Raw genomic sequence first — 144179 nt, forward strand, 5'->3', positions numbered from 1 at the left:
TAACGCAAAAAATTCACAAAAGCGTTTCTCGCTTGCAGGGGGCAGATTTTATAGTGCATCGAAAACATGAAAATGTGATATTTGACTATGACAAATAGGTTTTTCAACTGAACGATTATAGGACTGGATACTATGTTGCATTTTGACCAGATATTACGCTACATGTACATATTGTTGTCACACACACAAAAATGGTGGCGGATGATAAAGTAAGGTATGCTTGAGGGCATAACAAATTTGAAATATTTCTGGAGTTAATAAAAGATGCAAACATTAATGCCATTCTCAATGGAAAAAAGCAAAGACGTCCGCGATTGTGCATGTCCGGGAAGGCTGTGCATGATGGTAACGCGGTGAGAAGGCGAAGTTCAAAATAAACCTTAGCGTACCAAAGAATACATGGAACATTAATGTTTTGGTTTGCTTTTATTTTGAAGTTGTTTCCAGCAGCACTTAATCTGTAATTAAGGACACATAATTTTTTTTTTTAAAAAAACGCATTTTCAAAAATCTGGTTAAAAAATTTGAAACATTTGGAAGGAAATCCCATCGCGCCATAAATCTTTCCAATTATGTTGATATGTTTCCAATTCAGATTCCCAATCAGCCCACTTAGAGGACGACTCAACTAAGCATATGGCCCTAATACATTTACGTAAACTGTGAGTGCATGTCACTCATCATCGTAACCAACTTTTGGGGGCATGTGGCCTATGTAAATTGACAAAGTTATGCACAATACCACAAATAAACATTGTTGCTTGTTACATACTCTGACTAAAGGATGGGAGTGGGCGAGGGGGGGGGGGGGGGCGTTAATACGGGAGCAATGAGTGAAACATCAACAAAAATACCCAATCCTACTCATCCACTGCAAAGTAGCAGATGTTAACTTTGATGACCTTATCGATAGGTTTAAAGGGTTCATCAATACCTGTAAAAGTGTTAATAGTCCCTATCACTGTCTTTTCTAAACTCTCATCTTGTCTGTTGTAGTTTTATAGCTACAAAACAGTATGTTAAAAGGATTTGAAATACAGATTTGTGGTACACGTGTGGTCGCTTAATGTATTAAACTTGCATCTAAACACAGCACGGTATCGTTACATGACATGTAGACTAGTCAGGTATGTGCATAATTGGAAGCTATTTTTATTTTTTATTTTATTTTTTTATGAAAATACAGTGGGACTTTTATGTTCCAATCAAAGCAACTTTCAATTGTAATTAGATTATTCTGTTTTATCTAGAAAACACTCTAATAAAACCTTAATTATCTTGACAGGCAATAATGACAATATACATATTCTCATCTATTTATGTGATTAGCAACAAACAAGTGATGAGCTTGCGGAGGATGGGAGAATGGAGGTCAGTACACACAGCTGTTTGCAAGTCTCACTTCCGTTCGTCTTATTACTGCAGATTTTAGTTTGCAGATTTTTTATTTAATTTTTTGGGGTTGAGGATTGTGCTGGACAGGGAAATATGTACTGTTTTTTCGGTCAAACTAAATTAGGCCTTTGCTAAGGACATGAACTAATTTGCTGCTAAAAACGTATTTTAAATATCGCCATGGTCCCCAAAACATATTTATGCGTTTTAATGGGTTTTTATTTATGCTAGAACATACGGAAGGCTTTGATGCAGCCTCTGACCTGAAGAGGTAACTTAAAGCAATGGTAGTTATTACAAAAAACGGCTAGCAGCAGAGTATAAGAGATCAGCTAGGGCCATGTTGCAACAAGCTCTTTTTCCCAGTGTGTTCAACAGGTTTGTGAATAATGATGAAACTTAGCTATATTCTAATGCTGCAAAACGGAAACAGATACAAATATACTTTTTTTTCCCGATGAAAGAAGAGATTGTATGATTTATTTTGGTTTCTTTTCTGTCTTTATAGCAATAGAACACAATATTCTGTGTCAAAATCCAGTAAAGCAGCCAGGAGCGAAGGGGGTTGCTTCAGTGAAAATGGCTGGGAGTAAATGAGTTAATGAGAAAACTAAATGTTAAAATTTTGCAGATTAAAAAATGATACCTGCACATTTCCAACCCAATTATCTTGCAAACCCAATAAAAGGAAATCAAAGATTAGATAATTTAAGGCATGGCACCTTTAACAAAGTTTTCTCTCATATGCAGTCTTGCTATAGCTTTTTCCCATGTTAAATACCTTCTTCATTCTCTCTCTTTAATGCATTGACGTGCTATATTTTCAACCATGAGTTTTCTTCACATACTTTACAATCAGAGGCTGGAATCTTAGTAAGTAGCTGTATTCTCTTGTTTACAGGTCCATAGCTAGTAGAAGGATGGGTCAGTAGGTCCATAACAAGGAATTTATTTATTTATTTATTCATTTATTTTTTATACGGGGCATGCCACTGGATTCCCTGGAGAAACCCCATAGGTCACAGGGAGATCATGCAAACTCTAAGCAAGGAAGGACGAAAGTCAAAATTGTATGACAATCGTACACATCCAGGACTTCTGATGTTGAGTATATGTGTGCATTCCAGCAGTTTAAGAATGTAATAAATGGGGAAATTGATGGATTTGGCCATTCCTGGAGATTTTGTATCTAAGATCTTGTAAAACCACAACTCATGTGTACAAAACTCAGCACGCTGCAGCTCTATCTTTTGAATAAAGTGGCTTATGCCATAGAAAAAAAAGGTATTAAAGAAAAAGAAAAGGCACAACACAAGCTCGCCTCCATAACATAATGAGGTCGGCAGCCGTTGATCTCAAGCTTTGGACATCATGAAAGGAAAAAAAATACAGAAAAAAAGCCCCCCTGATGCCTTGAGCCAGAACAGATCAAATGTCTGGCACAGAGATTTCGTTCTGCAGTGTCTATTAATGAGGCTGACTGAATAATTGAACTGAGCGAAAAAAGAAAGAAACAACAAAACATTAAAGATAAAAAACCTGATGAAATATGTAGGCGACATCTGGATGTTGTTTTTGAGGAGAACTTCTGTTACCTTACACAACCACTGTGTCACTTTGTTCCCAAAGTTCTGATGAATTTTTGAATGTTCTCAGCGTCTCTCGGACACAAGGTTAAAACAACTCGGCACCGAACGAAGACAGCAATGACTTATTTTCTTTTTGCTGTGTATAATCTTCCTGCCTTTCATGTGTTCTCATACTTTGCTCTCTGCTTGTTGCAGAGTTCTTTTTATTTCTTGCTCTATTTCAACTTTATTGGGTTGTCACTGATGTATATCCCACTACTGTCTGCGACTATCTTCATTAGTCTTAATTCGAATAGTTTTCTCTCATCGCATGTATGCTTCTATTCCGAGGGAGTCTCATGCTGACACAGTGCACAAGAAGGTAGGATGCTCATAATCAACCAGCAGTTGAAAAGGAACTACTGTATACATGTTTCTCTTATAGATCCTGTTAACCATGTACTGTAGAAACTTTAAGGTAGAACACAATGGTGGTTACATAATTTTCAGTTTTTACTTGTCACACAAGTGTAGTGGTGTATGTTAAAGCTGCTCTCTGTAACAATTTCCCCCCAAATATCTTTACAATAAAGATCCTGACGCCACACCCCCCTGCGGCAGGAAAAGTAGCGGCGCAGCGTTAATGGACTAGAACAGCGAGGAAGGCTAAAGCTGATTTAGATGCTTTTACAGCCTTCTGTGAAGGCATTCTATAAGATTTTGAAGTGTGTCTAAGGAGATTCATCTTCACGTCGAAGTCAACACCCTGATGTTGGTTGAGAAAGCAGGACACATTCTCACAATTAGAATTCATCGTAAAAGTCTATGATGGGATTGAGGTCAGGACTACAGTATGTGTTGAAATGTTGACGAGTACATTTATTTTATACAAAAGCAGTTGGCGGGGCAAAAACGACAACAAGCTTTACAACATAACAGTAGATTTAGTGAATAAATCAAGAGATCGTTTAATTACAAAGAAAAGTCACTGCAATGCAGAAACCACCACAGCCTACATCAGGAGTAAAAAAAAGAAAGAAAGAAAAAAAGGCAGTGGTGGGAGCGCAACAACGCTGAAAAAAAAACATTGCCAGAAAAGTAATAACTCAAAGTCTCAGCAAAGCTAGTAATAACTTGGAACAAAAGTAACAACAAAAGTTCTCAGCAAAACTGGAGGCAAAAGCAATTCAGGAAGCACAAGAAACACAAGCATGGACTTTTGGTAACATGGAACACAATCAGGCTTAGGACAAAGGCTGACTCAGGACATGAGAGGAGGCAAGACAATCTGACAAAGGACAGGGGTAGATGTAGGCCCCGTCCACACGAAAACCAGCTTCAATGTATCCTCACAAGTTTCTTATCGTTTAAGCCGTTCCTCCAGATGACGGCGCGGTTTTCGGAGCTTGAAACCGATCACTTTTGAAACCGGGCTCCAAAATGGAAAGATTTCAATACGCGCCCCGTATGCGTCCGTCTGGACACCTTATGCAGGATACTCCTCCAGCGATGATGACGTAATGGTCGCAGCTCGATGACAACACATTGCATTGTCGCAGATTGATGACGTATGCGGCAATTCTCGCGCGTCTGCGCGCAAACTGTCAGTCTGTCAAAAACAATGCCGGATAGCCGTGTCATAGTCGTTTTGCGCAGCTTCATTAGCTTGCTTATGCTTTTGCAGCAAAATATTTTTGTTGTACTTAAATCACCAGCCATTGTCACTTTTCCTGTGTTGGTCTTTTTCATGTTGTTTGATACATGCAAAGCCATGTTTGTTCTGTAGTGTAATAAAGTGTCCTTCGCTGATTCTTCTTCTACACTTTCCGTTAACTCCCTGTGTCTGCACTACAGCGCTACTCCAGACTTGGCATATACATTACAGCCGTTAAACGTCCTCAGCGTCTTCTTTTGGACACACACAAGTCTTGAAATGCTTCTGTGTGTACGAGACTTGTTTGAGGAACGAAGCCGGCTTTGCTTCCATCTGGACGGGGCCGTAGACAACCCAGGGGAATGGGACACAGGTGGAAACAATCACCATGACGAGTAGACGACAGCAAGTAAAGCTTCTGAAGACCAAACAGGACTAAAAACTTAGAACATAACATAAATAAATAATAAAACTTGACGTAATGACACTGTACACATAGACCTGCAACCACATAAGATTCTCGACAATGTGAAATATCCATCTATTCCACCATCCCCTTACCTCCTCCCCCCCTTTTTTTACGCTTTGCGCTACTAAAAATAACTGAAATGTTGAAAACACAAACTTTAACAGTCCAGTTTTTACTGGGAAGTATTTTCTGTGAGTGAAAATTACTTAATGTTCCCAAATTACTTTCGTTCATCAATTGTCAGTGTTTCCTGTGACAAGCGAGGTGAAGGAAAAGTGCGCCAGCTCGTCTCTCTCAAACTGGAGAAGTGTTGGTGCAAAGGTGAAGCTTAACTCATTCAAAACCAAAAATGTACGTTTTTTAATATTTTGTCCTTCTCTCCCAAAAACGTATTTATACATAAAAAAATAAAAAAAGTTTTTTAATGCTAGAACTTACAGAAGGTTTTGATGCAGTTTCTGACCTAAAGAGGTTGCTTACAACAATGGTAGTTATAAAAAACGGCCAGCAGGTAGCAGCAGAGTATAAGAGAGCAGCCAGGGCCATGTTGCAACATGCTCTTTTTCCCAGTGTTTTCAACAGATTTGTGAATAATGATGAAACTTAGCTATATTGTAATGCTAATTGCTGCAAAATGGAAACAGATACAAATATGCTTTTTTTTTGACGAAAGAAGAGACTCTAATCTTTATTTTGGTAGGTTCCATGTTTTTATAGCAATAGAACACAATATTCTGCGGGCCTTGCAAAATCCGTTAAAATCCAGTAAAACAGCCGGGAACGTAGGTGGTTGCTTCAGTGAAAATGGCTGCTAGTGAATGAGTTAATTACATCTGTGCAGAGTGAATCTACAACTCTGTAAAATAACACCTACTTTGGGCACCCTTTGACATTGAAAATATCAAAATTACACTTCAGGAGTTAAAATCAACTCCCAAAATGTTATTTTTGCTGTGTATAACCAGGATCTTGTTCTTTTGGTGACGACTCACAGCTTGTGACCATAGGTGAGTGTAGGAACGTAGATCAGCCTGTAAATCAAGAGCTTTGCCTACTGACTCAGCTCCCTCTTCACCACGACGGACCAACACAAAGTCTGTATCACTGCAGAAGCTGCACCAATCTACCTGTCGATCTCCCGCTCCATCCTCTTCATAAACATGATCCCTGAAATACTTTAAGGGGCAGGATCTCATCCCTGACCTGGGGCCTCATCAGTGGCGTGACACCATGCTGAGAGGCTCCGGTGCAAAAAAAAAATTGTGCCCCCCCTCCCCTCAATTATCATAACAAAAATTATTTATAACTATACTCACTTATTAGAAGCTCATCTGCGCGCCGCGCTCAGCGAACTCATTTACGACACTCCTATAATTCCAAAGTAGCATTTGTCAGAAAAACACCTGTTTCCTTGTTTATTGTATCTGGAGAATGATCCAGAGCGCCTGAGCCAAATGCAATATTAGTTTTTTGCATTTGGCGTCAAATTCTTCCCGAGGCTGCGTAAGCGGCGGTGACACGGGGAAGCCGCCTTTTGACCGCCGGGAGAAACGAGACGCGGCTGGAGGGTCGCTTCTGCGATGGAGCTAATGCCGGCAAGCTACAGCTAGACTCCGGTGGGAGCACTAGATTTTGCCTCATGGCCTGGACTCAAACCACGTCTATCACATCTCTTCCAATAGCTTTAACGTCATGTTTTTTTGTCTTTTCTTTTTTTGCGCGCCACTTTTTTTACTTTCTTTTTTTCAACTCGCATCACGTCAACAAGACTCATCGTGACTGACAGATGCCGAAGTCAAGTGATTAAATGATCATTTCCGACATTGTATTTACAAAATAACTCTGGCCATTTATTTCTCCGTTTTTGTTCTTTCTTTCTTTCTTTCTTTTCCCCTTCTGTAATGGGCCCCTGCGCTGTCTCTGGGCCCCGGTGCGATGCACCGGTTGCACGGCGATATTTATGCCACTGGGCCTCATGTATGGAAGGTGCGTACGCACAAAAACATGGCGTACGCACTTTTCCACTCTCACGTTCAGATGTATCAAGAGTGAAATGAGCGTGGGAATGTGTGGTGCTTCACTGCAACTCCTTGGCTGGAGTAAGCAAGTTTTTGTTGCTTTGGAGCCGTTGGCAAGTTGTAGAGGTGATGCAGTGGGCAGTTGCGAGAGATGGATTTTTTGCCAGGTGGTCGCTGTAATAACATATTTATGTCATACATTTAAATATTATTTTACACCCACGGGAGGCGGACGGTGGATGGCGGCATTCATGCGCCAAAGACGTAATCATCGTCATGGGAGTGCGGGGGTGTTGTATAGGTACGGCACTTGTGACATGTCAAAGTGTCCTTGAGTAGGATACTGAACCCCCAGTTGCTCCTGATGCTGCGCTATTTGTAGGTAAATGTGAAGTCAGTCTGAAGTACTTTGAGTGCGCTATACAAGTGAAATACCTTTTACCATCCCCTAGTTGGAACACACTCTCCGGTCCCCTTTCTTAAAAAGGGGAACCACCACCCCGGTCTGCCAATTCAGAGGCACCCATTTGAAAATAACCGAAAGATACTGACTACTACTACTGCTGCTACCAAAAAAAAAGATGCCAATATGACCCGTGTGTGTGTGTGGGTGTGTGCGTGCGTGCGTGTGTGCGCGCAAGGGAGAAAGACTTTTCAGGCATCAAAGCGAAAATCTATCTCAACCAATTAGAGTGGCCAAACATTCCTTATAACAGCGAGTGACCCAGAATAAAAAGATGCATCTTTGAAATGCGTGCAATAGAACTGCCTTGGCAAAAGACCTTTAGTTTATGTTGAACAATCCGGGCATCAGTGATGCAAGCCACAGAGAGGACATGCTGGAAATGTAATTATTGAGTCTCATTAAAAGCAGGATAGAATGGTTGCATGAAAAAGATTCCTGGTTGTCTTGTTGATGGTGATTAGACACACAATCACATGCCTGTGTATATAACACATTTTGTAGTGTCTGTTTAATTTAAACTAAACTACAACTTGAGGTTTCCAACACACCAAATTATTATATAGAGGGAGGTAGGTAGGTAGATAGGTAGCAACTTACAATGCTTAAAAGCTCTTCTCGAAACAATCCATAAAATGTTTTAATAAAATAGATGTTGGAATAGGGACTAGTAAAAGACAAGGTTGGTTTCAGTGTGTAGAACTTTTTCAATCATCTCATCTTTAGCCAGGCCAAAACTGTGCAGTGTTTCCTCAGGTAAAGACAACCGTTCAGATCTGCTTAAAACCATGTTGTGACTAAACAATTATCACATCTGACATCAATCGTTACTCTAAAGTGGTCTGCAAAATAGGGCTGCACGATATTGGAAAAACATGCAATACGCAATATGGGTGTTGAATATCGCAATAGTGATATTGTTGTGATATTTAATCATTGTAATTGAAGCTAAATTTATGAAGTGTAAACACTTAACAAGTGTTACCATAAACATGCGAGGACCCCCCAAAAAAAGCATTACTCAGTTATTTTATTCAAGCATAACCATGGGTAAGTGACAACCATGAAATTCCCAAGAGCTTTAGCATGACTGGTAAATTAAATAATATATACAAAAAATATATTATAATTCTTGAAAACAAAGTGCTTAAGATGCAAGTCTTCCCCTTTTCAACGTTACAATAACCATAAAAAAACCCACTGCTTAACAAAATTATTTAAGTTTTTTTGCCAGGAAGTGGTACCAGCATGTTCACTTTGGCATGTAACTACATTGCCCGAGGCACGTTAAAAAGTCTCTCGGAGGGTGAGTTGCTTGCAGGTACACAGACTAGAGGTACTTTCCGGGAAGCTGCAGTTAATGGCCTTGTGGCGCTTAGAGGTTTTCTCGTAAGCTGTGACACTCGCAAAACTGTCATTAGTGGTTATCGATTTGCTATTTTACAACTTGCCTTTGCGTTAGTAGTGGGACACTGTAGACAGCTGTGTAGATTGGTTATGTTTCCTCTTGACGTAGCCACTGTTCTTCAACATCACTTGCACAGTCATCTCTCCTCAAGCCGAAATAGTCCCATATTGCAAACGTGCTATTCTTTTTAGGCACAAATAGTTCATTGTTTTCATCCTCGTTCATTTCTTCCTCCCGCGTCTGCTATTTAATTTTCCTCTGTCCACGGCTGCGGAGTTGCTCACAGGACGCCAGTGGTCCGCTCCAGTCAATAGGAGAGCAGTATCTAGGGAGGTGCGTATTTAAGGTTGCATCTGATTGGTCGAATTTGGATAAACGCCAATGCGTGCAACAAGGCATACAGTACCATAACAAAAGTTTGAATTTATCACACGTGTTTGCGATGAGCATATTGCACGTGACATCATAGCAATGACGGTATTTTTTTCGATATATCTTGCAGCCCTACTGTAAAATCTCATAACAAAACAGTGGTTAATGGAGGAAAATATTTATTTAAAAGCTATTAATATTGTGTTTATTTCCAATACATATATATATATAGCATTTGTTGAATTTCTCACATCATTGTAAGATTCAAGATGGTTGCAGAATATTTTAAAACATTTTCTTTTAGCCACCCTGCAGCTTCTTTAATTGCTTTACTTACTTACCTACGTCTGCTGTTAGTCATTGACATTAAAACCACAAGTTAAATAGGTAATGGACATTTAAAAACGTAAATGAAGTTTGCAACCACTTCAGAGGTGAGATGGCGTTACATCACAGTTGAAGTGCAAAATTGCCAACACTGTTGTAAAATGGAACACACCATATGAATGACAAAGACTGTGAAAAGTTAGATATTTCTCCTTTTGTAAAAAAATGACTCAGTGTTTTCATAAAACAAACTTACAGTTTTTCTGGATTGTTAACACACAATTTCTGGTACCTGAGACAAAGTTAACACAACATGTAACTCATGTACCAAATCCCTTAACCAGTTCCACTAAACCATAAACACAATTCCTGCTTTAGTCTCAGTTTGACGTTCTAAAACACACCTTTTTCAAAACACTAAACACAATTCTCGGCATTAAGCAAAATACTTGTTTTCACAAAGAACACACTTCCAGTCAAAATTCTGAATTTACTTGCCTTGCAATACTCACTGAGTCATCACATGGTTTACTAACACCTGTACCACTGTTTTACAATTAGCAATCAGAGCTTCAGCATAAAAGGGCAACAGGTGAGTGATCTTGGTTGGAGAAATGGAGGACTACAATTGAAACAGGCAGAACCAGAGGCATAAGAGTGCGAGTAAGAAGAGGACGAGGAGGACGAGGATGAGGCAGGCCACGAACAAGGACTATAATCTCCAATGAGATCCGAGCCACTTTGGTTGACCATGTGGTCAACCATGGTCTAACAATGAGGGAGGCTGGCCAAAGGGTACAGCCAAATTTGAGCAGGCACACTGTAGCTGCAATCATTTGGACTTTCCGAAAAGACAATAGGTAGGAATTCTACTCTCACTCGAAAACTGCAGTACTGCATACCAATGTATACAGTAATATTCAAGTACAGTATTGCCTGTTGTGTGTTATGCAGGACTATAAAGTGTTTAATGTGTCTAGGAAATTCATTCCTACTTGTATTCCTACATAGCCTTTGCAGTATTTTCATATTTGTATTGCAAAACTGAAAGATTACCAACACAAGGTGGCCGGGAACGTCTTCTGTCTCCTGAACAGGAAACTGAAATTATAAACATGGTCTGAGAAAATAATGCCATAACATTGAGGCAAATGCAATCAACGAACTGCGGTACAACTATGTTCAAGTGAGTACTATAGCCTACAATCCCACAGTTGATGACAATTGATGGTCCTGTCACTATGCCTCCGCTTGATCTTGCATCCTGGCTACTTGGCCCTTTGGCTGACTGGTAAGCGTGTATGGCTCTCACCTGGGAGTCATGGTATTAAATCCCATCCAGGCCCTTTGTGTGAATTATACATATTTCAGCATTTTAATCATAATTGTAATTCATTAGTAACCACGCCAGCTCTGTCTGATTTTTTTTTGTGTGTTTCAGATAATTTTTTAGCTCGGTGGCTGTGGTGGAGCACCAGTTCATCTTCATCGATGAGGTTGGATTCAACCTTGCAAAAAGACGACAAAGGAGGGGAAGAAACATCATCGGCCAGCACGGAGGGAACGTCACAATATGTGCAGCAATTACCCACAACAGTGTCCTCCATCACCATGCCACCTTTGGCCCCTACAACACTGCCCATCTGATGACTTTCTCGGACAACCTACACAACAATCTCACTCCACCAGATCAGTTAGATGAGCCAGAGCAGCTCAGATATGTTGTAATTTGGGGCAACGTAAGTTTTCACTGGGCTGTGTAGAGTTTTGAGAATATGGACTATGCTTTCAGAAAACGTGTGTAAATTTTATTTTTGTCCTCTATGTCCTCCTCCTGCTTTCACTCTTGCACGTCTCCTTCTCTGGTTGCGCTCTTCAAGGTTCTCCATTGTTCAACAAACACAGAGGAGGCTCAAGGCACTTATATGCTGCAGTCCTGATTGCTAAATGCTCACCAGACCTGAATGTGTTGAGTTTTGAACACATGTGTGTTGTAGGTTGATACCACTGAGATGTCTCATGAGAAGTGTGTAACAACAGAACATTGTATGTAGTGTTTTGACAACAAGTTAATGTGAAATTGACTGCAGAGTGTATTGTAGGTTGATGCTTTGAGCTTTATGTGAGAGGTGTTTGCAACAACTGAACATTGTGTGTAGTGTTTAGAAAACAAGGTGATGTGCAATTGGCGTGTAAAAAAGGAAAGTCAGGAAAGAGTCAAGGGGAGTCATAAGAGAATGTGAAGTAGAGACAATTCGGGTCGAGCGAATGGTACATGAAGTTAAGGTTGTGCAAATTGTGCCAAAGTTGAGATTTTTGTGTGTTAACAATTATGAAAAACGGCCATTTAAAAGTATCAAGGACAAGTGAACCTCTGAAGGCACACTTCAATTTTACTTGAATTTTGGACTAGCCACCACTGCATTTAAAACAATATTTCAATAAAAACAATATTTCAATAAAGAATACACCAAAAACAATTTATGAGCTCCATTAAATTAAAAAAATAATAATTAAAAAACAATATTTTACTTTATTGAATGAGCAATACCGTTGGTAATCTGGATTACTCATCAAAATAAATATCCTGACAGAAAAGCATATCACTGGCGTCGCCGAAACCTCATAAATCACGATTTGGTAAATGTAATATTTTTTCCAAAATCTATACTGTTGGGCAGTCTGCACGTCACATGTGGGTTTATTTTGACAAATTACTGGCCGATCGTTGAGTGTTGAAAATGGCTTTTTTTCTTTAATAATGTAATGTTAACGGTTGAACAGACATAAGTGACCACTTTGGAGGTACAAGGTTTTGGACTGACACCAGCTATAAAATAATAATAAAATGTATATGGATACTACACACACACACAAAGACAACAATACAACAATAGCAGACAGCGGGATTAAAGAAAAGCCAGTTTGAACAGGTGGTAGAAGGGTTTTGAAGTTATTAAAAGAGTCTGTATTCCTAATGGGTTGTGGGAGTGAGTTCCAGGGGGTGTGGTTAAGCAGTGCCGATGGCTCGGTCCCCCAAGGTCCGGTGGTTTGTGCGGGTGATGGGTGTGATAAGAATGGAGGCAGCAGAGCAAAAGGAGCGGATGGGACAATGGCGCTTCAGGAGATCAGCAAGGTAGGGAGAGGCCAGGTTATGGAGGGACTTTTAGGTCAATAGAAGAACTTGGTACTGGATGCAGTGCTGGATGGGGAGCCACTGGAGCTGTTGGAGATTGTGGGTAGATTCGGTGTAAGTGAGAAGGCAGGCAGTAGAGTTCTGGACATACTGCAGTTTTTTTTAAGAAGATTGGTAGGAAGTCCAAAGAGAGAGGCTATTGCAGTAATCAAGTCCGGAAGTGATAAAATAATGAATGAGTAACTTGACTGTTGTCTGGGAGAGGGAGGGACGGAGGCGTGCAATCATGCACAGACAGAAAATAATATGGTAAGGTAATATGGGTATTTGAATGTAAGAGTGGAGTCCTTTATGATACCGAGTTTGCAAACGGAGGGGGAGGGGTGACCTTGTGTCCATCGATATAGAGGGAGAAGTTTTGGATGGCGGGAAGGAGAGATTTTGGTAATGAGGAGTTCTGTTTTGTTGCTGTTTAATTTTAGAACGTTTTTGTCCATCCAGGTATTAATGTCAGCAAGGCAGTTGGTTATGGTGGAGAGGATGAGATGTACAGTTGGGTATCGCCGGCGTAACAGTGAAATTGCAGTCCATAATGGCAAATTATTTGAGGAAGGGAAGCATATAAATTGTGAACAGGAGGGGGGCAAGTACAATCTTGGGGAATTCCATAGATGACTGGGGAAGTGTAGGACTTGGAATTGTTGGTAGAGACGAAATGATGTGCAGGGATGTGATTTGACCAAAGTGAAATTATCTGAAAATTTAGCCGGGGGTCTGGGGGCTGATGAGTTATTAACATTGTTTTTTAGTTTTAAATTATATTTTAGCCGTTTATAATTATGTTAACTCAGTATGGCTGTATGAATAGACCTATATTCTTATCTGTGTTACTTTCATGAGAAAGAGCAACGGGTCTGTCTATTCATTCGTAATCTAAAGGGAGGTTTCGGGGATTTTGCTGTGTCGGAAGGGAGTCAGGCTTATTATTATTGTATTTTTTCTAATCTGATTTATACCCATGGGAACGGATTCTCTTGTATTCAGTTGTAACCAGGTGTGTTGTGGGCTGACCTTTTTCTGAACCCTTTTTGTGAATAAATAACGATGTGAGCTGGAGAGAGGCGACACATTTGAACAGACCATCGCTTGGATGGTTTGTCTATGTGGACCAGAAGCTTCTGGTAATTAAAACCTTTGCAAAGGAACTTCTTCAACAGAATCTCACCATTCAGTTAATTGAACACGCAAAGAGTACAATACTTAATATTGTCTACTCTAACAAATGGTGACCGCCGACGCTGAATTATAACGAATGGTCTCCTCCGTTGAACCAAACGGAAGGTGTTATTCTGACGTGGAACAAGCTGCGGCGTTCAAGGACGGGCGGAACTTCTAGGCCTAAATAAATAAAGTACGGTAAGTGGAGACTGTTATCCACGTAGAAGAGGTTTTGTCTGTCTGGTCCGCTGCAGCTGGTTTTTTCGTCTTCCAAATTATCTAAATTTTAAAAGAGATCTGTGTGAACGAGTTGTAGTTTTGATGTCGTTCTATTGTGAGTTGTGATAATTCCGACGATATTGAACTAAACACGTCGTGGAGTGGTGCATTTGAAGGTGACATGATGCAGACTCGAAGTGATGAAGCTTTTTTTGTACAGGAAGAAATAGCGGTTAATTTTTTGATTTGTTTTGTTTTTCGTCAACGCTATGAAGAATCCTTAGACCATAATATATATTGAAGATTATGGTATGCGCTCTGTTTTTTAAGCAGTTTTGGCCGATTTGGGGACGAGTATCATATTTGTTCATGGCTCTTATTGAAAAAGTCCTATTTACACGTAATATGTTTTTTAAAAAAAGCGCCTGTTTGAAATTGAACAGAAAGGGGTCCAGGTTGATTACAGCGATGATTGGATTTAAAATAAAAGCGTCGATGAACAATGAAAAAACGAACTATGGATCGATTGTATACAAAGCTTTCGCTGGACAAAATGGTATGTCAGACTTTTGTATTTTCTTTGTTGGTAATGAAAAAAGGCTGAATTTGATGCTAAAATGACTCCAGTATTTTTGGAGCTGTTTACGGGTGCTTTGTTTAAAGTTAACCCGTTTATTGAAATTACCGTACGAAGCTGCGGTTTAAATGCTATAAGATTTGTAGACAACGAATTGAAGGAATAACACCGTTTATTTTTTTTTTTATAATGACTGAAGAGTGTGTGCGTATGCATTTGAGTGTGTGACCTAGCTTCTAAAAAAAGGTGGGGGTTTGTAAGTGAGAAGTGTGCATATGGGGATTTTGTTTGTTTTTCTTTAATATTTTAACTAAGTTTGGTGTTGTTTTGTGTGAGATGATACTGTTGTGATAGTGGCGTTTGTTTTATTAATGGGAATATGATAAAATAGGTTTTACGACTTATAATGTTAAGATTCCTCCCCCCCCCCCTTCCCCCGTTTCTAGGTTAGAAAAAAAGGTGGGGGCTGGGCTGTGCGCTGTGAGCATAATGTGTCCTCGTAATGGGACTCTTTTTTTGTCAAAATGGTAAGAGAGGAATGATAAACAATATAAAATAAGTAATAGTATTTGACTGAGCTAATAAATCTTTACACTTTAATGATTGATGACGATGGTTAATTTGTTAACTTTCCCTTTTCGGGACAAATGAATAAAGAGTAATGATAAAATAATGGCATTTTGTTTGAGAGTTGATATAATTATGCCTACATCTTTATAGCTGTGGCTGGAAGTAAGATAGTTGAATAAGGAGTTATGAATGTTTTTGAAATTGACATGTTGATAATGATTTTTAATATTTGTTTTTTCTCTGAGTGTGTCATTTCAGAAACTGATGTTTGAGTTCCAAGGCAGATGAGGGTTTGATGGCCTTCACTGATTACAAACTGCGAACGGGATGCGCCCCAGCTGCTGATACGTTGTATGGCTAGTAGCTATTTGAAGGGGTATTGAAAAAAAAAGAGAAATGAATAAAGAGGCTGTGTTTTTTACGAAACATTTTTGAGAAAGCAGGGAGTGAACTGTCTTGCTATGATCCCATATCCTCAGTCTGGCATTTTTAAAGCATTGTATCAACGAATGTGCATTTTTTGATCAGGTGAGCTCTCAGAAAGACTGTGTGTCATCGGATCCACATTGCAGACAGCGTCTGAATGGATGTGGCAGAGATCAAAGGTCTAAAGCCGCAGAGCAACAGTCTTCTCGTCCTGTGCCTAAGAAAAACATGATGTTCAAATTCCTCAATGCCCAGTGACTGTGTATACGCCTCATTCTAGTGACTTCTCCCCTATGGCTGTTTTGCATCCAGAGGAAATCTAAATGCCTGCTCTGAACATTGCTGCCACAACAGCCGCCATGCTGGCCAGGACTGAACATTGACAACAGCTGCCGTCCTGCCTTTTGCTGGGGGTCTGGACTGAGAAAGTTGGTGGTCGGAATGAGATGTGATCCATTCAGTAAAATGCTACATAGTGATATGCAAGGCATTTTTAATGTGTTGAGTGGGGAACTGTGATCTATAGCAAGATATTTCAGGAAATTGAAAACGACATATGTAAATTTGAAATGAGGGATTGAGAAAATTTATTTCAATCTATAGCCTACTAAATTTTTGCCTATATTTTTGGGAGAATCAGTTTCTGATTTGGTACAATGGGAATTTTATTAATATGTTAGGATATGATATATTTTTATTTTCCCCGTGAGGAACTTTTTTGGACTTCGTCCAGCTGCAGCTATAGTATAAAATAAATAATATAATAAAATGAGTAGTAACAAGTAAAAGACTAACTAAGAGTTTGATGGCTAAGTTTGATTTTTTTTTAACAGCACTGTGATTTATAAATCCCAGAAATATTTTGTGTGCTGTGTTTTTTATGAGCCCCGCTAATATGTGAAAGATTAGCAGTTTGAAGATGATTTTTAGTTAGATTAATTTATGGAAATGGTAGATATTTGTGAATTTTGTGTGATTTTATCCTCAGCCCCACTAATCTGTAAAAGAGGTGAGGTTGATTGGCAGTTTAAATAATTTTCGGGACTCTAGGAGAATTTGAGTAATATGGTTACCTCTATTTTTATGGCCCTAAAGTCATCATATATTAGTGTCTTAAGTTGTATCTGCTTATGCTCAGTTTTATAGTGTTTTGTAGCTCTTTTGTTTATCTCATAGCCTGATTTAGAGGGTTGAGTTATTTATGACGTCTTTTGAGTCATGAGGTCTCTATTTTGTCCTCCCTTTATCTTGACATGTTTGAAAAAATCAGTGGATCTTTGTCAAATGAGGGAGTTTATGTTTAAGAATTTAACCAATGTAGACGAGTTAGAAAATTAAAATCAAACTTAAAAACGAAATTAAAAAGGTTGTGGGGTATCGGCCTACACTCCAATTGACAGGATGAGTTTGAAAATGATAATTCACAGTTTGAATATGAAGAAATCTATCAGAGGAAATCGATCGCAAAGTAAGTCTGAAGCAAGCAAGGACAATAATGCATATTCGCCGAATGAAGGTAATTATATTATATTATATCTTTTATCTCAGAATCACATTTGAAAAATGTAATGTTTGGAGCCCAGTGTTTGCAAAAGAGTATAGATAATATGAATATATGTGAGTTTTTCCCAGCATGCCAGGATTCGGCCGGTCATGGGATTCTGGGAAGAGAATAAGATATGAAAGGCACAGTTATGCAAATTTAGAACAAATTTAGTCATGGTAAAAAATTACCTATTATTGAACAAAACCTATTTGAAAGATAAATATTTACAAGCTCTGTCTTATATTAATGAATGAGCGAATGTCATTCAACTCAATCAAGGGCTGGGCTCTATTTTAATGTCACAAAAATAGATCTTTTCCTGTTCCAACAGCACAGGACCTACGGATCTTAATCAAATAACATTTACTAATCCCAACTAACAAAAACTATCAGGGTTTTTTCCTCCAAATAAAATTTATGTGAGTTTATGAGAAACTAAAAATGAAAAGTTTCTGCACTCAGGAGAACGGCCCCAGGGGGTTGATGAGGAGAAATTCCACAACTGGAAAGGAGACGTGCCAGGCTCGGCCATCTCATCAACTGATGCTCTCAGGTTGAAAGGAGAGACGAAATTCCACAACTGGAGCATCAATCTTATCACCTCCGACCTGGAGCCACGTCAGCTGAATCCGTGCCCGGTTCCGGAGCTGCCGTTTGAGGACATCAGTCAACGGATCAAGAGCAAGTGCCTTTTTTTGGGCAATCATTCCTTTGATCAGTCACATTTTGGGCAGAATAATCCCAGGTGACAAATCGAAGAATTTGGGTAGTCTACCCCAAATTCTTAAAGAAGAGACGAACTATTGCGACACTCTTTTCATAAAAAAAAAAAAAAAAGGACCTTCAAAGAACTTCATCACAAGATGGCTTCAAAGAACACATATTCGTCTGCCGATACATTGCGACACTTTTCAATGAACAACATTTTATGTTAAGCCTCACATATGCTATGCTTATTCCACTAAAAATCTTTTAAATGTATCAAATTGTTTTTTAATGTCATATGATTGCTAAACTATCTCCTCTTCTGCTAAAGGGATGTTTTAAGGATAATTATTTTTATCACACAACCATTGAAAAAAAATGTTTTAATGTGTTGAGCTCTCAAGAGCTCAAATGAGGGAATGATGAGTTATTAACATTGTTTTTTAGTTTTAAATTATATTTTAGCCGTTTATAATTATGTTAACTCAGTATGGCTGTATGAATAGACCTATATTCTTATCTGTGTTACTTTCATGAGAAAGAGCAACGGGTCTGTCTATTCATTCGTAATCTAAAGGGAGGTTTCGGGGATTTTGCTGTGTCGGAAGGGAGTCAGGCTTATTATTATTGTATTTTTTCTAATCTGATTTATACCCATGGGAACGGATTCTCTTGTATTCAGTTGTAACCAGGTGTGTTGTGGGCTGACCTTTTTCTGAACCCTTTTTGTGAATAAATAACGATGTGAGCTGGAGAGAGGCGACACATTTGAACAGACCATCGCTTGGATGGTTTGTCTATGTGGACCAGAAGCTTCTGGTAATTAAAACCTTTGCAAAGGAACTTCTTCAACAGAATCTCACCATTCAGTTAATTGAACACGCAAAGAGTACAATACTTAATATTGTCTACTCTAACAGGGCTCATGGGTTTTCTGTGTTTTTAAGTACTTTCAATGCACTCAGATGACAAAGAAATAGACAAAACAACAGCATAAATTTTCAATGTATATTGAACTATCCCATATAAAATTGCAGTTTTAGTCAACTCAAAATCAGTCACATTGAAAAACATTGGACTGCCTTTGCTTTTAAAAACTATCACTGAGAATATCATCATATCTAACTAATGTGATTACTAAGTTAACACATAAATAATGTTTTTCTATTTTCTACTCATTAAAACATTCAACATATTTACAGGAATATACAAGTGTTCATTCTTGAGCACAATCCATTCACATGACACAAACACTACTTCCTCCTAGACTTCATTGCTTTGGAATGGGTCTTTCTAGCCTGCTTCTGTGCAGCTTTGATGGTTCTTCTTGAGGCAGCCTTGCTCATTTGGGTGTCCTGTTTCACAGCAAGTTCTGTTCGTTTTGCAGACAACATAGCTGCTTCTGCATCCTTCTCCTCCCTGTACCTTTTGGAGGATGTCCTCAGATTTAGGCACAGTTTGGACTGCACAGGATCCATCAGAATGTCTTTCCTGCCAAAATGGCTGACAGAGGTGGTCTTTCTTGCTCTTAGGGCATATTTCACAGTCTGGATAGAACTGTATGTGGCTATGTCCATTCTGCATGCTTTGGGGTTCAGGACATCACTCATGACACTGAAAGCCCCCTCTACTTGCGGCCCATGGAAGCAACTCATGAGAGCCTTCACCATCTTGGCCAAAGTTGGGTATCTTCCAACAGCAAAGACTTGAGCCCACCAACGATCCAGTGCAATTGCCTTCCCCTCTGAGTCCAAAGGTGTTGGCAACTCACTGTCCAACTGGTATTCTCTCACCTCGAGATCATAGTTCCCCAGCTCTGACTCATCAAGAACATTGGTGATCAACGATGACAGCTTCTTCAGTTGGTTTAAAGTTGAGCTGTGTCCTCTGGCAAGTGGGTCAATGGCAGAGGCTGCTTTCAGAAGCTTGCTGTTCATGGGCAACTTTTTCTGAAGGTACAGTCCACATGCAAGATATGCTGCCTTGGCTTTGGCTTTGAACTTGAACACAACTGACGACTTGTTGGAAGAATCCATCAATTTGCTGGTGACACCACCATAGAAAATATCCTTTTCTCTGAGTTGGTTGGCTTTGTTGTTCAGCTCAATTTCTGTCAGTTTACAGCCTTGAAGGGACTCTGGCTTCAGGAAACAGGACAAAAACGTATTGAAGAAGGCCACTTGCTTGTCGTTCAGCTTGTGGATCATTGGTGTTTTCGTCTCAAAGGTGATCACATAGTTCTTCAGCAAGGGCAGAACTGCTGTGTACAGGTTGAGGGTGAGAAGCGTATCCAATCTTGTGAAGAATATCTTCTCATAGATCCTCTGCTTCCTCTTCCTTCCTTCCTCAGTCATGTTCTTTTGGCCTAAAGCTGATTGTATGTCTTTGAGTTTGGCTTTGACTTCTCTTGAAAGATCCTTCTTGTGGTAGATGGCCATGATGGTGGGGAGATAGAGTTTTTTATCTTCTCTGCCAAAAAATGCATGGTAGAAGATGGTAAAGACATCCATGAGGCGTAAGGTGGACATTGAAACATCATAGTTTGAAAGCCATCGATGGCTGACAAATCTCTCTGGCATGGTGAAGGTGATGCCTGTCAGAAAGCAAATTTCTTGAAGAACTTCCTTCAGATCGGTTGACCACTTGAAATCATTGAAGAGATCATTATGGAGTCCTTCAATCTTGTACTCAAATGGCTTGCAAAAATGCTTGGAGGCGTTGTGGATGTGGTGGCAGGTATCCCCATCTATGTCAAGGAGATGTGGTGCTGGTCCCTCTCGCAAACGCGTCTCAACTCCAGATTTAGAACCCCGCATCACTGCACATGAGTCCATCAACACCGACACCAAATTGCTCCAGGGAATATTGTTCTTGGTCATGAGGGCTGAGAGTTCATCAAAGAGAGATTTGCTGTCAACTTTAACAACACTCAAAGATGCTAAATGTTCCACCACAACAGACTTTGTCATCGGGGAGAAATAGCTGACGAGTACACACAGGACACGGTGTAGATTGTTGCTGGTGGACTCGTCAATGTTCATTGAAAAGTGGGAGGATCTTAAGTTTGTTAAAGTCTCATCAAGCATAGTGTGAGCAAGGCCATACTTCATTTTGGATGCACTGGTTCTATCCATGGACAGTCCATTCAGAGCTTTTGGATCCCTTGCCAGTTCCTTTGACAGTGTGATGAGCTTTGGGGCCATGGTGAACGGAAGATAATTTTCGGCCATCACTCCCAACAGCATTGCCTGAAGAATAAAATAAATTTAACAATAATCAGTAAACAATTAAATAATTTAAATAGTTATTTGAATTATAATCCAAAATGTCATGCGACCAAAGTAAATAAAAAAGGATTTAGTCTAAACTTTCATGCACATTCACATGTCAGAGTATTTATTATGGTAACAAAAAATGTTGAAAATTAGCTACAAAATAGTAAATTATCTTTAACCATTGGAAATAATATTTACCATGCAATAAATCATTTAATCAATCATTCTTAATTTAATACATAATGCATAACAAAAACATAAAATACCTCATGCAGCAAGCTCTGGTAAAAACACAATCATGCATTCGTCAAATGCATGATTGACTAAGATCATCCCTGTAACTGCATACATCAAGACAGTCAACATATTGAAACCTGAAAAGTGCAAACATGCAGCATTCATTTGAGTTTGTGTCAATGATTAACCATGTTAAATATTTATGGCCATTTTTATTACATTATAATATTTTCGAAAATTTGATTTCGATTAATTTGAAAAGTTTACCACCTACCTCAAAATTCACGACTCTATCAGCAACTGGTACAGGTTGTTGGGGTGGATCACGTCTCTCTATTACCACTTCCGATTGTGATGTCAATAAGGGATGGAGGCCGTAAAGTTTTGGAGTTTTCGTTTGGGCACCGAAACTTCCAGCAATGGAATAATTTGTTGTTCTTGACTGGAATTCTTTCACGTGTTTTTTGCTCTTTGCGTGACTTTCAAGAGCTTTGAAACCTCTCCCACTATAGTCAATGGTATCATGGCACCAAATGCAAAGCGCTTTCCCGGCACGATCGATCTTCCGAATAAAGTCACTGAACAAATTCGTCACAGTCTTCTTTCCAACATTTGTAGATATATCCTTCTCTAACCAGTCCCATCGAAACTTGTTTTTTACGATCTTGTCAATTTCCTTAACTCGCGGAGCATCTTTGCGTTCGATCACGGACATCTGTCTTTAAACACCCGGCAAAAACGTGTGAGAAATGAACAATGGCATACTCCTATGCCTTTATAACAAGCGCGTTTATTGGTCAACAAACAATGGCATACTCCTATGCCTTTATAACAAGCGCGTTTATTGGTCAACACGGAGACTTCAGCCAATCGCAAGATCCGTTTCATTTCAGTTACGGAAACACTAAAATGGAATGCTGTAGAGAGACGAAATCAGATTTTTTACCACTTAAAAAATTGTAAAATTTTATTTTGGGAGATAAAAAAAAGCGGAATTCCGCGAATTAGCGGAAAAATCACATCCCTGGATGTGGTCAGGAAGGAGATGAATATGCCTGTTACTAGCATTTAGCATTGTGTTTTCTTTACAAGCAGTATATGGGAAAACCTTTGTATGTGTCTTGGTTACCTCCAAACAGGTTCCTTAAAAATCCACCCTCTTTCTGCGCTGCCACCTTATGGGATTGCTCCACTAACCCCTTTAGTGGCAACAAGATGCCCAATCGCCATGCAGCAGATCATCCTGCCAATTAGTTCAACACAAAGTGACTTTCACGACCCAGCAGGCACAGTATGTAGCCAGCTAAGTGGGAATTACTTAACCTGCTTGTATCTCTCTTCAGCAGCAAAATCGTTGGCAGACATGCTGATGGATTGGCAGTTATGTACATGCGTAAACTCACCACCTACCTCTTATAAAATGTTGTGAAATATTTGCATGCCCAAAGGGATAATCATTTATTGTAATGAGATTTTTTCTTTTCTTCTGCATTTAACAGTGGTGTACACAGCAAGCACACTCAATTGACTGGAGGAGTGGGTTGCTTTCCAAGGCCTGAGGAGCAATTCAGTTTTGTTTTTTGGTGCATTGCTTCAAGGCACGTGTGGGTGAAATGGGGGTTTGCAGCATGTTGCTCATTCACATCTGACCCCTGGTCAAAGCCCCATTCTTATCTACTCAGCCACGACTACCCCATCATTGTTATTACCATCCTGGTTTTATTGTAACAAGGCATTAAAACAGCAATATAAACGCATAAAAGTTAATGTACCTTGAATCTGATGGTCTTCTAGCTCAACCATTTCTTAACACAACACCATTTTGAACATTCTGACTGGTTTAAGACGAGTGTTCAAATTTAGAGGTTCTAACAATACCATATATCATGCTAATGTCAACAAATGTCTGACAACTGCATTATACTGATTGTTGAATAATTGTGGCTTGAATAAATCAAAGAACATTTGAATGATTCTCTGGGCGGCACACAGTAGAAGGGCTGTCAATTTAGTCATAACAAAGTTGTCCCATTCCCTCGTGCCTTAATTGACAAGAGTTTAGCCAGACTAGCCAAGTTAGCATTGTCGGTATCTGTGTATTACTTTAACTCATTCACTAACAGCCATTTTCACTGAAGGAACCCCCTTCGCTCCTTGCTGTTTTACTGGATTTTGATTTATTTTGCAAGGCTCACAGAATATTGTGTTCTATTGCTATAAAAAAACATGGAACCTACCAAAAGAAAGATTAGAGTCTCTTCTCTTCTAAAGTGTATTTGTATCTGTTTCTGTTTTGCAGCAAATAGCATTATAAAAATAGCCAAGTTTCATCATGATTGACAAACCTGTTGAAAACACAGAGAAAAAGAGCTTGTTGTAACATGGTCCTTGCTGATTTCTTATACTCTGCTGCCACCTGCTGACGGTTTGTTTGTAATAACTACCATTGCTCTAAGCCAAGTTAAAGCAAATCCATTTCAGAACAATAAATTGATGCAGAGTGAGCAGCGAGTAAACACAATTCGATAGACTGGGTGGCGCTATTGACCTCAATAGATGCGTTACCATTAGACTCAGATTTACGCTCTCATGAGGTGCTTTTTGAGACGTGTTGAAATGGAAGTCACTTTTTTCGCATTTCCTGTATTCATGTGACCCCGCCCGGTAAAAGGGACAACATGACCTATTGAGCCAAGGCTGCCAAGGCTGCCAAGGCTCCATACACGCATACTATTTATTCTTGTGACGTTCATCAGGAGCCGTTAGCGTGATGTGACCACCTACAAGAACTGCGAGATCTCGTGAGAGTCGACGCGGACATTACGAGAACTACGCCTCAGAAGCAAATCACTCTTCAATGGAAACACCTACAAGTCAAAACGGTACTTTTGCGAAATAGTAGAAATATCGCTTTTATTTTTATGTTGGTTTTGCACAATAACAAGCCTCGATCACTATATATCAGCAAAAAAATCCATCACCGTAGCTGCCATGTTTCTAACCTCTTCAGGCCGAAACAGTCGATTAGAGTTTGACAGATAACCTAAATTCATGAAACGCTGCAACACAGGAACATGAAATAAATAAATACAGAAATAATTATATATATATATATATATTTATTTATTTATATATGTAGGTAATTTAATTAATTACACATTTATTTAATTATTGGTTTATTTAATTCCATATTTAATTAATAAATGACACATTTGATTATTTCATGACACATTTGATTATTTCATGACACATTTATTTAATTATTTATTGGTGTATTCATTTATTTAATGTTGGCACTTTTGGTCCTCAATAGATGGAAACCCGACCATTGATTGAATTACTGATTCATCACATTAGGGAATAGGTCACATGCCCTGCGATTGACTGGCCACCAGTTCAGGGTGTACACCGCCTAATTCCCAAAGACATCTGGGATAGGCTACAGCACCCCCAGCCGCTCTCGTGATGATAAGCGGTTCAGATAATGGATGGATTGATGGACTAGATTACTAGTCCAATCGACTATGAATACAGGTTTGTTGAAGGTACAGTACTGATGAAGAGAAGCATGCACTCACAACTAAAACCAACCAACTGTTTAACAATTATGTGTGCACAGGCACACCCTTCTAAACTATCGTCATCTGCAACACAAAGAAGAAAGCTGTAATTATTGCACATGTAAATTTATGCTGGTCACACACTCCCCATGTAATACAAAACATGTCAAAACAACAGCAACTCCAAAGCAGTGAGATGACTGCTGGTTCCAGACTCACTAAGCAGTAGCCTTTCTGAGTAGTTTTTAATTGCTTCGATTAATTGAACATAATCACACACACGAGCACGCACACACATTATGACTTTGACATGGTTCATTAATTGAAAGTCAGATAATTAGCAATTGTAATTCAGAAGCTGGTCTAAACAAAGATTAAACAGTGAGATTACAAATGAGAATGAGAAATTGCCATTAAAAAAAAAGTTTATATGCTAATCTAGTCATACGAAGCCTTGCCCGATGCACATAAATGTATGCTTTTATGCATTACTTACAGTACATTCACACTTCATAACTGGTTAAAATTGGTTTGATTAAAGTGGCTATGCAGAGCAAAATGTAATTTAAGTTGGAATATTGGATCAGTTAATGATCATCAAATAACCTCCTAAACCAGTCTTTCTTAAATAGTGGGCCACGTGGGGTGGGAGACCCTCCAGAGAACGGCAGTTTTTTTTTCTTCCCGTACTGGCTTAGTGTAATTGCATTACAACTACTACAACACAGAAATGACAGTGGTGCTCTCATGTTAGCGTCATCGCAAGGAGCCTTTGGATGTCACGTGACCGTTCCCTGCTGCATTTGTTTACACGGCCACATTGGCAGGATAATAGCGGCAGGAGGCGACAGATTTACAATGGAGAACTGTGATCAAATTTGCATTTATCAGTTAACATTAAGTGGATTTACATCTGTTTTTGATGAAAAGGAGATACATGTGCAAGCTGGACAGGTTGGATATTGCAGATCCCTATCAAACACCAGAAGTGTTTTTTACACCCATCACGAGATTTGGAGACCAACAATGATGAGTCCTTGCGATCACACCGCTTTGAAGTGCTATGCACTGCAAATTCTCATTTGGATTAAAAATCATAATTGTGGTTAAAAAAAAAAAAAAAGCATAAATTTCTACATTTGTTTTTGTTTTGTAGGTTGAAGTGTTTTAAATATTGTGCTCCTAAGTTCATGTTGCTGGTCAATGTATATTTATTATTTATTGATTTTTATGAAATTTTGTTTCTCCGCTATTATATAGTTCAAATAGCCGATCAACAAATATGGTAATACTTTAAAATAAGGTGTAATAGTTATTTATTTTTCAGGCAAATTGATGCACTTCAAATCTTTAGTTACAGACAATTATATAACTTTGTCATAAATTGTATTTCTTTTTTTGTCCTTTTCTTTAAAGCTGCTCTCATTTATGACTCAAACATCTTCTAATTAGCAGATTAACACCTTAGTTGTTCACAAAGGGTACTCCTGCAAGTCTCTGGAAAATAGCCTTCAGACTGCCATGCATATGGTCCATCAAAATTACCACAAGGGCCCAGAGAGGGATGATTTTTCAAAAGATCATTGTAATAATATTCTGTATATACTGACCATTTTAAAATATATGACAAAAAAGTGTTTTTTTTAACTGCCATCTCCACATAAATTGTGTACAAATACATTCATTTACATCTTTATCACAATATGTTAAGGTTGGATGTGGGAAGAGGACCCAAGTGCAGACACGGAAAAAAGTGGGTTAGGTGTGCAGGATGTTTTTTGAAGGCTCAACATAGCATTGTAGGAGTTCTGGGTGGAAAGCAAAATGCAGATTAGGATTTAGGATTAGGCAACAAAGCATAAACCTGAGCTAGATGCGACTGACTATGTGACTATGTAAATCAATCTGACGAAGAGGTAGAGTTCAGGTGGTTGCTTGCACCTGGGCCTCTTCAACTTCTCTCTCTCTCCCACACACACACACACACGCACGCATGCACACCCCCGCACCCCCCCCCCACACACACATGTATTTAGAAAAGTCGCAGCATTTTTACTTTTAGTCCACCATCTTAATGCTTACGCATAACGAGAAACACCATTGACTGCCTAACAAATAGCATCTATGCGACGGTTTTATAATGCTTTAAGGAACTGATATTTAAACACAACGCTTAAATGTGCAGTGTTAAGGAAAGCGACAAGCTTAGTCATGCCCATTTGGGGATAATGTATTTGATTTGTTTGGTGCATCCACTAAATCTCATCTTTTAATAATACTATTCTGACTTATTTTAATGAACAAATTGTTCTTGCTCCATTTAGACTCCATAAATCTTTGGATGATCATGTTATGGCCCCGGTGTGGAAGTAGTTCACATGGACCCATGTACCTGATGTTCAGTGCTCTGCAAGCTGTGACACACAAATGTGTATCTGGGAGAGCTTAATAGCTAATGTTTACAGGCCCTTGTAAATCCGCAGGTCCCTCGGGTCACGGAAAGTGACAGGTGGGGCCACAAACAGGAGCAATTCTATGAAATCATTGCCATGCTGCTCACATGCATACGCGCTCACGTGCCGTGGCGGTCATCTGTCACACGCTAACAGTGCTTCAGAACCAGCAGGATAAAAAGACAGTATTGAACTGCAGGGTCACAGCCTTCTTGAAACAGAGCTACTTCTTGGGCATTAAAGGCCTGCCAATTTAATAAACACTTCAGAAATATAAACTTTTCCCAAGTTATCGTTAGTAATACATTATTACTAATAATTATTAGGACCGACCGATTAATCAGCAGCGATTATAATTGGCCAAAACAATCGGCCAATTGGGCCAATTATTTTCCCTTTAAAACGTTATCATCGAAGAAAGCCGAAGTTTCCGAAACTGTGAAAGTACCCTGAATGCACCATTTTGCCAAGTGTGTAGCGTATGTTATTCTATTGTTCCTAAGCGTCCTTTAAGCCGTTTAATGACATCCCAGTTGTAGTTAACTGTAAAACTAAACACACAACAATAAGTATAACATCCACTGTATATTTAAATACAAAACATGCTTTGTTTTTAAAACATCGCTAGCCTAGCGCTAATGCTAAAAGCGAAGGGAGGATCCCATTCAAATGGAAGTTAGCATCGACTTCAAGAGTGTTTTTTCTTCCAATATAGATTATTCACACACAAATGCTGTGGAACACATATCCACAGGTAAGATAACACTACGCAAAGGCACAAATTCCTCTCAATGTGCGATTTTTATTTTATTTTAATAGAATTCACTCCGTGCCCATCCATCAGTTGCTAACAACTGGGCAAGACTAGCAAACAGAGGCAGAGTGAAGTTGAAAGGATTCAGAAGCAACATGGAAACCTTTTTTTTAATTTTAATTGATTGTACAACAGAGCGAAATAAAGAGGCATTATCTAGTAAATTGAGCTCAGCTAAACGTTGCTTTTTACTTAGATTTGTTCCAACTTCCTACGTGTATTATGACTGTGTTAGGCTTTGCGTTAGAGCTGTCAAAATTGATCGATTAATCGACAAGATTATCAAATTAATCTGCAACTATTTTGATGATCGAGTAATTGTTTGGAGCCATTTTTTTTTTAATTGTCCAAATCCTCTGATTTCATATCAACAAAAAATATTCAATGATTTCTGTAGTCTTTATTGAAAGACTGGTTATCTTCTGTGTTTAATCAAAATAAGACATTTGTTTTTACTTTGGAAAACAATGACCGAACAAGTAACAAGTACAAAATCAATCCCTTTTTTTTAAATCACTATACGAATACGAAGTACGAAATGAACACCAATCACTAATTAATAAACAAAATAATCAAACTCAAATTAAAGTAATTAGGGGGAAAGTGCTTTTGTAGTACACTTTAATGCAAAATTCAAATAAATCTGATTAGTCGATTGAATAATCGATAGATTAATCGAAAAAAATATAGTGACAGCACTAATTTGCGTTTTATTTCATGAAAGCTTAACTGTGGATGATATGACAAACAATGGCTTCTCGGCCATGTGTTATGTATAGCCAAGGCAGAGCTCTGAGCTGTGAGGTTACCTTTGTGCAAACGTGTGTGCAGCGGTGTGTGCTTTGTCTCGTATGTGTCATTTTGTGGCCACCCCTTAATGAGTTATTGTGTCACCCTGGTCACCCCACTGAAAAGGTTCTGGCTCTGCCCCTGCTTCAGTGCACAATATTTTTCACCCTTAAAAGAGCATGTCTGTGTAATTAATCCAAGCAACAGCAAAGTCAGTTAATTAATCAGTCCCTCAATAACAAGTTACCTAAATCTGAATTCCTGTCAAAATGTCACAGATGGAAGCAATTTATGCAACATCTTTTCAACGGATAAAATTATGATGGTAGAGAAGAAAGCTAAAATCATTAATTACCATTCAGCTCCACAATATATCCGATTCTCTTAACATTTGCCACATTGATCAACCACTTGTCATGTCAAATGGATTGAAAACACAAGGTTGTTAAAGGTTGTCAGTAGGGAAAATAATGTGCCAGTGTTGAGTTTTATTTCCATCATGTTGGGCATATACTGGTAGAGGAGAGTGTGCCATGTATCCAGGCACGATGTGCCAACTGTTACTTACTAATATGAGACCAACAGCAAGTCGTTAACCATCTGCTCTCAGCCCTGACCGTCGAAATGCCAGGCCAACCCTGTAAAATGCTGGCTGAGGGCTACTTTTCCCTCTAATTTTTTTTCATCCTTTAACTCTCTCTAAATCCTCAGAAAGGATATCTACACTCGCTCTCTCATCTTCTCTCCTTACTGTATCTCCCCAGCCCATCTGACTGACACTGCCCCCATTTCCTTTATGTCTCTCAAACCCTAAGGTGGGCATACCAATTGTGATCAAATGAAGTATGACAGCCCGGACATCTGCTAAACAGAGCACTTTACTGCAGAGATTTCATTTCTTTTATTATGATTATTATTATTTTGTTAGAGGAAGATATGTGGCCAAGATAAAATGTCATAGTAGCCTATTATAAATAAGTGATGAGGAAATCAGACATTTGTAAGTGTGAAAATAATATACTGTAGCTTTGCCGGCATTCTTACAGTATGCAACAAAGGTGATGTTGTACTAAGCATGAAGAATGGCAGCACATCAGGGAAACTAAAGCTATTGTCTGATGCAAAATGTTCTTTAATAGTGACACACATAGGCAGCTGTAGGAGTAGAAGGATTGTAGGTGTATCACACATCATCACCAAATAACAAAAAATTAAATATACTTAATTCCCAATTGCTTCTGATGACGCATTGTGTGATATACCATCCCCATAAATTATTTTTGTGAATGGGTGAATCAATTGTTATTTGTACAGCCCTTAAGGACTTTCAAGGTAGAATTGTACTATACGAGGGCAGGATAAAAACAACCTCTGCATCCCGAAATGACAGAGAACTTCTCCAAAATGTTTTACAGTGATTCCATGCCAATTTGTGATTTGCAATTTAAAAAAATCCCAAATTTGCTTCTTAAAAAACATTTTATTAAAAACATTAAGACATTACAACAAAGGACAAGGACAGTATTATCCTTACAATCTAAAATTGTAGGGATGTTCGATACCACTTTATTTTCAGACCGATACCAATACAAGTACTCAACTCTTGAGTAGCCACTGATACTGACACCAAGTACCGATACCACTAGTACTTTTGTTACATATAATTTCGCCCCAAAACCAATGACTGAGCATTTTAAAGAAAGACATATATACCGATATAGGATTTGTCCTTAAAATTGCATGAAAGTAATGGCAATTTTCAATTCAGTGCTTCTCAAATAGGGGACCCCCTGGGGGGAAAGCGGTTGGGGTGTGATGCCAGCGGCCTGGAGCCTCTCGGGGTCGCTGGTTTGTCCTCTCGCCTGGATCTAGTTCCAGGAATTCAACCTGACCCAAGGTGCAGTTCCAGGAATGGTGTGGAGCAGGCCCCGAGTGGAGCTGGCCCCAGCGAAGCCCCGCACTGGCCTGTGGCATAACGGGGTCGCTGGTTCGTCCTCCCGCCTGAGTCCACCTCCAGGAATTCAACACCAACCAAGGTCCAGTTCCAGGAATTGTACCAAATGGTTCCCACAGCCTGTGCAGCAGGCCCAAGCACGTCGAGGCCCCGCATGGCGGGGCCGAGAACACCGGCCTGGAACATCCCAGCGTCGCTGGTTCGTCCTCCCGCTTGGGTCCAAGTCCAGGAATTCAACCCAATCCAAGGTCCAGTTCCAGGAATGGTGTGGAGCAGGCCCCAAGCAGAGCTGTCCCCAGTGAGGCCCCGTGGAGCGTGGCCGAGAACACCGGCCTGGAGCATCTCAGGGTCACTGGTTCGTCCTCCCGCCAAGGTCCTGTTTCAGGAATTGCATCCTCCATGCCAGGTCTAGTTCCAGGAATTCTACGGAGCGGTTCCATGTGGGACCTAAGTCGGCCAAGCGTGTGGCGATGCGGTTTCTCTGGCCCCAGCACATAGAAAAGCTTGGCAGTTTTGGGGTTGTGGCGGAGGTTTGGGGCTCCAGGCAGACTCAATTTTCACCACGCTTTTGTGAAATGTTTCCCCATTTTTAGGAAATCACTGCCTCGGCTGTTGAAGAAGACTGTTTTGTTAGTTTTTTTAAGCCGTAAAGAAGTGGCCTCAATTTGATGAACTCCATGAGACATTCCATAGTTAATTTGTTTCAGTGACTATTGCTGGCCCAAATGTTTGAGCGGTCTTGTGATCTGTTAAGTCCAAAGAAAATGTTATGCACAGCGTCATACATTTCTATGACAACTTCAAAACCCTGTAAGTACCAGTTGCCTGTACCACACAAAAATCTCCATCATTAACACTTACCCTGATTGTGTATGTTTCCTTGAAGGTCTGTGCTTGTTGGACATCTTCTGGTGTCATGGCCAGGAACACACATTTACAATGCCCCGAAATTACTGTCATAACGCTGCCAAGCAGTCCTGTGACATAGTTTAATGCACCGGTGTTGTGAGGGTCTTTGGCTAGCTCCTGGAGGGCCCCCTTTGCCTCTGTGGGTGCCCTTTTCATAAAGGGGACCATGTGGTGAGGACTGACCAGTCTTTCTGTAGAAAAAAAAAAGATAAATTACTCGGTGACATCAGAATTTCAGTGAAAGAATCATTTTAACCTGTTTGGATTGAAACAAACCTTTCTTATTGTTTTTTTTTAATACTCCAGCCTTTGTTTAACGATGGGTCCCCCAAGGCCTTTTTACAACTCGCCAGTTTTGACAACACATAATTGATGTGGTGTTTTGTCGCCCTGACTTTTGGTAGGTTTAATATGATGAGTAAGTTGAGGAAGGCCTCCACGTCCAGAATGACGTGTTTTTGGCTCGTGGGCTTGAGGGTCTCTCTGAGCTGATTGACAAATCTGATGAACTAACGATGGAAATAAGCAGTGTAAATATGGCAATGAATGCAATGGCTTGGATTTGTAGAGAACAAAGCATAGCTGCATATCCTTGAAGCCTTTTGGTGTTATGTAAAATGGTGAGGCTCTTATTAATATCCGTGCCCCCTTCTACCCCAGACATGTGAAGGATGAATTTTTTGGCATATACCCTCCTTTGATTGATGTTCTTACCCATTTGGGCGGTCTGGATTGGCCCTATGAGATAGTTCCGAAATGTGTCCAACAGGTTGTCTAAAAGTAAAAATTACAGGTAGCATCTTAACAGGAGAGCAGGATATTCATCTTGTAAACACCAGTAATACTCACCTAAGTTGGGTGTGAGGCTCTGTGAGCTACTGAGCAGTTGAATCCGGCACATGGAGCTGGTCGAGGCCAACAATGAAGTTGGAGGAGCAACTTGTAGCTTTGCAGAAGTAGAGGTAGGTGCAGCGGCAGAAGTGGCAGGTGGAGCGACAGGAGTGGCAGCAGCAGGAGTTGAGGTTTTAGGTGCATGAGGAGCAGCATGTTGATGTAGTAGATTTTGGGCCAAATGCTGCAGCCCCTCAACCTCCTCGAACAGCATTTTTTATTTTTGTTGCACCGAAGTTAAACCGAAGTTCTTGTTGCTCAGCTGCTCCAGTATGAGCCATTTGTCTTTGCGGTGATGGCAGGAAAAAGTTCCTCCCCGGTGTCGGTGGAGCTTGTGTGGGTGAAGATGCTCTATGAGGTGGTGTGCTTCGAACATCTGTGGGTGGGGGTGTTTGCACCGGTGGTGATGATGGTGGTCTGGTTAAGTCCATCATTTGGCCCATAATAGCCACTTTTTGGGCCTTTTCCATAATTTTTGAGAACTTCTTTCCCTGTAGAATAAGAAATGATTGAATGAAATATGAAGTAAGATTACAGTGTGTGTTTTACAAAAATGTGTAAAGTGTACATACAGGTGGTAGTCCATGGAAAAAAAATAGTTGTTTGTCCTGCCGGGCATAGTCTTTAGACCTGGACTTGCATTGCTTCATGGGGCACCTCAGTTTCCCACAGTTGCGGAGGCTCTCTTTGCAAAGAAACTGTTGCCTTGTGTTGTCATCTTTAAAGCCATGCACAGCTTTGATTTGGCGGGAAAGCTTTCTAGGATGAAAAAGCCATATAAATGTTAAAAATGTGTAATCTTGATCAAGTTTTACAAACGTTCATGAGTAACCCTGATTTCCAGCCAACATGTCTGAGGTGTGAGCACATTTCAATTTATATGTGCTAAATTAATGTTATAAATGTTTTAATAATATTACAATTTAAAATAATTATAATAAATACAATGATAGTAAAAATTTGCTTTCTTTTTTTTCCTGCGTTTCGGTTTTCGGCCAAGCATTTTTCACTTTCGTTTTTCGTTTTTGGTCTACTTGTTAAACAGCCTTTTAGACCTGGCAGAATGGCAGAAGCCATTGGACCCAAATGTAGTTTGCACATACATGGAGTAATAAAATATTACTTTATTGGGTGGGGGGGTCAATGAAATCACAGGTTTAACGGCGCTAGTGCAAATTTCTATTACGTCAGACCAAAAAGTATGCTGCCCTTTAATTAGTACTACTCCCTTTGAATAGAAACTGACCTTCACTCGTAGCAACAGTATAGACACATTTTCAGTGCAGCAGAAATCAAAGATAAATATTATTTTCAATACCTTGATCTTGTATCCTTATGTTGTTTCTAACCTTTATTATTCTTATTTCAGTTACTTTTTATTCTCCACACTTTTTTGCCATGCATAAACTCCCACATAGCACATCAGACCTACACACCTACACACCAATTTCAACTTGCTTCAAAAATTCACCCCTTCCTGGGAATATATTGTCTGATTCCACATTACTTACAATCTTTGCACAATTTAACGTTAAGTATACATTTTTCCCCATTCATTTTCAATGGGATACTTTGAAATTGAAATCCTTCAATTTTAATTCACAAGACTTCATTGTTCATTTATTTCAGGCAGCAATCAAAATGAAAAATTTATCAATAAACCTAGCCTGAAAAGGACTGGAAAGAAGAAAAACGTAAGTCCCAACCCCATCTCATTTATATCAAACTTTGAAAACAAATTTAGCTACTTTCTTGCAAGCTTGCAGTAACTAACAGCGGTTTCCATGAACACTAAAAAACAGGCGTGTATACAAACAGAATTAAACAATGTGTTAATTAACTAACATGACATCAAAAGCTCATACCAGCAATGGTAATGCAAACTAACAATAGCAGCTTGGGTAAGAGATAAACCAGAAACAAAACAAAAGCACAAACAGCACCTATCAATAATTCTAAGACAAAAGTATACCAACAATGGTAATGGATAATATGCCCGCAATGATAAAAAGCAGCACGCATACACTGTCACACTTCAATGATGACAGCAAGCCTGCTGTGTGGATCAGTGGGTAGTGCAGCGGTACATTGTCAAGTGAACAGTAGGCAATGGTTCAAATACCACCTTTGACTGATTGCAGTTCCAAGTTTTCTTTTTTTTCATTTGCCATTCATCTACAATGAATAATTTTCATGTAATTTATCTTTTGATTTACTTTATAAGCATTTCACAAGCATTCCACATGCATTCAGCTTTTTTTTTCTTTTTCTTTTTTAGGCTTTCAGTATTCCCACACAATTTCTCCAGAAATTGCACTTTGTTTAGTTATTATTATTATTATTATTATTATTATTATTATTATTATTATTATTATTATTATTACCACCATCTCAGATTATATATAATGCAATAATTGAATTCAAACACTTCAGTTTACTTTGCTATCTATATAAAATAAATGGACCAAAAAGAATCATGATCATTCCTCACACATTCCCTGATTTTGAAGATCAATTTTAGGCACGGCTGTACAACATCGACTGAATCCCTGAGTTTTCTATCTTTTCAGGGTAAAGAAGTAGAAAAAGCAAAATCATTGATGTAGCCATTATAATGTATGCATGTCATGTAAATTGACAGTGTATTTCTTCATTTAAAAAATCTTGCTACAGCAGGACAAGTCTTTGTTGCCAGTCCAATGTACATACATCCCTTGGTTTATATACAAAGGATCAGTAAAGGTGTATGTATTCCAGAAGCCTATGGAAGAATGTAAAGCTATGTTAATAAATCGCATAGGGAGCAGGGTGGCTCACATTCATCACACAGCTTTTCTCATTAAGTATTAAAGGCAGGCTGATAGTGGCTGAGGGACAGATCGATCTACTGAGCCAGGGATCTTTAACCTAGATTGTTAGCTGCCGGCTGGACTGGGGAGGGGGGATGCAAAAAAAGAAAAAAATAGAGGGACATGCACAATAGGCACATGTATTCATGAACAAGAAGGGATTTATTCCAGAAAGCGTATATTCTACCACAAATTATTACACACACTCAGTGATGCCCAAAATAATTGTAACATGGACATCAGAAGAGGCATTGAACCTTTTATAGGTTAACATAATTACAAGCCCTGTGACCATATTTTCCCCCTCAGGTTTTCAAAAATAAAATATGTTATACAGCATATATATTTTATATAATAAATAGTTTTTGGGTTTGTTTTGGTGTGGTTTATTGAACATCCATCCATCCATTTTCTTAACCGCTTGTCCTCACAAGGGTTGCGGGGGGTGCTGGAGCCTATCCCAGCTGGCTTTGGGCAGTAGGCAGGGTACACACTGAACTGGTTGCCAGCCAATCGCAGGGTTTATTGAACATATAAATGCAATACAAAATAAAACTGAAAGAAAGAAAATAAAAGTTAAAAAGGTAAATAATGATTAGTCAGAATTTGCATGTTCAAAGGGAGTAGAAAGAAGTACACAAATGTATCTAATTCTACCCCCACTAACTTATATCATGCACAATAAGTTATCCCATCCATCCATCCATTTTCTTAACCGCTTGTCCTCACAAGGGTCGCGGGGGGCGCTAGAGCCTATCCCAGCTGGCTTCGGGCAGTAGGCGGGGTACATCCTGAACTGGTTGCCAGCCAATCGCAGACAATAAGTTATTATATTTAATAATAAATCATTAAAATAGAAAATAAAGTAAATGAAGAAGAAAATAATGAATAATGGAAAATAAACATAACATGTTACATGTAACAACACATCTTACTTAGAATATACACTTTCGCCTAGGGCACCAAATCACCTAGGGCCTGTGTTTGACAGGTGATCTATCCAGGATGTACCCTGTCATCTGGGATAATCCTGAGTACCTTTTGTCCATGTAATGCTGCAGAGAAAAAAGTTGTAAGTGGATGGCTGGATGGATATTATGTCTAGTAGAGAAGATTTATCAGAGGGAAGAAATAAACATATTTTTATATATATATATATATATATATATATATATATATATATATATATATATATATATATATATATATATATATAGTTGGGACACACTTCCATCATCGTCAAACCGTCAATAATTCAAGCCGAACCGCATTGAAATGTAGTAGTGTGAGTAAAAGCAGATAATTTAAACAGGCCACAAATCCCATTATGAAAACACTGTTACATCTGGAATCACGTTGAGGTTTTAAGAGATTTTCACCTCCACCAAGTGCAAAAGAAAGACATACGATTAACTATCAGGATTGCACAAATAATGCCCAATGTTTAATACTATCACTGTGGCGTTCCTTGGGCAGCTATGGGACACAAGTGCTTATGGTGCACAAGTAACAGAGAGAGATTTATCCACCAATGCCGGAAATTGCAGTGGCTGTGAGCACCTTCACACAACTGACGTGGTTTGCCGCAAACATTATTAGATGTGTAGCGACATCAGCAATAACATCTGATTTGACCTATGCAATAAGCCTACTTGGTATACACACAAAAATCTACACAATGGGGCAGAGAAATTGAGTCTCTTTGTTAAACTTCACATGCTTCCTCTAGCTTTCCGCTATTCCCTTGCACACACTGGCATTGCGTCTCTGATACTTTCTCAGCAGATGGCAAATTCACAGGTCAACTCCATCCAAATGTTAAAAAAAACAAAAATCTGCGAATTTAGTGAAAATGCGACTTATGCCTGTTTCATATTTGTTATTATTTTGCAAATATTGAGAGGAGATTGCGCCATGAGATGACGTCAGATGAGAGCATCTCTCTGCCACAAGACATTCGGCTGAGTGTCAACAAAAGTGATCATAGACAGATTGCAAATCAAGCTTTCTTGATTTGTATGGAACAACTCTGTCAGCATTCACCACATACCGAGTCGTTTGTTAAAGATCCCATATTATGCTACTTTTCCACATTAAAATAGTTCTCAAATATTTAAAGGACCTTGTCTGTGACTTGAATTAGTCAAAATTGACTTGGTCCCTAAATCAGCAACAACAACCCAAAAAAAACTTTCAGAACAGCCCGTTTCAAGAAACGACTGCCATGGCGTGCAGAAGCAGTGTGGTACAACCGTACCAATTTGAGCCAGACAGACATGTCTTTTATACTTTTGAGAACTATTTTAATATGTGACAAAGTGGCATAACATTTTACCACAAGAAAAAGTTGTGGTAAAACATGGATACTGTTTAGGCTCGTTCACACTGCACGTCTTAATGCTCAATTCCAATTTTTGTGTGAAATCCGATTTTTTTGAGTAAGCGTTTACATTACCTATTAATTGCGACCTCAGTCTGTCTGCTGTGTGGACGTAATGCGTCCCCAAAGTGACGCGCATGTGCAGAAGAGGATACAACGTCACTCACAACGCTGTTTGCGGAAGTAAATACATATGGTCCAGCAGCGTGTCAGGGCCACAGACTTGTAAGTCCGTCCTCGGGGCTCATATTTTTACCATCTCATATCTACAGAGGAGTGATGCAGGAGGAGGTGGAAATATTATTTTGTGAAAATGAGGCGAGCCTGTTCAGCGCCTCATCTCACGGAGACCTCTCCTCTTTTTCTCTCCCTAACGATGACGTCAAGTCATTGCCACGCGTAATAAATGAGCCGTTTGCGTGGCCAAATTACTAATATCACCACCACAAATGTCATCTTTATACTTCATGTTTCAAGTGGGATTAAATTAAAGTAAAATATAAAGTCACAACATGTTATTCAAAACAACTTTGCCGATTCACGTACGTTTCCTGGGCTGTGCGGACCTCGCGGATGCGTCAAACATAAATTAAGCTTAATGCCCCCGCCCGCGCGGAGCATATATTGGACTTTTAATGACGTAGAGTTCGGATATATGCGACCTGGCCATTCAGACTGTGGTCGCATTGCAAAAATTCGGATACTAGGACCACATATGAAAGTGACCCAGGTCGGATGTGAAAAAAATCTGAATTGAGCCATTCAGACTGACATAAAAAAGTCAGATACAGGTCGCATTTGGGCAAAAAGATCCGATCTGGTTCGCATTTGCTTGCAGTGTGAACGTAGCCTTAGTCATTCCGATTGAAATCTTTCCGGATGAAGATTTCTGGTAATTTGTATGCTCCCTCTTCCCCTCCTTTAATCGTATCAGCCCTGCGGCAGCCGCGGGACGTACCGACATCGATCACATGATTGATAAAAATTGAGTTAATTTGTCATTTAGCACAGTAATTGTGATAGTGTTAACACTCATTGAAGCAACATCTTGATAAAAACAAGTTTATAGTACTTAAAAACAAGTTCTCCCCTCGCCGACAAGCCCCGGTGGAGACGCCGCCATTTTAGTGGGTGGTAACGACGACGTCGTGACGCATTTACATCCAGACAGAGCATGCACATTGCCGCACGAAGTCACGCCATTCCGATTGAAGTGTATGCATGTTGCTTGTTCGGATTGACAATGATGTTGTTATTCCGAATGAAATTCCATTCAGATTCAGCCTTTTCATTCCGATTGAGGTGTTTATATGGAGCATTTTCATTCCGTTTGGCTGTTCAGATTCATTCTAATCGGAATACATGGCTCCATGTAAACCAGGCTACTGTTGTAGCATGAGTTTGCAATTGTTTAGGCAGTGGTTATTTTGCCGTATCCAGCAAATCTCCCGCGAATGTTATTTTGCCGTCAATTTCTCAGATTTGCAGTGAGTGCTTGTAAACATTTACAAGTGATTATGAATAACACAAATGTGCGCATTTAGGCCACTGCGCTGTCGCAATGTGCAAGCCGTCTCGTCGAGACCACTTGGCGGCCGGTTAGCATCACAAAGTCACGTCAACTAGGGGGCGAGTTGCCAGTCACGGCAAAATAACCACCATGGATTGTATCTTGGCCAAACAATACACGACCACTTCAGTATTATCCAACTATCTGTCTGCTTTATCATATCTGACCTCTGTAACCAAACGATCTCCACACGACAAATGTAGCTGCCACTTTAGGCACTAAAAATACACCGCTAATATGGTAGAAGGTATGATATGGTACATCTCTAAATGAAATGGGAAGGAAGGCTAAATCAAAATAAAATGTTAAACATCTTTCACGTTTACAGTCGTGTCACACCGTTGGGACCGAGCCATTGTTTAAACGAGTTGCAAACCCAGCTCTGCACAGGCTTTCATTAACAAAACAGTCCTTCGAGATATGCTGTCGGTATGCGTCCTTGAAAAATAAAATTAATCCACTGTCTTCTCAAAGACTCGGACGAAGGAAGCAACCACTTCTTCCTGATCGTTATTACCCCATTGTTCTCCACGAAGCGTACGCTGCAAGGGGGGGATGAGCAGCCAGCTTCTCGAATTTCTGTGGGTGTGACAAACCTTTAGCAGAGGCGGTGCCACTAACCCAAAGGGGCGGGTCGAGTGCACTTCTGTGTCTTATTGACGTCACCAAGTCACGGAAGTTTAATCTGTTCGTTTGAAGCACACATTTCAAAAATTTGGAGAAAGCTAAAGAAGTTGAGGACGGACATTTTGCATACCTGGTTGGATCGTAGAGAGGCCGGGATGCATACTATGGATAGAAAACCCCACTAAAGTGCATTTTCATACCATGTAACCTTTAAGTATATTGTCGGAGATAACGAGATCACTGCGTCGTTCTCCATCTATGGGACCACTGGTGCATAAAAGGCTTCTGAGAAGTGGTTGTTCAGCACCATTTTACAGGTGGACTGTCTGAAACATTTTTGCATGACATGAGCCATGTTTTATCTGTGTGACACAATTACTTCATCTTATGCTGCCAATTTTTGTGACTACTATATATGTGGTTGTGTGCTCTAATATTCGGTCAAAATGTGCAACATGATATTCGGTCTTGTCATTTTTTATTCTCAAAGCTTATTTTCAAAGTCAGAATTCACATTTTCTTTTTTTAGCTACGCACTGAAAAATACACCCCGAAAAAACTGTTTTGGAATTTTAGGCCTTTCCCGAATTTCTAGCGGTTCCATTCAGGTAAATTTTCCCAATTGTTGATAGATAGATGAAAACCCACCTAATACCTCATTCGGTTTTAATACCTTTCACACAGGGTAGCAACTTGGGGAAAAAGGCAGGGGGTTTGAAAAAAGGTTTGAAAGTGCATTTTAAATGGACTATAGTCTCGATTTCGCTATATATTGTGTAATGACATGACACTAAAGATTTTAATTGTTTGGAAAACCTCACAAGGGAGGCATAAGAGGTGCCCAGAATTTAAAAGGAATAATTGACTCATTGAGCCATTTTCAGAAGTAAAAAGTTTATATTTTGTCCAGAATTAATTTGATAACTTCATTATTTTTCATGTGCAACTAATACCTTTAAAAACAAATGTTTCCACTTGCTATCGACTGAAGACGACATCACCTGTGCTGAGGAAATAGGTAATGACCAATCATGGCTCAGTTTGGTAACCAAACCCAGAAAACAGGTGAGCCATGATTGGTCGTTACCTATTTCCTCGGCACAGGTGATGTCATCTTCAGTCGACAGCAAGTGGAGAAAATTTGTTTTTGAAGGTATTAATTGTTCCTTTAAAAATAATGAATACATAATAAAGTTATCAAATTAATTCTGGACAAAATATGAACTTTTTACTGCTGAAAATGGCTCAGTCAGTCAAGTATTCCTTTAATGGCTATTTGTTCTATCGTTCTATAAGAGTTAAGCCATTCCACCCAATGATTCATTCGCCTGACTTGCATGCAGAGAGTGTGGGTTTAGCGCCCACAATGTGATGGTGTGAAAGTGAGTGTGAGAGGTTGTCTATCTCAATTTAACGTGTGATTGACTGGTGAGTAGCCAGTGCTGCAGTCCGTCTTTCACCCGAAGTCATCTGGGATAGACTGCAGCTGGCTGTGATCCTGAACAGCATAAGCAGTGTAGAAAGTAAATGGATGTGGTTAGTTTGGTTAAATGGATCATTCAATTCTACAATGACAATATTTCTATTCAAATAAACATTGAAACACTGTGCTGTTTTGAATTACTGATAAATATTCCAATCTTCAAATTTAGTAAAAAAAGAAATACAAATAAACAGTGTTTGATTTGGTATTTGTATGTCTGATCAGCCAAGTTAAAAGTTTTACAAACAGTAGGACAAAATGAAAATTACAGCAACACGTCACATTTAGTGTCAAAGAATGTTTAAAGGTACCACGCCATCAAAATCTATTTAACTCAAAATGAGCCTGTGACACAGTTCAAGTTTGACATCTACATGATTTGTCGATTGTATGCAGTACCTGATAAAAGGTGAATAGCTTGCAAAATGAGCGGATTAGATTTGGGCAATGTTGTGACGTACATTGGCTAATCATTATTAAAGTACCTTGTAGTTGCAACACACCAACTCAACTCAGGAAAAATAATGGCTGAGCAACAATGCGTCGTGAGCAAAACTAAAACTCTGCATCACCTCCCAACCCTGGAGGAGTTGAGGAATGAAGGATTCAATTGTAGAAATTCTTAAACATTCGGAACCAGTTGTGTTGTGTTCAGACACATTTCGTGGAGGATGACTTTGCAATTATAAGCTTACATACGCTAAAAGTACACTTCTGGGTTTTAAAGCAACACTAAGGAACTTTCAGTTTATGTTGATTTGGATAAAAGCGGTAATGTTATGCCTGAAGGAAGACCACATTACCCACGAGGACAAGCGCATTGTGTCGTTTTTGAGCTCACGCCAGCAAGTGAAATCCGGGCCAATGTTGATCCTTGACTGTCCTTTTATCTGGGTAGCTTGCCTTTTTGTTTAGTTTTTTGTCTCCTCAGACAAACCTTTTCAGTTGTTTTGCAGCTTCTGCCAAGAAAGCAGTAATAGTGTGTCAACATTCAAATTGACTTCTGTCTTTGTAAAGAATGGGGAAAGCGGGAAGTGACATGCCATGAAGCAGTCAGCACATTTGTAAATTTTTGTGTATCCTCCTCAAAGTTGCTTAGTGCCAGTAAAAATTACAGACCCCCTCAGGCCATGGCAAAGATGCCATTCAACTGTGTTTTAAGTCAATGTTTCATCAGAAGTGTTATGTTGGGTTCTTTCAAAAGAATACGGCTGTTCTTGAGTAACCATCCTTTTATTAACTGGCTGCAACAACAATGAACGCACTTCCTTTATCCAATGTACTGTAATCGAAGACCTAGTCTGCCTTTTAGTGGTTACACAGATTCAATACACCACATCCCCCTTACACAAGTTATGTTGACCGTTTAGCTGTAGACATAAATTATTTTCTAATCAAACTTTACCTCTTTCCACTCACGAACGGTAGGGGGGGCGGCGGGGGGTATTTCCATTGACACATGTTAACTCTTTGACCGCCAAAAACGTTTAATAACGTTTAGTAAAATCCAAATGAGTGCCGCCAAATAAGTTAAGACGTTCACTATGTTTTTTTTGTTTTGTTTTTTGGAAACGGGTGGAGGAAAGCCTTGGCCAGCTGTGCTGAAAGTATCAAGCAGATCGAGTTAGTATAATGACTATTTTTGGGCACTAGGTGGCAGCGATGACTCTCTTTGGACAAGATCAGGTAGGAGTCAGTAGAAGACGTGAGGCGGAGCTAGAGTGTTGAGGGGAGAATGGCTGAGGAAGCGAAAATGGCGACCGGTTGCAAGCAGCTCACGCTTGAGCATTTTTTTCAAAGACGAAAAGCATCGACCAATGCTAAAGAGCACATTGATGATGATGATGGTGACTCCGAGGTTGACGCCGAAGTTGAAAGCGTTGACGCGGCGGCTTCGATCACGTCGTAAAGCCTCACCGGCTAGCGATGCTAACGCCGGAAAACGTGGTGCACAACCGAGCACTTCTGCACAGGCGGACGTTCAATCGGACGATGAAGAGTACCCCGAGTCCAATGCATATTCATCGGAGTCTGATCACGGAGAAGACACTGGTTCTGGACTACGATGCCACCATGAATGGAGTGGATAAGATGGATCAGAACATCTCTTACCACCCGGTATAGGAACTGAAGGGCATGAGGAAGCCAGACGTAACACCAGGTCACCATATCATGATCCTGAGAGTAGACTTGATGACAACATGGCCAAACACACACTGCAGTATATACCTGCTACTCCCCGGAAAAAAAGGCTGGCAAGAAAGTGTAGGGTCTGCATGCGAAGGGGCAATCGCAGTGAAACTAATCTGTGTTGCAAATCCTGCTGCGTCCCCTTGCACGCGGGGGAGTTTTACACAATATACCTCACAAAAAGAAAAATTGTGTAGTTGAAACATCCACACAATTGTAACTAGTACCACAGTTGCACACATTTGTAAATAGTTTGCCAAATTGTTTTGTCAAATTGTTATACTGTTGAATGTAAATAAACTTATTTTGCTATCAAAAAACACTTTTTCATTGTTGGTGGTAGTGTTTTACAGAAGTAAAGCACTGTTTAGGTGTTTGTGGCATCATTCATGGAAAAAAAAGGTGTCAAATTCACTAGAGTGCATGAAATAATATCGTTTCACAAAAAGCTTGATTTCTCCGTATTTTGGTCCAAAACAGAGCATTTGGGTAAAACTAATCTATTTTCTATTGTTGACTACTGAAAAACGGAATAAGGTAGAAACAAACGTTTTTTTTCTGATGAAAGATGAGAGTTCAATCTTTCATTTGGTAGCATCTTGTGTTTCCATAGTCCAAACACAAAATTTTCTGTGGACCTTGAAAGATCAGTCAAAATGCTTAAATCAGCTGGCACCCAAATGTTCTCTTTTCTGAAAATGCTTGGCAGTCAAAGAGTTAATAACATTATTTTTTTCCCTTTCACTTCTCAACTCGTTATAACATTTTCATACAAAACGTTTTACACCGTTTCAATGGCATATACAAAACTCAAATTGATCATATCCATTACAATTGTAACATTTACAGAGCCAGTCTCTATGGTCTTATAACGTCTCTCCCAGACCTGGTTCGGACAACACCTGGTGTTTGTGGTGCTCCTGGTTCTGTCTCTCTAGGAGTGTTATCAGTTGAATCGGGCAGATGTGATTCTTTTCGAGTCTCTGATATTGGCATCGATTGGCATCGGAACAAGATGACTGCGGTTCCTTCTCGTTGCTCCTTTTGGTCCACTGATGACATAGGATCGTGGTGTGGTGTGAACAGGTGTCACTGTACCTTGTGCTTTTGCATCTATAATCCAGAGCGTCCCGGCAACAATTTGTCTAAGTCTCTGGTTGTGTCTTTTGTCGAAACATCTTGTCTCATCCTTCGCCACATGACGTAGTTGTTGCAATTCTGGCACACAAGGTTGCAAAGCTTCCGGAACCATTGGCAAGGTGGTATGGAGTCTACGCCCCATTAGCAGCAGTGCTGGGCTGTATCCATTTGCCAGCGCTGTTGTTCTGTAGGCCAAAAGGGCACGGTATGGGTCACTGGACTTCTTGAGGTTTTTGACTGTTTGGACAGCTCTCTCTGCCTTGCTGTTGCTTTGGGGGTACCTGAGACTACTGGTCACATGTTCAAAACAGTACTCATTTGCAAAGTCTTTCATTTCCCGACAAGCAAATTGTGTTCCATTGTCTGTGATCAGTATTTCCGGTATTCCGTGACATGCAAATATTGATTTAAGATGCTCGATGACATTGACTGAACGAGTTGGGCTGAGCAGGGCGATCTCTATATACCTGGAAAAGTAGTTCACTACTAACAGGTAATTTTTGTCTTTTAGAGTGAACAAGTCCGCTCCTAACTTCTGCCATGCTCTTTCTGGTAGTTCGGTGGGCAAGAATGGCTCTCTTACATTGACTCTTTCCCAAATGCAATGTCGACATTTTAGCACAAGTTCGCTGATCTGACTGCTTAAATCCGGCCACCACACTGCCTGGCGGGCGCGCTATCTACACTTCAATACACCTTGGTGACCCTCGTGTATCTTGTCCAAAACAGCATTTCTCATGTTAGCAGGGGTTACCAACCTTTTGTCCCTTAACAGCAGTCCATTGTGCACACTCAGGAACATCCTCTCAGGCCAGTGGTGTTTCACCATTCCATGTAGCTGGTTATGATCGGGCCAACCCTCTGTAGTGTACTTTATAATTTGAGAACACACACTGTCGGACTGGAGTTGATCTTGAAGATCTGCCAGATATTTGTTGGTTGTGGATACCCCTCTAACACCAGGGTTAGGAGGGTTACTTTTAAAATGTATTCTGTTACAGTTACAAGTTACCTGCTAAAAGATGTAGTTAGTAACGTAATCCAAGTACCATAATATTAAAGTAATGTAACTTGAATACTTTGGATTACTCCAATACAGAGTATGCTCATGAAGACAAAAAACACACAAAAAAACCACAATATATATTATATACAATGTGCTATTTGCGGGGGTGATAGGAACCCGGGCAGCCTACAAATAGCAACAATCCTGTGTAATTAAAAAGCATGTAGGCTATAGATTGGTTGATTGATTGGTTGATTGATAGATAGATAGATAGATAGATAGATAGATTGATTGATTGATTGAAGGCCATATGCTGTTTTCGAACTGTCACTGAAAGCAACCACACCTCACAGTTCAGACAGACAGACAAACAGACAGACAGACAGACAGACAGATAGATAAAACTTTTGCTCCTTCAGCAAGACGAGTAAATTCCAGTGAATACCGGTTGCCATTTCCTACTCCTGTCTGTAAAGCTTTTTCAAACTGCCTGCGTGTGGAGGACACGACTAGTCAGTTCGTTCATCCCCACCTCCCTGACATGTCCCTCTCTCTCTCTCTCTCTCTCTCTCTCTCTCTCTCTCTCTCTCTCTCTCTCTCTCTCTCGCACTCGCTCTCTCTCACTCTCTCATTGTAGAAATGGTAATCCCTCGAAGTAATCCCTATTTTGTTTTCAAAAAAAAAAAAAGGGGACATTTTTAATAAATGTACCTGTAATATGATTACATATGTTTTCCTGTAACTATAACGGAATACAGTTAAAATAAATTGTTTTAATCTGATTACGTAACGGCGGTACTAGAGTTGCCACCCGTCCAGTTTTTCCCAGAATTGTTCTCTTTTTTGACCAACTGTCCTGGGAAAATAAAAATCCCTCCCAGGACACAATTTGTCCCGTTTTTTTTTTATGAAGAATGCCAAAAGCTAATTTGATTTCCTTAATTCTGTAGTCTAAAAATGTCCTCTGTGCTACTGTGGAACACACTGTTACCAAACGTGCCGTTGGCGGCACATTTACGTAGGTGCACTTTGGATTACCGTAACTCTGGCACCGTTTGTGCTATCTGAAAAATTCCAATGGTGACTAAAAGCTAAGCCTTTGTCCTTTACAGAAAAAGTATCATCATTATGGCAATTTCAGTCCTCCTCTCACGGTAGCCAGGGAAGTTGGTGAGTCACGAGGAAAGAGTGCAGAGAAGAACAGTCGGATTTTCAGACATTTCTACATAGATTTGAACAAAAAACTTTAACAAGAAGGTATGTATATCGACACTTGTATCACATGGTGGCTTTTTATAGAACCTTTTTATAGAGGTTTTTCTAGAATAGTGCAATACACGTTGCCACGTCGTTTTTGTATCTTGTTTTTTAGAGTGCATGCCTTGTTTGTAGTTTACAGTGTGTGTGTGACTAGCTGAATAATAAAGATTACTAAATTCAGTTTGTTTTGTAATGAGGGACAAACATTGCATTGCAGTCTCTCTCTGAAAAAAAAATCTCCTTTTATATAGATTTGAACAAAAAGTGGCACGTCCAAAACTATTCATACCGTTCTCCTCACAAATCAATAGAAAAGCCTTTATTGGCTATTACAGCAAATAAAACGCATCCATATTTACATGACCCGGCTGATATTTTTGCCAATTCTTCTTTAGCAATGAGCTCTTCTTGTCATCACCCTGATCTGTAGTTCCATCCACAGATTTTCAACTGTCTGGGCCACTACAAAACATAAATATTTTCCTGCGCGAGCCATTTCTTAACCACTTTTGCTGTGCGTTTTGGGATTTTGTCATGCTAAAATGTCCATGTATTAAAAATTTGCCGGGGGTATGAATAATTTCAGGCTTGACTGTTAAGTACCCGAGCTTGGTCAGGTGTCCCTTTTTTTCACAAATCCAAGGTGGCAACTCGAGGCGGTACATGTATTCCGTTACTCCCCAACCCTGTGCAACAACAGATTCAACATAAATGTGAGTGTCTTCCATAAGTTCGGTGTCTGTGTGAGTAATGCTGTTTGTAAGTGGTGAGCGTGAGAGTGTATCAGCAGTGGTGAGACTTTTGCTAGGGATGTGCTTTATAGTGTGGGAGTACCTCATTAGGCGCATACAGAACCTCTGTATTCACGGTGGAAGCGCATCCAAAGCTTGTCCTCCCAGAAGACTCACCAGTGGCTTGTGGTCCGTTTCAAGCTCAAAATCCAGACCCAAGATGAAATCATTGAACCTCTCGCAAGCCCAGGTGAGAGCCAGTGCTTCTTTTTCCAGCTGGGCGTAGCGCTGATCTGTAGGTTTCAGTGACCTCGAAGCATAGGCAACTGGTGACCACATCTCTCCCTCTTTCTGTAGCCTGCTTCCAGCCCGTATGAAGAGGCATCCGCTGAGATTTTCTGTGGCTTATTCGGGTCGTAGAATTGTAGTACTGGAGCAGTGGACAGTTCTTGTTTTTTTTATTTTATTTTATTTTTTATTTCTTTCCCAATAGCTCAGTATTGTTCATTCTGTAATTTTACCGATTTGACATGCCATCATCATTGCTCTTTTTTTAATTAATAATTTTGTATATTTTTATTTTATTTTGTATGTGCGTGTGCGTGTGTGCGTGTGAGTGTGTACTCATTAGTTCACCTAAAAACTTTTTTTTTTTTAAAGAACTCAGTATTGTTCATTCGGTAATGTCATCATCATTGCCCTTTTTTATTTTTTATAAATATATATATATATATATATATATTTTTTTTTTTGTATGTGGGTGAGTATGTGTATGTGCGTGCGTGCGTGCGTGCGTGTATTTGTTAGCTCACCAAAAACCTATTAGGAAAAAAATCCCATACCGTTCACCTAAACCGAACACCGCCGTCAGGAGACCCAAGGGGACCAAAGAAGGAAAGTGAAATCCAGCACCGACCAGACACCACCCACCGGGCCACCCACCAGAATTCTTCCCCAACCCCAGAAACATCTAAATTCCAACAAATCCCCAAAAAAATAAAAATCAGGGAGACCTCAAGAGACCGAAGGAGACTGAGGAAAGGAAGGAAGGACAGACGAAGCCGAGTGAGATCCACAGACACCAGCCTCCACCGATTCAATGACCTGAGGAGGAAGCAGATTGTGTCTGAGTTTCGATAGATGCTGGTGTGGTGGATCTGGCATGCATGAAAATCTCCACCAAAGAGGGGAGCCGTCGACCCCTGCCAGGACAGGGCAAGCGCAACACCTCAGGGCCCCCCAGGCCGCGGCAGCGCCAAATGACGACCCCCGGGTCCCGCCAGGGCCACCGGCAGGAGAACAAACCCAGGAGCAGGAGCGCCCCCCATCCCAACACGGCCCGCGCCCCCGACCCAACACAGCAGGACGGGGCACGACAGGCCCGCCAGGCACCCCACCGGCCCACAACCCCACCGGCCCACAACCCCCGCACCCCACACGACCCCCCATCCATCCAAGGATCAAAGAAAATAAAGGAAAGTGAAATCCAGCACCGACCAGACATTACCTACTACCCACCGGGTTACCAACCAGAGTCTTTCACCAACCCCAGAAACATCTCAATTCCAACAAATTAGGGAGACCTCAAGAGACCAAAGGAGAGACTGAGGAAAGGAAGGAAGGATAGATGAAGCAGAGTAAGATCCACAGACATCAGCCCCCACCGATTCAACGACCAGGGGAGGAAGCAGATTGTGTTTGAATTTCGATAGATGCTGGTGTGGTGGATCTGGCATGCATGAAAACCTCCACCAAAGAGGGGAGCCGTCGACCCCGCCCAGGACAGAGCAAGCACAACACCTCAGGGCCCCCCAGGCCACGGCAGCGCCAAGGGACAACCCCCCGGGCCCTGCAGGGGCCACCGGCCGGAGAGTAAACCCAGGAGCCAGGAGCACCCCCCACCCCAACACGGCCCGCGCCCACAACCCAACGCAGCAGGACGGGGCATGGCAGGCCCGCCAGGCACCCCACCGGCCCACAATCCCCGCTCCCCCCGCCCCCCATCCACCCTCGCCATCCACCACAACCCAGCCGCAGCCGCCCCCAGGACCCAAACCCCCCCACCCCCAGCACCCCCCCCCCACCCAGCAACCCGTACCACCCCCCACCTTTTCTTTTGCCAAACTCACATTTTGACATGTTCAGCGTCACGCCTGCCTTCTCCACTAGCTTGAGAACAGCATCTAGTCTAGTCCTGCTGTAACTTCCGTAACCATCATATATTGGAAATGTTCTGGAGCATTTGAAATACCAAATGGCAGACGGTTGAAGTGGTACCTACCAAATGGTGTAATGAAAGTGGTGAGGCGGGCTGACTCAGGGTGGATTTTGAAGGTTATTGAAAAAAAAGGAAAATGCGAATTTTGGCTATGGAAACAAGTTTTGTGAATAAACGCTAACAAGACTGGATATTACGTCACACGTACGTTTGTAGTCACAAAGCAAAATTTACTAGCATAATTACTGTCTGCACTCTAATCTAGATCCACAGACAAAATATAAGGTAATGTGTTCATGTAATCACCTTTTAGAACGAGCAGTTCATGTTTTCACTAGGAATATTACATGGATTTTTGTTTTGTTTGTGTTATTAATTTATATATTTTTTATTTTGTTAGTTCGTTTTTATGACTATGTTCAAAATAAACTTCAAACAATCACGTAATGCAACTGCAAGGATGTGTGCCACACCAGCAGTGCCTCATTGATTTGCGGACAGACTTTCTCTGTGTGTCTGTTTGGTGCACCCTGTCTGTCGTTATGTAGGGATAATAAGCTTGGACAACAATGCGTGCGTTTTGTTTCCTTGCAATGAGTTTAAATTCTGCAAGAGCGTGAGAGTTTGCAGCCACAGCTGTCTGTGTGTCTGTATCTGTGCGGCATGGACACGCTGTGCACTGTGACCCTTTTGAAAAAGGATTGAGCCGCCAAGCTACATTTGTTTTGTTTTCCAATTACCGGTACTTAAAAATTATGGTGCGGAGTCAGTTTTGCTGGCTACAAATTTAGGTTTGATATTGGTACTGGTAGGGGTGGGCAATATGGGGCAAAATAAAATATCTCGATATTTTTTCAAAAAAGAAATCTTGTAAATTTGCACTCGCTTCACAGAATAATTATTTACAGCGTTTTTGAACAGCTCTTGTTTACATTTTAATTTGCTCCATACATCCTCTGCAAAACATTTTACAACAATATTCTACTGCAACATTTAACAAAGAAAGCTAATTATTATTTCCAGACTATATGAGGCATTTTCATTGATTTTTCTGAATCTTTGTCAATTAAATGTCTTTTATTATTCCATAATAACAGATCTGGTAATTGGACTACTTTTTATATAGCGCCTTTAACTACACCATATTGTGCCCAAAGCGTTTTGCCTCACATTCACCCATTTACATCATCACATTTTAATCTGCACTAAGTACTGGTGCACCACTGCCAAATATTACAGAAATCACAACGACAAAACCTGTTTACTACAGCAGTCAGAATATATATGTTTTTATATATGTCGATTTGATGGTGATGGAATGAATATATATAATATATATAATATAGTAAGAAAGAGCCAGCATCCTGCATATATTGTAATGACAACAAATGCAGCCGCAATCTTTTGACAGGCAATTTCTGCAGTTGTCTTGCACATAATACACGTGATATAGTCGCAAATGTAGCTATGATACGGAGTACAAGCGTGTAAAAATTGATTATTAGGCCAATATGGATTGGAACATCCGGTCAACTTTTACTCGCTTGGAAAAAAGCGGTGTTTGTGAGGCATTGCCAATGTTTACTTGCTTTGTCAATTACAGTGTGTGTTAGCTCAATGCAGTGAGGCTTTTCTGATTGTGTTCGGCTGCTTTACTTATCTTATCTTTTGCGGTAGTCGTACATGTGGAGTCTCAAAGTCACGTAATCCTCCATATGGTGCTTGTTGTTCGGCACACGTTAAGATGTTATTTTGTTTTTTACAATCCCAAATAATTTCCAGGCTAGGGACGTGGACTTAAATCTTGTTAAGTTTATTAGTCACTAATACGAGACTTCGATTCCATGGTGTCACAACACTTCTCCCGTCTTCCTCACGGCTGGCGCCACCGAGTCACGTGACTGAATCCTGCCCGCTGATTTGCAGAATGAAGACGTATCACTTCCTCCTCTTCGGTCTATGCACGCTGATTCGCCAAATGAGAACTTTCATCACTTCCTCCTACTTTTTAGCCAATCAATTGACAACTCAGAGATTTGGGATTAATTGTGGATCCAGCACACGCCCAGATGTGCTTTTCGTTTCCAACTGGGGGGACACGACCACTGGCAGTTCTGATCAGGTTTGTTGACAGGAAGAAAAAGATTGCTCTTTCGAGAGATAGCGACAAGTTTAAAGATAAACATGTCTACGTCAATGAAAATCTTACAAAACGAAATGCTGACATTGCCAGAAGGGCGCGACAATTGAGAAAGAATAGATTTATCGAGAACACATAGACAAAAGAGTGTCAAACAAAAGATTCATCTTCTCAGAAGAAATACGGATCGTGAAAAGAGTGGAAGAGTTGGTGGAGTTTGAGAGACAATAACTGCTTATCGGTAACTCACATCATTAAATTGTGGATTATGTCTTACCCAAATGAAATTATTGTAAAATAGTACTAATTAACCCAAAACTGGAGCTGTCATGATTTGAATATTGTAAATATAGCTTATGATTACTTCGTGACACTGCCAAGGTTAACTCTTGTTTAAAGCTGTATTATCTTCATATCATAAAATAAGAAAAATAAATAACTTTTTGAGCTCGAACCACAGTGCAAGCAGACACGTTAGCCCAAGCATGCACAAGCCATTCACAAATTGTGGTGTAACTCGCCCGGCGCTGCCTCCCAGTCTAATGACCATAGGTGGCAGTTTCTTAAAGCAAAAGCACCAATACGTCATCTTTCAGTTGACTCTTTCGGGTTCTCATCATGCCTGACAGTCTTCAACCAGGGCCGCATTTCCTGTTTATAACTTAGCAATGTGCCCGCGGAAATGCTCCCCTACAGTCAGTCAAGCGGAGCGCTTACCGAATTCGCACAACATTTAGATTTTGGAACTCGTGCACAATAAAGGCACACCTCATTATAAGGCACGCCATTGATTTTTGAGAACATGTAAGACTTTTAACTCTTTGACTGCCAGACGTATTCAGAAAAGGGATGCTGTGAGTGCCAGTCGATTTAAGCATTTTGACTGATCTTTCAAGGTCCACAGAAAATGTTCTGTTTGGACTATGGAAACACACATACTACCAAATGAAAGATTATACTTTCATCTTTCATCAGAAAAAAAAGTTTGTTTCTACCTTATTCCGTTCTTTAGTAATCAACAATAGAAAATGGTTATTTTCACCCGATTTCGCTTGTTTTGGACTCAAATACGGAGAAATCAAGCTTTTAGTGAAACGATATTATTTCATGCATTCTAGTGAATTTTACACTTCTTTTTGTCCATGAATGATGCCACAAACACCTGAATAGTGCTTTACTTCTATAAAACACTACCACCAAGAATGAAAAAGTGTTTTTTGATAGCAAAATACGTTTATTTACATTCAACAGTGTAACAATTTGACAACAATTTGGCAAACTATTTACAAATGTGTGCAACTGTGGTGCTATTTACAAATATGTGGATGTTTCAACGACAGTTTTTCTTTTTGTGTAACACTCTCCTGCGTGCAAGGAGACGCAACAGCATTTGCACAACAGATTGCCTCTTCGCGTGCTCCACTTTCTTGCAGGCCGTTTTTTCCGGGGAATAGCAAGTATATACTGCAGTGTGTGTTGCCATCAAGTCTAATATCAGGATCATGCTACGGTTACGTTACGGTGGTGTTACGTCTGGCTTCCTCATGTCCTTCAGTTGCTATACCGGGTTGTAAGAGATGTTCTGATCCATCTTATCCACTCCATTCATGGTGGCATCGTAGTCCAGAAACAGTGTCTTCTCCGTGATCAGACTGTACCCGCTCCTCCGATGAATATGCATTGGACTCGGGGTACTCTTCATTGTCCGACAAAATGTCCGCATGTGCAGCTCCGGCGTTAGCAGCGCTAGCCGGTGATGCTTTATGACGTGAGAATAAAGGCCGCGTCCAACTTTGGCGTCCAACTGTGGCGTCAACCTCGGGATTCACCATCATCATCATCATCAATCTGCATTGGTCGATTCTTTTCGACAACTCTCCATCGCCCGATCGAATGTCCGATTGTGTAGAAGTACCCGGTCGGTTATTGTGCGCGTTTTCCGGCGTTAGCAGCGCTAGCCGCGCTTAGCCGGTGAGGCTTACTACGTGATCATAACGGTCGCGTCAAGGCTTCCAACTTTGGCATCAAGCTCGGAGTCATCATCATCGTCGACATCAATGCGCTTTTTAGTATTGATCGATGCTTTCCGTCTTTGAAAAAAATGCTCAAGCGTGAGCTGCTTGCAACCGGTTGCTTGATCAGCCATTGTGGCTTCATCAGCCATTGTCTCCTCAACACTCTAGCTCCGCCTCACGTCTTCTACTGACGCCCACGGTGGGCGGCCCATCCAACCTTGTGCAAAGAGAGTCATCGCTGCCATCTAGGGGCCAAAACGAGTCATTATACTAACCAGATCTGCTTGATACTTTCAGCACAGCTGCCCAAGGCTTTCCTCCACCCGTTTCCAAAAAAAAAACAAAAAAACATAGTGAACGTCTTTTAACGTCCTCGGCGCCCTTCCGTAGGTTTATGCTAAACGTTTTATAACGTTTATGGCGGTCAAAGAGTTAAGTGCACTTTATGGCCGTAAAAATACGGGAAATCTAATATATGAATGTGGGGGTTTAGCAAACCCAGCCAGACAATGGTGAAGCGAACTTCATTCCTTCCTTGTTCTATTTGTTGACACACCGTAAGAGCTATACCGTAAACAAATAAACATAAATGACAGTCCTTAAAAGTTGTCAAATACACCTTCAACACAACTTTTAGTCATACATGTGGAAAAGCTAGCTAAACAGACAGCTAGTAGCATTAAACAACCACTAATGAGGTGCTATCATTAGCTTAACTTCAATGGAAAATAACACAAAAACTCCTTTTACGAGGTATTCATGTCATGAAAAATCACAATAAAACAACACAAATACCTTGTCCCCATTCCAGGTAGGAGCTTAGACAGCAACAATGTAAATCTGCGTTTCAGTCAGCAACGCGTTGAATCACGGACTTGTTTCCTCTTTTTTTTTAGGGATGGGCGAGTACCGATACCAGGTATCGGTATCGGGCCGACATCAGACATATTTAATGGTATCGGTACTCGCGACAGGTATCAATACAGGTATCGGTCTCAGCTTTTGTGGCTGTTTTTTGGTCAGGAACTAAAGGCTGAAATGGTTATTTAGCATATATTGACCGCCACAGATACCTTAGGTACAAATCAGAGGGGATTTTTCCTGTGTGCCTCGAGTACTTGTTTATTTAAGGCTTTAGTGTAGCTGACGTATGGGCTACTTTTAATTTAGCCACTTATATCACCAACGCAAGGGAAGGAAGAAGAAGTGGATCATGTTACTTATTTGATTCAAGCAGCGGGAACGAATGAATTAAAACAAGGGTTAAAGCAAAAAAAAAAAAAATTCATTTGACTGAAAACATTTTTTTTTAATTGACTGCGGTCAATTAACACAAATTTTGCAGGGCAGTAGCGCGCACACTGATTTTTTTTAAATAATAATATTTAGGCATTAATCTGTAATGAAAAATGTGACAAGTATACGACAGCTCTAGGAGGGTAATTGGGAATGCAAAAAATGTAAACATCAATTTGATGCATTTTTAGAGATACAATCAAGCAGACTTAAAAAACAGTATCAATGTATAATAAAATATCTATCTATACATGGTCATGTTATGCTATATAAGCAGGGTTGGGAGGTTTACTTTTAAATTGTATTCTTCTGATACAGTTTCTCGTTGTTAAAAAAAAAAAGAAGTAGTTATTAAGTAATCCAATCACCATACTATTAAAATAATGTAACTTGGACAGTAACAGTGGACCCCAACTATATGCAGGGGTAGAGACCGGTCAGGACCGCGAATAACAAAAATCCATGTGTAATTGACAGGTGAGCTGTTCACCTCAGATACATAGATTTATTCAGCCCATGAGAAAAGTAGACTTACTTTCTCCATAGAAGTTGTTGCCATCATAACGTGTGAAATGGGCAAAAAGCGGACAAATAACGCTTATGAAGGCAACATTTACAGATTCACACCCAAATAACCTTGCCTTCATCTCTCACAAAGACGCAAGCGCGCGCACACACACCCACGCACGCGCCGTAATTATGACCTAATTACGCTACGACGATGATGACGATGCGCTCATCAAATGTGGGAATGGCCGTGGTACTGCGCCTGTGCGTCTCCTTCGAAGGGCACACCGATAACTTTTTTTTTGTTCTTTCCCGCTGGCCGAAGAACTGAAGAAGAAAGAAATAGCATGGGTCGGCACCCTGAGGAAAAATAAAGGGGAGCTTCCTCCAGCACTCCTTAGGGTAACCAGTAGGCAGCCACTCTCAAGGTTCTTTTTATGTTGTATTCTCATTTGGCCTTTGCATTTCTATGAAAAGTGCTATATAAATAAACTTATTTTATTTTATTTCATTCCAGCTTGTTTGCATTCACGAGAAATTTGGCCTTTGTGTCATACGTACCAAAAAAAGGCAAAAACTTTCTGGAGGCACCACGACCCAGAGGTTCCAGAGGGAAAACAGAAGAAGCCACAAATAAACCTTGATTATAATAAATGCAGCGGTGCGGTTGACCACTTGGACCAGAATAAGTACTTTTTTGTCAAAGCATGTGGTGCTTACTCCACATACACATACAACGCCTTTGTGATGTTTACACATGTGGAGCCAAATTGGAACCGGCAAAAGTTGTTTGGACGACGGCTGTTTCTACAAGAGTTGGCCGAGGCCCTGGTCATGCCAGAAATGACACGGAGAAAGAGGAAGAGGTCGGAAGAGCCTGAAGAAAATCTGGCTGAGCGGCCAGCTGTGGATGCACTGCCAGCTCTAGGAGCACCTGTGGCCCCAGCGAGGCCCTAGTTAAAACAACGGCAGTGTGGGCTTTGCACTGAAAAATTACAGGCTTCACACTCCTGTGTGAAATGTGGCGTTGCAATATGCAACAAGCATACGAAGACGGCATGTTTGAACTGTTAAAATAAAGTTAGTAATTTGTTGTTGTTATTGTAGTTTGTTGTTATTATTATTGTTGTTGTTATTGTTTGTTAATTTGTTATATTTGCATACATTCTGTTCATACTAAATTCTTCATAGTTGTAACTTTTTTACAGTTTCAATGTTTTAATTGCTTTGTAAAAATTATAACTACATATGTATGGATAGGTCTGAAGCCAATGAACATTTTCAGTGGTTGAAAGAAAAAAAAAAAAAACTAACAGTGTTTGTTTTCCGTCTTAAGTACTGTGATGCGTTAAAAGCCGAGGTCAAATGTCATGAATATGCATGTGTATATCACAATACAGATGGTTGTTCATCATCAGTAATTGTATTGACAACAATAATTTTAAGGTGGTCACACCCAGAATAACCAATAATAATAATAATAATGCATCGGATTTATATAGCGCTTTTCTAGACACTCAGACGCTTTACAATGGAATGGATACATCATTCATGCACTCACACATTCACACTGTGGGTGGGGGTAAGCTACTTAAGTAGCCACAGGTGCCCTTGGGCAGGCTGACGAAAGTGTGGCTGCCAGTGTGAGCCTACGGCCCGGCCCTCCGACCACCACCAAACATTCACACCTTCCATACACCAGTGTGAGTAGCACTGGAGGCAATGTGTGTGAAGTGCCTTGCCCAAGGACACAATGACACAATGACACATGACTTGGGGAGAGCAGGGATCAAACAGCCGACCTTCTGGTTACTGAACGACCGTCCCTACACCCTAAGCCCCACAGCCGCCAAAGCACACAGAGAGGGAGGGAGTGAGTTTTAGTGATATTATACATGAGAGCGTATGGGAAGTGATAGAGAGGAAGAGATGGGCTCGGTGAATCATCATAGATCCGTCAGCTAGGCCTATGGCAGCTTAACTAATGAATGACCCAAGACAAGGTTTGCCCAGACTCTAAGCTTATCAAAGAGGAAGGTTTTAAGCATGCTTTGAAATAGTGAGAGGGTTTGCCTCAAGAACCAAATGTGGAAAATGATCACACAGAAGAAAAGCCAGATAACTTGTAGTTCTGCCTCATATTCCACTTTTATAGATTCTGGGAACCTTGGAAGCGTAGTGCTATAAAAGGTTAATAATAAAAAAAAATTAATCGCTTGCATATCAATAGTTGTCTCTACAGTGCCTGCCCACCCACCAAGTTTGAAATTAAATGCCGATATTTTGTTATCTGCCTAGTTCTGAAAACATGTCTAATAAACTTCGCAATTTTACAAATTGTGTCTTCGCAATTCTACTAATTTACACAATAACCACGTGCACACTTGAGTTTTTGCTCCTATGACCTAGCAACTCATCCAGAGCTATATTTTAAGCAACAGTTGGGCTACATTGTCTGAAATACTATTTCAAAGCCAAAGGTTAAGCAGAGTTGCATTGAGTTTTGTTGCTCATACAGATTAGCATTATCTTACAGACAGTGTTTGCTTCTGACTAGCGGCACATCAATAATTGCTGGATAAAGTTGTTGAGGTGGTGGGTAGGCCTATTTGTGTCCGCTGCACCACATAATGTATACTGTATACCATACTAGTCATTGGCCTAGCAGTATACGGCGTGGGATGAAGGCTTACTGGTTCACTTGCACGAGATAGTCCTCTGAAAACAAGCTCATATTAGCAAGACAGAAAATATAGTGTGTAAATTGTGCTGTATTTCTTTACCCTGGGGAATTGTGTTGTTATTAAGACACTTGGGAGCTTTTAAACAGATGTGATAGATAGCATATTAATTCCGTAAGGGAAATTCAATATTTATTCCGTAAGCCTATAGGCAAATACATGTATATGCATTTGACCTATGTATTTATTATGCAGAAAACCTGTTAATACTCATTTGTATATATGCTTGAATATAATGCGCATTGAAAAGTTTTCAATTAGTCTTTATAACTTTGAGGAATTTGAGAGCAGAAGGGGATTAATTCAGTCTTTAAGAGTATCCACTTAAAAAATAAATGTAATGAAATTATCACTGCTGAGAGTGATGGGAATACACACAACACGATAGTCATTGATACCAGCGATATCACTAAAACCAATATTTTGTTGTATTGATATAAAAATAAAATAACCCCAATGATATCTACCACCACGTGCTGTTGTTATAGCAACCAGAAAGCCATTAAACCAAATACACAGTATGGAGTTGTTTTAAAGCATCTAAATTAGCAGTCAGTATGGTGTGACATAGTTTGCAAATTATTTATCAACATTAAAAATTCATGTGTAGGATTTGTAGTTAAATTGTCCCAGCCAGTTGCTTGCTCACAAACAGACAAATACAAAACGGGCATAAAGGGAGAGCACAGTACACATGGGGTTTGTATGAAAGCACTGGCAGCAGAATTATTTTCTTTTTTTGTAGCACATTTTCTATAAAGTGGCTTTTTGTTAGATTTATGGAAAAAGTGCGACTGAGTGAGCACACATAAACATACTCCATTATCGTGACTGCTTATTGATCCATTTCTTTATTGATTCTCTTATTGATTACCATTGGGGACAGAATTAAATAATACAAATGATAAACAGTAAATTCTGTAGAGTAAATTTAACTCTATTTAGAGTAAATTAGACTATTTGGAGTGGGACCAAATAGACTCAGTTTTAGAGTAATGCTTACACTTGGAAGACAGTAAAATTAAGAACTTCAGCTTGGGAGACTGCCACACTACCTACCACCTGAGCTATGGTCCCTCCCACTGTTTACTTATCTCCAAGAAGAGACCAAAAACATCGAGCTAGGAAGATTCCAGCTGACACAAGCGATATACTAAGACACAGCAGCAGCTTTGTGGCTCAGGGAGTAAATTGGCTGTCTCTGAAGGTCCTGAGTTTGTTCCGCAACCCTTGAGTGACTTTTATTTATTTTATTTTTTCAGTCCTTTATTTTACTCTCTTCCAAGTGTAAATAAATATTACTCCGAAACTGAGTCTATTTTTTCAAAACTCTAAATACAGTCAAATTTACACTACAGAATTTACTGTGTAAATCATTTTAATTAATGGGAAACACTTTGAAAAGCACTAACAAAAATATTGAAGGAAGGAAGGACTGTTTGAGGGCTGAACCTGAAGGTCTTTCAGCCCGGGAGAGGAAAAGTGTCAATTCTTACAACCACATTATGGTCACGTAAAGGAAAATGCATGTAAACAGTGTGAAAATAAAGTCAATCAAATTTATATTAATTGCACATTCAGCAGAAGGACCTGACAGGGAGACCCAGAGGCTTTGCCCTCCGACTGACCACAAGGAGTGGGTGGCCACCTCTTCTTCTTTTTGCAGCATTTTCCTCCTTCATATCACTTCTAATCTATTCATTCCCCGATTCCCTTCTCCTCTTGCCTTTTCATTTCCACCTTTTATCTCTCCCGCTATCATCACTGCACTTTTTTCAGTGTGCCTGTTCCCTCGCTTGTTCTTGCTTTCTTTCTCAAGAACCAGATGTATTTCTTATATGATTTAATCAGATGCAAAGATTGGCACACGATGGTGCTGCAGGTGTTCTGCTTGTGTTCAAGTATAAAGGATTTTTCTTCTGAATCATTTAGTGATTTTTTGGGGGGCAAAGGACATTGCATCAATTCTGTGACCTAATTTCAGCATAGTTGCATGTCTTATCATCAGTAAAGGATTTTTTTTGTGCCTGTTTCTTTTAGAATATATAGTACATTAATGCTTGTGCTGCAGTGGCAATACACCGTACAATGGATGCACAATAGCTATCGGACAGATATTGGTTTGAAAAAACAACAACAACTAAAATGACGTCACATTCATCGGTAACAAAAGCCGCCTCAAATACACCAACATTGGTCTGGTTACTGTCACTTTAACTCTTTGACTGCCAACCATTTTCAGAAAAAGAGGTGCGAGTTGATTTAGAGCATTTTGACTGATCTTTCAAGGTCCACAGAACATTTTGTGTTAGGACTATGGAAACACAGATACTACCAAATGAAAGATTGAACTCTCATCTTTCATCAGAAAAAAGTTTGTTTCCACCTTATTCAGTTTTTCAGTAATCAACAGTAGAAAATAGTTTAGTTTTACCCATATTCTCTTTGGACCAAAATACGTAGAAATCAAGCTTTTTGTGAAACGATATTATTTAATGCACTCTAGTGAATTTGACACTTTTTTTCATGAATGATGCCACAAACACCTAAACAGTGTTTTACTTCTATAAAGCACTACCACCAACATTGAAAAAGTGTTTTTTGATAGCAAAATAACAATTTGGCAAACTATTTACAAATATGTGCATCTGTGCACGTGTAGTGTGTGTATGTGTTACTATTTACAATTTTGTGAATGTTTCAACTGCACATTTTTTATTTTTGTGTGGTATATTGTGTAACACTCCCCTGCGTGCAAGGGGACGGAGCAGGATTTGCACCACAGATTAGTTTCACTGCGATTGCCCCTTCTTGCCTGCCTTTTTTTCCAGGGAGTAGCAGGTATGTACTGCAGTGTGTGTTTGGCCATGTTGCCATCAAGTCTACTCTCAGGACCATGATACGGTGACTTGGTGTTGCATCTGGCTTCCTCATGCCCTTCAGTTCCCATACCTGCAACAACTTCCTCCTCCTCTTCCTCCTCCTCCTTGTCTTGTGGTAACAGCCACCCTCTCACCACCTGCCGTACAAACTCCTAAAAGTGTTTGCATTTCCCAGGATTTTTTGTTTTGTGCAGGATATATGCATTGAACATGCATATTTGAAATAGATAGGCAACACATTTTTTGTGTGAATGGGTGGTAAGAGATGTTCTGATCCATCTTATCCACTCCATTCATGGTGGCATTGTAGTCCAGAACACACACTGGTTTCTGGAAAGGCACTCTTTCTTTTCTGTGCCTTCCGCCACACATCCACTGTCCGCATTTCATCGTTGTGAAAAGTAGTCACCATCCTCAATGAATGTTTGTCCTGCCATGCCACAACCAAAACCTTTGTGTTGGGTCTCAATAGTCCCCCCCCCCCCCCCCCCCCCCGAACTGTGTGACTCGTTTAAATGAAGGAAACTCCAGATGAGCTGGAAGCAGTTTCGAGGCATCGCGTGAATGAAAAATGGTGTTGTTTCTATTTCATCTGGAGTCCAATACATTTCTATACTGGGCTTGTTTATATACCCAGTAAGAAATTGGAGTGCAAAAAATGTTTTTAGTTCGGACACATACACTGGCTTCCAAGCTCGGCTCCTACTGTGTGGCAGACTGTCAGTCTTCTTCTGGATGGACTGACGTGCGTAGAGGTTTGTCTGGTCAGCAATGTGCTGGAGAAGTTTGTCCGTGATGAAGAGCTGCAGGAAGTCAGCTGGCAGGGTCGAATTCAGCTCTGCTGCGGCACCCCGTGGTCCTGGTTTTTCAGTAAAGGGGAATGTGGTTGGCTGCCAGCCTGCTTCATGCCAGCCAGAATTTTTGGGATCTGCAAATATACATTTCAATATCATATAATATTTATTTTAGACCAGTGTGATGCAATATATATATATAAATATATATGTTTACCTTTTTTCTTGGATCCACGGGCTGATGTACATTCTGTAAATTATAGAAGACATTTACCATCAAATATTTTACTAGTGCTGTGTTGGAGAATCTTTTTTTTTTAACCTTTATTCTGCTCACTGTGAGAAGCTGTGTGAGAAGCGTCACTTTGAGCCCTATGAGCTACAGCTGAAAGAAATATATACAATTACAATAATATCAAAAGACTGTTTTCTTTTGTTGTTGCAGTGTATTGAAAACACTTTTATTTTTACCTCTCTTTCTCATAGAAACCGCAGTGGGACGTCGCTGTGAGCATGATCCACGATCTATGAATTGTACATTCACGTTACACATGCTTCTAGCACCTCGCCGGAAAAGTTAGACAAGTTAGCTTACTAGTAATCTCATAGCAAGTTTGTGCTTACCTTCACAGTCTTCTGAGGATGAAAGACTGTCCGAATCTGTGTCTTCTCCATGATCAGACTGTACCCACTCCCTCAGCCATTATACCCTCAACACTCTAGCTCCACCTCACTTTTTCTAATACTGACTCCTACCCGATCCAGTCCAAATAAGTCATTGCTGCCATCAAGGTGGCCAAGGCTTTCCTCCACCCATTTCCATTAAAAAACATACGTTATTAAACGTTTTTGGCGGTCAAAGAGTTAAAAGTGCATTGTGCCGTTTAAAAAGGTCATGTTACAGCTTTTTCTACATCATGCTTGCTCCACCAATGCCCAGATGAGTACGAAGAGCCCTGACTGTTTTACTGTGACTATGTCTACCAGCTTTTATCTTCCCTTTTATAGTAGAGTACAGTTTCATTGTGGAAAGGGGCGTAGTTTTTCTTACCTCATTTGAAGGCATGTCTTTGTTTGTCAACTGTGGCTGTCGCTTTAAGATCGTGCACGTACTAGCACCATAAACAAGCCTGACACAGAAGCTGCAGTTACGCTTTGGGCCAGAGGTGGCAGTCGAGAGTAAAAAAGTGACAAACTGCACAAAGATCCTTTAAGAGCACAAACCTCTGCTGCATGACGTAGCAGATAAACATAGGGAACAATGACTGACTGAACAGAAGTAGCAGTGAGCCTTTCCCTGCACTGTTTTTTTTTCCTTTTCTAAACATCACACATTTCCGTGTTTAAGTTTCAATTAATTCCGCTCTGCCGTCCGTCAGTATTGAATGTCTGTGCGGAAACACAAAATATTGGTTCCGGCTCGCGCAAAATATGTTTTTTAAAATTACTGTACAAAGTATTTTGATGTAAATATCGACTTTAACCGGGAAATCCGACTTAAGTCAAAATTTGGGTTACATCGCTAGCGTAGGAACGGAACTCCACCACAACTTGAGGACTCCCTGTAATTGAATTTCGATTAATTGCACAGCCCTAGTCAGGGTTGAGGATCGATCTCACACCTTTTGAGTTGGGAGACGACCACTTTACAACTGTGCCACACAATAATTAATAATTACAGCACATGGATAATACATTGTTAAATGATCCAATATTTTCATCTTATTCTGCATTAATATTATTACTGTTAAGCACAAGATAATCATTTTTTTTTGTAGCACAATGTGATGTGGTTAGTGCAGTGGAAAGGAGTGGGGCTGAAATATTGAAAGAGGAAGGGTTTGGTTGGCTCCAATAGACAAAAGAGCCATGATTTATGCATGACCTTGCATCGTATTATATGTTTAGGTTGATGAATAAGCCTACAGATGTAAATTGTGGTGGCCAACAGCCAGTTCTGAGAATATGGTATCTCTGATGCAAACCAATGCTTTAGTGCCCTTTTGGTAAGTGTGTTAACTAGAACTTTGTAAATATTATGGCCTGGTCATGTAGTGGTTAGTGCATCGGCCTCACATTTCTGAGGTTGGAGGTTTAAATCCTTCCTGAGAGTAGCTTGCATGTTTTCTCTACGTGGTCTCTGGCTTTCTTTCATATTCCAAAATCAGGTTTCTTGGGTTAATTGAAAACTCCCAATATGTCAGTATGTGCGAATATGATGGAATGAGTGTGTGTGTGTGTGGGGGGGGGGGGGGGGGGGGGGTGCGTGCGCGCGTGTGGGGGTGTGCACGTGTTTGTGTGTGTGCCCTATATCTGGCTGGCAACACATCCAGGTTGTAAAGCCAGCTGTGATAGGCTCCAGCTCACCAACTACACTAGTGAGGATAGAAAATGGATAGATGGATGGATACAGTAAGTGTGCTGATCTGGCTTTAAGAAATATGGACAGTGATTCCCTTGACATGTGCTTCCCGTTCGAACAGTGTGTTCCCCTGTAGTGGTAGGCTAATGAATGTATATCTTGTAAGAATTTATACTCATGGAGAACCCTAGTCACTGTGCTGACCCAATTTTTTTCCCTACATAGTCGAGGTTACGCATCAGTTATTACAGGAAAGCAATTGTTTAACCCTACATGATAGCAACTGCTTAACCCTTAAACCTATAACATGGTTATTGATTATATTGTGAGATGCGATCCTCACTCCTTACTGCTTTAGTCAACTTTTTAGTTGACTATGCAACATTTTTTTTAAACAATGTAGCCAGGTAGACCTAATGCTGAGAGAATCATTTTCCCCAAAAGTTCTGAAACAAAAATCTCACACTTTTTAAGATCCAACGCTCCACAAGTTTTCTCCTTTTCTGTTTTGCAGTGTGAAATTCATACAGCCATGAAAGAGAGGAATTTCTCCCAGAGGAGAAAGGATTGAAGAAGGGACTTTATAATCCTGCCTCTGGTAGGGCATCTGGAGGGAGCTGCCTACTTCAATATGCCAAAGCACCTGCTCTTAACCCCATTCCCTTTAACATATGTTGGAGGTTTTTAAGTTAAGTAGACAATCATGTGCTATCACAGCAGTTCTTTCACCTGGAACTTTTATTGCAGAGAGTTTATGGATGAAGGATACTGAACAGGTTTGGTTATTCATTTGTGAGGGAGAAAATCTGAATACTGAAAGAAAAGATGCTGCCATCACTCAGTGCCCTTGGTCGTCGTGCACGTTTCCAACATGATAATGATCCTAAGCACACATCTAAGGCCACTGTTGGATTTCTGAACAAGAACCGGGTAAAAGTGAGTGATTCAGTGGCCAAGTATGTTTCCTGATCTGAACCCAATTGAACACATATGGGGAATTCTAAAGAGGAAAGTTGAGCATCAGTCTCTATCCAGCATCCAGTCTCTAAAAGAGGCCATTCTTGAAGAATGGAAAAAGATTGATGCAACAAAATGTTGCCAGCTTGTTCATTTCATGCCTTGAAGCTGTGCTGTGATTAAAAATCGTGGAGGCCATACAAAGTACTAGATTTAGTAATTTTTGGTGAGGGGTGTACTCATTTTTGCATCACCCTTATTTGAGTAAAACTGAAAAATGTGTAATCTAATCTATATTATTAACCTTACGTTCATGTTATAAGTTAACCAGATGTATATTAAACTTGGTCTTGCCAAAATTTTGGAAATTGTTTTCGTATTCATTGAGATATTGTTTAGAATGGGGGCTGTGGGCCCCGTTCTGCTGCGTTGGGCTTGGGGCGCGGGCCGTGTTACGGTGGGGTGGGGGGTCACTCCTGGGTTTGCTCTCCGGCCGGTGGCCCCTGTGGGGCCCGGGGGTTGTGCCTTGGCGCTGCCGTGGCCTGGGGGGGTTGTGCTTGCTCTGTCCTGGCCGGGGTCGACGGCTCCCCTCTTTGGTGGAGGTTTTCATGCATGCCAGATCCACCACACCAGCATCTACCGAAATTCAAACACAATCTGCTTCTTCCTCTGGTCGTTCAATCGTTAGAGGCTGATGTCTGTGGACCTCACTCTGCTTCATCTATCCTTCCTTCCTTTCCTCAGTCTTTCCTTTGGTCTCTTGAGGTCTCCCTAATGTGTTGGAATTTAGATGTTTCTGGGGTTGGTTAAAGATTCTGGTTGGTGACCCGGTGGGTAGTAGGTGGTGTCTAGTCAATGCTGGATTTCACTTTGCCTTCTTTTCTTTGATCCTTCCTCGGGTCTCCTGACAACCTCACGACTCTAGCTGGATTCTGAAGTATTCGGTTTAGGTGAACGGTATGGGATTTTTAATAGGTTTTAGGTAAATTTATGAGCACACACACACCCGCACATGCACATACTCACGCACATACAAAAAAAAAGAAAAAGAGGAAACAAAAGAGAGAGAACAATGATGATGATGATGTCGAATCGGTAAGATTACCGAATGAACAATACTGAGAGAGAAAAAATAGCATAGAGTGCCTGGCTAGCATCAGTAGTTTGACAGCTGTTGCTTGGATCGCTTGCTTTTCTTATTGTTTTCGATACTGTGTACCTATGCTACTTTGTAATCCACTCTCTTTGTTTGAACGAAGTGAATGTGCCTTAAATTACACTTTGATATTTTATTATTAAAAAAATCATAAATGGAACTTTGCCTTCATTTAGAATTATTTTATAAACCACTAGCTTTAAACAAAAACAAAAAACATTCAAAATGTCCAATGTGACCATTTGGATTTTGGAACACAACTTCATGTGCATTACAAGTGCAATATAACATACAGCAGGATACCTTCACCTTATTTTATACATAGACCATGTATAAAATAATTATCAATCTGCAATCTGTTGCACCACTCTGGGTACACTCCCTGAGTCCCTCATTCCTACTTTAATGGTCACCCGAAATAATATAATCTACGATGTTGTTAAAATAACTCAAAAGGACTTGAAACTCAAAGTGTAGGACTTGTGAATCGCTTGAGACTTACTCGTGACTTACAAAACAATGACTTACTCCCACCTCTGATTATCAGACTGCCAATTTCACTATAAACTGTGCAGAAAAAGTACAAAAACAGAAAACCTACAAATGTTGGCAGATGAGCTTAATGTCTGAGCTGTTTTCATCCTGCAAAGTACAAAACCTTGTTTGTTTAGCGGCCAAACATTAACTGCTGCCTTGATAGCTGTGTGTTTTTAGCCAAGGGGAGCTAGCTAGTTGCATGCCTGGACTCTAACAAAACTTCTGTGGCTAAATTCATACACACATTAGTGGGGTTTCCATCCACCTATTTTTGTTAAAATTTTCAAGAGAGGTGAAAAAACCTGAATGGAAATTCTAGAAATGCGCTAACGGGCCAAAAATTCACAAAATAAAGTACACTAGGAGGAGGTGGATTTTGAAGCGTATCAAAAAAAGGAAAATGCTAATTTTGGCTATTGAAACAGGTTTTGCGAATAAACGCTGTTCAGACCTGATACACGTCGCACGTTTTGACCGGATATTACGTCACACGTACATTTGTAGTCCCAAAGCAGTGTCGGACGATAAAGTAATTAATGTTTGCGGGCATGACGAAACAGAAATCTTTTTGGAATTAAGAAGTGAACATTAATGCAATTTTTCTCACAAAACTTTTGTGGCTAAATTCATACACACATTAGTGGAGTTTCCATCCACCTATTTTTGTTCACATTTTCAAGAAATGTGAAAATAAAACTGAATGGAAATGCTAGAAATTCGTAAAAGGGCCAAAAATTCACAAAATAAAGTTTTTATGTTTTATGCTGGGGGCACGACGAAGCAGAAATATGTTTAGAATTAATTAAAAAAGCGAATATTAATGCAATTTTAGATGAAAAAAAAGCAAGGTAACGCTACGGTTTATCAAGAATTACAAAAGTCGCTTCCTGATCGTCTTCTTCTTTTAAATTACTTTTGGATCACATCTCTTATTGTGTAAACCGCCACCGACAACGGCGGAATCCCCTTTCAATATCCGCAAAGAAGAACATATGGAAACAGGCCTAAATCCGTTTTGCGCGTTTTCAGTAAATTTGCATAAAACATTTGTAACAATTGGATGGAAACCCCAACCCTTGTCCACTCCAACCTGTATAGGTAAAAAAAAAACAATTAGCACAATATCTTTGATTTTGTGGAGGTGATGATTTTTTCTTAAAGGAGATCACATTATGTCAATAAAATCTCAAATAATGTGCCGATCACATTACAAGACAAGAGTAGGAATGTACATAATATGCATCTATGATGACAATTGGTCAATGTTTTCAGACACTAGGTGGCAATAGAATGTGACAAAAGTCAGTAAACATAATTACAATGCTTGCCTCCTTCCCTCTTGTAAGCACTGGAATCGGAATCTACAGATGTCATTTTGGCTCTCGGGATCGCTAAAAGGCCAGCGTGCGTGTTCTGAACATAAGTTTCTGGACAGAGCATATGGCACTACTAAATCAATTAGACAGGATTATATTAAGCCGTGTAATATTTTATAAGTAAGTAAGAAAACCTTGAAATCATATCTCAAGTGGTGCTCTTTTGAGAACCACACCAAAGTTCTTATGTGCACCCCTGGCTATAATGTAATCCTGGAGAATAAATATATTTCAAACCAAAACAGGTATCAATTCCATGACTGATTTACTATATAGAACTACAGTGTGAAAAGAGCAGTGATTAATGAATAATCCCACCCACAACAGTGTTTCTGTAGAGCCATATGTGCTTTAGCAGCATGTGGGAAGCAACATGGGGGCTTGAGATCCTAAAATAGGCTTGGCCTGATCTGATAACAAAAGCCAGAAACTAAACACAGATTACACTGGAGGGAAAGATCAAATTTTCCCCCTTCTTAAAATGCATGGTTTGTGTCTCAGACATGCTGTTACATGATCCCCACCCCACACTAAAATCACACTTCATGAACATGACTGCTGTTTTTTAATAAAACCATACAATCCCATGTGTTTTGATGATTTGGTTAGATTTTAGGCTGCATTCAGACTGCCAGCCAAAATCCGTTTTTTAGTCCATCCTGGCTCTTTTGTAATCTGAACAGTCACGAAGCAAATGATATCCGATTTTTTTGCAACCTGGTCCTTTGTATCATCCAATTAGCTCCCTCAGCCGTGTCGTAGTTTTGCGCAGCCTCCTTAGCTTGCTTATGCTTTTGCAGCAAAATATTTAGCTTCTTTATTCCCACGTTTAGTGTTGTACTTGAATCACCCGCCATTGTCACTTCTCCTGTGTTTGTCTTTTTCATGTTGTTTCGATACATGCAAAGCCATGTTTGTTCTGTAGATTGCAATAAAGTTAGAAAAAAAAGTGTTTGTCTTCTTTGCTAATTCTACGCTTTCCGTTAACTCCCTGTGGCTGCGCTACAGCGCCACTCCAGACTTGGCATATACATTACAGCCGTTAAACGTCCTCAGCGTCTTCCTTTGGACACATGCAAGTCTTGAAATGCTTCCTTGTATATGAGATTTGTTTGAGGAACGAAGCTGGCTTTGCTTCCGTCTGGACGGGGCCTTAGTTCCCTGCTTTCTTTCAGTACTCGACAGTTCATTTTCTGTGTTATGGCGTGTTGCTGTCAAGGACTGCAGCTCTCACACGAGTAGTTAGTGCTGCTTCATTCTGAATAAAATATTGATCATTATTAATTTGGTAATAATTGAAATCACGATTAGGACGATCATTTGTTTTTTGGTGCAAAACAAGAAACTGATTAACCTTAAATATTTTTTAAGACAAATGAATTTCTTTGAAACACTATAATTATGCTAGTTTATTTTGGACTAAACAAGATTCATTAATTATTTTTATTTTTTTGTGTGTGTGTGTGAGTGTGTGTGCAAATATATACATTTAAACAACTCAAAATTAGAATTAATAATATTTTATTTTTGTTTACAATTATGCCAATTTTGTAATTGTGGAGCGTAATTATTGAAATTGTAATTGAATTTCGATTAATTGCATCGCCCTACGAATATTCGTTTTGATTGGTAGTGAATCAAGTTGGCTGTGTTCACAACAGTGGCGCAAAAGGCAGATTTTTAACTGCGCCTATCTACATGTGTCTGTGAAAATTCCAAAACTCAATCTAGCCTGCCCGTGCACATATATAGACCACACCAGATTTATAATGGGAATTATACTGGACCCAAAAACTGCACATACAGTTTGAAGTACATTTCGGTCTTCACTCTGCTGCCATTTGAGAGAAAGAAATAGGAAATAGTCATCATTCGCCTGTTGATAGCATGTCTGGTAGTTTTGCCCCAATCGGAAGAAAAGTGGCATCAGATACAGCAACGTGCATTAAACATGAGACACAAATCTGCATGTTCCTGTATCACTGAACACTTCAGTTTAATCAGCTACTTCATGAATGTTTAAAAGGTGTACCTTTCTTTCCAGATCCTGCAAGTGCCATCCTGTCCAAATCCTCATGTAATGCATAGTATGATCTCAGCATGAGACATGGACGTCCTAGTTAGTGTCATGTTCATGAGGTTAGTGCACAGCTTGCCTCCAAGTACGTGTCACAAAATCTTTCCACCTACCTTAGCACAACCGCTCATTTTTCTTTCACCATCTTAAATCGTGACATTTCTGTCTGCCTGCCTTCCTTTCACTGTTTTTAAAGTATAATTTTTATGTTATTGTATTGTATTTTTGCTTTCATCAACATGACATTGCAATTACTAACTACTACTAACAGTTACTAAAGTTAACTGTAAAGAGAGATATACTGTATGTTCTACCCACCTTGTGTAGATTTTCTGTGGGTACTCTGGCTTCCACATTACAAAAACATGACAGCTTAATTAAAGACAAGAAATGTTTCATGGGTGTCATATGTACTTTACAATTGAGATTAAGCAGTATGGATGGATTATGGGAATGTTAAAAATGTATTTCCTCAAAAGGACATTTGTTTGAATCAGGCTGCCTTTGTATCTTACTTTGTTGATGAGCCAAAGGCATGTTTCAATGGAGCAAATTTATTTTGTATAAACAGTAGCTTTGGGAAACGAAAAGGGGACCTATTCTTCATCAGTAAGCCCCTCTCCATCTGTCTCCCAGTAATTGAAACATTTTCAGTTTGACCCCCAAGCTTGTCAAGAACTTATCTGATAACCATAGGGAGAATGCCAAGCCTCCAGTGAGATGAAAGAGTGCTAGCAGAAGGTTTTTGATACAGACATTTTTGCACTGTAGATGCTGATACTTGCTGAGGATGACAATCTCTAAATGTTCCAAGTTAGCGAAAAAACTGACTTACAATTCAAAGTCAAGTTAGCCACCACGATTGCTTCCGAGGGCCAACTTCAAAATAAAAGCCAAGTACAGTATCTATCCATGCATAGATATCTATAAAGACTAGATGTCTCGTCCGCGCTAACGGTCAATGGAATCGAAAGTCTGCACAGGGCGGCCATCTTGCCACAGTCACCTCGCTCCAGCTCTCTAATTCATTACTGTGTTTTTATCATACATGTGCTTTTAAATAACTCAAAATAGCGGTTTACCAACAATCAACTGATTATCAAGCAGTTTAGTTTATAAGCGTAGTTATTATACTACGTTATTATACTACATACTTGTGTCAGATCTTCCTTGTGATTTTTGCCCAAAAACAAAGGAAATAAACATCGCTGTCTGCTGATACAAAAGTCAGTCAGTCGTCTCACTCACTCAGCAAAACAGAAGTTTTTGGACATTGTTCCTGTCAAGCAGGGTAAGACTGAATTTATATTACCTCATAGTTTCAATGTTTTGTTGGCATTAATAGTACATAGTAAGTAAACAACCCGTGAAAGGTTAGCTACTTGGAGCTATAGTTAGCCTTTGGCTAAAAATAACAATGGAGAACATTACCTTAGTGCAGCCGTAGACGTGTGGTCTTTCACAAAGTTTGATCCAGCGTAGACATTTTTTGTAGTTATTTGAGGGTTTAGGGAAGGGAATAAACCTGACAGTGTCCGGCGGACACTTCCTTCCAGTCGACCAGGATAAATCTATATATATATGTCTTACACAAGCCGTGACTACAGCAGGACGCCGGTTAGTCGATCGGGATAACGGTTATCACTCTTGCACAAGCCGTGACAACAGCGTTTAACCATTTTTATAGATTTTTTTCTTTATTTTAGATAACCACGCAATGCACCACCGGGAGCTGGATTGCTTTGTTTGTCCGCAGCAAAACTCGACGCAGACATGATGTCTTGCGTCTTGATTGGTTTACTAGGTCATGCGGATGTGGTTTACGGTAAGGTCAATTGGGACAATCTTGCAAGGTCGCTGGAAAAGCCATCAGCTGGGTGATACTGCCCTTTAATGGCTTCTCCCTGCAATGTATGTGTCAGATCTTGTACATCTGGGTCTTTATGGGGGGAAAAATATTATACTCATGAAATGGAGGGCTCAAAATGTCTTGTATTTAATATGGCGTTATACGGTTAAGAAGGGGAATTCGAGAGTGTGTTCAAACTACAGGGGGATACACTCCTCATCCTTCCTAATAAGGTCTATTCAAGGTTGCTGGAAAGGAGGGTCTGTCAGAAAATCAAATCTGATTCAACAGGAGCGGTGTGGTTTTTGTACTGGCCGTGGAACAGTGGACCAGCTCTATATCCTCTGCAGAATCCTCGAGGGTTCATGGGAATTCGCCCCACCAGTCTACATATTCTGTGTAGATATGGAGAAGGAATTGGACCATGTCTCCTGGGGGATCTTGTATGGGGTTTATCAATAAGAACCTTTACCCTCTTAGGATTGCCAAAGGACTCTAGTTTAAGATTCAGAACTATCTGCTATTCCTGCTCCGGAAGCCAATTGTAAGATCCATTTGAAATGGTTTTGGTAGTAAAGCTTGCTAACAGTAAGATTACGTAAGAGTATTTGCCACTGCGTCATTTACAATGACATCTTTTTTGTTGTTGTTACATAATATTCTGGATTTAAATCATAGATGCATCATTGGCGTGTGTGTGCTTGTGTGTGTCCTTAGATGCAATTTTCTCCCACAAACCTGTGCATGTCATGCCTTGTTAAACAAACTCAGACAGGCTGTCGCATAGCAGTGGCCTTGGAGTCTAGATTCACACCCTAGAAGAGCACTAATTATTCCTCTGATTGAATTCAACAATCCACCTTAACCACAGTCCATGATTAGTGACAATATTAAGGGAGAATGACCAGAAGAGAGTAGCGAGGAGGATGCGAAGAGTGAAGAACACAATACTGGAGATAGACTTATGTGAATTGTTTTGTTGTTGTTCAGCAGATAGCAGAGAAGAACTCTGGGTATGAGTCAGCCACGAAAGTGTTAGGGGGTGCTGGGGGAGAAACAAGACCATCAATACAACATTTGATACATGGGGGATTACTTTGGCGCCATCATGCTAAAGTGTGAAAATTGATTGATTAATTGATACAAAACGTGCTATTTACAACCATGACAAATGCAAACAAAAAATAAATAAATAAATTGATAGTTGATAGTTGATGGGAAACTCAAAATATTTTGCTTTTTTATAGGTCAAACCCATATATAGAGCATGTTTCCCAGGAAATAAACAGTCAGGGTGCCATTTATTATTTTTTTCTGAATGACAGAAAAAACAAATCTGCTTGCAGTCTCTCACCTTTTCTCAGATCAGCCTCTTCAGTTATTTTCTTTGCTGATCTCAGCGATGAAACTTTTCCCCAAGTCTTGAAATTGCTTTCAGCTCATGTTGTTACTTTGTAAACATACTAATAAATTGAGAATTTACTGTCGGTTCCAGTTCAAATACGCTTTAGTGTATCAAAATGCGTACTTTTCAGGGGTCGAAATAGCACTAAAACAAAAAAGCCACTTGCTTACATGTGAAATCCACATACAGTGGTACCTTGAAAAATGAGTATCCCACCTTCCAAGATTTTCCGTCGATGCTCATTCAAATTTTTGCTTAGTGTCACAACCAAAAATTAGACTTAGGAGTGTGCTTCTTTTTGTGGCAAGGCAGCTTTGTTTACATTTCATTTCAAACATTTCATACACAAGACAACTCAATGTGCTTGTGATACCTAATCTGTTTTTCTCGAGCACACTGTGTGCAGTTTTTCAGATAGTGAACAGTTCTTCAAAAAAGATATGAAGATGTGCTTGATTCAAGCTGTTTAATGCAACCCACAATGATAGTTTACTTTAAAGCTAGACTAGAGGATTACAGGATGTGTATAAACCAAACCACATTACATTTTATTACAGAAGTCGTATAAGCTTAATGCCAATCCATAACGCAAAACACCATAGACAGGCGAAACTAGCATTGCTATTGCAGTTGATATAAACATTTGAACAACAACACAAAGACAGAACACTCACAGGCATATACTGTTGTTAAGTTATTAACATTGTTTTTCAGTTTCAATTTATATTTTAGCCGTTTTGGATTTAGTTATAGCAGTATGGCTCAATGAATAGAATTGTATTCTTACCTGTCTCACTCTCAGAAGAAGGGCAACGGGTTTCTTCCATTTGCTATCTTGAAGGGAGTTTAGTCTAGTACCGGTCTCAGCCGGTCGGAAGAGGGGAGGCACAGGCTGATGTATTGTTTTTCTCTAATCTGATTTGTATTCCTGGGAACTTGATGAGGGAGGAGAGGGATTTTCTTGTATTCACTGAGTTGTAAACAAATGTATTGTGGGCTGATGGGAGGAGACTTTTCGTATTCACCCACTTTTCAATAAATAATGATGTGCCGGAGTAGAGGACACACAATCTGAACAGACCACTGTTTGAGTGAGTTCAATTGTTGTCATCAAAAGCTTTTGATACCTTTTAATGATACCTTTGCAAAGGGACTTCTTCACCAGAATCTCACCATTCAGTTAATTGAACACGCAAAGAGTAGAATACAAATATTGACTACTCTAACACTGTATATTATATATTCTTAGTTGCAATGGTCTTTGCAATTCGTCATAAAATCTATGTGCTCTATCTATCTATCTATCTATCTATCTATCTATCTATCTATCTATCTATCTATCTATCTATCTATCTATCTATCTATCTATCTATCTATCTATCTATCTATCTATCTATCTGTAGCTAGGTAACTAGCTAGCTAGATGGATATGTCTGTACAGGGTTGGGAGGGTTACTTTAAAAATGTAATCAGATAGACAGACACAGTTACGAGTTTCTCTCTGTAAGTTAACTGAATACTCTGTCCTGAATATGTAACGCTGGTACATGCATTCTTATACTCCCCAGGGCTGTGTATGTACCATATGGTTGTTTTTTGTTTTTGTTTCACTGTACATTATAGTTCTGCCTTAATTGGCAGGATCTCCTGTAGTCCTGACATCCTCCATCCCTCTCTATCATCTGCCATAATTGTCATTTCTCCGTATAGTCTTTCTCCCGCGAGAGTTTGCAGTAATGTGGTAGCTCTTCGCCATTTATTTTCTAATTTGGCATCGACTGCACGACAATTACTCTCTTCCTTAATGTGTCCTACCTATTTTCCTTCTGACCTTTCAATGTTTTCAGCAGTTTTCTTTTCACTCCAACTTCCTCCAGCACATTTTCATTTGTTCTCCCATTTCTCCAGTCACTTTTAACATCCTCATCCAAAGCCACATCTCAAGTTCATAGATCAGACCTTCTTTCTTCCATAGTATGTATGTACGGTATCTACTCCATGCAAGGCCACAGCCCAGACTGTGTATGTGTGACTTCATGTGCCTGATTCTTAGTTATTTGGATAGTCCTGTTCATGTTTGTCTCACTGTTTTTCTTTCTAATTCCGATTTGGCCATTGCTCTTCTAACTAGCTGTAACTTCTTTTTTTTTCGGGATTGTTTCATCTGCTCATAGACTGGTCAATGAAATACTTTGGTGCTCAGTTTATTCTCTCATTTCCGAATGTGATGTTCAACGCATTTTTTCACTTCCTGCTTATGTGCAGTACCTTTTGTTTTTTAAGCATTTATCTTCATTCCCTTTTCACTTGCTTCCTCATTAGCCATTTCATCATGCTTAGCCCTTAGCTGTTGACTATGGCCTTATTGCTTGCAAAACTCACCAATTTCACATACAGTGCCATGAAAAAGTATTTGCCCTATTTGTACTTTCTTTGTACTGTTCCCCTTTTTATTGTTTGTTCGTTAAAAAAATGCAATTATCATAGATAACTTATGACAACACAGAATGCAGATTCTTAGTGAATTTATTTATTAAGGAAACACAAACAATTCAAAGCTCCCTGGCTCTGTGTCAAAAAGTACTTGCTCTCATGTTAAATAATCAATTAGCTGTGGCTAATAAAACAATTTTCACAGTTAATTTTAACTCATTCACTCCCAGCCATTTTCACTGAAGCAACCCCCTTCACACCCGGCTGTTATACTGGATTTTTGACTGATTTTGCAAGGCCCATAGAATATTGTGTTCTATTACTATAAAAACATGGAACCTACCAAAATAAAGATTAGAGTAGGCCTATGTTCTTTCATCAGGATTTATTTTTTATTTTTTCCATCTGGCGTTGACGTTGTACTAGTTAAGCGACGAGGGAAGGCTCCAGAAGACTGCTAATGTCTTCTGTGTGTCTCGGCAGGCTGTGCCGTTCATCGTAAGAGAGAGATGCCGCGCGATCACCATCAACCTGGGTTCTACCTACATCAAGCTGCCTTTTACGGAGCCCAGCGCTGAGGAATTGGTTGCGGGCTTTCACCGTGCACATGGCATGCAACAGTGTTTTGGAGCTGTGGCCCCCTACCAACTCTATGGATTACATTAACAGGAAAGACAAATATTCCATCAACGTACAAGCCACCTGTGATTATATGTATAGATTCAAGTGGCCTAGAAGTGTGTATGATGCACGGGTCTTTGCAAATTCCAAGTTGAACAATTATTTAAAGACTGTCAAGATTCCTGCTTCCGAAAAACAGATTGTGGATGGTGAAGAACCAATTCCTATTTTTCTTCTTGGAGACCCTTCCTACCCCCTCTGCTTCCTTACCTGTTGATGGAGTATTCAAATGGTGGCTCAACACCTCAGGAGCAGTACTTTGGGTTGTGTTTATGTCGAGCACATATGGTAATAGAGTGTGTTTTTGGCCGGTTAAAATCTCAAAAGGCCTATGGACATAAACCTGAATGACTTAGCATTTGTTATTTACTCCTGCTTTGTCCTCCACAACTATTGTGAGACCCGGAAGGAGGCGGTGGATGAACCCTCTGTGTTGGGAGCAATAGCGGACTCACAGCCTTCCATACAGTGTAACAACTATCTGACTGACTGCAATGAGGCTGAGGGAAAAAGGGTGACGAGAGTGGTGATGAAATACCTTGATCCTTAAGGACTGTTTGTTTTGGATCATGTGAAGTCAATATTAATTTATTTCTTGTCACGGCATAGCTCACTGGGTGCAATTTTGTTTAGAAGAAAAACAATTCAATGGCATCACCATAACTGCATTAAATTTTTTGCTAACAAACATTTTTTAACCTGTCTGTGACCTATGTTTAGATAAGTCACCATTGTAATGACATGTAAATACCTTCTTTTTTTTTGTCACAGAACAGCTGCTGAGTCCATTTTATGTTTTGGAGAAGAAAAAAACAATGCATTGGCATTAGCATCATTTTGCATTTATTTTTCCATACCATACATTTGGTAAACTGTGCGAAAGCAAAATAAATAACTGACCTATGTTTAAATGAAAACATCCAGTGTATTAACATGATGAATAAAATGATAGTTTTGTCACAAAATGACTACTGAGTGCATTTTTAGTTTGTTTTGAATGTAAAAAAATAATAATAATCTATTGACACTGGCAATATTTTGCATTTAACTCTTCCTAAAAGACATTTGGTAAAGTGCGTAAATAAAACATTTGAATTATACATCCAGTAAGAGAAATTAATCACAGCAGCAAATATTCAAAGATAAAGCACTTTACAAGTGCATTCTATTTACTATTAGCCCTCAACCTTTTTCAAAAATAAATAGGAGTAACCAAAGACAAAAGGTGAGACAAAAAAAAGTATTTGAGGGGACCAAAGGAAAATAATGGCATCAATCTGATGTGGCAGTAATAATGCCAAACTAGTGCATGAGTACAGTCCTGAGATGTGCAGATAAATTTACTAAATAGTATGCTAATTAGAAAAAATGTCAGCAACTGCTACAACTTGTTTAAATACCAGGTGCAAAAGTATGTTAGTAAAAATGTTTCCAAATAATAGGTTCTTAATGGCAGACAAAAGTTCATTGTTCTTCATCTTAAAGTAATTGTTCTAAATATGAACGTGAGGATTGTTGTTGCTGGGAGGTGTTGCATGCTGTTTGTATATGTTGTAAATATGAATGTGAGGATGGTGGTGGCTGGGGGGCGTTGCGTGCTGTTTGTGTTTGTTGTAAATATGAACGTGAGGATGGTGGTTGCTAGGGGGTGTTGAGTGCTGTTGTTTGTGTTTGTTGTATATATGAATTAGAGGGTGCTTGTTGCTGGCGGGTGTTTTGTGACATTTGTGTATGTCCAATGTGGTGTGTTGCACTTGTTTGCATAAAGGTGTGGGTGCATTGCTGCAGAAGGGAGACCCTGGACTTTCCATAGCTGCTACTGTGAGGGGATGCAACAGGAGCAACCACCAATTGCCTCATGAGTGTAAAGCCTTCATGCATGACAGTTGTCATCTGAAACATGTTAGAGTATCTCTGTGTTATGTCTGGAGGATTCTTCCATAAGCTCCAGCATCCTCTTCCCTATCCGAATATCCTCCTGCAATAGATGGTTAACAGGAAGTTTTCTTTTCAGCCGGTCGCTGCTGTGGCTGCTCAGTCTGGCCTTGAATAAACAGAACAAGACCCATAAAATAAATATATATATGTATATATATATATATATGTGTCTATATATATATGTATGTATATATGTGTATATATATATGTGTGTATATATATGTATGTATATATACGTATATATATGTATGTATATGTATATATATATGTATATATGTATATATATATGTGTATATATATCTATGTATATATATATGTATATATATATATATGTATATATATATGTAAATATGTATATATATGTGTATATATATGTATATATATATGTATAAATATGTATATGTATATGTGTATACATATATATACACATATATATATATATGTGTGTGTATATATGTATACATATATATACACATATATATATATATGTGTGTGTATATGTGTATACATATATATACACATATATATATGTGTGTGTATATGTATATATATGTAAATGTATATATATATATGTATATATATATATATATATATATATATATATATGCGCATATATATATGTATATGTATGTATATATATTCTGTGAAGGTTCTATGTTTTTATAGCAATAGAACACCATATTCTGTGAGCCTTACAAAATCAATCAAAATCCAGTAAAACAGCCGGGAGCGAAGGGGGTTGCTTCAGTGAAAATAGCTGGGAGGGAATGAGTTAATTTGGAAGAAAATAAGAGTATAGAACATATACTATTGACAAGCAGATGAATAGTAAGATTCAAACGTGCAACAGATAAAAGGTTGATGCCATATTTGAAAGGTGAAGTCAGAATGACAACATATATTCCAACTGTTTTGTTATGTTGCGACAGCATGTCATGCAGCGCACAGCTTCAAGGTAAATACGTCCGGTGTGCTCTACTTTCATCCATCAGTGCTACACGTAAGAATGGACATTCATTCCTTTGACCCCTGGAATGACATTTGTGCAGTCAGAGGTCCAGGCACTAGCATTTTGCTTTAGTCATACACTTATGTGATGCGGTTATGCCCTTCCACGTGCTCTTGGAATTAGTTGTTGTGTAATTTGTCTTGCCCTTGGGCAGATGAGACAGCCAGATGCCGAGATAGATGTAGAACACTTCTTGCCGAGTTGCCGGCACCACGTTAAACACCAGGTGTGATTCTGTGTCTCAGTAAACAGTACATGCTGTGTACACCCACAGGAGCTCAAAACAGGCCTGCTGCTCCATGTCCTCAGGATACAGACTGCCTTTCGGAACTTCCCCTATTTACAACAATGACTGAAGATCCTAATAAAAAGCTGTTGTGCATGCTGTAGTGTTTATTACTTCCAATATCACCACATTCATTATTGTAAAAGAAGTCTGCCTGACTCAATTTATCCCTTTGGACGTCATTCATTATTCACACAGGCTACTAAATAAAGCACTCAACCAAGTAAAGGTGACTCTTGTAGTTGCAGTATTTTTTTTCTTTCAGCCAGTGTTAAAACCTGCACATGGCTGTTACTAACATGTTTCATTAAACTACATTTCTGCAGAAATAGCGTGGGAATGCTAAAATTGTAATGCATGTTTCAGTGAAATTATAATCAATTTCCTGATATGATAGTAGTTGGTATCGAACCATCAAATGTACTAAAATATGGTCCAATGGGGGGTTTGACTCTGTTGTGGAAGGCAATTGCTCTAACCACTGAGCTAACTTGACTTGTTCAAAATTATGGCTAATGGCGTATTTATTTAAAAAATGTGTAATCTGATACTGAAAGCTAACAAGCATTTAATAATTTCAGTGAAACTATAATCCATTTTCTGATATGATAGTCAGTTGGTATACATGTGTGTGTGTGTGGGGGGGGTATATATATATATATATATATATATATATATATATATATATATATATATATATATATATACTTTTATATATATATATTTTTCTTTTATATATATATATATATATATATATATATATATATATATATATATATATATATATATATATATATATATTTATATATTTATATATACATATATATATATATATATTTTTTTTTTTGCAATGTCGGAGGTGGGTTTTGAACCTGCGACCTCCTGGATACTTGAATACTGGACAATGCACTTTACCAACTGCTTCACCAAACAATATCAAACAGCTGATAATGATAAATTGTATGTATGGAAGTGGGCGTGGAAAGTGGGACTTAGAAAAAGTTCAATGTCAATCCCATTGAAAATGAACAGGGAAAAGTTGATATTTAATGTTAAACTGTGTGAATACTGTAAGTAATGTGCAATCAGACGATATATTCCCAGGAAGGCATGAATTTTTGAAGCAAATGTATTATAAAAACATTTTTTCCCGCTGATTACTGTTTATTAACCAGTGGTTGGTGTTTACTGGATATCACTTTTATTGGCAAGGCTCATTAACTTAAAAAAAAATTAATGTAGTAATTCTGTTCAATAGCATGTACTTTTGAACCTTTTCTATTAATTTGCTGAAAAATTATGTTCATGTTTGTACTACATCCTTGAGAAGCTTAATTTGGCCTCCTCCTATAATCATCCTCTTGAGTCGGCATGATGGCTTTATACACAGTAAAGCCTTGCTATTAGCCCCAAGAAAGTGCAATTGAAATCCTCTGGAAATGTTCAGAATTGCCTATATTAATCATTCAAACTGTAAACATACCACATAGTCAAAACTTTGATAGCACTTCAAACTTATTTTACCGAATGCAATGAGAAACTACAGTTGATCTATAAATACGTATGTGTTTTAGTTTGTTGACTGATTTAATGAATTTGAGAAGCTTTGTGGCCTTTGTGATATTTGTTACCACCCCCTCATGGAGATGGACAAATTTCATTACAAAAAATGTCCACCTGTTACACATTAACATTAAAATTAACACCTCATGGATTTAGGTAAACGGCAACAGATAACGAAGATTTTTAACTAATTTGCTCCCAAAAACGTATAAATACGTTCTATTCTAAATATTACAATGGTCCCAAAAACATATGTACACATTTATTTTAATGTTTTTTTTTTAATGCTAGAGCATACAGAAGGCAACCTCTGAACTGAAGAGACCGCTTGAAACAATTGGAGTTATTACAAAAACGGCCAGCAGGTGGCAGCAGAGCATAATAAATCAGCCAGGGCCTTGTTGCAACAAGCTCTTTTCCCCACAATTTGAAATAGATTTGTGAATAATGATGAAACCTAGCTATATTCTAATGCCAATTGCTGCAAAACGGAAACAGAAATATACTTTTTTCCTTATGAAAGAAAATACTTTAATCTATTGTATATATAATAATATATAATAATCTTTTGGTAGGTTCCATGTTTTTATAGCAATGGAACACAATATTCTGTGGGCCTTGAAAAAAATCAGTCAAAATCCAGTAAAGCAGCCGGGAGCGAAGGGGGTTGCTTCAGTGAAAACGGCTGGGAGTGAATGAGTTAATATATAACAAAGTTTTGACATCATTGTTCTTATTTTCATGCCCGGCGCAATTCTAGCGCAAAGCTCATTTTAACTATGTGCATGGGTGAAGTCTTCTTTCTTTTGATACTTGACTTTGCACTGATATAATTGGGCGTAAGTGGACATCTGCCACATTGTGGAAAGGAACGCAGCCGACTCCTGCAGCTCCCTATTCCCATTAAAATCAGTGTTGTCAAAGTTCACACATGCTTGACATTGTGCAAGTAGAAATTGACTGAGATATGAGATTGGCATGCACAAAGTGCATTTAAACAGCTAGACTGCAATGCGCATGTGACGTTGGTAGTTGGCCTTGCACATCCCATCGTGGATCCTTTGGAACAACGAGAGAGGTGCAAACTAGGTCCCTATATTTGTCCCGGCACCAATTTTAACATCAAGCAACACGCGTGCCTGTATACAAAAATAGGGTCTCTTGGGTTTAGTTCCCCTTTAACCTTATACAATGTTGCATTCTATTTATTCCTTTTGTACAAGGTTATCATTAAATACTGTCCAGATGAGCGATGGCATTCATCATTAAACGTAAAAATAGGTTTACACAACGGATTTTAGGAGTCAAATCGACTATCCCTTGTGACGGACCCTCAACTAATTCTATCCTGCTTCTTCTCAGATCCAGGGATTGTCCTAACTCACTCCCGTTCACCATTCACCGTTCATCAAGCGTCACCTTTCCATAACCTCTCTCCCACTTGACGTTTGGATCTATGTACACGCACTGTTCACTGGCTCGCCAGCTGACCCGTGTAACCTTCTGCGTGTCACTCAGTGTGTTTAGACTGCTTCCTCACTTTCAGAAACAGACAGAATTGGACAAACCTGCAGCCATGCACAGATGATGACACATGACAGACGCATACAGAGAGGTTACACTGATCTCGGTCATGGATCCTTTGCGCTTTTACCTTGCTTGAATACCTTCATATCTTTTAGTTTCTTTCTATAAACTCATTATCCTTCATCGCCTTCTTATTGCCGATTGTTTTTATTTTTCTCTTAGTGCTTTTTCTTTTTCATTCTCTTCCAGTTGATATACTACCATCAATACATAACCCAGAAAGTCTAATCAACACATCCACACCCCGTGGCAACAGAATTAGGGTGGCTTGGTTTTAAACCAAGCATTAACTATGCATTGAGTTTTCTTGCATCCTGGTTGTTGTTTAGGTATGCAGTGAGCATAATAAAGATGAACTAATTTTTGTATCACAACTGAAAAGCTGCATTAGTCATCAGAGCATGGGAGCCAAACAAAGAGCAAGATTATCATCAAATCTTCTGCGACAACACAGAAGTTCCCTTTATAATAACTTGCCACAATTCAACAAAGCAACTGAGTTGGAAACACCGCACTTCTTTGTGATGAGATCCTCAAGTGCAGAACGTGATCAGAGTGAATATTATTCCCTTTGGAATGAAAAAGGCATTTTTTCCCCCCCTCCAAGTTCTCTCTGGCTTTTAACTGCTGAGGAAGGGGTACATTTACCGGCAGTATCGAGTCAAAAAACGAAAACTGAGCTTGGTTTAAATTAAAGTGGGCTCTTGGAGCTCAACCACAATCCGTTCCAGGAGGCCGTCTTATCTTTATTTTGTGTCAAAGTTTATCCATTGAATCTACATCTTGCAGGCACTGAAAATTTATTTCCTTTATGAATATTCCAGTGTAGCTTGCCTAAATTAATAAGATGTACAGCAAATAGAAAGAGATACCACAGCAAAAGTGATCACTGCAGACTAGATTTTGTCTTCTATTGTGGCTTATTGTTCCATAACTTAATTGAGCTAAAAGTAAAAATTGCACCTCTTTGTTTTGGGGTTGATTGGCTCTAAACCAGTGGTTCTCAAATGGGGTATGTGATTGTACTCCAGGATGTATAAGATATTTAAAAATATATTTTAAAAGTATATGTAAATATTTCAGAAAAATATAAGTTCATAAAATTAATTTAATATTCAGTAGGCTAGTCATTTTCAGTGGCCTTAAAACCCAGCATTTCCCCCATAGTAGAATGGTCCAACCCAACTTGCCATATGCCACCTAGAATCACCTGTCAATCACTTGAAAACTTTATTTAAAATTCAGTTAATTATTTCTTTTTTAGAACAGAGCTTTAGTCCCAAAAAATAACAGTTTATGTTACGATCCATCTCCAAACTGCAGATGAAAAATTGCCTTTTGGCAAATTTTGGCTTCCATCCATTTTCTTAACCGCTTGTCCTCACAAGGGTCGCGGGGGGCGCTGGGGCCTATCCCAGCTGTCTTTGGGCAATAGGCGAGGTACATCCTGAACTGGTTGCCTGCATATCGCAGGGCACACAGAGACAAACAGCCATCCACACTAATTCTGGCATATTAACTGAAATTTGTATTAATATGTAATGTCCCTGATACAAATAAATAGTAATAAATAATAATAATAATAACAAAAATAGTAGTTGATAAAAATGTATGTGCACAAATCTTTATAATTAATTAATTAATTTTTAGATGCATCTTTTTATTTCCAAATAATTCAAGCGACCACATAAATACAAATAGAGTTCCAAAGATTAATAAATCAGACAATGATGGCACAGCACTCGGTTTTAAGTGTGGCAAATCAGAAATGCTTTGCACTGGTTTAGGGCGTACTTGACTGAAAAATATATTTCACAGGGGGTACACGTCACTGAAAAAAGGTTAAGAACCAATGCTCTACACCAGTGGTCATCAACCCTGGTCCTCGGGGACCGGTATCCAGCCTGTTTTCCATGTCTCCCGCAGCCAACACAGGTGATTCATATCATCAGCTAATTAGCAAGCTCTGGAGAAGCCTGATAACGATTCCCACCTGTGTTGGCTGTAGGAGACATGGAAAACAGGCTGGATACCGGTCCCCGAGGACCAGGGTTGAGGACCACTGCTCTACACCATCCAAGCTTTCTCCTGTTGTAGTTTGTGTTGTAATTTATTTAGAATGCCACAAGGCACAACATGGTTTGCAAAGGAACAGACGCAGAAATAAGAGAACAAACCTTCTAAAAACAAAGCTTTGGGACAGGAATGAGTTAAACAAGTCTCCTCAGCCTATTTGAAAGTCACAATCTCAGTGCCAATGAACTGTATGTCTAGTCTTAAATCATGTTTCCCTTGAGATATGCCTATTGGAGAAGCAGAGGGTTATACAACGCAATTTAATTATCCTGCACTCAAACCGAAGTCATTTTTCTGAATCATTGCCGTCAGTGGCAGACGTTCCTGCAGGGAGGGATACGGCATTGATTAACCAACAGTGTTTGAGGTGCTTGGTCAAATCCTACATTAGGGGCAAATACATGGGTACACTGTAGCCAATCGGAATCAAGTTATCCCTATGGCCATTGCCCCAGAAACGACCTCAAATACACTAAGTATATGAGGGATTTTTCCATTCTAAGCTTTGCCATGACCTTAACGTCTTTTTCAATTGCATCACATTACAGTAGCTCTCACTGTTATGGTCGCCAGAATGCATCTAGCTGTACATCAACATGACATGATGCCTAACAGTCAGGAGATGAAGTCGTCTCCAGGCCAGCTGCCCTTCCAGCAAAAACACACACATACACACTCCGTTTAATTGCAAGAATTTTATGTTGACTGCTTTCCCTGAGGCAAACATTAACCTCCACCCCTGCTGGTGGCAGCAATGCATAAAATATATAGCTTTAAGTAAAAAAATCTGTAGCTTCTGAAGTGTTTTATAGCTTCATTTAAGGGAAAAAAATACTTTAATGATTACTGTAAGATTGGAAAAGTGCTGTATGTTCGAGTCATGTTGGTGCACAGTGTTTCGTTTTGAAGAAGAAATACAGTATTGTGCATTTTTCTTAAAAACTTTAAAAATGCCAGAGGTGGGCAAAATCTTCAATACAACAGCCCGTCTTTGATGGATGTCCACCTTTCAGCAAATGCTTCTGCATTTTTCTGCGAGTGCTTTATGACACGAAGTCTTGTATTTAAATACATGGCCTGAGCCCTGACTAAAACAGGTGTACGTCTGTCGATCGGGGTCGGTACAGACAGTCATTCTCAGACTCCCGTCCAGACGGAAGCAAAGCCGGCTTCGTTCCTCAAACAAATCTCGTACACACAGAAGCATTTCAAGACTTGCGTGTGTCCAAAAGAAGACGCTGAGGACATTTTTTTTACTGTGAGAGAGCTCAGTATTGTTCATACGGTAATCTTACCGATTCGACATGTCATCATCATTGCGCTCTCTCTCTCTCTCTCTCTTTGTTCCCCCTTTTTTCTTCTCTTTTTATTTTTTTGTATGTGCGTGAGTATGTTCGTGAGTATGTGCGTGTGTGGGTGTTCATGTGTGCGTGCGTGCGTGTGAGTGCGTACTCATTAATTCACCTAAAATGTGATTTATGAGGAGGTTAGACCATTGGTCGATATTCAGAGTTTGTTTATTTTTCCAGTTTACAAGAATTGTTTTTTTTCGCGATAGTAAGGGCTACAAGTGTAGATTGAAAATATTTACGTGGTAAATCAGTTGTTGTTAGGTCACCAAGCAAACACAAGTTTGGAGATAAAGGTATCCTATAGTCCAAGATAGCGGAAAGTTTTTCTAAGACTTTAGTCCAGAAATACATAACCGGAGTGCATAACCATAAAGCATGAAAATAATTGTCTGTAGTGTTTTGTAAACACTGGAGACAAATGTTGGCGTCTAAGTGTCCCATTTTCTTTATCATATATTGAGTAATGTATGTTCTATGAATAATGTTATATTGGATAAGTTATAAATGTGTGTGTTTTGTCATTTTAAATACGTTTTCACAAACTTGAATCCAAAAGTCAGATTCCAGCGCTATAGACAAGTCTGTTTCCCATTTTGAGATAAGTAAATACATTTAATCAGTATATGAAAGTAACTTATATCTTTTTGAGAGTTTTTTTGTTGTTGTTGTCGGAGAAAGCTTTGTAATATCTTTAGCTAAAACAGGCGGTTAGAGCGTACCCCGAAGTGTTGGAATTTGTTTCTTTATCATACTTTTAACTTGCAGATAATGTAAAAAATTTCCGTTTTTTATTTTTTTATTTTTGGACCAATGATGTATATGATATAAACATATTATCTGAGAAAAGATGGTGGAGATGTGTAATTCCCACACACCTAAATAAAACGATTGGTTGTTAAGTTGAAAGTCGGGGTTATGCCATATGGGAGAAAGCCCCCAGGGCTCCAATTGGGCTTTTGTAATTTCTAGTGCCTTCCACCAGGCGTTCAGGGAGGCGGAAATCATTGGGTTTTTAAAACAATTGTGTCGCTTAATCGATGTTGTAATAAAGAGTACATCTAAAAGTCTGAGTTTATTACAATCCTTCTGTTCTAGTTCCAGCCAACAGTTAGTATCTCTGTTGGGTTGTGCCCATAGAATGATATATTGTAGCTGGTTTGCTATATAGTAGTGCATACAATTTGGTGCCTCTAGACCTCCTTTGGATTTACTTTTCTGAAGAGTAGATGGACTAATATTTGCTTTTTTTTATTCCAGTAAAATTTTGTAACAGCCGAGTCCAACAATTGGAACCAGTTAGATGTAGGTTTAAATGGAATCATTGAAAAAAATATATATATATTTTGGGTAAAACTTTTCTCGTTTTAATGGTGGCTATTTGTCCTATTAGAGAAATGGGAAGATTATTCCAGCGCTCCAAATCACTAAAAATGCTATCCAGAAGTGGAGTAAAGTTTAAATGAATGAAATCAGTTAATTTAGGTGAGATTTTCAAAAGTATTTTAATTTGCCTATAGGAAATGAGTAGTGTCGGTCCTGGCTTGCAGGGTTTCATTAATTTTCTGTAATAGGTAGCAGTGTTGATTTTGTCCAGTTAATAGAATAATCTGATAAATGTGATAATTTAGTTAAGTTAAATACTTCCCCTAACGAAATAGCAGTTTTTTCTAAATAAAGTAAAATATCATGGGCATATAGATTAAATGTGAATTCCTTGAATCCTTCTTTCCCGGCGTATAGCTAATGCAAGCGGATCAATAAATATTGCAAATAATAAAGGGGACAGTGGGCATCCCTGTCTTGTGCCTCTCTGTAGAGTAAAACTCTTAGATATAATCCCATTAGTAGTAACTGTAGCTTTAGGAGAATCATATAATACTAACACTCAGTGAATAAATGACTTCCCACAGCTAAATGTATTTAAAACAGCAAGGAGGAAGGACCAGTTAACTTTGTTGAAGGCTTTTTCTGCATCCAACGATATAATTGCCTTTTTATCATGCCGCTGTGACATGCTAATAAGGTTAAAGAGACTCCTAATATTATTAGTAGAGTGACGACCTTTAATAAAGCCTGTTTGGTCGCTAGGAATGATTGTCGAGATGACTGTTTCTAGTCTAGATGTGAAAGCCTTAGCGATAATTTTAATAACAGTGGAATTAGTGAAATCGGACGGTAACTTGATGGAAGGGTGGGGTCTTTTTCTGGCTTTAATAAAAGTTTAATTGCTCCTGTATTCATGTGTGGACGTATGTAACCATTAGTTTTAATTTATGTTACTACTTTTAAGAATAATGGAGCAAGCATTAACCAAAAGTGCTTAAAAAATATAGCCAGATAACCATCCGGGCCAGGTGCTCTGCCATTAGGCATACTATCTAGAGCACTGTATAGCTCGTTTATAGTAAGTGGCGCATCGAACATATCTTTATATTCAGTAGTTAACTGAGGTATATTAAAGCTACTGAGGAATGCCTCAATATGCTCAGGGTTAGGCTTGTTAGTTTCTGAGTATAGGTTGTGATAATAGTTATAAAAAATTTGATTAATTTCTTCTGGTGATTGTGTGCATTCACTAGTTGTCCCTTTAATAGCCGTTATAAGAGATTTTTCCCGATTGCGTCGAAGTTGGTTTGCAAGAAATTTACCTGATTTGTTATTATATTCAAAGTTGTTGTATCTCAATTGTTGTATTATAAACTCTGTCTTTTTAGATAACATATCGTCTAACTGTATTTTTGTATTTTGTAAGTCAGCCCATATTTGGTTATTTGGGTTTATTGCGTACTCATCCGTCAGTTGTTTAATTTTATCTTCTAAGTCATTTTCTAATTTTTTATCATGTTTCTTTTTATAAGATGAATATGATATAATTTTACCTCTAATTACCGCTTTCCCAGCTTCTCAGAGAAGAGATGGAGATAAGTCTGGAGAGTTATTTATTTACAAAAAGTCTGCCCACTCTCTTCTTATAATTTTGTCAAACTCTGCGTCATTTAGCAGTGAGATGTTAAAACGCCAGGTAGGGAGTGGTTTAAAGGTATAATCAACTTGTAGGGTAAGGGAGACTGGTGCATGGTCGCTAATAATAATAGGATGTATTTTTGTAACAATTTTATCAGCAATAGAATTATTTGTAAGAAAAAAATAAATTCTTGAAAAAGACCGGTGCACAGCGGAAACAAAGGTAAATTCCTTCTTAGTCTCCAGCTGTCGACAAGGCCAAAATCATCCATATATTCCCCTATTACTTTAGTAGATTGTAATCGCCTTATACATGTAGTATTATTAGAATGATCTATTAATGGATTTAAGACTGTGTTAAAGTCTCCTCCAATAATAATAGTAGAGTTCGCTGCTAAATCAAACAGCTAAGAGAAAAATTCATGGAAAAAGGCCGGATCATCATTATTCGGGGCATATAAATTACCAAATGTATATATTTGATTAAACATAGTCACCTGAATAATAATGTATCGGCCCTCTGGGTCTGTTACTGTATTATTTAGAGTAAAGAATAAATTCTTATGTATGAAAATACAGACTCCTCTTTGTCTACTGTTATAAGGGGCAGAGTACACGACTAAAATTCTTGTCAATAAGTAATTTTTCTTCAGGTTTTTGTAGGTGGGTTTCTTGTAGGAGACAAATATCTGCTTTTAATTTTAAGAGATGGTCTAAAATTTGTATTATTTCTGCCTGTGAGTGAGTGCTACAAACATTCCAGAAAACCAGAACTAATTTATGCATACAAACAATATAAACTCAGTCCTGATATTTTGTTTAAATACATTTTAGATGTAGTTATGTATTAATATTATATTTGTAATATAGCCTATACATAATGAGTATACATATTTTACGTTTTATAACCACATATACATTATATGTATACATCTAATAATCAAACAAAGTTTAGTTCCGCCAATTAGAACAGCCAGGGAGTGGAGTTGGAGTTCCGGAATAGTTGGCCATCGATGTATAGCTTATCAACAACCATCGTATTCCGTTTACCCTTCTGCCTATTTTGTCTCATTATAGGAAACAGTACCTTTCGCCGCTCATTAATTTATCTCGGGAATTGGTCATTCATTCTGAAAGAGGTCCCTTTAAGCTCCCGTCCTTTACTTTTAACAAATTCTAAAATGCTCAAACTTAGCGATAATAGGACGGGGTTTGTTGCCCCTACGGGCTCCAAGCCGATGTACACGGTGAAAAGAGATATTATTTACCGTCTCCTGAGGAATTTTTAACAATGTCATAAGAGAAAGAGGTATTCTCGTATATGCCTGAGAATATTAAATTCTCCCGCATGCTACGGGATTGGACATTCAGAACCGTTTCTTTTAGCATTTTATTCTCCCAATTTGTGAAAAACAGAATTCAATCACAACTTTCTTCTCTTCTCATTGTAAGCGTGTATACCATGAATGCACAGCACCGCACTGCCCAAGAGGCCAATACGCGCAGGACCAACCAGTATTTGGTTTATTTTGTATCTAAATTGTTCCTCTGTGTGATTGTGGGTGGGAATGGTTGTTCATCTATGTGTGCCCTGCGATTAGCTGGCAACCAATTCATGTGTTACCCTGTCTACTCCCAAAAGATGGCTGGGACAGGCTCTCGCAGCCTGTGAGGAATAAGCCGTTCGAAAAATGGATGGATGGATGCTATTTTCGTATATTCTTATTTGACTTTTTTTTTTTTTTACTAAGTTAATTCATATTTAAAAGTTATTTTCAAGGATTCTAAGAATTTTCTTTTCCTCAAAATTCTCAGATACAAATGTCCAAACTTTCTCTTTTTTTTGTCATATCAACACCCATTTCCACATGACACAGCACAAAAACAATCCCTGATGTCCCAGGTTAGGCCACTAAATCCCCAGACTTGTCAAAATAATATTAGATAAAATACATATGTTTGAAAATGAAAAATGAAAATGCAAAGAGGCTTGGATTTCACAGGATATTTACAAGGTTATTTTATACTTGACAAAAAGAATAGTTCAAGAATGAAGTGTTGATTGTGAAGGGATGAATGGGCTATGATCATAGTTTTGTGTAGTTGAGTTTTATAGTTGGATTTTTTTTTATGAATAATCGTTTTCTTGATTATGATTTCAATCTCAATCAAAATAATTGTGATTTTTTTTTTTCTCCCATAATCATCCAAACCTACAACTGGCTGCTATAGGTGTGTAGTTGTTTTCAAAGTTTAACCATGGTTACAATCAGTATAGATAATTCTGACTTGAAAGGCCACGTATCATCTGCCCCCCCTCCAGCCCCAGCCTACCTCTAAGAGTATTTAAAGGTACCATTACGAGTTGCTTTATGCTCCTGTAAAGCAAAGTACCAAATATGAAGGTGAGTTTATGGTGAAACCGCGCAAAGGTTATAATGAGAGTACCTATGAAAAGGAGACAAATAGAAAATGAGGCATTTCTATAAATCATTCAAGATAATTGTAGCGTGCATACTGTACAGAGACCTAAGCCCACACTTTTGAGCCTACATATCACTTCACTCTGATGAAATAACATTTTCTTTTTATACCACACGCACACAGACACACATTTCCTTTCTCTGGCTGCAGGGGATTGTGGGAGTTGTATTGAAATATTGATTTGCAATATTCCCACAGGTCTTGCCTACTTTGACTAGATGGTATTAAAAGCTAACTTAAGCTATCCACATACATACAGTCTCCTCAGAAAAAGTAAATTTTACATTATAAAATGCTATATTTGTAATAATATAATGAATTTTGATTATAAATAGATGATTTATTGTCTTCATGTGAGAATAGGTGTGCTTCGTAGGTGCTTGGCCCTCATAACTTGAACCACGCTTTTGATCATAACATTTTATGGTGAGTACTTGCTCAGACTCTCACTTCGAGTTTCTGTCTGTGTTTGTTAGTGTTAATTTTGTCAACGAAAACTCAAATTTAATAATTTCATCAAAACACATTTTTCACCGGACTAAAACTAGACTAGATTAAAACCCTCATTAATAAACAATAACTCGGACTAAATCAGTACGCATTGTCGTAGACTAATGAAGACGAAATGAATATGTATTTTACTTAATAAAAACTGAACTAAAATCTAAGGATATTTTAGTTAATGAACAAAAATGAGATCAAAATTAGATGATTTTGTAAAATCTTGTCTCTGCTATTCTGTCACTGTGACACTCATGTGACACACAGTGACGCCCCCCCCCCCCCCCCACTCCCTTTCAAATCTGTAGCTAACGAGTGCAACATGCACAAACACATGGGAAAGGAGGTGGATTCATGGTGGAAAGTAAAAAAAAAAACTGAAAAAAAGCTATAAATATGATACAAAATATTATTCTGTAAATCTTTCCTTTATTATTGTGATCAAAAACACCTGAATCTCAATTCTCAGACTGTTCAGTAAATGTTTATTCATACACATATATTTTCCGAATGTATAAACACTTCAAAAAAAATTCTTACTTTTGTGATCAAAAGTACTGATTTGAATCTCAATTAGGACGTTTTGGCAATACTTTGATATCAATTTCACACTTTATTTTACCATTTATTAAAGTGTGAAATTGAAGAGAGAAAAAAATACTACTGAATCAAGACCCACTCATTTCCTGGATGTTTAAGTGTGAATTAATAAAGAAAGAAGAAGAAAAAAAGACCCACTCATTTCCACACACAATTCCGGCATAAGCCACGCCCACTTCCGGTCCAGGCCACGCCCCCTCCGAATACAGATACAGATAATTTAGATGGTTTAACAGATACAGATCGTGGCGTACTCTCTCATCCCTAGTTATAACGTAAATTACGTAACATTAATCCAACGGTTATAACATTCCAACAATAATGTTAATTCGAACGCTAACTAATGCTGGCTAACTTACTAGCTCATAGCATGGAGCCATAGTAGCCACTTGTTGATATACTATATTTGTGTGTGAAGTTGTTTTTCCATCAAAAAGATGAAAGACAATTTCATGTGAAATAGTTTTAGATCCGAAATGTTCAACGTAATCTGCTAGCAAAAAAATGAACAGGGGTAAAATGATTGTCCTGACTAAAACGTTGACAGTTTTTGTTGACTAAAACTAGATGAATAAAATTGTTTTCTTGGACTAAAATAAAGACCTAAAATGATAGATTTATAGTCGACTAAAATAAAACGGGATGAGGTTGACTAAATATGATAAAAACTAACAAGCGTGATTGAAACTGGACTAAAGCGGAGACAAAATTTTAAAATGGCTGATAAAATTAACATTGGTGTTTGCGTTTGCACACGTTTTTCTGTGTGTGCATTTGAGAGAGAGAGAGAGAGAGAGAGAGAGAAAGAGAAAATATGGCTTTGTGTGTCATCATGAATAAACATAAACTTTATGGTAAGCGTTTTCCTAGAGGTCTTAATTCTTTCTTCTACAGAGAGAAAGGGTCATAACCATCCCTACCCAATTACAGAGTATTGATTTAGTCACACACAAGCACACAAGCCACACTACTAGCTACTGGCATGTCAACATACTGCAGCAGCTAAACTGGACAGAAGGCAGCACATTCCCCTGGAATGAAAAGCAGCTACATTAATTAGTAGAGAAAATTTGATTACGATATAATGGTAGAATCTATCTAGAATTTAACAGAGCAGCACAGGAAATAAATACAACTGAGGTGAGTTCTCTTTTTCCTGACTCAATATTGAGCTTGGGTAGAAAAACGCTTAAAACAAAATCAATGGATCTTTGACACATTCACTGCATGAGATTGGACAACAGACGGCGGGATGCGGTTAAGATGAGGGCTTAGTTGATTGTGACGGGAGAAAATGCTTGATGTAATTTAAAATTGTACTGATGAAATGAAAGTTTGTAATTCATTTTATATACAGGAAAATACATTGGAGCACCATATGCCAAATTAAATTTCCCCACCCTATGCAATGATGTTAACAGACAGATAAAATGTTTTGGGAATGATCCAAAATTTGAGCAAATAAGCTGGAACCAACACCTGTGAAAAGGCTGTGTAAGGCAATTGTCAAATTGTGCTTTGTGTGCATGTTTCAGCCCTGGCAAGCTCAAATAGCGTAATGGAAAGCATCCAAACAGAGAAGCACTCATTTTGTTCCCACTCCACTTGTTTCAGGACAGTAGTTCACTTTATATATCCTAATGGATAATTGAGCGCCATTGTCACAGTGGCAAGCTGGAGCTGCTTTAAGAGTCTGACACTCGTTCCATCTGTTTTAGCCCCAGTGATAGCCCACTCACTACTGGGATATTGCGTGCTTGACTTTATTTATGTTTGCATCTTTGCTTGTTATGAGCATCAATTAAAACATACCCATCCAATTACAAACAGAACTATGTTGAGGGGTAATTAATTCCCTCTCTTCTTCCACATGACACTCTGGGATGTGTAATACAATGTATTGTATGGTATTGTTCATAGTACCCAAAATCAAGTGCAAATAAATGTGTGCTGTTGCTCTTAGCTGAATCGCTGTTACATCAGACTATTAAGCTAAGTCAATACATCAGAGAGATGTTGTATTTGCCTATCAGATAAATACATTATTATTAGTAGGCTATACTAATACATGTAAGGCAATTATGTGCTAGGCAAACTGGAACACCAATTAAATGTCAATTAAATAAACTATATATTTATATATATTTAACTCATCCACTCCCAGCCATTTTCACTGAAGCAACCCTCTTTGCTTCCGGCCGGCTGTTTTACTGAATTTTGACTGATTTTGCAAGGCCCACAAAATAATGTGTTATATTGCTATAAAAACATGAAACCTACCAAAAGAAAGATTAGAGTATATTATACTAGAGTAGATTAAAGTATATTTCTATCTGTTTCCGTTTTTCATCAAATAGCATTAGAATATAGCTAAGTTTGATCAGTATTCACAAATATGTTTAGAACTGTAGGGAAATCAGCTTGTTTGCAGAAATGGGTAGAGTAGCCAAAAATTTACTCAAGTATGAGTAGCGTTACTTCAAAATAACATTACTCAAGTAAAAGTAAAGAGTAGTCATAAAAAAATCACTCAAGTACAAGTAAAAAAGTATTTGCTGAAATGAATACTCAAGTACTGAGTAACTGCTTGAACATGAAGTCTGATTTATTTTTTAAAACAATGTCATCAGACAGACAAAAACATAAAATTGTGTGGAAATGCTGGCATCTTCAAATCATAAAAAATAAATAAAACAACAGTGCAAGGAGACACGTTAGCCCAAGTGTTCGGATATTTTTATTTTAGCCATCCGAAAAGGCTCAGCAGGACACACATTGTTATGACTCGTGTTTGTCTTTGTCTGTTTATTGAATATAAGACCACAGGTCATAAACCTGAAACAAAACAAATACAAATAATATGATACAATGCGAATAATACATGTATAATTATACAAATACATGCACTGTATACATTTTGTTATTTATTGTTGAAATGTATGTTCTATGTTGTTTCATTTGATTTCAAATAACATATATTTTTTATTACAACAAAAACTGATGCACAATAATCGCTATTGAATGTAATCTAAACTACATAACCCATCATTTTTTGCAAGGTTGACTCATCCGCACAACGGCTCTCTTCTGCCCGTCACAGAGTCAAACAAACGTGCAACGGTTTACCCCAGCTTCACATAGAACTCTTCTTAGTGTAAGCACTGCACGCAATAGTCACAAGGTGTGTTTCCATTACTCTCAGTTTTGCGCAAAAGGCAAGTTGCGCAAAAGCAAGCTGGTAATGAAAACACATGGTTTTCGAAAAAAAACTCAAAATATCGCAAAAGGTTTTTGAGTTCTCATGAGGTGGTTTCAGAGACGTGTCGAAATAGAAGTATTTGGCAAAAGTGTAATGGAATTTTTTTTTGTGCATTCCCTGTAGTCATGTGACCCCCGCCCGGTCATGGAGGAAAGGAAGTAGGAAGTACGGTTTTGTGTCGGAGCTGCCTCCGGAGGGGATAACAAGTCTTTTTAAGCACAAAGCGATTCAGTTATGGAGCCAATATGCCGGCGTTCAACGCACGTCCCATATCGTTCAATGAGAAATGGCTGTTGCCCCTGGCAACGAGCGACATACGGCCCACGTCGTCGTTGAAATCCATTTGTCCGCACCATAACACGAGTTATAAGCGCGCACACACACCAACACCAAATGGCCGAAGCCACCCGATGAGGGGAGGGAGATGTTTTTAAAGTAATATTAACAACTCCGGGCGTTTGTCTTCCGTAAACATCATGAGCACCTCCTATAGAACTGCGAGATCGCGCAAGACATTACGGAAATTGCACCTCAATGTGTGTGCGTGTCAATGGGGACTTTGACCTGACTGGATACTGACCGGTGGGGACTCATTGCAAGGTGGGGACCAAAAATGTGGTCCCCACAGGCAAATCCACTTTAGAGGCTTCCAAATGCTATTTATAGATGCCTGATGACGTTTTCTAAAAAGTCCTCACAGAACAGCAACTGCGTGTGAGTGTGTTATTTCCTATGCGATCCCAGTGGCAATGAGCAGTACTGCAAGTCCACACCAGGTAGGTTTTCTGGTTTTGTGTATCACATCTGGTCTACTCAGTTGCGCCCGCTTGATCCATGATCAAAAGTGGTATGACACGTTGGAAATACATTTTAAACCTTGCGCTTGTTTGACCAAAGATCTGTGTTGGGAATATTACTTTAAAAAAGTAATTAGGTATAGTTGCTCATTACATGCTTAAAAAAAGTAACCAAGTTAGTAGTTTATTACCATTATTGTTATTACTGTAATAATAATAATAATAATAATAATAATAAATTGTAATAATTACATTTTTTATAAAAGTAATGCAAATTATGTCTACGCTATATAGGGTGTTTTCATTTATTTTTCTCACTATGTCACACAAATCCCTCACTCTATAATGACATCACATATAATAATAATAATCATTAATATTGGAGTCGTGATGTATGTTCTACCACTGCCAATGACTACAGCAATCATAATAATAATAATAATAATAAAATACTGGATATATGGTGATTTGTGGCACATATGTCATCTACAGGTAATTTGTGCGGGCTAAAATAATCAATAATATATATATATGTATATATATATATATATATATATATATATATATATATATATATAAATAAAAGAAATCGCCAATGCTATGAAATATACAGTGCTTAATGCTATCAAGGCCAAAATCATTGCCATAACTATTACTCCATTTCCTCCTCAAAATCATCAGCTTCCACTTGGGCTCTCTGAAAAACATACTTTTGTACACTTTCAATCAAGAGAGTATGGTGATATATCTTCAGTTTATAATTCGACATATTTAAGACATGGTTAAAGATGCGAGACGCAACGTTGCCATGTTAAAATAACCATATTTTTCACCCACACATGTTTTAAGAATTGTATAATAGACAGGAGGCACTACTGTGGCACAATGGCTGTTGCCCCTATTTTCCTGTAGAGTGAAATAATGATCGGTGATTCGGGACCAAAACTTTAAGCTTTCTCCCTGTCAAGCGCGTGCACGCGCTCAGTCTCGCTCCGCGGAAGCGTTGGGACAGCGAAAGTGTTTGAGAGTGTGTGGACGAGTCCGTGGTAAAAGACAAACGTGTGCCACAGCGGATATAAGTGTGCCAAATAATAATAAACCAATACTGCAGTATGCCCCACCACTCCAACCGTGTCATTCGCGCCGCCCCACACGCATCCGCCACCAGCCGTGGGAAGTACATTAACTACTATGCAAACGCATAACTGAAATTAATTAATTAATTATAACTGTTTGATTTATAAACGCTTCTCTCGCATTTGGTGAATGTATCAGAGGACCGTTTCCGAAGGTCAAGCACGTTGATAAGCGAAACTACAAATGACGTTACGACGACATGATAGCAAAACGGAAAGAAAAGGGTGGTGGCTCAGAAAGCCCTAGAAAACAAACAGAGAATTACAAAGTGAAGCGTCTCTACATGTATGAGCAGACATGAGATTTTTAGCTAAAGTACCAAAGCAGCTAACGTTAGCTCAGCCTCAGAGGAGGGGCAGAAAATAGATAAAATAATTACATATGAGCAAGTAGATGTTTTTCCCTAGAGAAGTAAGGGCAAGTAAGTATGTGCAATATGTGGAACTCAGCGCTGTTATATGATGCATCCTCTGTTATAATACTAGCTAGCTAGTCATACCTGGTGGCCTATTGATTTAATATGCACTTACAGCAACTAACTTAACATATGATTTGTTTGAGGTGGGAGTTCACGTGTGGACGAGCAGGGGGGGAACGCCAGTCAGCCAAACCCTGACTAAGGCAAACTGTTTGATCTTGCCAACTCACCATTGTAGAACAGCACAACTTCTCTTCTTCAGCCGTTGCAATAAGAAAGTGCTCCTGAGTCGCGCTGCTTGATATACATGAATGTGAGTGCTAGTATTGGTGGCGGCATTGGACCAAACCATTTCTTCTTTGAAGAAGGGGGGTTTCAGAATAAATTCATTCATTCATTCATTTTCTCTTTATTACATATAGTTATCATATTGGTGAATAATTTTTAACTAATGGTATAGATAAATAAATAAATAAATATATATATATATATATATATATATATATATATATATATATATATATATATATATATATATATACATATATATAATTGACCAAATCATGATATGTGCGGTATCTTACCAAGCCAGCGATATACAGGGCCAGTGCTGGTTCTGGCAGGGCCACCACAATTTGGCTGTGGAAATGTTTCAACTTAGAACCCTGCGTTGACTCGAAGCAGCAGCCAAATGAAAGAGACTAAGCTCGCCATTCAGAGAACGGTGCTGCAAACTTCTCAAGTGAGCTAGACCACCTGCGGGAGGTGTTCAGTGCTATCCGGCAAGCTGGGCTTCATCTCCACCCCAAGAAGTGCCATCTATTTAGGAGAGAGACAGCATTCTTGTGGCATGTCATCAACGCAGAAGGGGTGGCCACCAAACCAGCCAAGACAGCAGCCGTGAAAGACTGGTCGGTGCCGGACAACACCAGCGAACTGCGCAGCTTCTTGGGAATCCTACAACTGCCGATTCATCCGGGACTTTGCCACTATTGCCAGTCCCCTGCACAGACAGCAAAAGGGAAAAATATTCCAGTGCAACGAGGACTGTGTTCGTACCTTTGTTTAGCTCAAGACGGTATTAACCGGGGCCCAGTGTTGGCCTACCGTGACCTCCAGCGGCCATTTATCGTGGACACCACGCCACAGCACCCCCAGAGTGATGGATTGGTGGAACTGGCCACTCAGCTCGCCATCTTAACCAGCCCCCAGTAATGTGACTGGGACTTGCATTTGCCCCTGGCCCTGTGGGAATACCAGACGGCAGTCCAGGAGTCTACAAAATGCCCCCCAGCGGCTCTCTTGTTTGGACGAGAGCTTCGGACCCCTTTTGACCTTGTGTTTGGACCCCCTCCTGAGCCGAAGGTGGGGGGTGAGGCCGGCATGGATTACTACAGCCAGCTACGGGACTGACTTCGGGAGGTGCATGACGTGACTTGTCAGACCATCACCCAAGCCGGCTGTTGTCAGAAGAGGGCATACGACGTTTGCTGCAGAGGTAAAGACTTCAACGTGGGCGCACAAATTTGGGTCTACAGCCCAGAGAGACGGAGGGGCTTGTCTCCAGAACTCATGAGCCACTGGGTGGGACCGTGCACAATACTAGAGACATGACATGGTGACATGATATGGTGTTTCGCTGTTAAAGAGGAACCGGGTGGTGGTCCTCCACCGAGACCGGCTCACCCCCTATCGACCATGGGCAATACCAGAGAGGGAGGCCATGCAGACATGCAGGGAGGAACAGACTGAGGGGACCCAGTCCACCCCAATACTGGTTGGGAGGCCGCGGAAGGGTTCTCGGCGACACCACCGACCCACTTCCTATTTGTGGGACTACATACTGGAACGCTACGGTTGCTGAGGACAGCTAACCAGCTAAGTGGGGGCTGTGTAGCGTTGCTGGGAGTCCGGAGGCGCTCCTAGCATGCTTTGCGGCACTAATGATTAAAACAGTGTTTAAAGTGCATGTTCTTTGTTATTTCTTTAGTTAGTGGTCTAGTGTTTTAGTTACGAGTGATGCTATCTAGTTTGCTGTTATGTAGTTATTTTTGTTTTGATGTGACACAGTGATTGTGCATGATCTGTAAAATAATGACTTGCCTACATTGTGTTGAGTTGAAGTAAATGTAAGAGAGATTTTCTGTTTACAGTGAACTGTTCCTCACTGCCTCGTGAGCGCCACAATACACATCCATGCTTTTTAGTCCCCACCGTGTCTATGCCCATCCCCCAACCCATTGCGTTGATCAGCAGCAGAGCCAGACACCGTGATTGTGCATGACATGTAAAAAAAAAAACGACGTGCCTAAATTGTGTGGAGTTGAAGCGAATGTAAGAGAGATCTTCTGCTCATAAAAATAAGTGTGAACTGTTCCTCACTGCTTCGTGAGAGCCACAACATCCATGCTTTTTAGTCCCCACCGTGTCTATGCCCATTCTCCACCATGTGTTGATCAGCAGCAGAGCCGTAATTGTGTAAGCCAGGCTAATATACAACAACATTTATAGCTACTGAAGTTGTTGCAAGATTCAGCAAACATTTGTTTGCATCAAAAACAAGGTATGTAGTTTTTAAATGTGATGATTATAGACGTTTAATCTGTATTGATCAGCACAGTAACAGTGTGACACTCATACAGTGTAAAACAAACAAACATGCATTCTTTTGATATAATTTAAGTGTATCCATTAATTTCACATCCTTAAGTTGTTGTTGGTTTTATTTCTAATGTAAATGCTTATTTACTATTTTAGAGGTATTGGGTGCGTTGTAAGTCGTTATAAATCTTATAAGTCTTAACTATACATTTCTGACTTCTGACCAGTCTAAAATGACTTGACAGTTGGTGCACAAAATGTATTAGAATTTTGAATGTGTAAAGACATAATTTTAATGAAAGTTTATAATGTAATGTAATGTATGTAATGTAATGATGAAAATGCAGGATGGAGCATTCTGGAACAACGCTGTTTACTCGTCACATGCAGCTGCAGCGGCAACACTTTCCGATAACACTAACCAATCAGGAGCTAGCCAACTATAGGTAAATGTAAGTGAATGAGAACAGCAGAGTCAACACGTCAATTTAGCTACTTGTATAACAAAACAAAACAAAACAAAAACAAAAACATTTATAAATCTGTAAATAATTCTGGAAACAAATTTATAAGTAAATATATATTTTAACAAATTAAGTTAAATCTTACTCATTACTGAATCTTACAATTATAAATCAGGCCAGTAAAATCACCCAAACAGCCCAACCCCCTCTGTCCGAACTGTATGAACGCTCAGTGATGAGGAAAACCACCCTCATCACTAATGACCCTTGCCACCCACTCCACCACATCAAATGCTGCTGCCATCAGGTAGACGCAACAGAGTTCCACTGGCCAGAAAAAAACGAATCTAATTAACACATTCGCTTCAACCCCCCACACCAACTTGAATTCTCACACAGAGACATACTGAGTAAATTAAAGCAGTTATGTCCACTTCTAAATAGTAATATTATAAATCAAACAATTAGAATTAAATTAATTCACTTCATTCCCTATCTTGGACTCGAAAGAGTTCAAAATAAAGAATCATTAATTCATTTCACAGAAAAATTCCAGCGGGGATCTTCATCATCGCAAACGGCAGGCGCAACATTAAGCAAGGGTTGTGTGGGGAGAGTAGTCATTATCATTAGAATAAGAAACAGAAGCAAGAAACAATGAAACATCCCTTTAGCAGGATAGGAGGTAGTTTATCAGACATATGGCATTAAAGAACAATTTGATACATTAAAAGATTTTTCAGTGGAATAAGCATAGCATATGTGAGGCTTAACACGATGTGTTGTGGTTATGTTCAAGAAAGAGTGTCGCGATGCAGCAGCAGGATGGAAATGCGCTCCCACTTAGAAGTCATCTGGAGATGGGGTTCGCAAATGTGACTCAATTGTTGTGGAATGATGCCTTGGATAGGGGCAGCTGATAATGGATCAGTAGATGTTGTTTTCCCGGTCGGGTCGTCAGGTGGTGAGATTGATGAGCCTGGGATGGATCCGGCGGGCCTTGTAGACCAGATGTGGAATGATGTCTCCCCCTCCTCTGTGCAGTGAACTGCACCAGATAACCTTTCCATCACCCTCTGGGATCCAGACCCCCTGGGTGCAGAACATTTTCCTTTAGTCACTTATAAACATGCATATTCACTATTCTTTATTTTTGCAAGAGCATCTGGTAGTTTTTGTTAGTTGGGAGTTAGTAAATGTTATTTGTTTAAGATCCGTAGGTCCTGTGCTGTTGGAACAGGAAAAGGTCTATCTGTGTGACATTGAAACAGAACCCAGCCTTTGATTGAGTTTAATGGCATTCGCACATTCATTAATACAACAGAAAGAGCTTGTAAAGATTTATTTTTCAAATGGGTTCCATCGTCTGATCAAATTTTTCTAGAAAACTCATATGATGGTATGTAATGATTAATCAAATGTTTTACCACGATATTTACTGTTTTAGATTTGCATGAATGTGCTTTTGGCCATCCTGAAAGGAATGATTTTACCAGCAAACATACTGTTATACCTTTTGCAAACACTGGGCTATCTCAGAAACATTTTTCAATTGTTTCTGAGATAGAATATATAATATAATGACCTTCATTTGGCGATATGCTCCATTATTGTCTCCTCTTGAACTTACTTTTTCTGTCACAGCTTGATCACCCTCTGTGGATTTATCACATTCAGACTGTGGATTATCACATTCAGAATCACTTACAGTCAGTTGGAGTGTAGGCCGATACCCCGCAACCTTTTTATTGTTTAATCTACTAATTTGTCTACATTAATTAATTTTTTCAACATGAACTATCATGTGTGCACACCCTCCTTTTGACAAAGATCCGCTCTGATCTTTTCAAACACGTCAAGATAAAATCACCAAAGATGTAGCGGCGGACAGATGCTATTTCAAAGGGAGGAAAAACAGAGACCTCGTAGCTCATAAATAAGGAATACCAGACTATGGCTATCAGCAAACCCCCACGCACAACAGGGGGCAACCCCACTAACAAAGACGTCGTAAATAACAAAAGCCTTTAAATCAGGCGATCGTGAGGAAAAAGAGAGAAAGAGAGCTTCAGGTCACTGCAATTAAAATGAGCACAAACAGATACAATTTGAGACACTGGTATGTGGGGACTTTTGGGTCAGGGAAAATAGAGGTAAGACAGCCACATTAATCTACTTCAGGTTACGAATTACACGAAATTATAAATTAATTAACACATTCGCTTCAACCCCCCACACCAACTTGAATTTTCACACAGAGACATACTGAGTAAATTAAAACAGTTATGTCCACTTCTAAATAGTAATATTATAAATCAAACAGTTATAATTAAATTAATTCACTTCAGAACATATTTATATTTATTGTGAGTACATGGTTGGTCTATTAGGTGCATACGGAGGCGCTTCAATCGGCATGTTTACCCCAACGCCAGCCATTTCACTACCGTGGAGAGCTAATTTCAGCCTGGTTCAGCAGGCTAAACAACGTTGACATAAAACGGGCTACAAAAAATCTCTTCGCAAGGCTGCTGTTTCCCACCGCATCCGCCAGGGCTAGAAAGTTAATATAGTACATTTAGTATAGTTCATAATAAAGTCTCTGCACAAATTTTTTGTTCTGGAAAATAAAGTACAGTATTTGAAAAAAGCTTATATGTGAAGTATTTACAATGTTGAATTACAGAGTGAGGAGTGTAGGAACTGATATTAGTTGTTGGATACTTGCACATTACCAGTAAAGATAAAGCATAAGTCAAAGCAATTAATAAAATAAATTAAGATGGGGCAAAATCAATGGAATAAAGAAAGCATAGGAAGAGACTTATTTAATATCAACCCTTTCATGGGAGAATTAAGACCGGAAGTTCAGTGTGAAAAGGAAGCCGTTTCATAAATTAAGCTTTCGTTTACTCCACACGTGCCACATTGATAGTCTATGTCTAGTGTGTTCCAAAAATGCCACAAAGGACACTAAAAACAAACTACATAATTACCATCTCTAAACATGCATTTTGTGTGTTTTCAGGCTGAAACACGTTGGATGTGGCACATTAAAAAATTGAAAGAACACCATGATGCATGTGAGAGGAGATATGAGGAGGCTCAAGCAGATGTGTGAAATCAGGTGAGTAAGAAGTCTTTGTTTTTATACTGTGTGATCAAGTGCAACAATACTTAGGTCTTCAGTTGCTGTGTTGCTTCAGACGTCTGCCACCTGCATGAGGTGGTAACATCTGAGGAGAGAAACCCATCTGTACTGTCGGTGAAATGCCTTTCATTGTGAAGTAATTTGATACATTTTGAATTGTTTTTCAGACATTTCACAAAGACAGCAACAGCAAAGTGATACTTGACCACACTTCAGATGATGTTGGTAATGAGACAAGTGTCCCCAAGCTCGAAAGAACACGCAGCGTCATTGTGAGTACAGTATACTCTTTGTGAAATGTAATATGCTGACAAGTAGTACCATGATATTGCAAGACTTTCGTGTGAGTGTCGAGGCATGGGCTGATAAGAGATTCTGATGGTATGATAACTGAGCAAAAAATATTAAACAAAATATAGACTATTTGGTCCACTAAGAAAAGTGTAGCATGTTAAGGTTAAATAAATAAATGGCAATTTTTTTCTGTTTTTATATTTTCTAGCAAGTGGCAGTGTCCCATCAACATTGACGGAATGCCCACTTCTGATCATTACACCCCTAATTCTGACTTTTATACTATATATATGTATATATATTTGTGATTTATAATCTCTCACTTTTTCACTCTCACTCAGTCTAACAGGGAAATGCTTGAAGAAATAGTAGAAGATTCTCTATCGAGTTCTGACAACACTGAGGATGAATATGTTCCTAAACCTGGAGAAGAATCAAGTGACAGCTCAGAAGAACCTGACAGTTTGTCACAAGATATCCTGCAACACAAAAGTAAGAGGATAAAAGCACTGAGAGCACCTTTAGCCAACTCCCAAAAAGTACATGTAAAATCACAGAAAATAAGACATGTGAGACCTTCGACTTCCCTAAACACGGCTAACCCTCAAGAAGATACATCTAAAACTCCATCTCCTGCCAGTTCCCGTGGAGTAGATGTCCAACCACAGAAGAGAAGACGTGTGACGTGTGCTAGTTCAGAATCTTCATCTGGTAGTTCCGATGTGACTGTCATGACGCTAAAGAAGAAAGAAAATGGTGGTAGGCTGTACAACAAATCACACTTCTGGGTGTATTGCTCCAAGCCAGTCAGAAAAATGGCACGCCATTTGGAAGCCAAACATAAAGACAAACCGGATGTAAAAAGAGCAGTTCAATTTCCACCTGGGTCAAAAGAGCGAAGGATACAACTCAGTTTACTGAGAAACAGAGGGAACCGAGCCCATAACAATCAGGTACTCGAAGAAGGAAAAGGAATGTTGATACCATGTCAGCAATCCAAGAAGCTTGCACACGCCAAAAATTATATGCACTGTGCAAACTGCCTGGGCTATTTCAAGAGGAAATCACTGTGGAGGCACATGCAAAGATGTAACCTTAATCTAAATGTGCAAAATTTGAAACCAGGGAAAACAAGAGTCCAGACTGTGTATGCTCAGCCACTTCCAGCTCTTGCAAATGAGCAATTTCTTTGGAAGACCACAAGCTCACAGTTACTTCAGAGGATCTGATGCAATTCGTCAGGTAGCCCATAGCTGTGGGGCAAAGAACCCGGAAGCATTGTCTTCCACGAAATTGAGAAAGCACATGGCCACCATGTCCAAAGTTTTGAATTTGAAAGACAACGAAATGGATGAGCTTGCAGACTTCCTTGGCCACGACATCAGAGTGCATCGTCAATATTATCGGCTGCCTGAAGGGACATTGCGGCTCGCAAAGTTGAGCAAGGTTCTCATTGCTCTAGAAAGAGGAAAGATGTTTCAGTTTAAGGGCAAGGATCTAGACAAAATGAATGTTGATCCACATGGTAAGAACATGCCTGCATATCTTTAGAAAATAACTGGACACAGTAGTTGTTCCTTCTATTTCTTTAAATGTAAATTTATACATTTTGGTGTTCATGTAATGTAATCTAAGTTTAATCGATTTGGTTGCTGTGTTCTTCAGAGACCGTATCTGTAGACAGTGAAGCATCAGACACCGAAGATGAGGATGGCAAAGCTATAATACATGATACACTTGCTACATCACCTTCATCTACACAATCAGCAGGTATGGAGATACGTTTTTACATTTAAATTCAAAGACTCCCCTGTTCATTGCCTACCTGAAAATGTAAGGATGTGTGTATTGGGATCATACACAGTGCAGGGTTCTAACATGTTCACCGTGGCACTGAACAGAACATCTATAAATGCAGACTAATACGGCACTGACACGCTAATGAAAAAGGTATGAATGGTTTCCACAATTTATCAACGTGACAAGATTTCCCCAAAATGACAGTCTAAAGTCTATCGAAATTCAAAGTCTGGTTGGCGTGGCCACTTCAACGCACCAAGAATTTAGAAATTTGGATGATGGGTTCCAGAAATTTCGATTATTTTTTTTGTGTGTGTGTCGTTGGGACATTTTGGATTATGCTTTTGTGTGATACTGCCTATAGCAAAACTGGTAAAAATAAATATGGCCATTTATAGCACTTAATTAGTATACATATGCCCACAAATTCATTCTTTTTTTTCTTCTCCCAAAGCGAATTCCTTTTCCTTTTGCTTTTGCTGCTCGAGTCCTTCTCCATAGACTTTAGTAGTTTCTGTGCATTTTCCCACAGGTATATGATGATATTGAGGCATTTTCAAAATTGTGAACATTGTTGACATCCCTAATATTGACCACTAACAAAAACAACTCGATGTTGCTTTGGAAGTGGTTAGAGCGACACAAAGCATTATGGGTTATCGAGAAAGCTATTGAGCATGTTATGTACTGTACTTGTTTGCAATGTTAATAAAACCCAAGTAAGTAATTCACTTGATAGATATAAATTTAAGAATAGAATGAAACAGATTTGGCCCTGGGCAGTGGGAACCAACATTTAACCACTTGGCCTGTTTGAATGTTTTGGCTGATTGGGTCAAACTGAATGTGCTTTTCTCTGTGTTCATTTGTTTGATAGGTAGGTTAGATGAAAAGGTTCTGCCGGTCAGGAAGGAGTCTGTTACACCGAAGCAAACCCAAGGTATACTACTCTCCAGTGGCTTGTGATGTTGCTTTGGAAGTGGTTAGAGCGACACAAAGCATTATGGGTTATCGAGAAAGCTATTGAGCATGTTATGTACTGTACTTGTTTGCAATGTTAATAAAACCCAAGTAAGTAATTCACTTGATAGATATAAATTTAAGAATAGAATGAAACAGATTTGGCCCTGGGCAGTGGGAACCAACATTTAACCACTTGGCCTGTTTGAATGTTTTGGCTGATTGGGTCAAACTTTATGTGCTTTTCTCTGTGTTCATTTGTTTGATAGGTAGGTCAGATGAAGAGGTTCTGCCGGTCAGGAAGGAGTCTGTTACACCAAAGCAAACCCAAGGTATACTACTCTCCAGTGGCTTGTGAGGGGTTATTGTTTTACATGAAACAGGGTGGGCAAAAATATAGCTCAATTATTATTATTATTGATAATTTGACGATATCCTACACATTTTTTTTTTTAAATCTTTATTCGCTTCCCAGGTCATTTATGGATAGACACAGCATTTCTGAACAGCTCCTGTTTATTCTTTGGAACGTTGCACAACAATATTCTATGGCAATTTCAACAGTGAACAACTTCAACTTATGTCCAGGCTGTATATAAATCACAGGAGAATATGCCAAATCAGCTCAATATCTTGGTTACGCTAAGTGAAAAAATATCCTTAAATTGTATGTAAACAAAATAAAACATTTTAAACCAAATTGACAAGTGTATACAAATGTGTGTATTAATGACTAAAGAACATTTAAGAAAAAAATATAGTAAAATAAGAAAATTCTTACTTCAAATAAGCAAAATTTATCTGCGAACAGAACAAGAAAATTTTACTTAAATTTACCTGTAAGATTTTGAAAAATAAGAATATAATACTAAGCCCATATCAACCACACCAGTCTTGAAAATAGTATTTTGAGACTAAAAACAAGTAATATTGACTTTTTTCAAGCTGTAATACATAGAACTACTTTCTTAAAATACATACGTATTCATTTACGTTTGACCAATTGTGTCAAGTGTCAAGCAGGGAGGTAACAGGTCCCATTTTAATTGTCTTTGGTATGACCCAACCAGGGATTGAACCCACAACCTCCCAGTCAGACACTCTACCACAAAACCACTGAGCTGGAACTAGAAAGAGGGAAAATGAGCTTAGTAAATATTACGAAACAAACAACGTGATGATTTTTTCAAGAAAAAAATTGCAAGAGCTCTATTTGCACTTTTGATTTGTTTGAAAACTTTTTATTGTTTTCATACTTGCTTAGGTGATAAATCTACTAATTAGAAGATATTTGAGTCATAAATGGTCAAATGAAAAGGCTATTGTAAAGCTATATTTGGGCAATTTATTATCTGCTGCATTTTTAACATTGACCAAGGCACTAGCATCATATCTATCTATCTATTCAAATCTATGATTATGGTAAACTCACTTGGTTACCAGAATGCATTATGTGGTGCAACATATTTTAATTAATAACATTATAAGGATGTTAATCCTTGTCATATTAGTTTGTTTGTTACATACACATCCTCAAATTGATGTCAGTCAGTTGTCAGCCTTGCATTCCTTTAGTTCCTGATCGAAAAACGACCAAAAGAGCAATGGCCAATACTAGTATTGATCCTCGTTGTGAGTACCGATACCTTAATATATGGCCAGGTATCGGCCCGATACCTAGTATCGGTACTCGCCTATCCCCAATTGAAATATATAGGTACACCTGATTGCGTTAAACTGAATGTGCTTATGTCTGTTTGTGTTTTGGTAGGTAGTTCGGATGGAAAGACGCTCCTGGCCGGGAAAATGTCTGAAGGTAGTAAGCTGTTATCTAGGGGCTTGGGAATGGGTCATCTTTTACTGGGTATAAAAACTACTAAGTTGTTACAGAACTGTGTCTTAACTTTCAGTGGCATTTTAAAGAGGATACTTTAATCATTATGCAATTTTCAGGAGTAAAAAGTTAATATTTTGGCTTTAAACAACTTGATAACGTCATTATTTTTCATGTACTTTGTACAATTAACACTTTTAAAAATACATTTTGCCACTTGTTGTCGACTGAAAATGACATCACGTGTTGACGGTTCAGGTAACAACCAATCATGGCTCAATTTGTAAATGTTAGGTAAGCCATGATTGGTTGTTACCTGAGCCCTCAACACCAATCACATTTACAAATTGATCCGTGATTGGTTTTTACCTGAACCCTCAACACGTGATGTCATTTCCAGTCGACAACAAGTGGAAAAATGTATTTTTAAAAGTGTTAATTGTACATGGGAAATAATGACGTTAGCAAGTTGTTGATAGCCAAAATATTAACTTTTTACTCCTGAAAATAGCAAAAGTAGTAAAGTATCCCTTTAATTTACTGTTCCCATTTATCTAGGGAAAGCAGAAGTCAAAAAGACGAAGTGGACAGAAGAAGAAATCAAGGCTGTGGAGAAAACTTTGATGGACTGCATCAGGTCTGCCAAGGTTCCACAGAAAGATGAGTGCATTAACTGCATTGAGACATCACCAACAGCACTGAATGGGAGAACTTGGAAGGGAGCTACATTTTATGTGAAAAACCGCATTGATGCCTTAAAAAGAGCTTCTGCGAAACACAGATAAGGTTGGATGTTCAAAATTCACATGGCAGCTGGAAAAATCTCAATTCTGATGTTAATGGTATACATTTGTTCCTGACTAGTGACGTCTCTCAATCCTACCTTCAGTACAGTACCTATGAAAGGACAGGGTTTTCTATCTTGAATGTTTAGATTCAAGCACTTTTATTTTTTGAAGTGTTTTCTATCTTCGATATTGAAATACTTTGCTTATAGACACACTACGTTTCTAAAGAAAAGCTCTTATTTTAACAGTCGGTGTTTTCTATCTTGAATGTTCAAATTCAAGCACTTTAATTTTAACAGTGTTTTCTATCTTCAATGTTGAAGTACTTATGGACACACTGTGTTTCTAGACAAAAGCACTTTTAACAGTCAGGGTTTTCTTTCTTGAATGTTCAAATTCAAGCACTTTTATTTTTGACAATCAGCGTTTTCTATATTGAATGTTGATACACACTGCCACAGTGTTTCTCCAGTTGCTCATTTGAAAAAAAAATTCTCCTGCCACTGTTGCATGCACTTGTTTTGGTTGGAAAATGTGCAATAAAAAAACTAAAGGTCTTCGAAACTGATAAACCTGAACAGTATTCATTTACTTCATTCAGTGCAGTCTACATTTTTAAATGCGCAAACAATATTGTGCACTTCACTTGTTGCACATAATTTTCATATTAATAATTTTCCCCCAAAATAACATTGGAATTTGTACTGATATGCACAGATTAGGGCTGTCAAAGTTAAAGCGTTAACTAATTAATTAATCAATCACAAAAAAGTTATCGCATTAATAATGTATTAATGCAGATTAATCACACTTTATTTTGACCACAGATGATCCTTTAGCTTGACAGCGGATAACATAACTACATACATTTAATACATGTTTGCGTCAAAATGTCAAAATATTGGGTTAATTTTTTTCCCCATTTTAAATTATGGAAGTAATTAACTGATTAGAAAAGGACAAGGATGAGCGTGTGCAGTTGATCAAAAAATGTTGAAGATGTCCTCATAACATTAAATGTCAAAATAATGAATACATAACAGGTGCCCTTTAAATTTGGCGGGCAAAAAATAATGATAAAAAAGTATTTTTTGTTAAGCGATTAACAATCTTTTTTTTTGCCCGTGCCACCGGACTACTGGTTTGTTAGCTCCAGAATGGGTCATTAGGAGTACTTTCACGTGGATGACACCTTTCTAAATTAATCTCTAATAAGGTAATTGTGGATTGTCTTCGGGACGTAATTTATCTGTTTTCCGTTCTCCAACAATGAGGAACGGATTACAGAGACTCAGCCTGGATAGGTTGTGTGCAAGGTTCGAGTGTGGACAAACGCGCTCCTTGTGGATTTTGTCTTGTAGATGGGTAAAGTGTGAGTGAGGAGGTATTCAGGCTGACCCATCAGGGCGAAAGGCTATAGTCACGAGCGACGGCCAGTGCCTGTCCTTCGTTTCCCTATTGAACTGCGAGGTCTACGACTTATCGGGAAAGATTGTCCTAATAGGTTGAAGGAGTCCCACCTTTTCATGGAGCATGCCTCCATGGGTGACAGGGACCATTTGTGCGACCTGTGCCCTACAAGACCAGTCCTTCTTATAGGGGACTCCAACATGGCAAGGCTCCCAAAAATTTAGGACAGTCAGGTACAAGTGTTTTCCGGGGGCCAACTTTACCCACATAGTCCAGGTCCTCATCAATAGGACATCTGTGTCCCTACAGGTGTCCTATGTGGTGTTCTCCCTGAGGATCAACAACCACAGGCACAAAATCTCTGAAGTTGTGAAAGCCTCAATCGAGAAACTGGTGCGGACAGCGGGGAAGGTCTTCCCCCAGGCCATCATCTATGTCGCACAAGTTAACTCCTATGAAAGGCCGATTACAGCAGAAAAATATTGTGATTTCCGAGCTGGGCATCGCGATCCCACGCATCCCACAATCGTTCATTCGGTTCGTGGAGATCTTGAATGCACATCACAAACTGATCAAGGTGGAGGCTAGTTTTCACCATCAGGAAGTGAACTTGCTGGATGTCACGGTTTAAAGGACCGGGCTTCCGGCAGTCGGGCGTGCTGGATACAATGATTTTCTTTAAACCCACTGACACACATGTCCTGTTGCATAGGGACAGCCACCATCCTTCCCTCGTCTTTAGTGGGGATCCTGAAATTCCAACTTCATCGGATCAACAGGACTTGCATGTGAATGCAGGATAAGGTGGAGGCTATCAAGACCGTTTTTTAAGTACTTCGAACCCGGGTATATTCCTGCTCCTTTCTGCGCAGAGCACTGAAGGATTACAAGGACGCTGGTTCCAAGGTGAGGCCGAGGGAGGACAAAGAGGTCCTCCCCTTGATCTCTTCCTACTCTGCGGGTCATCGACGGGCACATCGGGCCATCAATGCAACAACGACGCAGGATAGAATACCTGTAGATCCACCGACTGGGCACGCACCTTCCTAATGGACTCAATGCGAGGCATTGAAGGGGTGGGGAGAGACGGAGAAAAGAAAAAAGGGTGGGGGTGTTTGACTTGGGTGGGGCTAGTATGTCTTCAGGACGTAATTCATCTGTTTATTACAGAGACTCATCCCGGACAGGTTGAGTGCAAGTTGTGAGTGCGGACAAACGCGCTCCTTGTGGATTGTAACAATTTAGGTTGTCTGCTCGTTCCTAACAAAAAAATTAAATAAACACCTAAATAAAGTGGGATGTGGGGGTGGGGAAATAAAGAGAATTTGAAAAGTGTCTGTCTTCTTTTAGATATTTTTAAAAATCCTCTTTTATGTGTTGTATGGAGAGTATTATATGTTATAGGGAGGTTAGCTGAGGTAGGGGCAATAGCTATGAGCAGCCTATACTGTATGGTATTCAGGCTGACCTATCGGGGCGAAAGACTATAGTGACGAGCGACAGCCAGTGCCTGTCCTTCGGTAACTTATTCAACTGCCAGGTCTACGACCAGCAGGGGGAGTCGTCAAGAAAGATAAAAAAAAAACTCAATTAAAACCTAAACTCTAAAAACAAATCTTGACCCTCAAAAAGAGGTCTGGCCTAGTGGGGACCACCAAAATGTCCCCACAAGGACAGCTGGTGGACAGGATATGTAGTATAGTATAGGATATAGTATAGGATAGTAAAAACCTGGAATATGCTCCCTACCATGTAAAACACACACACACACACATACACATTTTTGCTACAGAATGCGGACTTGGTGTGCGAGGGATTTTTTTTTTAAGTGCAACGTGAGGACTTAACGTATTTATGCAACTCTGAAAAAAATTATTTTAAGACAGATTTTTTTGGGGTCCGTGCTCACCCAGAATTCACCTTCAAAAGCCATATTTCTTATTTTAGTTTTTTTTTTTCAGGTTTTTGTCACCTCATGGGGTCATGTCATGCCATAAACCACCAGCAGAAGTCACTGTAAAAAAATACATACATATATATATATATATATATATATATATGAGCTGTCAAACAATTGAATTATTTAATCAAATTAATCACATCTTAGAATTTTGATTAATCACGATTAACTCTTTGACTGCCATAAACGTTATATAACATTTAGTAAAAACCTACGGAGGGCGCCGAAGACGTTAAAAGACGTTCACTATGTTTTTTTTGGGGGGGAAACGGGTGGAGGAAAGCCTTGGGCAGCTGTGCTGAAAGTATCAAGCAGATCTAGTTAGTATAATGACTCGTTTTGGCCCCTAGATGGCAGTGATGACTCTCTTTGCACAAGGTTGGGTGGGCATCAGTAGCAGAAGACGTGAGGCGGAGCTAGAGTGTTGAGGAGAGTGGAGACAATGGAAGAGGAAGCAAAAATGGCGACCGGTGGAAAGCAGCTCACGCTTGATCTTTTTTTTCAAAAAAGAGAAGCATCAACTAGTGCTAAATTGAACGTTGATGATGGCAATGATGATGATGGTGACTACGAGGTTGACGCCAAAGTTGCAGCGTTGACGCGACGTCTTCGGTCACGTCATAAAGCGACACCGGTTAGCGATGCTAACGCCGGAAAACGTGGTGCACGACCAAGCACTTCTGCAAACGCGGACGTTGATTCGGACGATGAAGAGTACCCTGAGTCCGATGGATATTCTTCGGAGGAGTGGGTACAGTCTGATCTCAGAGACAGTGATTCGGACAGTATTTCATACTCAGAAGACTGTGAAGGTAAGCGCAAACTTGCTATGAGATACTTTTCCGGCACGCTGCTAGCACCTCGTGTAACGTGAATGTACAATTCATAGATCGTGGATCGTGCTCACAGCGACGTCCCACTGCAGTTTCCACGACAAAGAGAGGTATAAAAAATGTGTTTTCAATACACCGCAACAACAAAAGAAAACGGTCTTTCGTTATTATTGTAATTGTATATATTTCTTTCAGCTGTAGCTCATCAGGCTCAAGGTGACGCGTCTCACAGTGAGCAGAATAAAGGTAAAAAAAAAAAGATTCTCCAACACAGCACTAGTAAAATATTTGATGGTAAATGTCTTCTATAATTTACAGAATGTACATCAACCAATGGATCCAAGAAAAAAGGTAAACATATATATTTATATATATATATATTGCATCACACTGGTCTAAAATAAATATTATATGATATTGAAATGTATATTTGCAGATCCCAAAAATTCTGGCTGGCATGAAGCAGGCTGGCAGCCAACCACATTCCCCTTTACTGAAAAACCAGGACCAAGGGGTGCCGCAGCGGAGCTGAATTCGACCCTGCCAGCTGACTTCCTGCAGCTGTTCATCACGGACGAACTTCTCCAGCACATTGCTGACCAGACAAACTTGTATGCACGTCAGTCTATCTAGAAGCAGACTGAAAGTCTGCCACACCGTAGGAGTCGTGCTTGGAAGCCAGTGTCTGTGTCCGAACTAAAAACTTTTTTTGCACTCCAATTTCTTACTGGGTATATAAACAAGCCCAGTATAGAAATGTATTGGACTCAAGATGAAATTGAAACAACACCATTTTTCAGTCGCGCGATGCCTCGAAACCGCTTCCAGCTCATCTGGAGTTTCCTACATTTTAACAATAACGAGAGACACAGTTCAGACTACTAGTTAGTGGTACAATAAAAATAACAGGACAGTGTATTTTGTGATTTGGGAACATTGGGAATCACAATTTTTCCAGTCTATGTAGTTTGTGTGTGCACTGTGTAGGGTTTGCCTAATTTGAGACAGAAAGTCTGCGATTATTTTTTAGGGGGTTTGTCCACTTTAGTCTATTTAGACCGTTTGCTCAGTAGGCCTATATGGCAGAACAAAGCGATTAGAGAGGGTGAGTACTCGCTGGTGATGTTTCCACGTAACAGTATGACCTGTCCAGAGTGTACCCTGCCTTTTGCCCGAAGTTAGCTTGAATAGGCTCCAGCCACCTGCAGCCCAAATGAGGATGGCAGTATTGATAATGGATGTTTACACATTATATAAAGTATTAATCACAATATTGTAAATATAATGCAAAAGCATCCCTACTTGTTGAAGGAGTTTGTAAATATATACAGTCAGTATATATATTTTTCTGATAAATGAAAAGAAGGGCGAATGTGACATAAAATGACAAGACATTCAGAAGATACTTTACAATATAACACATTCACCATTCCAATAAAAATGCAACTGACTGCTGTTGTTACCAGATGTAAGTATTTATAGCTTGAATGTTTTTTGTTTTACTGTTTCAGTGACTTAATAAAAATAAAATTGTCTAAAACAAGTTGCTGTGTTTCATAAATGTTTGTTGCTCTTAAGTTTGAATGGGATGACCATTCAAGCCTCTTCCTCTCCAGTCAGAGATTTCACCTAAGCCTCTGTTATCCTCAAAGTAGACGTGAATCCCTGCAGCCACATTAAATGAATAACAAATGAGCCTCCTGCCATCATAAAACTATCACAAGGATCCAAGGCTAGATAATCACAACATGATCTAAGCTTGCCTGTAAGCGCTGACTGGAATTTGCTCTTCCACAGAGACTACGTTTACATGCAGTCACTATTTGAGTTAAGGCCAATATTCCATAAATAATCAAGATGACCCGTTTACATGTTTGAGCGGACAGAGTTACTCTGTATACATGATAATTGTGATCAATTGAAATATCCCGATTGAAACTGCGCTGCACTGATGTCATTACACAAATAGACGTCATTTCCGCTTCACTTTTAACTTTCTACAGCCAATAAAAAAACAATATATTCATGCCACTCACCACACTAGTGAAGTAGTCTGTTTCCTCCTTGCTGCCGTTAGGGTTGTGTGCCAGATGCACTGACATACAGTATATGGACCTTTCTACCAAATTGGTTCAAATTCAGTGTTGGAAAATGAGTGAAATTTGTATATTATTTCAGAAAAACATTTACTATATTCATGTTGCACCATATCTAAGGGGCACAAATATAGTACAAGTACAGTTAATGTTCAAATTGTATTTTTTAACTTTTCCTAAATATGTTGCATGTCCTAAAATTTGTCACTACCGAAACACAGCTTTTTAGTAGAATAAAAAATACTTATATTAACCAATTCATGTGTTTTCTATTCCCCACTTGTACAGAGCTTTTTTAAAAACATTTTTATAAATTAATATATATGGTTTTGGCATCAAAATCAGTCAGAATGATTTTTTGACAATTTCATATGAATTTTTCCAAAATGTAGCAAAATGTAAATGTTTTTTTCATTGTAAAATGTAGAAAGTTGATCATATTGACTCTTTAATTTATCATTACTTAAAGCACACACAGACTAACCAATAATTATCATAATTATTTGATTGTTAATCAAATTGTTTTTATTTTTGTTAATACATCTGTTTTTTTCAGTAGTGACTGCAATGTTTCGGTAGTGGCCATACTGTTGCGGTTGTTGCAGTAATACTTTGTCTGAGGGTAACATTGTAATCGCTTCACTCTTTTTGTTATATTTTAACTTTTAACATGTATTATAACTATTGAAACATTAATTCAAGCATTTTTTACCGTTTTGTCCTGTACTCGGGGTGCTGGAGCCGATTTCAGCCAATTTAGGGCAAAAGCAGAGTCCACGCTGGACAGGTCCATCACAGGGCACATCAATTCATCATTGAAGAAATAACAGTGGTTTCATCTTCCATATGAAATTTTAATTGGAAAGACAAAATTTTTGTAACATACATTCAACAAAAATTAAGTTTTGTAACTTAAACTTTAGACTCTCCGCTTAACAAGCATAACAAGAAATGGAAAGAATGGAACGCTTATCTTACAGATGACTTCCTTGTTTGCACACAAGTGCTATAAGCTATGAAACTATATCTTTTTGCAATTAACATTTACCAAAACATGTGACCTATACAGTAAAGGTGCATTTATCACTAAATGTTTTTTTTTCTTCTATTCAAATATTTAATTACAGGACAGATTTGAACATGCCTTTGTGTCACTTTTTCAGGGGGATCAATTAGGGTGAAGACCTTGTCCTTGGAATACCAAATCTTGTCCTCACTTCGTTGCCAGAAGTACTGTATTTTCATGACTATAGGGGGCACTTTAAATTCTTAAATTTTCTCGACGGTGCGCCTAATAGTGAGGTGCGCCTTGTGTGTGGACCAAGGTCCAAAATCTGACTGACTTTGTGGGAGGACTTCTTGCTACATATTGCTTATATACAAGAAAGGCACACCTGACTGAGGACAGACATGAGAGCACGGAAGAGTCAACTTGGTGGCGAGTTCTCCAGCACCTTCCCTCCCTCTCTCCCTCGGTGCGGTGTGCCTTATGTGTGTGTTAAACACAGAAATAGCACCCGTGACTGTGACTGCGCCTTTTGGTCGGGAAAATACGGTATCTGTTTCTCCCAATGTTGTGCATTACCTTCACCTTCAGGGCAACTGTTGGAGATGGGAGAATAATGTGAGGAAATGGTAGATAGGAAACAGGATTAAAAGTGTTACATATTTTTCAAACTTGTAATTTAACTAAATATTAACATACCTTCTTCCACATCTTCAATAATGCCAGGATACGGCTCATTGTCATATGCGACAATGCACCACTTATCTTCAGTTTTCAGTGAAATCATCAACTGAATAGAGCTTTCATACTCTCTGAGATGAAATAAGGTCCTTGTTGTCCATCTTGTGGGGCTGTAGGGTTAGGTGTTGCATCTTTTTCAAGGTGTCCGCTTGGTGCAATGTTAAATATTGGCCCTGTCTCTGATGTAACACTTCTCCATCTCTCTCCATTTTTTCAGGGACATTCGGTGGTCTTGTCTTTTCCTCCATGCTCTTCTGACTTTCCTTTGCTCTCTGCTGAATAAGTCGTTGATAGATTTAAGTTTTCCTTCTTCCTACCGTCTATTAATTCTTTGTGTTTCCTTTATTAAATATTGTTGTATTTCACTGGGTCATTCTTAAGTCTTTGCCTACACTCTCTCGGCTTGTTTGGCATTTTGGTGTTTCTCCCTATAAATTCAGCTAAAATATGAAATAGAATCTAACTAAAATCAGAAAGATCTATATATGACACATGTATCTATTTATTATATTATGAAAGATTTAAGTTTATTCACAAATGAACATCATATTGTCATTACCGAAACCATTATGTCAGAGCCGAAAATTTTTCATATGTTTTGGTAGTGACTGTTTCGGCAGGGATGTTTCATGATCGTTGTTAGCAATGCTCAACAATGTGAGGCACAATGTCGCTAATAAACACAGTTTTGAACATGTGGACAGAGAAAACACAACATTTAGCATTCAAATCAAAAGTGCTCATTAATTGCAGAAATCAAGTGTTTGGTATATACATATATATATATATATATATATATATATATATATATATATATATATATATATATATATATATATATATATATATATATATATATATATATATATATATGTGGGGGGGGGGTGCGTGGGTGGGTGTGTATACACACACTGTGGCATTTTCACCATACAGTAAATTACGTGAAAACGCCGCGGAGTAGTCAAACATATTCAAGTTAGACTTGTTTGCTAAACAAGTCATTCCGTTACTCAAAAGACCAAGATTCCTTTCGCAAAACAGAAACCAATGCCTCGTTCAATCGAGGTTTTACGATTGTGTTTAAATGACGAAGAAGTTTCCTTGTTTTTTTTCCACATTTTTACATGGCCTTCCATATCCCAAATATTTTGAAAAGGTTATTGACTGCATGTAAACATAGTCATTGAGATGAGCTATTTGCGTTGGATTTGACATTTTATCCCAATGACTACCAAGTGCCTTCCTGGTGAGGAGTTCCGGGCATGCCCAACCAAGAGGAGGCTTTGGGGCAGACCTAGGACACGCTGCAGGGCGCATGTCTCACAGCTGGCCTGGGAACGCCTCAGGGCTCTCCTTCGTCAAGCTGGAGGAAGTATCTGGTAAATGTGACTCTAAAACTCTTCATAGTGCTTAGCTATTCTTTTTACTCACAGTACAACCATTTACCACAAAATCACAGATCTAATGTATCACTATTTGTCATTACAGTGTAAACTCTAAGGTCAAACACAATCTATTGTGAGTGCATCGGTTACTAACAGGATAAAGCGAGGTGTAATTTGATAAGCTACCACCACACATGGGAATGTGATTGAATTCAAATGCTCCAGTAATACAGGAAAACAAGTATATAAAGTTAAGTATATTTACACTTGACAGAGCTGATTAGTTTGGTGTACATTCCATTTTTATTTCTCTCTTATGGCATATTCTAAGGAGCAACCAGGACAGAGATGTTTCATTTCATTTTTTTTGGTAATCGTCTCATAGAATACAACAAAAGCCACAGTAGTGGGCTTAATATGCTTGATATATATATATATATGTGTATATATATATATATATATATACATATATATATATACATATATATATGGGGGTGCCATCGGTTGGGGACCGCAGTATAGAGCAGTGCTGCGGTCCCCTGTCCGTGTCCACCCCCCCCCCCTATTTTTTATTTTTTAATGCACCACATACACTCACTGACATGCCTGGGAGGCGGGTGGATCGGAGCGTGGGGATATCATTTCCCTCTGCTCTGGTTCACCTGCTCCTAATTTTAATGCACCACACACACACACTTGTATATACACTGGGTGGGGCCACATTCAAGGTTTAGGGGTAGAGTTCGCCAGTCGGCGAGCTGGCGGACTCAGTAACAGGGGTTAACTTTCACTAAGAACGCTGGGGTGACGACCGGGGCCTTTCCCCGCTGGGCCTGGGGTTCGGGGGTGCCGGCCGTCCTCCGGTGCCCCCATCTCCCCTTCTGCCCCCGGTGTTCCGTCCCTCCACGCGGCGGGGGGTGGGGTGGGCGTGGCTGCCCTCTCCGCTCCGCTCCACTGTCCGGCCCCTCTTCGGCGCCGGTGCCTGGGTGCGGGGGGTCCCCAGGGGCTGGGGGGCCCCCAGGGGCTGGGGGGCTGCCGGTTGGTCGGGGTGGGGGGGTGTCTGGGGGCGGCTGGGGCTGGGTTGGGATGGATGACGGGCGGGGGGGGAGCGGGGGCTGTGGACCGGTGGGGTGCCTGGCGGGCCTGCAGTACCCCGTCCTGCTGCGTTGGGTTGGAGGCGCGGGCCGTGTTGGGGTGGGGGGGCGCTCCTGCTCCTGGGTTTGCTCTCCGGCCGGTGGCCCTGGCGGGGCCCGGGGGTCGTCCTTTGGCGCTACCGCGGCCTGGGGGGCCCTGAGGTGTTGCGCTTGCTCTGTCCTGGCAGGGGTCGATGGCTCCCCTCTTTGGTGGAGATTTTCATGCATGCCAGATCCACCACACCAGCATCTATCGAAACTCAGACACAATCTGCTTCCTCCTCAGGTCATTGAATCGGTGGAGGCTGGTGTCTGTGGATCTCACTCTGCTTCGTTTGTCCTTCCTTCCTTTCCTCAGTCTCTCCTTTGGTCTCTTGAGGTCTCCCTGATTTTTTGGATTTGTTGGAATTTAGATGTTTCTGGGATTGGTGAATAATTCTGGTTGGTGGCCCGGTGGGTGGTGTCTGGCCGGTGCTGGATTTCACTTTCCTTTGTTTTCTTTGGTCCCCTGACGGCGGTGTTCGGTTTAGGTGAACGGTATGGGATTTTTTCTAATAGGTTTTTGGTGAGCTAACAAATACACACACACTCGCACGCACGCACGCACGCACATACACATACTCACCCACATACAAAAAACAACAACAAAAAACAACAACAACAAAAAAGAGCAAAGATGATGACATTACCGAATGAACAATACTGAGCTCTTTAAAAAAAAAAAAAAAAACATAACACACAACTCAAACTGGACTGACCTCCAGACAAACAACTCAGGTGGCTTAAATAGGGGTGGAACAACCAAATGAACTACAAATCAAACTAAATGACCAACTTAATTCTATAGGACAAATTAACAATTGTATTCACACACACGCACGCACGCACGCACACACACACACACACACACACACACACATATATATATATATATATCAAAACTAACAGGTGAAAACTAAAGTGCATTTAAACCAAATTAACTCCTCTCACCTTCCAGCCTGGTTGCTTCCCTCAAACAAGAACAGATGCAGTAAATATTCAGACAAATATTTAAAAAAAGTGTGCACCCCTTAGAAAATATGTGTCCAAACAAAACTACAGACTTAATATTAACTGAAAATATTAAATAATGTAGTAATTAAGCTAAAGCTAATTCAAACTATACTGACATTTGATGGTGTTGGTAAGGGTACCCACCACAGTACATAACTCCACATCGGTTCATACATAGTTTTGATGCCTTCAGTGAAAATCTACAAAGTAACCAGCCATGAGAATAAAGCAAATGCATTGAAAAAGAAAGTGTCCAAACTTTTGGCCTGCACTGTAAATTCAATATTGAAGTTATTAAATTCAGAACTTGGTTGATTTAAGGTTGATTCAACATATGTTCAGACCCTTTTCAAAAGTGGTGCTTACTTGATTTGGCTTGTGCAAAAGCAGTTATTATATGTTCAAGATTCAGTGATTTTCTCTGTGCGCGATTGAAATTAAAGCCATCCCTTGAAAGTCTCTCTCCTAACGCAGACAGTCATAAAAACAACTCTTACTTACGGTCACCACTGTCTTGTTTTCTTTTCTCTACTTCCTCTTTTTTTTTTCGTTTTTCAATCCCATATGGATAGCTCCTCTTCATGTCAGTCTTGTCGGAGAATCTCCTGTCACCCTATTATTTGTTTACACTAGCACACGCACGCTCTGATTAGCAGCAAGTGGGGAAGAGGCAAGTTTGGCCAGAGCCATGTATAGAGAGAGAAATTGGCCAACTCTGTTTTCAGCAGGGTAATAAGATTGCGTCCATGTGTCATGTGACCAGCATGGATTGGTCACGCTGTGATTGGTCAACTGCTGGTCACATGACAAAAGGACACCATTTTGTTACCCTGCTTGAAACCGAGTTGGCCAAACTCTCTCTAAATATGGCTCTGAGTTTGGCTAGCGGGGCCCCTTTAGGGAATTTGACACGGTAATTTTTTTATTTGTTCATTTTTCCTTTTGGACAATTATAGAAACAATTTACAACATTCACTTTTCACATACAATTATACCCGAAAAGAAAAAGGGCTGACTGGATGAAGCCGAAGCTTATTAATTCCCGTTCCCAGTTTTGTCATTGCACCTTGGCACTCCTAATGTGAAAGAATAAGATATGTGGTTTGTGTGAAATCTGTTGGCCCCCTGGAGGCCCCTCTGACTAGGGGGCCCCATGCAATTGCCTGGTTTGCCTAATGGCAAGCTACGCACATTGCCACATGCGTGCATGTGGCAAAGGTGCATGTCACTGAAACTAATAACTATATTCAAAGCTAAACTTGATGAAATACGTCAGTGGCAATAAAAACAAAAAAAGTAGTGATGTCAAGTCATAAATGCATTTCATTATGTAGCCGGTTGAGTTACAGGTAGTCAGATTTTAAGTGCTGCTGATCATTAATTCAACGGCACCAGCCTTTTTTCCCCCCTGCCACAACCACATCTGCCTTTCATCACATCGTCCTTTACAGTATTTTAACTGCTTCATTAATATTTTTGTCATTGCTTTGCTTTCTTCGGTCCCCATTTTCCTGTGACCTCTTTAGCAATCAATTTTATTGACAACTGGCCCTGCATTGAACCCTTCCAGAATGTCTCATTTGTAAAGAAGAAATCAAATGATGCCTTAAGGATACTTGGATAAGGATAGTAAAGTATTAATGTATGCATAATGTACTTGTGTTAAACAGCCAACAGCAATACTTACTGCAGATGTCTACTAATTCGTAGTCACTTTAACTAATTAAGGTCCATTGAAAAAACTGATAATAGATAATTACTATAACTATGACAAAACTGGCTTGAGGCAGGAATACCCCCTCCCCCCCTTCCCACCATTCCCACTTTCTTTTTCCAATGAGTCATTTGCATACATGAAGCTATAATATGAAAAAAAAAAAATCCTGCCAACTTTCTCTTGCTAACATCAAACCAATACGGGCCAATCACCGAAGAAAGATTTTTTTAGGTGGTTAATTTCAGTAGTAAAGCACATGCAGATGTTCTCCCACAACCATCCATCAATTTTGTACCACTTATCTTCACAGCAAAAAGCCCAGTGCTGAACTGACTCACACATAGTTAATTTTAAAGCAATACTTTTTAACTATAAAAAAATATTTTCATAACTCTTCTGAATAGTGGTGCAACGGATCATCAATGATAATGGTCGTTTCGGAGCAGGCCCCACGGTTCGGATCACGCCCAATCCGTGGATTGGTTGGTGGGGGGAAAAACAAAACAAAAACAAAGTGCGCATTCACAGTGAATACCATTCTGACATGTCAAGGAAGCTGAAACTCAACGTAACACACTAAGCCTAACTTCAAAATAAAGTTTACCAAATACAGTAATACATTGACAGCAATGCAAATAGCCTTAATTTTACTTCTACTTTGAAGATCGCCCATGTCGTGGCGTGATGACTAACTTGATTTCCCTTTTAGTTTCATTATCATAGTTGATTGACATTGTAGTTGCGACCAACATAAACACAACGCTATCCCAAACTCATGTTCAATCGCTAATTTAGGACGCTAAGAAACCGCTAATTAATTACGCCGTCATTGTATGATACAGCGGAAGTCTCCGACGTAAGTGGCTAGTGGCTAGCTGTTAACATGACCAACGAGTGTCTGGCTGCTGGCTGGTAAGTAAGTTTGACAGCTGGTACCTGGCTTACTTTAATTATTTTTCAATATTCTGGACCACGGCTAATTTGTAATTCACTCTCCATGTTCAAAGGAAGGGAATGTGCCTTAAATTGCATGTTGAGGTATTTTTATTATTTGAAAAAAAAAAGATAAATAGAACTTTGTCTTCATTTATTTTATAAAACACTTTTGCCCATTAAGAAAGAAAAAAAATTCAACTTAAAATGTCAACCTTATATTATAATATTTTGATTATAGGAACAGCCGCTGCAGCGTTGCACTTTTTTTTCTAAAGATATGTTCAAATTCACCACATGATCGCATTAAGATTTTCAGTTGAGAGGGGTAAAAACAATTTTTTTTTTAAAGCGGGGAAGCAGAGGGTGCGCCGAGCTCGGCGCTTCCCCGTTACCATGGTGACTCAACGAATCGGGGCTCCATTGATATGGACTGTTTAGTGTAGCGGCAACGGCAGGTGAAACTACTCTGCGTTGATATAACTACCTCAAATCAGCTGTCCTGGAACAGAAAACGCAGAGTTTCCTCTCTCAGTGTATGTCAACTCGCTGTCAAGGGTTAGTCTCGGTGTTTGTTGAACATGCTTTGTGAAATGGACTCCAGAATACACCAAGACTAACGCATGACGAGACACACCTGGCAAGACACAAGTGGAAGGGGGCACTGATTGACTGACACATGAGGAAAGGTCAAGCAAACACAGGTAGATCACATAAAGCTTGATGAGACAAAGGAAGGACACAGCGACAACATAACAAAACAGATGGTACAGACAAAGGACACAAGCACCCAAAACTAAACAAAAACCCAACTGTACCACGAAACGTGGGCCGTAACACAATCCCACAAAACTGAAACATGACAGATAGGCAAAAGGCGGTGTGCACCCTGTACTGGTTTACATTCACATATAGACAAATAACCATTCCCACCCTACATTCACAACTACCATTAACCTAACCTACTGATGCATGTCGTTGGTATGTGGGAGGTAGCCGGAGTCCCTGGAGAAAACTCACGCAAGCAAGGGAAAACATTACGATAGATTTAGACACTCAACCTCTGGACTGTGAAGCAAATTAGTTACCTTTTTTTCATTTAAACTCTTATTATGTCCTGAATGAAGTTGTATCGAAACATACAGGAGTGGTGTGTGGTGAGATTCATGTCTGGTGAGGCACTAATATTAGTCAGCTTAACAAATTCTTGAGCCACACAGAGTGGCGTATTTAGCATTAAAGGTCTCATGTTATTCAACTTTTCCACATACTAAAATAGTTCTCAAATGTGTAAAAAAAACATGTCGTGACATGCATTTGTCAAAATTGACTTCGGATCTGATATTTTTGCTGTCTCTAAATCAGCAAAAAAATAAAAATAAATTCAAAACAGCCTGTTTTAGGGGAGTGTCACTTTTATGTAAATAGCTGCACCAGGCCGCGCCTAGGCCATACCCTTCTCTCTCGAAGGGGATGTGATTTCGGCTCCGGTAGCCATGTGCTGATGTTGTGAATGGAAATGACTCGCCATGGCAAGCAGAAGCAGTGTGGTACAACAGTACCAATTTGAGCCAGACAGACATAATACGTGGAAAAGTGGCATAATATTTCACCGTAAGAAAAAGTAGCATAACGTTACTACAGAGACTATGTTGTAGTGTTAGTTTGTGATTGTTTAAGCAGTGGTTATTTTGCCATAACCGGCAACTCTCCTGCAAGCGTTATTTTGCCGTGAACCTCTCTGAATTGCCGTGAATGCTTGTAGACATACAAGCGGTTATGGATAACACAAATGTGCACATTTAGGCCACTGTGCAGTCACGTCAACTAGGTGGCGAGTTGCCAGTCACGTCAAAATAACCACCACAAATTGTATCTTGGCAAAACAATACGTGTCTGGTTCAGTATTATCCAACCACCGTCTGCTTTATCATATCTGACCTCTGATAACCAAACAACCTCCTCATGACAAATGTAGCTCCCACTTTAGGCACTAAAAATACACTGGATCGATCCATTATGTTTAAACGAGTTGCAAATCCAGCTCTGAACAGGCTTTCATTAACAAAACAGTCCTTCGAGAAATGCAGTCGGTACACGTTCTTCACACTGTCTTCTCGAAGGCTCGGACAATGGAAGTAGAAAAGAACTCGGATGCTCATTTGTGCACTGTGCAGCCAGAAACAGAGCAAACCCCTTCTTCCCGATCGTTGTTTCCCCATTGTTCTCCACGGACCGTATGCGAGCAGGAAAAAGAAAGAAAGAAGAGCAGCCAGCTTTTCGAATTTCTGTGGGTGTGACAAACCTTTATCGGAGGCGGTGCCACTAACCCGAGGGGGCGGGGTCGAGTGCACTTCCGTGTCTTGTTGACGTCACGGAAGTTTAATCTGCCCGTTCAAAGCACACATTTTAGAAAGGAATAGAAAGCTACGGACTGACTTTTTTCATACCTGGTTGGATTGTACACAGGCCGGGGATGTGTATTATTGATAGAAAACCCCACTAAAGTAAATTTTCATACTATGGGAACTTTAAATTAGCAGTCAGAAATGTGTTTGTCTTTTCTTTCTTTTTTTCTTCCTTTTTTAACATATTTGGTATTGTAGTAATTCAAAAGTAATCAAGTTACTTCACTTTAACATAATGGTACGTTACTTACAACATTTTTAACAGGTAACTAGTAACTGCAGCAGAAGACAATTTAAAATAGCCCTCCCAACCCTGATTGTCGTCCAACCATCCATTTTTATATATCACTTACTTACCCTTGCAAGGTGTCCCGAGTAAGCTCGAGCCTATTCCAGCGGAATTTTGGTGAGAGGCGGGGTACACCCTGAACTGGTTGCAAGCCAATTGCAGTTTAACACATTATGAACCAATTCTTTGTTGATTTGACAAGTCAAGGCAATTTAAAAAAAGGGAATGATTATGCTTGTTGAGATAAAAAATAGAAAAGAAGCACAACAAACATTTGCCCTTGCTGTACATAAACAGCCCCTATGATTACGAGTGCCTTGCATTAATGTAAGTCTTCAGAACGTTATGGCCCATGCACCTACTGGATCCAATATGGACAAAATGAGTGTTGTGAGACCCTTCAGGCCGTGACAAACCTTCAGGGTCCGATGAATCTATTGAACCAAGTCTGATTGATTTTTTTTTTTTGCCATTTTTTTCTCCTAACCCTCCTCCGTCTCTGCCTCCACTTTCCTTCTCTCTCAACAGTACGTCTTACCATGTCTTTCCTCTCGCCCACTCTATAATTGATTCTTCTCTCTTTTCAGTCTCCTGTTACAGGATGTCTTCTGGTCAAGCTCTTTCATCAATGAGGCAAACCTAAAATTGGAGCTAGGGAGAAATCTAATCCCAGCAGTTACTCAACGTATATAGTATTGTACATGAGAGCCAAGTAAAGAATGGCAGACTTTTGAAAATAAAGAATTTAAGCATAACTAAATTCAAATAAAGGCAAACGTATCCTCTACCTTTGCTAGACAATATGGAGGACGTGCTGCCCTTGACCCTCTCGAATAAGATTTTGGTCTCTTGCCAAACAAAACATACTAAAATATTAAAAGCGTTCACAGATTTAGGATCGAAATAACATAGAGGAAAAGGCTTTCAACATATGTATGTTAAGTATGTGTAACTAAGCTCAAAGCAATTTTTATCTCAGACTGACACTGCTTGCTTTGTCAGCCTCTTACACTCAAAGTGGTACTCAATTGGAATGAATCCAGTGTGGCGTCAGATATGACTACAGGTTCACTGTCTAACTAATAGAGCAGACTGATAGAGGAAAAAACCTTGAAACCCAATCAGCGCGTCTCCCGCTGAAAGCTTTTAATCTATGAAACGTCTGCACAGTTATTGAATCACTGGCATGCTGACATGGTTTTATTGAACGGTTCAGCAACTTACATCACATGATAAACGATCTGTCTGGTGCTTCGGTTATAATATGCAGAAGGAAAATTAGCACTTGTACACACTGCTGTTATTGTGAAAGCCATGTTTAAGAATATGTTTCTCATATATGGAATCTCAGGCCTGCGAACAAAGAAAAGCTGATACACCCGATCCATCAACCATCTTTCTTAACCACTGTTGCAAGGCAGTTTCAGCACATTTATACACAATAAGGATAGAACGAATATCAGCCGGGCTGATTATCGGTGCCGCTATTCAGTATTTTGACAAACATCGGCATCGGCCTTTTGTTTTAATGTCATCATATCTGCTTTTATTTTGTAGTTATAGTTTCCTCTTGTGTCAGCAGCTTTACTTCCTTCGTTAGCCTGATTGTCTTCACCTGTGACCACCCCCCTGTGTATAAATAGTCTGAGTTTAGCCCTGTCTATTGTTAGTTCATCTTGTTTCCTGCCACGTCCTGAGCTAAACCATCAGCCTTGTTTCATGTCCAAGTATCCATGCTTTTTGTTAATATTGCTATAGTCAGTTTTTTGCCTCCAGCCTTTTGCTGTAAATTTTTGTTGCTTCTTTTCTTCCTAGTTATTACCAGCCTCATTAGGTTCCTACGTTGTTACTTGTCTTGCATTATTTTTTGAGTCCAGCTTTGCTGTGAATTTTTGTTGATACTTTCAATTTATTATTGTCTATTCAAAAAATCTGTTTCTTTTTTTTTTTTATCGAGCTTTTGGGTTCTTTGCTGCATCCTTGTCATAACTATATAGGACTATCTCTAAATACACAAGGCACCTTAATGTGCTTTATACAGACAGACTTCGATGCTTATACAGCCATCTGGACATGGAGCATCATGAATCGCACATTATAAAAACAGAAAGCTGACAGCTGGTCTTGCCACGACAAATCCTAAAAGCATAGCTAGTTAATACAATAAAAGTCACCTTGGCAATATTTTATGTGCTAGCTAATGCATTCTAGTGCTGGAGTGTATCACAGCCTGTCAGACAATAAAATACAACGCATTTAGCCTACATATGATCAGGTTATTTGGCCGAGTGCTGTAGTTATGTTATATCAAAGAATAAAAAAAGCTTATTTGTATGAGTATTTTAAATGTTTGTATATGATTGAATGTAAAGTACTCTTAAGAAATACATTATATGTCACTAAATTGTATTGTCACACCCTTTACAAAACAATGCCACATGGAATTGGGCTCGAGAGCGCTCACGGGAGCATTCATTTGATCGTAGTTTTCACAGTGTTGAATGACGCCAAGCTGCAATTGAAGTGAAGCACCCATCTGAAAGTATCTTGCCTCATCAGTGAACCGCGGTACATGTCAGTGGAGTTTGATTTTCACGCAGTCTTTTAAATACAGTTATTTCAAATACATTATTAACCATGAATAAGATTAATTTGTTTTATGTGTACCAAATTAAATTTACAAAAATGAGTGTTTTATAGATGTTTCTTAGGCCTCTCCACTACATGGTTCAAGAGTGAAGGGATTATGATATCTTTACTGAGGTAGATGTACAGTTTGTAACGTGGCTACTCAGATTACAAGTTGTTGGTATTTAGATGTTGCAATTGTGAGGAAAGCTGAAAGACGAACAACACTAATACTATTACTATATGGGTCTAAATGTGTTTCCTATAATATATCTGTTGCTTTTTTTTCCACACACAACTACTGTAAAAATACAAATGACCTTGAAGAGGAATAAGCTATTCGGGAAAGGGATAGATGGATGGATGTTTGACTTGTTCGTCCCCAAACGATGAAATATTGATCAGATCCAACATATCAGACTTTGAATATATATTTTTCTGAGAATCCTGGCCAAGACGGTAAGCATCCCAGAAAATATATTAACATTCAATAGCAGCAACCAAATAGACAGATAAAATAGTGCAGCAGTAAATTAGATGATCATAAACCACACACATCAGTATTTAGGCAAACATTTACAAGCAATTGAGTCCTACCATCAATTAATTTAAAATCTACTCCAAAAATATGCTGCTCACAGCCCCTTACAGGGCAAACTTGCATGCTATGGATATCACAATGATATGATGCAACTAGCATTGTAAGTTAAGTCAGTTCATCCATTTTTGACACCACCTGTCCTGATTAGGGCCACTGATAACTTGAGACTATCTCCGGTGATGTAAATTCAAGGGCACATAGAGTCAAGCAACCATTTACACTTGCATTCCCACCTATGGTTAATTTAGGCCAAGGGTGTACAAACTTTTGTGTTTGGAGAGCAAAGGCCACTTAGAAAAATGTCAGCTTTATTATACTAAAAACACTCAAATCAATCAAGCAAGCAAATATATATTATTTTCAGGTGAATTTTATAAACTGCCATATTTCAGCTTCCTACGATGGCATATTAGGGCCACATATAAAAAAAATGTTTTATGGGGTGGTAAATATAAGAAGAAAGAAACTTGCATATTTGCGACATTATAAGGTGGCAAATTTGCAAGGAACACACACACACACATATTTACAAGAAATAAACTCGCAAATTTGTGACATAAAGTGGCAAATTTGCCAGACAAAAACTAATATTTTTCGAGAAATAAACTCGCGGGGAAAAAAAGTAGCTGACTCGGATGTTTTTGTCTATACTTTTCGGTCGGGTTTTTAAATAAGGAGATAGTACGGTAATTGCTTTGGCAGAGATTTCACACTTTAATGCGTTGCAAAGGTCTACACACTGAGGAACAAGCATTTAAGTTAATTTGTTAAAATTATTATTTACACATTCATACATTTTGGTATTTTTTTTGTACCAGTAGCAAAGTTGATGTGTTGAATCTGCTGTTGTCAGTCATTCACTGGCATTTACCTAGTATGCTAGCTCCTGATTGGTTAGTGCTAGTCAGCTGATAAGGGGATAGCAAGTGTCGCTCTAGCTGCGTGCGTGTATGACGAGTAAAGTTCAAGAAGAAATCTGTCTTCGTCCTGCCTTTTCATTTTATAAAGCGTGTTCCATTAACTACCAACGAATCCTCACATTATAAAACTCCTGGTGGACAAAAGCCAGCACTTTTTACAGACTATAGCTATGCTACGTGTATTTCTCGCAAGTTTTTGAGTTTTTTCTTCTCGTAAACTTTTGAGTTTTTTCTCGGAATTTAAACCCCCCTCATACCCTCCAACCCCCACCAAAAAATAAAATGTATATGTGGCTCTAATATGTCGTCCTAACGTCCTGTTAGAGATTATAAGGTAAACAGAATTTATCAAAATTTGAGAACGGTCAACGGCACCGTCCACACGAAAGCCAGTTTCAATGTATCCAAAAAAGAGAGAGCAATGATGATGACATGTTGAATCGGTATGATTACCCAATGAACAATACTGAGCTCTCTCAAAAAAAATAAAGAGAAGAAGAAGGGAAGATCATGAGCACATTCATGGGCAAGATAAAATACGTGGAGGTAAGATGTCTGTGTTAAAAGGATTAAGGGTTATGGACGACCTACGCTTCGACCTCAAAGCAACTGTGCAACATATGGCATCAGATGTCCCTACCACTCAACCCCTGTGGCGTCCCGACATTATTACGACAAGCCATGTTGGGAAGTGGTGTGCAACTGTGCGCTGATGTTTAATAACGACCTCTACCTTGGCATCATAAGAGAAACAGCATCCAGGTGAACTGCATGCAAGGAAATGGCAAACACAAATTCTTCTTCTTCTCTTGGAAATATGTCAGCTGTTATGTTGACACTCAGCTTCTGTGCCTGATTGAAGAGCATTAATTGGCTCTTAACAAAAGGTCATTGCAAATGTAGATACAGTGTGTTCAAGAAAATATAGCACATCAGGAAGGTGGACTTCCAAGTATAAGTCTAAATTAAGAATTCTGTCAATACCTTTTGGTATGTCTTGTTATGTCTAACCACGCTCACCTGTGTGTCTCATTAGTGTTGGTGTATTTAGGCCCCGTCTACACGAAAGCCAGTTTCAATGTATCCTCACAAGTTTCTTACCGTTTAGGCCGTTCGTCGACATGACGGCGCGGTTATGGACCTTGAAACCGGGCTCCAGAGTGGAAAGATTTCAATACGCGCCCCGTACGCGTCCGTCTGGACACCTTATGCAGGATACTCCTCCAGCGATGACGTAATGCTCGCAGCTCAATGACGACGCATTGTCGCAGATTGATGACGTATGTGCCAATTCTCGCGTGACTGCGCGCGAACCGTCAGTCTGTCAACAACAATGGCGGATAGCCGTGTTGTAGTCGTTTCGCGCAGCCCCCTTAGCTTGCTTATGTTTTTGCAGCAAAATATTTTGCTTCTTTATTCCCACGTTCAACAAGTGGTGTTGTATTTGAATCACCCGCCATTGTCACTTCTCCTGTTCGTCTTTTTCATGTTGTTTTGCTTCATGCAAAGCCATGTTTGTTCTGTAGATTGCAATAAAGTTGTTTTTTTAAGTGTTCGTCTTCTTCGCCGATTCTTCTTCTGCGCTTTCCGTTAACTCCCTGTGGCTGCGCTACAGCGCCACTCCAGACTTGGCATAGAGCTTACAGCCATTAAACGTCCTCAGCGTCTTCTTTTGGACACACGCAAGTCTTGAAATGCTTCTGTGTGTAGGAATTGTTTATAGGAACGTAGCCGGATTTGCTTCCGTCTGGACGGGGCCTGGATCCACCACTGCACTGAATAGCAGCTGAATCCTATTTCCACATTCAGAACCAAAACGAGCAAACTGTAGAAAGATAACAATTTTTTAAACTGTTACTTGAGGAACAATAATGTTAAAATGTTCACAAATCGGACCCAGACACAAAGTGGAACAAACTATTCTTTTTGACTAGCCTTGTGGGCCATGTCAAATGTCATTTCTGGCATATACTGTGTGCCACTGAAAAATGGGTGCTGGGCTGCAAATGGCCCCTGTGCCGTAGTTTGGATATCTCTGATTTAGACTCTGATTAACTAAGAAAGCATGTGTTAGCAATTTGGGTGGCAATTGAGGTACGCACTGCCAACATGTTGTCACATTGTAATACACAATTCCTTTTTCCTTTTGACATTCTGCAAAACAAAGGGCAGGTAAAGGCAACCCTTACTGTTCAGACAAGTACACCTCATCTGGGCTAGTATATGAAGCTACGACTGCACAGATACCAGCAATTTAGCCTCACTCGAGCTTCTTCAAGTCATTGATCTCCAATGCGAGAATCAATATTGTCATCCTCACAAAGGTTGCACAGAGATCAAAAAGCTGTACAAGCTTAGAAGCTCAATGGCAGTGAGCACGAAAAGCGTTTCAGGCAAGATTGGCTGCTCTGCGGGGCAGTGTAGGTTGACCATGTGTAAAAGTTGCTTGGCGGGACAGGGCATGGTTGTGTAGTGGCAGCTCCGGAAGCGTGCCAGATCTCCTTAGTTATGGTGCCCGTCCGATTCAGTTGCCATAGCCCAAATTTTTTTTTTAAGTCCTTACCCTCTTAAAGTGGCAGATAATATAGATGGGACATGTTTCAGTCTGGCGATCGTGGGATATGCATAAAAACATTGTAATCATCAAATGTGCCCACCTCTGATTAAAACCATAATTCTCTGAGAAATGAGCATTGTCATTTAACTCATTCACTCCCAGCCATTTTCACTGAAGCAGCCCCCTTCGCTCCCGGGTGTTTTACTGAATTTTGACTGATTTTGCAAGGCCCACAGAATATTGTGTACTATTGCTATAAAAACATGGAGCCTACCAAAATAAAGATCAGAGTCTCTTCTTTCATCAAGGAAAACAAGTATGTTTGCATCTGTTTTCGTTTTGCAGCAATTAGCATTGGAATATAGCTAAATTTATTCATTATTTACAAATCTGTTTCAAACAGTGGGAAAAAGAGCTTGTTGCAACAAGGCCCTGGCTGATCTCTTATACTTTGCTGCCATCTGCTGGCCTTTTTTTAAAATAACAATTACCATTGCTTGACATATTCAGATCAGAATCTGCATCAAAGCCTTCGTTCTAGTATGTTCTAGCATTTTTTTTTATTATAGCCCCGTGGCTCCCTCTCCCCTCCCGTCCTCCGCCTCCCTGTCCCTTCTCCCTCGTCACCCTTCCTCCTCCTCTCCCCCTTTCTCTGCGGCGTTGCCGCCGCCCCTTGCCCTTCTTGTCATCTCCTTCCCCCTCCCCTGTCCGCCTTCCTCCCCCTCCCCTGGGCCGGGGGCTCGATCCATGGCCCCGGTCTCGGGGCTCCGGCGACAGGGCTGGTGGGTGTGGGTGTTGTGCCTGACCCGCTCCGGTGGGCCTCCTGGCACCTCGGACGGGCCCCAGTATCCGGGGGGCGAGCGGGGGCTGTGCGTCGCTGGGGTGCCTGGCGGGCCCCGTCCTGCTGTGTTGGGTTGGGGGCCGCTCCTGGGTTTGCTCTCCGGCCGGTGGCCCCTTCGGGGCCCGGGGGTTGTCCCTTGGCGCTACCGTGGCCTGGGGGGTTGTGCTTGCTCTGTCCTGGCCGGGGTCGATGACTCCCCTCTATGGTGGAGGTTTTCATGCATGCCAGATCCACCACACCAGCATCTATCGAAATTCAAACACAATCTGCTTCTTCCTCTGGTCGTTGAATCAGTGGAGGCTGAGTCTGTGGATCTCACTCTGCTTCATCTATCCTTCCTTCCTTTCCTCAGTCTCTCCTTTGGTCTCTTGAGGTCTCCCTAATTTGTTGGAATTGAGATGTTTCTGGGGTTGGTGAAAGACTCTGGTTGGTAACCCGGTGGGTAGTAGGTAATGTCTGTTCGGTGCTGGATTTGACTTTCCTTTCTTTTCTTTGATCCTTTCTCGGGTCTCCTGACAACCTCACGACTCTAGCTGGATTTTGAAGTATTCGGTTTAGGTAAACGGTATAGGATTTTTAATAGGTTTTAGGTGAACTAATGAGTACACACTCGCACGCACGCACGCACGCACATACACACGCACATACAAAATAAATAAAAAATAAAATAAAAGAGAGCAATGATGATGTCAAATCGGTAAAATTACCGAATGAACAATACTGAGCTCTCAAGAAACAAAAAAAAACGTATAAATAGGTTTTTGGGAGTGAAGGACAAATGGGTTGGGAGGGTTACTTTTAAAATGTATTCCGTTATAGTTACCTGCTAAAAAATTGAGTTAGTAATGTAATCCAAGTACCATAATATTAAAGTAATGTAACTTGATTACTTTGGATTACTCCAATACCAAGTATGCTCATAAAGACAAAATAAAAATCACCACAATATATGTTCTATACAATGTGCCCCTGCTATTTGCGGGTGATAGGGACCCGGGCAGCCTACAAATAGCAAAACTCCTTGTGTAATTAAAAAATATGTAGGCTATTGACTGATTGATTGATTAAAGGCCATATGCTGTTTTCGAACTGTCACTGAAAGCAACCACACCTCATCGATAGATAGATAGATAGTCATCCAATGAGGATGACGATGTGTGATATCAACTGCAAAAATGAACTTTTATCCCAGTCACAAGTTCAGCCATGTATATATTGTGTATGATGTTTGAATAGTGAATTGGTGGGAGGAAGATTTGTTTGGAAGGTGTAACTCACATTATGGTTGTAGGTTAGCGGGCTTCCAAAAAGCTGCAGCGTATAGCATGCCGCTGGACTCTTAGCTCAAACTTTTGCTCTTTTAGAAAGCCGAGTAAGTTCCAAACAGTGAATACCGGTCGCCATTTCATCCTCCCATCCATGAAGCTTTTTTAGACTGCACGCGTGTGAAGGACAAGACTAGCCAGCTGACGTGTACAGCTCCAGTAGTAACGGTCCCTCTCGCATTCGCGTGCACTCTCTCGCTCTGTCTCTCTCGCCCTTTCTCTCTCTCTCATCGTATAAATTTTAATCGCTCAAACTATGTAATAAATGTACCTATAATCTTATTACATGTTTTTTTCCTGTTACTGTAACGGAATACAGTAATCTGTAATCTGATTACGTAACGGCAGTACATGTATTCTGTTACTCCCCAAGCCTGTGTATACGTTTTTGGGTTTGAATGAGTTAAAAGTCCACAAGTTTTGGAAAAAAATACTTTTGGATTGTCCTGTTTTGTTTTGTCATAGGAAATTGTCATTTTGGAATGAAAAACATAGCATGCAAAAGAAAATCCTCAGGCAAGTCTGTACAAGACTGAGTTCACAGTTTGTTTTTTGTGCTATGAATTAAGTATAATTTGTTGCCAAAAGCTTACCCAGATCTGATCGAGGGTGTGTATGCCTTACTAATTCATGCAGCGTAATCAGGTAAACAGATTGAGTGCAAAATTGGGATTTCAGCAGCCCAGCAAAGGTTCAGTCTGTGTGCTATTTGATTAAGGGAAACGTTGGTCATTTTTGACCTTAATGGTCGTCCGTACAGAATGGATTTTTTATATTTTTTTATATTTCTGATTGTCTTATTTTGAACATGTAAAGGAGGACAGAGGCATTCCTACATAGAACATGTTAGATAAGGGACAGTTTTGTAACTGCTTTACATTCCACCAATACACTAGCCTCGCCTGTAAACAAATACATTGCAGCTCTGGCCTGTGGATGTCATCGCATCATCTGCAGTGCCCGTACCCGCGGACCACTCTTCTTTCCTGCTGAGCCACTCTCTCCTGCCGGGTCCCCCGCGGCGGCGACAGTGGACGTGCCCATTGGAACCTCGCAGTGGCGGCGGATGCCCATCACAGGGTCTGCCCCGCCTCGGCTGTTTGAAAAATATGACTAAAGTTTACTGAATTTCACCCTCCACCAAAAAAAAAGGTAGTCTTTTGCTTAGTGCAACACATGCCATAAATATCATAGGCCACACCGACCACGTCAAAGCGAGATTCGGTTAAGTGCGTATATATGTCGAAATTGAGCAAACAAGTTACTCTGGAAGTTAAGCAGTGAGTTAACTCAAATGTAATTGCCCATGCTAATATTTATCTTATAACATAAACAGCATACATACATACATGTTTACGTAAACTGCTTAGATTAGATCTACATTTTCCTTACATGCCCCTCAAACGCAGCTTTGTGTTTGTTATATATTTTTCTTTCTGAAGAAAAGCAATTCTACGTTAATCGGTGTTGAATAACATGGTGTAAGCATCTGCTGCATTATTGTATTTTGTTGAGGTTCTCAAAAATAAATCTCTCGAGAAAAGTCATAGGTTCGATATTAATATACTGGTAAGCCCTTTGAGAAACTCTTTCTAAAGTTCACATACAGTTAAAAGTTCATGAAATTACAAAACAGAAATGTTCATATGATTTCATCCCAAAAATAACATTGATTAGCTCCTCTTTTTTTTTTAATCTTTTTTTTAAAGAATTTAAATTGAGAATCATTAACTCTTTGACCGCCATAAACGTTATAAAACGTTTAGTATAAACCTACGGAAGGGCGCCGAGGACGTTAAAAGACATTCACTATGTTTTTTTTGGGTTTTTTTGGAAACGGGTGGATGAAAGCTTTGGGCAGCTGTGCTGAAAGTATCAGGCAGATCTAGTTAGTATAATGACTCGTTTTGGCCCCTAGATGGCAGCGATGACTCTTTGCACAAGGTTGGGTGGCCCGCCCACCGTGGGCGTCAGTAGAAGACGTGAGGCGGAGCTAGAGTGTTGAGGAGACAATGGCTGATGATGCAACCGGTTGCAAGCAGCTCACACTTGAGCATTTTTTTCAAAAACGGAAAGCATCGATCAATACTAAAAAGCGCATTGATGTCGACGATGATGATGACTCCGAGCTTGACGCCAAAGTTGGAAGCCTTGACGCGACCGTTATGATCACGTAGTAATCCTCACCGGCTAGCACGGCTAGCGCTGCTAACGCCGGAAAACGCGCAGCACAACCGACCGGGTATTCGATCGGGCGAAGGAGAGTTGTCAAAGCATCGACCAATGCACATTGATGATGATGATGATGGTGAATCCCGAGGTTGACGCCACAGTTGGACGCCACAGTTGGACGCGGCCTTTATTCTCACGTCATAAAGCATCACCGGCTAGCGCTGCTAACGCCGGAGCTGCACATGCGGACTTTCGGTCGGACGATGAAGAGTACCCCGAGTCCAATGCATATTCATCGGAGGAGCAGGTACAGTCTGATCACGGAGAAGACACTGGTTCTGGACTACGATGCCACCATGAATGGAGTGGATAAGATGGATCAGAACATCTCTTACCACTCGGTATAGCAACTGAAGGACATGAGGAAGCCAGACGTAACACCACCGTAATGTAACCGTAACAAATATCCTGATATTAGACTTGATGGCAACACACACTGCAGTATATACTTGCTATTCCCCGGAAAAAACGGCCTGCAAGAAAGTGTAGCTTCTGCACGCGAAGAGGCAATCGCAGTAAAACTAATCTGTTGTGCAAATCATGTTGCGTCTCCTTGCACGCAGGGGAGTGTTTCACAAAAAGAAAAACTATCGTTGAAACATCCACATAATTGTAAATAGCACCACAGTTGCACACATTTGTAAATAGTTTGCCAAATTGTTGTCAAATTGTTATACTGTTGAATGTAAATAAACGTATTTTGCTATTAAAAAACACTTTTTCATTCTTGGTGGTAGTGTTTTATAGAAGTAAAGCACTATTTAGGTGTTTGTGGCATCATTCATGGACAAAAAGAAGTGTAAAATTCACTAGAGTGCATGAAATAATATCGTTTCACTAAAAGCTTGATTTCTCCGTATTTTGGTCCAAAACAAGCGAAATCGGGTGAAAATAACCATTTTCTATTGTTGATTACTAAAGAACGGAATAAGGTAGAAACAGACTTTTTTTTCTGATGAAAGATGAAAGTTCAATCTTTCATTTGGTAGTATGTGTGTTTCCATAGTCCAAACAGAACATTTTCTGTGGACCTTGAAAGATCAGTCAAAATGCTTAAATCGACTGGCACTCACAGCATCCCTTTTCTGAAAACGTCTGGCAGTCAAAGAGTTAAGAAGTAGAATCAAATTGATGAAACGGAAATGTTCAAATTCAAACGATGCGCAACCTTACCTGACAGTAGAGGGGTTTCCATCCACCCATTTTTATTAGAATTTTCAAGAAATGCGAAAATAAAACTGAATGGCATTGCTAAAAATTCGAAAAAGGGCCTAACATTCGCACAAAAAAAGTTTTTACGCTTGGAGGAAGTGGATTTTGAAGCATATCGAAAAAAGGAAAATGCAAATTTTGGCTATGGAAACAGGTTTTGCGAATAATCACTATCAAGACCGGATACACGTCGCAGGTTTTGACCGGATATTACGTCACACGTACGTTTGTAGTCACAAATCAATGTCGGATGATAAAGTAAGGTATGTTTGGGGGGGGACGACGAAACAGAAATCTTTTTTTATATTATTAAAATAGCGAATATTAACTCTTTGACCGCCATAAACGTTATAAAACGTTTAGCATAAACCTAGGGAAGGGCGCCGAGGACGTTAAAAGACGTCCCCTATGGGTTTTTTTTTTGGGAAACGGGTGCAGGAAAGCCTTGGGCAGCTGTGCTGAAAGTATCAGGCAGATCTGATTAGTAAAAGACTCGTTTTGGCCCCTAGAGGGCAGCGATGACTCTCTTTGCACAAGGTTGGATGGGCCGCCCACCGTGGGCGTCAGTAGAAGACGTGAGGCGGAGCTAGAGTGTTGAGGAGACATGGCTTAATAAGCCACAATGGCTGACCAAGCAACCGGTTGCAAGCAGCTCACGCTTGAGCATTTTTTTCAAAGACGGAAAGCATCAATCAATACTAAAAAGCGCATTGATGTCGACGATGATGATGACTCCGAGCTTGACGCCAAAGTTGGAAGCCTTGACGCGACTGTTATGATCACGTAGTAAGCCTCACCGGCTAAGCGCGGCTAGCGCTGCTAAGGCCGGAAAACGCGCACAATAACCGACCGGGTACTTCTACACAATCGGACATTCGATCGGGCGATGGAGAGTTGGCATCGACCAATGCAGATTGATGATGATGATGATGACGCCGAGCTTGACGCCAAAGTTGGAAGCCTTGACGCGACTGTTATGATCACGTAGTAAGCCTCACCGGCTAAGCGCGGCTACCGCTGCTAAGGCCGGAAAACGCGCACAATAACCGACCGGACATTCGATCGGACAATGAAGAGTACCCCGAGTCCAATGCATATTCATCGGAGGAGCAGGTACAGTCTGATCACGGAGAAGACACTGTTTCTGGACTACGATGCCACCATGAATGGAGTGGATAAAATGGATCAGAACATCTCTTACAACCCGGTTTAGCAACTGAAGGACATGAGGAAGCCAGACGTAACATCACCGTAACGAAACCGTAGCATGATCCTGATATTAGACTTGATGGCAACACACACTGCAGTATATACTTGCTATTCCCCGGAAAAAACGGCCTGCAAGAAAGTGGAGCACGCGAAGAGGCAATCTGTTGTGCAAATGCTGTTGCGTCTCCTTGCACGCAGGAGAGTGTTACATAAAGAAAAACTGTCGTTGAAACATCCACATATTTGTAAATAGCACCACAGTTGCACACATTTGTAAATAGTTTGCCAAATTGTTGTCAAATTGTTACACTGTTGAATGTAAATAAACGTATTTTGCTATCAAAAAACACTTTTTCATTCTTGGTGGTAGTGTTTTATAGAAGTAAAGCACTATTTAGGTGTTTGTGGCATCATTCATGGACAAAAAGAAGTGTAAAATTCACTGGAATGCATGAAATAATATCGTTTCACTAAAAGCTTGATTTCTCCGTATTTTGGTCCAAAACAGGCGAAATTGGGTGAAACTAACCATTTTCTATTGTTGATTACTAAAGAACGGAATAAGGTAGAAACAAACTTTTTTTTCTGATGAAAGATGAGAGTTCAATCTTTCATTTGGTAGTACGTGTGTTTCCATAGTCCAAACAGAACATTTTCTGTGGACCTTGAAAGATCAGTCAAAATGCTTAAATCGGCTGGCACTGACGGCATCCCTTTTCTGAAAACGTCTGGCAGTCAAAGAGTTAATGACATTTTAGATGGAAAACAGCAAAGAAATGTTACGGATTATCAAGAATTACAAAAGCAAACTCATATGACGTCATTGCACAGCGTAAACGCTTTCTGGTCTTCTTCTTTTAAATTACTGGTGGATCACATCACTATGGTGTATACCGCCACCTATAGCGGGGGAGTGCCCTCTTAATATTCGCAAAAGAAGAACAGATGGAAAGGGGCACAAGTTGCAAGTCCGTTTCGTGCATTTTCAGTAAATTTGCTTAAAAAAATTTAAACAATAGGATGGAAACCCCACTAGAGCCTCCATTATTTCCAATAAATACTTTGCTCTAATGACATTTAACACAACCATTGGCTGCGCAACTGCCGGTATTTCATGCTACAGTCTTGAGTGCAACCAGTGTGAGAAACAAACAGATCATTTGAGGGAGATAGATTAAAACAGCAGAGCTAAAGCCCCCCAAAAAATGGCTGGTGGATATTCTTATTAGTTGGCTCTCGAGAGCACCCGCCACATTGGCTGGTGATAAAAAAAAGTTCATTTAGAACCCTGAATGTGACTGTCAGTGCAGCACAGAAAAACAAGTGGCACCATTGCAAATGAAGTATTTCAACAACCTCTCTCAGGCTCTTCCAATCAAGCCAAATCAACAACAAATGCCATTGCTTTTTTTTTTTTTTTAATAGTGTAATAATACAGTCTGTTCAAAGTGTTACCATTGCACTTTGCACTGCGTCATTAAAAACAAAAAATAATTTGGCACTTTCCTAAAAAAAGAGATTCAGGCCGCTATGTATTAATATACTGTGTATTTATTTTGATTTTAGTGATTCAATTACTTTGTATGTTTAAGTAAGTTTTATTTATTGGAGAATTTACCCTAAGCCGTTTGGGGGCCCTGGGGGTGGCTGGGGCTGGGTTGTGGTGGATGGCGGGGGAGGATGGGGGGGCGTGGGGGGAGCGCGGGCTGTGGACCGGTGGGGTGCCTGACGGGCCTGCGGTGCCCCGTCCTTCTGCGTTGGGATGGGGGCGCAGGCCGTGTTGGGGTGGGGGACGCTCCTGGGTTTGCTCTCCGGCCAGTGGCCCTGCGGGGCCCGGGGGTTGTCACTTGGCACTGCCGTGGCCTGGGGGGCCCTGAGGTGTTGCGCTTGCTCTGTCCTGGCAGGGGTCGACGGCTCCCCTCTTTGGTGGAGATTTTCATGCATGCCATGCCAGATCCAAGAAACTCAGACACAATCTGCTTCTTCCTCTGGTCGTTGAATCGGTGGAGGCTGGTGTCTGTGGATCTCACTCTGCTTCGTCTGTCCTTCCTTCCTTTCCTCAGTCTCTCCTTTGGTCTCTTGAGGTCTCCCTGATTTGTTGGAGTTTGGATGTTTCTGGAGTTGGTGGGGGACTCTGGTTGGTGGCCCGGTGGGTGGTGCCTGTTCGGTGCTGGATTTCACTTTCCTTTCTTTTCTTTGGTCCTTCCTCGGG

General features: G+C 39.6%; 1 protein-coding gene and 1 pseudogene across 1 annotated transcript; one reads left to right on the forward strand and one right to left on the reverse strand.

The window, feature by feature from the left end:
• Nucleotides 1-19246: 19246 nt before the first annotated feature.
• Nucleotides 19247-22298, reverse strand: LOC147168029 (uncharacterized). The gene is made up of 3 exons (XM_086085527.1): nt 22098-22298; nt 21858-21881; nt 19247-21319 (listed from the first exon to the last, which is right to left on the reverse strand). The coding sequence occupies exons 1-3, from the start codon at nt 22296-22298 to the stop codon at nt 19325-19327; spliced, it is 2220 nt and encodes a 739-aa protein (XP_085941653.1). The 3' UTR covers nt 19247-19324.
• Nucleotides 22299-32961: 10663 nt separating this feature from the next.
• On the forward strand, nt 32962-78165 carry LOC147168030 (uncharacterized; annotated as a pseudogene).
• The last annotated feature ends 66014 nt before the right edge of the window (nt 78166-144179 follow it).

The sequence above is a fragment of the Leptonotus elevatus genome, chromosome 9 (genome assembly GCF_054856555.1).
Source record: "Leptonotus elevatus isolate MCC_2025b chromosome 9, RoL_Lele_1.0, whole genome shotgun sequence".
NCBI lineage: Eukaryota > Metazoa > Chordata > Actinopteri > Syngnathiformes > Syngnathidae > Leptonotus > Leptonotus elevatus.

What these genes read in the sequence shown, in the direction of transcription:
- LOC147168029 (XM_086085527.1), bottom strand. Translation starts at nt 22,298, where the DNA reads ATGTCCGTGATCGAACGCAAAGATGCTCCGCGAGTTAAGGAAATTGAC. An exon ending in TTTGGTGCCATGATACCATT is followed by an intron (nt 21,882 to 22,097) that starts GACTATAGTGGG and finishes CCTGTACCAGTT; the next exon opens with GCTGATAGAGTCGTGAATTT. An exon ending in ATAGAGTCGTGAATTTTGAG is followed by an intron (nt 21,320 to 21,857) that starts GTAGGTGGTAAA and finishes TTTATTCTTCAG; the next exon opens with GCAATGCTGTTGGGAGTGAT.